We start from the raw sequence: 144,179 nt of genomic DNA on the forward strand, positions 1-144,179 counted from the left end.
TAATGATCTGAATATCTGTTTTTATTATCTCACCTGCAAGTACAATTTAGTTATTAAATGCACATGGATAGATTTAAAAAAGCCGCAAGAAAATGTTAGCCCCTTTTCAACAGGTTAACGGTGGTTGACATGCTGTAAGTTCCTACCGTCGGACACTACGATGAAATTTATGTAATATAATTCTCCCTTCTTACGTACACTTCCTGACACAAATGAAGGACCGAGAAGAGGAGGAGAAAACGAAATGGAACTTAAAGGGTTGACGTGGTAAGACATGTCACTTCACTGTTTACAAAATCGAATAAACCTTGCCGGCCGTGGTAGCCTAGCGGTTCTAGGCGCTACAGTCTGGAACCACACGCCCGCTACGATCGCTGGTTCGAATCCTGCCTCAGGCATGGATGTGTGTGTGATGTCCTTAGATTAGTTAGGTTTAAGTAGTTCTAAGTTCTAGGGGATTGATGACCTTAGAAGTTAAGTCCCATAGTGCTCAGAGCCATTTAAACCATTTTTGGAATAAAACTGACAGATATCTTCACAGCATAAAGTTTTGTTTACTTTTGACACAGCAACTTTTTATTACACAATCAAGACTGGTTTATCCCACACTGGCCATCGTCAGATGCTATGGGCAACACTGGAAAAATGTGCGTCCATGAGTAGCTTGACGACGAATGAATATAAAGGGTGACAATTATTGAACTATATAAAATAAAATCGTCGTAAATTCTGAACAGTTTTCGTTGGGATGTTCAAACTGCACAGTTGGCTGCGGAGCTTGATGGACATTAATATGCGCTGTATGCGTTTAGAGACGGTGGCCGCTTTCATTTGGATGGCTTCGTCAATGAGTAAAACTGGCCCATTTGGGGGACTGAGAATCCGCATTTCGCGATGGAGAAGTCTCTTTACCCCCTATGCAATGGTATGCAATGTACAGCCGCGGAATAGTAGCTGCAATATTCCTTGATGGCACATAGGCTACCGAAGGCTACGTGAGCGTTCTGGAAGATGATTTCAGCCCCATTATCCAAAGTGATCCTGATTTCAACAAGACGTGGTTCATGCAAGATGGAGCTCGACACCACCGAGGCAGGAGAGTGATGTCCTGGAAGAGCACTCAGGGGACCGCAGTCTGACTCTGGGGTACCCAGGGGCCACTGCCATAGGCCTCGATTGGCCGCCATTTTCTCCGGATCGGAACACAAGCGACTCCTTTTTGTGGGGCTATGTTAAAGACAAGGTGTACAGTAATAACCCCAAAACCACTTCTGAGCTGGAAACAGCCATTCAGGAGGTTATCGGCAGCATCGATGTTCCGACGGTTCAGTCTGTCATGGAGAATTACGCTATTCGTCTGCGCAATGATGGCAGAACATGGTATAATCTAAATCCAAATACCTGTAGTGACATTTACATGTTGAATAAAGTGTGTGTGTACGATGTGAACTAATTTACGTATTTTTATCATATAGTTCAATAATTGTCACCGTGTATACTAACTAAATGCCGCCCATAGAATCTAAAGAGTATGACTGTGTACCGCAACCAGTTATGACTGTGCCATAAAAAGTGCCTGTATCAAAAATAAACAACGCTTGATGGTAATTCAGTTGCAACGAGATAGTTTACCAGAAATGTCCAGCAACATATTCAGTTTCACGTAACGTCATTACACCCACCCTCAACCTAATTATCTGGAATCAGAGAAATTATTTCAATATTAAATCAGAAGTGCTTGTCAGCTTTCGTAATAGCGCTAGACAGATTTGCATGTTAGTGGAAATAAGTGTGTTGGAGGCACACTAGCCGACAGAAATGTCGAGCTTGAGCCATGGAACATCCTGCTGTGACCTTCTGAGAAGGCCAGTGACAGGAAGCGGTTATTGACACAGCCGGGCTCCACGCTCCCCTGGGACACCCCAGAGTGCCACCGTGCAGATAAGTTCAAATGGTTCAAATGGCTCTGAGCACTATGGGACTCAACTGCTGTGGTCATTAGTCTCCTAGAACTTAGAACTACTTAAACCTAACTAACCTAAGGACATCACACACATCCATGCCCGAGGCAGGATTGGAACCTGCGACCGAAGCAGTCGCACGGTTCCGGACTGCGCGCCTAGAACCGCGAGAACACCGCGGCCGGCTGTGCAGATAAGTAACAGTTATGGTGTCCTGCAGCGACTGCCAGTGCAGATGTTTGCCATGTGGAGTGAGAGAGAATTTTTGGCGAGGGACACTGTTGTTTAACAAACATAGGTAACCAACTTTTTGGACAGATGCTGGACATCGGTATCTTGCAAGAGAAACGGAACCACATGCTCGTACTCTGATACCCATAGCATGCCCCCGAACGTGTAGCTCTTCCCAAAACATTGTCTATAGACGTAAAAACACCCAACATCGATTTACTAACCTGTTTCCAGAGAGCACAACAGCGTCGAAGCGGAGCTGTCTCATTGGGTGTGGAGAAAGAGATATGAATGACATTTTTCAGAGGAGAAATGTAGCACGGAGATCATCGAAACACAGCCCAGAGGAGACGTGAAGACCCTATCGGAAGATTCAGCGTCCAGCCAGTCAGATTAAGCGTACACTGGAAAACACAGCAAAGCGAAGTTTCCTTGTCGGATACAGTAACGCGGAAATCACTTCATCATGTAATTTTATCTCATCATTTCATCTCATAGCTTCATCTCGTAACTTCAACTGTATAGCTTCAACTGCAAATGCACCATCTTCGTCAGCTTCAGCCAATAGCTTACCTGATGCGTTTCGGGCACTTCCAAAATATTCAGGCCATCTGACACTCCGTCACAGGTGACGGCCGCTGACACCACCACTGATTGACTTCGTAGAATTTCAATCACTCACGGCTACATTATCGTGAGACCAAGCCACTTCCGCAAGAGGCACAGGGGATTTCCAATCAATTTATAATTAAGATGCAAAAGGCATTCAGTAACTGTATTCTATATTAGCCACAATCGCTCAGTCGCTATGTACTTACGTGATTATTCTGATTTTCCCTCCCTCCCCCCCCCCCCCCCCCCCCAACCCTCATGTATGGCGTTGACACAGGTTTTCATTTAACCCTTAACCGGAATCCTGGGTCATTTTGGACCCACCGACTACAATAAAACCGTCTAACAATGGAAACGCGCGGAGTTTCAGTTTCGCGCACCAGAGTAATCTCAGTACATTGAGAGGTACACCACGGACTGGGAGGTCGCTATTGAGAAGGGAGGTAGGTGCCATCCCCGGGTCCAATTTTACCCGCGATTCATGATACGGGATTTTTTTAGTCAATGTGCACTTACTTACTTTGTGGTGTTTCAGGCACTTTATTGTCACAATGCAGCGGGTCTCACTGAAAAAAAATCTGTGAACAATTATTAGACGAAAATTATTCAGACACAGAATCTTTAAGTGATTTTCAACCTTGTGATGAAGAGAACATAAGTGACAATGACATAAGTGATTATGAAAATACACAACAAGAAATTTCTTCTGATTCAAGTAATTCATTGTCTGCTGATTCAGTAGAGAGAGATAGCCAGCTGTCAAGTAGTGCTTATTTTCGAGGTAAAAATCGATTCAAGTGGTCTTCCCATCCACCAGCTAGGTCCAGAGTCATTAGTCACAACATCGTCACTCACCTGCCTGGTCTCATTGGCACAGCTCGTGAAAAACGTAACATGTCACCAACTGAATCATGGTAGTTTGCTGATATCAGACGAAATGATCGCACATATTTGCACTCTCACTAATCAGATAATAACAGAATATTCAGAAAAGTATAAAAGTAATGCTACTTACACTAACCATGTGAGTATTACGGAAATGAAACCATTCTTAGGGTTGTTGCTATTATCAGGTGAACTCAAATCTCGCCATGAAGATACAGAAGGCTTATGGGCAACTGATGGAACGGGCCGAGACATACCCAGAATAACGATGTTAGTAAAACGACTTGTGTTCCTGTTATCTGCTTTGAGATTTGGTTATGTGAATTGTAGGGAAGAAAGAGGAACTAATGATCATGCTGCTCTCATCTCAGAAATATTTGAAAATTTCGTTAAGAACTGTCAAAAAACTATAGATGCTCCGAATATTTGACAGTTGATGAAATGCTTAGCGCTTTTAGAGGGAAATGCTTTTTTTTCAGGGTTTATATGCCTGATAAATATGGCATCAGGATTATGTGCCATTGCAACGCTAAAACACACTATCTATACAATGCTTTTATCTATACGGGCAAAGCAGTCACTAATAAAACAAGCCAACTTTCAGTTCCGACACAGAATGTACTGAAGCTTGCAGAACCTTTATTTGCAACAAACATAAATATAACTGCCGATAACTGGTTCTCTACTGTGGAGCTGGTTGACAAACTGATTGAAAATGGTTAGACTTACGAAAGGAAAATACCACCAGATTTTTAGCCAATAAAAAAAGGGGTAGTAGAATCTTCGGAATTTCATCTACATTTATATCATACTCCGCAAGCCACCTAATAGTGTATGGTGGAGAGTACTTTCGGTACCTCTATCTGACCCTTTCAACCCTGTTCCACCCGCGTATAGTGCGTGAGAACAATGATTGTCCGTAAGCCTCTGTATTTACTATAGTTTCTCGTATTTTCTCCTCGTGGTCAATACGCGAGATGTGTGTGGGGGGGAAAATAATATGTTGTCTGACTACTCCTGAAAAGTGCTGTCCCGAAATTTCAATAGTAAATTTCTCTGTGATGCAAAAAGTCTCTCTTGTAACGCTCTCTCCTCAGTTAAACAATCCCATGACGAAACGCGCCGCTCTTCGTTGGATCTTCTCTATCTCCCCTCTCAGTCCTAAATGATAGGGATCCCGGATAGATGAAAATTACTCAAGAGGAGGAGGAGATTAGTGTTTAACGTCCCGTCGACAACGAGGTCATTAGAGACGGAGCACATGCTCGGATTAGGGAAGGATGGGGAAGGAAATCGGCCGTGCCCTTTCAAAGGAACCATCCCGGCATTTGCCTGAAGTGATCTAGGGAAACCACGGAAAACCTAAATCAGGATGGCCGGACGCGGGATTGAGCCGTCGTCCTCCCGAATGCGAGTCCAGTGTGCTAACCACTGCGCCACCTCGCTCGGTAATTACTCAAGAATCGGGCGAACATTCGCCTTATAAGTCACTTCTTTCGTGGATGAGCTACATTTCCTTAAGATTCTTCGGATGAATATGAGTCTTGTGTCTGCTTTTCCCACTGTCTGTTGGTTTCGTGAAAGATAAAACAATGGCATCTTATGTCCCAGAATCGAAGCGTAGTGGTAATCTCATCAATGCACCGTGACAGTTCAGTCAATGAGAACAGTGTAAAACGTGAGATAAATGAATTTTGCAACAGAAAAAAAGATGGTGTTGATACATTACATCATAAATGCTCTAATTATTCAGTCTCTAGAAGAACTCAGATGGCCATGTGTAATTTTTGTCAGCAGTTTTGAATGTTGCGAGTGAAAATAGATTCGTATTATGGGAGGCATCAAATGGTGGAAAACGTATGAAACGTAATCATTACATAAAAGAAATTTGACTAAATTTGATAAGGCCATTTATCACAGAGAGCAAGATGGAGTGTTCTTGATTTTCAGTAGATTTGAAGAGTAGGATAGCTAATTTTCTAGCGGCAGCTGATGAACCACAAAATGACCTACGACTAGAAAATTCACCTTGCAATCCAAATGACTCATGAAAAAGAGAAAGGTGTTATTTATGTGATCCTAAAACTGACAGCAAAGAATCACAAAAATGCGACAGATGTTTTAAATTTATCTGTAAACGACTTGCAGAAAAAAGGGTTGCGTACCAAAACCCATTCTTAGTTCAGGTACTGTTACAGATAACATTTTGACACTTACATGTTTCGTTTTTATTATTTTTGTTTCTGATTGATGGCATAAAAAGTCTCTATTTATTTTAAGGCGAAGTTACGAGAAACTCCATAATATGTCGAGGTTTTTTAATTTAAGTCTTTCTTGTAATCATGTAACCTTCCAAAGTAAGGTACTAAAAATTCTTGTAAAATGTGGGACATAGGACTTAAAGTTAAAAAATAACACAATCTAAAATTTTGGCTTAATAAAAGTTGAATTGTATTTGAAATAAAAGTTATTTTAATACAATCATGACACTGTTACATATGAATTATATTTTATGGCTGTCATGTTGAATTTCTATTCAAGGGTCCATTTGGACCCGTAATTTCAGTTATATTGGTCAAAATATCGGTTCCGTTTAAGGATTAAATATTCATTAAAAGTTGCCATGTAATGCCTGTTGGCCAACAGGCAGTACATGCATTGATCAAAAATGATAGTGTATTGAGAATGGTTAGTTTCTAGCTGAAATCTAGATCTGACAATAAAATTTAAAAACGACGACCGACAGCTGAAAGCTATTATTTAAAAGTCAATATAACAGTCGCTGAGTGTAACAGCCTTCTGAATGGAAGGTAACATAATGTCTTATTAGTAATCCGCCCGGTCTGGATGCTTGCACTTACTTGGCTGGGAAGTGTATCACAAGACCGTCGTATCCACTCGTGAGGCAAACTCATCATCACGCAGATAGTTCATAGATGCATGGAGAACGATGTCCTGTTGGAAAATGGCACCGCGATACTGTCGCATGAGAGGTAACACAACAGGAAGCAGGATGCTAGTGACGTACACAAGTGACGTCAGAGTTTCCTCCGCCATTACCAGTTTGCGGAGTTAACAGCAGCTTATGCGTGGAACGATAACTGCCTAATCGAGTCACGGCTTGTCTCAAATCAATGATGCGCAGAGACAGAGAATGTTGCAGTCCTTTCCAGACAGCAGGCACGGATGTAAAGGGGTTATGATTCGCTTCGGACACAGTATGGCGACCATGCGATGTATAGTTTTAACAAAGCCCTCTTGGCATTTCCCATAAGTGGTTCAAATGGCTCTAAGCACTATGGGACTGATCTGATGTCATCAGTCCCCTAGACTTAGAACTACTTGCACCTAACTAACCTGAGGACATCACACACATTCACACCCGAGGCAGGATTCGAACCTGCGACCGTAGGAGCAGCGCGGTTCCTCACTGAAGTGCCTAGAACCGCTCGGCCACAGCGGCCGGCTGGCATTTACATTTATATTAGATAGTAACATATTTGTCTTTTTAAGGAAAACTTTTCTACAATTGTAAGTCTCGGTTTAGTATATTTTCCTATTTCTGTCATCAGAAATTGTGCTACCCAATATCAAAACTCATCCCCTACTTTTACTATCTCATTTCTAAAGCAAATTCAACAATACACTATTACACATTTTTTACTTCTGTCGACGATTATCTCACAAACTGTTTTCAGAACACTATCCATTCTTTTAAACTGTATTACATATTCTATGCCATCGCTAAGAGAATTACGAAATAAATGTAAAAATAGTTTCCACATTTCTCTCGTACATATTCAATAAAATGGGGGACAGGCTACGACCTTGTGTCCCTCTCTTTTCTGTTACTGCTGTCCCTTCAGTTGTACATTTACATCTACGCAGATACCCCGGAAGCCACTCTACGGTGTGTGGTGGAGGGTACCCTGTACCACTACTAACCATTATCTTACCTCATCCAGTCGCAAACAGAGAGAGGGCAAAACGCCTTACCTTGATCAGTAATTTCAATGTATGTTGGCCGCAGTAAACCGATCGGCAGTCAGCTTCAATGCTGGAGTTCTGTGTTACCTCAGTAGAGTTTCTCGAATACAAAGTCGCCTTCCCTCCAACGATTCCCATTTGAGATGCCAGAGCATCTCCGTAACATTTGCGTGTTATTAGAACCTGCCGGTAACAAATCTAGCAGCCCGCCTCTATGTTTCTCTTTAGTCCCATCTAATAAAGGATCCAAATAACTGGAGCAGTTCTGAAGAATAGATCACACCAGTGTTCTATATTCGGTCTCCTTTATAGGAGAACCACTCATTCCTAAAATTCTTCCAATAAACCGAAGTCGAACATTCTCACACGCTCGTTTCATTTCATATCGGTTTGCAACGTTATGCCTAGGTATTTAAATGATTTGACTATGTCAAGAAGAACAGTAGTGCCGGCCGCGATGGTCTCGCTGTTCTAGGCGCGCAGTCCGGAACCGTGCGACTGCTACGGTCGCAGGTTCGAATCCTGCCTCGGGCATGGATGTGTGTGATGTCCTTAGGTTAGTTAGGTTTAAGTAGTTCTAAGTTCTAAGGGGACTGATGACCACAGCAGTTGAGTCCCATAGTGCTCAGAGCCATTTGAACCAAGAACAGTAGTAAAACTGTATCCGAACGTTACAGGTTTGTTCTTCCCATTCATCCGCATTAACTTAGATTTTTTCACGTTTAGAGCTAGCAGCCATTCATCACACCAACTACAAATTTTGTTTAAATGTTCTTGTATCTTCTGCAGTCACTGAACTTCGACACCTTAGAGTACCCTGCAGCACCAACAACCACCTCAGATTGCTCATTATCATTTATCTATACACGCTTCCCAGGAGCTCTCCTGACACTTTTGTCTCCAATGAACACCCGCCGTGGAGGACACTATACTGCGTCTATTGCTTACGAAGTCTTCGAGCCACTCAAATTTCTGTGAACTTAAATCATATTCCAGTAGCTTTGTTAACCGTGTCAAACGCCTTCCAAAAATCTAGAATATGGCACCCTCCTGTCGCCCTTCATCCATAGTTCGCAACATGGCATGCGGGTAAAGGACAAGCTGAGTTTCACAGGAGCAATGCTTTCAAAAAGCATGCTGATTCGTGAACATAAGCTTCTCAGTCTGAAGAAAATTTGTTATATTCATACCGAGAATATCTTCAAGGATTCGGCAACAAACCGAAGTTTGAAAATCCTTATATACTGGAGTCACCCGGGCTTTTTTCCAGCCGTTTGGGACTTTGTGCTGTGTGAGAGAGATTCACAATACATGCAACCTAGGTAAAGAGCAAATGCCGTGGAGACTCTTTCTTAAACCTTATTGGAATTCCATTCGGACCTGGTGATTTATTTGCTTTCAAATCTTATAGTTGTTTCTCCAAGCCAGGGATGCTTATTACTATGTCGTCCATACTGGTTCAAATGGCTAAAATGGCTCTGAGCACTATGGGACTTAACATCTGAGGTCATCAGTCCCCTAGAACTTAGATCTACTTAAACCTAACTAACCTAAGGACATCACACACATCCAAGCCCGAGGCAGGATTCGAACCTGCGACCGTAGCGGTCGAGAGGTTACAGATTGAAGCGCCTAGAACCGCTCGGCCACTCCGGCCTATTCGTCCATACTGGAGCCTGTCCGATGGTCACATGGCGGTATGTTTGTACGATTCTCCTGTGTAAACGATTTCTAGAACGTCACATTTAAAACTTCGGCTTTCGTTTTGTTATCTTCAACTGCCACACCAAACTGGACAACAAGGGACAGAATGGAACCCTTATACATGCTTAGCGATTTTATATAGGACCAGAATTTCCTCGGGGTCTATGCCAGGTCTTTGGCTAAGGTGTGAAGGTGGTAATTGTTGTATCTGATAGATCTTTTTAGAGGCACAGCTCTCTGGTAACCTCCGATTGTCATCATTTGTGCGTTCTCTTCTGAACAGAGTGCAACAGCCTCTACGTCCTCAGCATTATCGGAAATTTCGTTATGAAACCATTGAGGTTGTTGATGGTGCTGCGGGGTACTCTAAAGTGTCAAAGTTGAGTGACTGCAGAAGATACAAGAACATTTAAACAAAATTTGTAGTTGCTGTGATGAATGGCTGCTTGCTCTAAACGTGAAAAAAATCTAAGTTAATGCGGATGAGTGGGAAGAATAAACCTTTAACGTTCGGATACATTCGCTGTCCACTTTTAATTTGCATCGTTGATCCTCATTGCTGCAGCTTGATTCCTATGCATGTTCTAGATAATGTATTGCTCCCTGTATTATACCCCTGTAGACCTCAGGATTTCAGAACGCGTGTGCTAGTAAACGTTGTAAATAGTGCGTATAGATGTGAAGGGTGTTTAGATCTTTCAAGAGTCATCTTTACTTGTAACTGTTGCCAGTTAAAGTAAATTACCACAGTAGGTTTGAACCGTAAATTGTTACTGAACCAAGTAAACTGTAGATTTGCTAGTGAATCAACAAAACCGATGACTCAGCATTCACTTGGCTGTTCCAATTTGTGGTTTGACTTGCGCTGGCGTGCAGTCCAGAGTTTCGCCTATATACCGTGGCGGCGGTTGCAGCTGATGCCAAAGTACACACGGGAGCTCTTACATTACTTCATAAAGTGTAAGGTGACAATTATTGTAAAAAAAAATCTAGTGCACACATACACAATAGAAGTGAAACATGAAACGCAAGGAAATGTCAGATGTGATGTCAAGCAGTCATATGAAAAATTAAGTGGGTAGTTTATCCTGAGAACAATAGCCTTAATCATAACGCTTGAGCGCAATTTTTTTCTGTGAACCTTTCACCAGTGACGATACTAGTTGCGGACAACAGTGTCAGGCATCCAGGAGTATTTTTATTTTGCCATGGATGGATATTTACAAATAATTGTTTGCACTGGAGGCCAAATACTGAAATATGTAACGTAGGATGCAATGGGTATCAGGCATAGAGGAATTTTTAACTCAGCGTTCATGAAACATACCACACCATCACAGCAGTCGAATAGATATTTGCTAACAGACCACTGCAGTGTCTATTTGCGAATTCCCGTCTACATTAAAATGTATAAAGCTGATTTGCTGCTGCATGAACGCCATCGCATATGAAAGGAATGTAGTAGTTCGACAGCCCCGTAACCACGTTTGCGTCATTACGCAACGAAATCTTATAATTAAATACAAATTTTTAATTTTTAAATTCCAATACACATAATAGACCATCGAGGAATGCAGAAGCGCTTTCCAATAAAGGCTGCAAATTCCGTTCCAACACTCCACGTGAAGTTATCAAAGCCAGACGATAATTTCTCCGCAAGTATGAATCATACGATAATGTATGACACTTGATTCACAGTGACCTCCAAATTCATGTCGGATTTGTTACCGTCCAAACGTTGTTGCTCCTTTTTGTTTATTTAAAGCAGTTTTTGGAGTAACACCTTTTTCCTCATGGTGTTGCTGGCAACAGTCCATTATTCTGTTACAAATTTCTACTGACAATGTTAGCTTCTTCACTTTCATCATGGAGGTCCAACTGATCACTGCGACTTTGGCGGGTTCATACAGATCTCCTTTCAGAACACAATTAAATATCACATTAAATTACTTATTAGTCCTAAAGACTGTTTTTAACTCATTATTTCAGTGTTTTACTTGCTTTTTACTTATGTTGTACCCATTTAATTAAAAGTTGTATTTCTTTCATGTGCGAAATTTTTCTTCTTTTTCTATGTCAGTTAGCATCACTCAGTCTCAAATAGCAGTCAAACTCCGTAAAAATGTACACTGAGTCCTAATTTAACGGCTTATTCGTTACTGCTCCTGCTTTTAAGTGCTTCATGTCGCTCATAACGCAATGGTGGCTGTAGTAGAATAATCTCCAAATTATGACGACTGGCGTTATGTTGAAGCTTTAATTCGAAGCGCAAATCAGTGCTGGGTCGACTGACCGGTCGTATGTGTGGGCTGGAAAGTTACAGACCTCCGCCACACACCGTCAGGTGGCTTGCGGAGTACGGATGTAGATGTAGATGTAGACTGCAATTCTTATAATAATGTGTTTCCAACCAGCCAATCAAGCTTGGTTTTAATTTACCTCACCTACGAGATTCCGGGGTAATAAAGCGATACAGTGCGTTACTTTATATATTTGATCATTGCTCAAGTCACTGAAAGATTACGTTCGTATTTGAAGTTATGTATCCGATAGACCATCAGGATTTTAGGAAAAAGAGTTTATGACTTAATCAAGATTTTAAAGTTTAAATCTATACCAATAGTTCACTGTATATGTGTTTTAGCACACCTCCCTAAGAACGTAATCTATCAACACCTTGTTTTTACTGTACTTCGTTGAAATCATTCAGACATCCACACGCAGCTCATCAAGTACATTTTATTCCTAAGATACTTACCCGTGTTGAGGATGGCTTAAGCGTCGAATTAATTCTCTGCTTCAACCAAAGTGTCAAAAGTTTCCTTGCCAGGTCTCTGAATATTTGTGTGATCCAGAATTGAATTTTCCATAACTGGATTTGATAGTTGACAAGAGAAGAAAAGGCATTGGGTCTCTAATTTCAACACAGAAATGTACTGAGGTCATAGTCCCACTTTTCTCAGCGAATTTAGGCAGTTATACACCAAAAATACGATGCGTCAAAATAACTAATTCAAATGGTTCTAAGCATTATGAGACTTAACATCTGAGGCCATCAGTCCCCTAGACTTATAACTAAGTAAACCTAACTAACCTAAGGACATCACACACATCCATGACCGAGGCAGGATTAGGACCTGCGACCGTAGCAGCCGCGTGGTTCCGGACTGAAGAGCCTAGAACCGCTCGGTCACAGCGGACGGCTCAAAATAACATATTCATGTATTTATCTAAGCTACAAAAATAAGTTGGACACAAAAATAAGTTGGTCATTAATTTGTAGGAGATTATTTGATATACTGAAAACTGGTTACCAATGTCTGTAGCGCTGAATAAAACATTTGAGGGTAATGACACAAGTGGAAACCCAATTGGTACATAAGGAACCGTAAAGAACCTAAACTCTCGTTTATTCTCTGTCCAAGAGAAAGAAAGTCTGATGCCGTATCATTACGTTCTGGCTTCTTGGAAGTACTTCAGTCCAAGTGCCGGCCACTGTGCCCGAGCGGTTCAATGCGCTTCAGTCCGGAACCGCGCTACTGCTACGGTCGCAGGTTCGAATCCTGCCTCGGCCATGGATGTGTGTGATGTCCTTAGGTTAGTTAGGTTTAAGTAGTTCTATATCTAGGGGACTGATGACTTCCGATGTTAAGTCCCATAGTGCTCAGAGCCATTTGAACCATTTCTTTCAGTCCAAGTTTACTTAGTACTTATGATGGTTATGAGGTGACGGTACGGAACCGCACCGACAACTTCCTGGTAGCAGTAACGTGTGATACTCGCTCATTGTCTTTCCTTGAAAGACACAGTCACCTGTCGTTACACTGGTGCATAAAAGGCCACCGTTACACCTGGTAACCTCTTAGACCCGCTAGCTAGGTAACAGCTTTAGTTGCTTCAGGAGCGTTAACGGCAGCGGAGGTGCAAAAGGCTGCAATGCCGCTCTCTCTGTAGCTCTAAGATTGCACACAGTGTGTGCCCCTCTCTCTCACTCCCTACCTCTCTCTCTCTCTCTCTCTCTCTCTCTCTCTCTCTCTCTCTCTCTCTGGCTGCACTCTTCATGAAAAGCTTGAGATTGAGAACCGTCTGGTCTCTTCCACGACTGCAGTCCGTGGAATTAGCAGAAAAACAACAGGTGGCTCCACGCTAGTAGTATCAAATATCGCGTTTTCAAATAACATTGATCAGTATAACGCGCTTAAAAGGCTACGTAATAAATGAAAATTATATGATATTAATATTACCTTAAAGCAAACAGTGAAACACTATCTTCTTATACATAAAACATGACACACAGTCAACAGGCATTCAGAAAATATCGTTCTTATGCAACGCATCTACAAGGGCAAATCAATTACTATGCGCATAGTAGTTATATAATTGCATTATAATCAAATAGGAACATGATTTTTCGACACAGTCTCCTTGCGTTTCAACGCACTTGATCCATCGTTGTACCAGCTTCCTGATGCTCTCATAAAAGAAGGTTCTCGGTTGAGCTACGAGCCAGGAATGCACGGCTTCTTTCACTTCTTCGTTCGAGGCAAATCTACAACCCCTTAGAGCCTGTTTAAGTGGACGAAACAGGTGATAGTCAGACGGGGCAAGAACGGGACTATATGCAGGCTTATCCAGTACTTCAAATTTGAGTTTCTGGAGCGTGTCGGCAGTGTGGGCAGCAGTATGTGGACGGCCATTGTCGTGCAACAACACAACACCTTTTCACAGCAATCCTCGGCGTTTGCTTCGAATTGCAGGCTTTAGCCTGGCAGTAAGCATCTCACTGTAACGTACACTGTTTGTTGTCTTGCCCCTTTCCCCACAATGTTCCAGTACTGGACCTTGTCCGTCCTAAAAAAAACCGTAAGCATCAGTTTTCATGCGGCGGTTGGGTCTTGCACATTTTCTTGCGCGGCGAATTTGGAAGTTTCCTTTCCATACTCTGCCATTTACTTTCCAGCTCGTAATGATGGATCCACGTTCCGTCACCAGTAATGATCCTGTCTAAGAAGTTGTATCTTTGGTTACCATAGCCATCCAAATGGCTTTTTCAGATGTCCAAGCGCGTTTGTTTGTGCAACTATGTGAGATGTTTTGGAACCCATCTTGCACAAACTCCATGAAACCCAAGTCAGTTGTGAATGATCGATAGGCAGACCTGTGATTGATTTGCATCCGATGTGCCACTTCGTCAATAGTTAATCGTCTGCTAAGAGAATCATTTCACGTGAACGCTCAATGGTTTCTTCACTTGTACGACCATTTCGGAATTTTTCAATCCATTCGTAGACACTCCGTTGTGGCAAAACACTGTTCCCGTACTGTACCGAAATTCTTAGATGAATTTCAACCCCTAATACGCCTTCCAACCACAAAATACGGATCACCAAATGTTGCTCTTATTTGGTGCAAATAGACAGCGGAGCACCCATGATTATACAGCACGGCAGCAATAACGAAACTAACCTGACAGCTTGAGAATTGCAAAGCTGTAAAAACAAATAAACAAAACATGCGTAATCAACGTAAAGCACAGCACTACAAAAATATAACTAAATTGCGGACAATAATTGACTTACCCTCGTAGCTCTTTATTCCCGTGAATAAATGAGTGCTGTTGACAGGGTATCACAAATTGATTCCATATTTCTCGCTCGTTTTCCACAAAGCTTTTGATATTGTTCCTCACAAGTGGCTTTCAGTCAACTTGTGTGCCTTTGGACTTTAGAGTACTGTCTCAGTTGCGCGACTGGACTCGCGATTTCGTTGCAGGAAGGCCACTGTTCGTTGCAGCCGATGGGAAGTCATTGAACAAAACAATAGTCATATGTGGTGTTCCACAAGGAAGTGTTATAAGCCCTCTGTTGTTCCTGATATACTCCCTTAGCTATAAAAGTTCCACGACAGGTTTTCTTAAAAACAGGAAATTGCATTTACTGAATAATGAACCTAACTCCTATTGACGTAGTTCCCTTGGCTATATAGACACAGTTTTCAACGTTTCTGGAGATCTCGGAAACAAGCAGGGAAATTTTCCACTGCGATGTCTGTAATCTCATTTGTCACGGGCCGTTGGATGTCTGCAGAATCCTTATGAAGCTTTCCTTTAAGTCTCATTTTCACTCGCAGAAACAAGAAAAATTGCAAGGAGAGTGGTCGGGTGAATATGGTGGCGGCAACATAAAGCAGTATGGGGTCCTGCATTGTCGTACAGTAAGAACCCAAACAGTGTGTTGCTCAGCACAGCCATGCCACCTAGAGAGTTTGCACGGAAACACGGCCATGGTCATTTCAAAAATGCACATACCATGTAACATAAACACAACATTTGTTCCTTTTTGGTATTGCAAACTCACAAATAAATATACCTGTCCTGGAACTTTTCTGAGAAAGGGAGTTCTTCTTTGCTACTGCCTTCGTCTCCCATCGTGCGCAGGGTCGGCAGGGTTAAGTACAGGTTTGACATGGTTAATTTTAAGGGGTGGCCGGGTGCCCTTCGTGCCACCACCCGATACCCCCCCCCCCTCCCCCTAGGATGGTATTTGTGTACTCCAGCTGTCTGTGTCTAGTGTAAATCATGAAAGAGTGCGAATGTGTTGCAACTGAGGCGGGATGTGGAGACCAGCCCTGTATTCACTTAGTGGGATGTGGAAAACCGCCTAAAAACCACATCCAGGCTGGCCATCACACAGGCCCTCGTCGTTAATCGACTGGGCGGATTCGATCCTGGGCTGGTGCGTCTACATGACTCCAGGAAGCAGCGCTTTAGTGCTCTTGACTAACCTGTCGGGTTTTTCTGACAAATGGAGTATTGATATTATTTAGGAGACAATCTGAGCAGCTTTCTTAGACTGTTTTCAGATGATGCTGTCATTCTCCGTCTAGTCAAACCAAGAGAAGATTAAAACGAATTGAAAATTTATTTAGACATGTTACTGTGGTGTGAAAAGTGACAGTTGACACTATAATGAAAAGTTTGAGGTCTTCCACATTTATAAAAGGAATTTGTTCAATTCAGGTTACATAGGAAATCACACAAATTAAATTTGTCAATTCAACTACATATCTACGAATAACAAAAAAAATGGCTCTGAGCACTATGTGACTTAACTTCTGAGGTCATCAGTCCCCTAGAACTTAGAACTACTTAAACCTAACTAACCTAAGGACAACTCACATATCCATGCCGAAGGCAGGATTCGAAACTGCGACCGTAGCGGTCGCGCGGCTCCAGGCTGTAGCGCCTAGAACCGCTCGCCCACTCAGGCCGGCTAGGAATAACAGTTACGAACAACTTACATTGGAGCGATTACGTAGATAATGTTGTGAAGAAGGTGATATCTCTTACCTAGGCTTGGAATAGATTAAGGGAGGACACGGAAGGTAGACCCACACATTTATCATCTGTTATTTCGTGTAAGATACTTTATTACTTACTGGCAATTTTAACATTACAGTTTACAAAATTATTAAACTTCACTTCAGCAATTACACCGCTAAAAAGAGCACTTGAAAAACGGAAACACACAGTTTCAAAAAAAAAAAAAACTGTCACATCAACTGAGTGTGGCTGCAAGCAGGTGCAACAAACAATCTTATAAGTTAGATGAATTACAGTGACAGCTGTTATAAACTGTTCATCATAAGAATAAACCGGATGTAAACATTGCACTGTGTATTCTTCCGCGTTTACCGGAACGTCATTGGATTCCCGTTTCACGTGAGACTGCAGCCAAGCTGCCTCGAGTACTGTCAAGTACGATAATAAGGGTACGTTTCGTGCTGTGCGTTACGCGCGTATCGGTCAGCTGGTACACCTAGCCTGCAGTGGTGTGGCCACACGTAAAAAGAGAAGAGCAGAGGAGCGATACAGCACGTAATGCCATTTGCTTTTTAATCAGAATGAAATAATACAATACAGATCTCCCACAATACGCTCCTTGGACGACTAGACGAAAACTGCAAGAACTTATCGTTTTAGCTAACGTACTAATTGTAATTGAAAACAAGAATGATGAAAATTCCTGACTTAACCATAGGGTAATTTTTCTGCATAAGCTGTGTGTAACGTAAGAGAGTATTGAAGGATTTCATCGTATAGTTAAATATTGAAGCCCCTGAAGGTATTACAGTTAGTCGTCTGGTAATCTCTTAGCTCCATGCTTATCCGAATCCGAGAAATACATTTCAGTTCTGGAAGTGTCACCTACTACGTTGATAACGAACTTATCAACAACAGAATCCACGAAGCCAACAAGGCGCAGCATTTTCTCTTCTTCTTTTATGACGTTCCGTTCTATATCCCGCCAGCGTTCGGCAGTGACGTGTGAAAAAGCTGCGTACTTTAGTTCCAGTACGTCTGGCAGCTTAACAATGTTGTTACTTCTCGGGCTAAATACCGCAGCTTGGCTCCAGATCAGTTCTGTTGTGTTCATATTGTAAGGGTACAGTAGCAAATGGAAAAGTGCAGAATTTGTGTGATGTGCTCGATGCTGTGAAAATGATCGTTTTCATGTATCCGTGATACTTATCTACCTCTGTGGTATAAAACGATGGACATAGTCCACATAAAGAGAATTTGGTTTTTCATTTTTGCCTCAAAAATTACATTGCTCTATTTTCTTAATTTAAACAACTTTTATGAACAGTCTTTCATACAACATCGATGATTAATAATTTGTATTTGAAATGGAAACAGGAATTTACGCGTCCAATATGTAATTAAAAACAAGAACACGTGCATTATTCATAAAAAAATGGTGAAGAGTTTTATAATTACAAGAGGTAGGTATTTCAAATTGAACGATAAAAAACAAAGGCCACTAGAGAGCTGTGAACCAATGCAATGCCCAAACAACCGCATTTGGTTCACATTCCATAAAGCTACCGCCTGCACTATACGTTCAGTAGGGGCTTGTGTATCAACTACGGTATATACACCGCTGGGAAAACTTCAAAGGCGATTATCTCCGTAAATTTATGAAAAACTTTAAGAACATCCTATTTCTAGGAACTTTCTAACCATATTCCACGCGCGTGATTCTTTACGGAACAGAAAGCAGCCTCAGCCATTTTCATACTGCGCATTAACAGCACGACAATCAGAGCACAACACTGCAGAGGCTGTGACAGTACACGATCTTTGAAATAGAAACTGCGTACCTAAAGTGTGATTAAGAAAAATGTTGGTGGCTGTTGTTGTTGTGGTCTTCAGACTTGAGACTGGTTTGATGCAGCTCTCCATGCTATTCTATCCTGTGCAAGCTTCTTCATCTCCCAGTACCTACAGCAACCTACACCCTTCTGAATCCCCTTAGTGTACTCATCTCTTGGTCTCCATCTACGATTTTTCCCCTCCACGCTGCCCTCCAGTACTAAATTGGTTCGAATCCTGTCTCGGGCATGGATGTGTGTGATGTCGTTAGGTTAGTTAGGTTGAAGTAGTTCTAAGTTCTGGGGGACTGATGACCATAGATGTTAAGTCCCATAGTGCTCAGAGCCATTTGAATCATGTTTGAACTAAATTGATAATACCTTTATGCCTCAGAACATGTTCTACCAACCGATCCCTTCTTCTAGTTAAGTTGTGCCACAAACTCCTCTTCTCTCCAATTCTACTCAATACATGCTCATTAGTTATGTGATCTACCCATCTAATCTTCAGCATTGTTCTGTAGCAGCACGTTTCGAAAGCTTCTATTCTCTACTTGTCCAAACTATTTATCGTCCATGTTTCACTCCCATACATGGCCACACTCCGTACAAATACTTTCAGAAACGACTTCCTGGCACTTAAATCTATACTCGATGTTAACAAATTTCTTTTCTTCAGAAACGATTCCCTTGCCATTACCAGCCTACATTTTATATCCTCTGTACTTCGACCATTGTCAGTTATTTTGCTCCCCAAATAGCAAAACTCCTTTACTACTTTGTGTCTCATTTCCTAATGTAATTCCCGTAGAATCACCCGATTTAATTCGACTACATTCTATTATCCGCGTTTTGCTTTTGTTGATGTGGATCTTATATCCCCCTTTCATGTTTGTATATCTTAAAAGTATTATTTAACGTAAATCAGTAATAACATATCTAATACATAAGTAGGACCTACTTCCAATAGCCAACAACACCAGTGTACATGTGCTACGGCTTCTGACCCATCATCGCGCTTATGTTTGTTTACACCAGGTTTATTCTTATGATGAACGGATCATAAATGTACTAACAAATTTCAAGCCTACCTGACCACTTCACAGTTGAACAACATTCATCCAAATCCCGGGTTGCTGACAAGACACGCTGTTGGGAGGCCGCCTGGCAATGCATAACCCTTAATAAAAATCCCTAAACAATAAACTACACTGTCCCTTTAACAGACCAACTAGAAATTTATAAAAATTTAAACATAAATGGCCAAACGTATGTTGCAATGAAACATTAGTGACAAGGCTTAATAAATAAGCAATTGCTCAAATTTGAGCTGAAGTGCATGAAGTTGAAATGTACTTGAACTTATTACGGACAAGCAACAAGCAACGGACGCTCAGAAGTATAAATAAAGGTGCGAAACTTCAAGAACAGTTACATAGGTGTAACGAGGAAAAATCTCAGGCTTTCCAACAAGCCTTAAGCTCCTGAGCGCTTTAAATTCGAGAAACAGATCTAGCTACTGGTCTCCTCACGAACGGCGATCTCCGCCTTGGCACTCATGAAAGAATCGGCCTTACTTGAGCGGCTCGTAGGGGCGGCTGACTGCAGACCAAACCAGACGTTGTGCGACGACCGGCGTGCCGCCGAGCCAGTAAACAAGAACGCCTCTGCTCTGGGCCCCCGAAACAGGAATGCACCGTTTGCCGCTAAAGCAGCGCTGCCAACACACATCAAAAGCGAACAGTAACATGCGCAAATTAAGCTTCACACAAGAATGGCATGAGAGTAAAAATGAAATACGTACGGCAAACGGATACCAATAGGTTACATTTAACACCCCTTAAAGCTACTACACTACTGGCCATTAAAATCTCTACACCAAGAAGAAATGCAGATGATAAACGGGTATTCATTGGACAACTATATTATACTATAACTAACGTGTGATTACATTTTCACGCAATTTGGATGGATAGATCCTGAGAAATCAGTACCCAGAACAACTACCTCTAGCCATAATAACCGCCTTGATACGCCTGTGCATTGAGCCAAACAGAGCTTGGATGGCGTGTACAGGTACAGCTGCCCATGCAGCATCAACAGGACTCCACAGTTCATCAAGAGTAGTTACTGGCGTATTGTGACGAGCCAGTAGCTCGACCACCATTGACCAGACGTTTCCAATTGGTGAGAGATCGGGAGAATGAGCTGGCCAGGGCATCAGTCGAACACTTTCTGTATCCAGAAAGGTCCGTACAGGCCTGCAACATGCGGTCGTGCATTATCCTGCTGAAATGTTGGGTTACGCAGGAATCGAATGAAGGGTAGAGCCACGGGTCGTAACACATCTGAAATGTAACGTCCACTGTTCAAAGTGCCGTCAATGCTAACAAGAGTGACCGAGACGCGTAACCAATGGCACCCCATACTATCACGCCGGGTGATATGCCAGTATGTCGATGATGAATGCACGCTTCCAATGTGCGTTCACCGCGATGTCGCCAAACACGGATGAGACCATCACGATGCTGTAAACAGAACCTTGATTCATCGGAAAATGTTTTGCCATTCGTGGACCCAGGTTCGTCGTTGGGTACACCACCGCAGGCGCTCCTGTCTGTGATGCAGCGTCAAGACTAACCGCAGCCACGGTCTCCGAGCTGATAGGCCATGCTGCTGCAAACGTCGTCGAACTGTTCGTGCAGATGGTTGTTGTCTTGCGAACGTCCCCATCTGCTGACTCAGGGATCGAGACGTGGCAGCACGATCTGTTACAGCCATGGGGATAAGATGCCTGTCATCTCGACTGCTAGTGATACGAGACCGTTGGGATCCAGCACGGCGTTCCATATTACCCTCCTGAACCCACCGATTCCATATTCTACTAACAGTCATTGGATCTCGATCAACGCGAGCATCAATGTCGCGATGCGATAAACCGCAATCGCGATAGGCTACAATCCGACCTTTATCAAAGTCGTAAACGTGGTGGTATGATTTTCTGCTCCTTACAGGAGGCATCCCAACAACGTTTCACCAGTCAACGCTGGTCAACTGCTATTTGTGTATGAGTAATCGATTCGAAACTTTCCTCATGTCACCAGGTTGTAAGTGTCGCCACCGGCGCCAACCTTGTGTGAATGCTCTGAAAAGCTAATCATTGGCATATAACCGCATCTTCTTCCTGTCGGTTAAATTTCGCGTCTGTAGCACGTCATCTTCGTGGTGTAGCAATTTTAATGGACAGTAGTGTAACTTTCCTTGTAACTACAAATATTCAGTCCCAATCATGTCAGCACCAGCTGATTCAGTAACAGAAACATACGCATGTATCACCTTGCCTCCCATACAGATGAGCCACAAATTATTCCCTTCACGAAACCTATCACAGGGAATACTCTTGTACGAAATGTGGCCCAGAACTCAAACTGGGCTTAGTAACATTGACTGGTGGTCACGCGATTAAACACGGTAGGTGCGTTAATATAACAGGCCTTACAATAACAGTCCGTCAAAATAAGAAAACATCACTTAACTCCACTTAGGTGAGAAGGAGCCGTGACTTACAGGATTCCAGCCAGGGCGTTATTCCCGTCCACACAGACGACCTTCGATATGGGGTATACCTTAAGTTTGCAGAATAGGCCGGGAACTTTCCGACCAGGCTGCATGTGACGTCCGTCTCTTTTCGCACCGCCCGTCGCTAGCGAGCCGGCAAATCTTGCCCCCCCCCCCCCCCCCCCCCCACCCCGGATTTAACCTTACGCCGTTCCTCGACACCTGCGCCGGACAGCCAGAGTCCCCCAAAAACCAAAATTTGCCAGCCATGCGGCCCCCAGCCAACGCCTCCACAGGCCCCGCCAAAGCAACAACACACACCTCGAGTAATGACCTTACCAGCTAAAGGCGCCAGTGGAAAGACATACCGCCAACATCAGAGCCGTCACGGCTCAGAAGGCATACCGAAGACTGAGTTTTATCGCAGAACAGTTAGAAAATGCAACAGATCCACTAAAGGTAGAGCATACACTACGCTTGTCCATCCTCTGCTAGAGCACAGCTGTGCGGTATGTGGCGGTGGACATCAAAAAAGTTTACAGAAAAGCTGCTCGATTTGTACTGTCGCGAAATTGGGGAGAAATAGCAACTTGCGGTGGTTATCATTGAAGCAGAGGCGTTTATCAATGTGGTGAGGCCTGTCTACAAAATTTTAATCTCCACCTTTCTACTAAGACTGCAAAAACATTTTGTTCACCTCAACCTACATGGGGAGAAACGGTTCACTAATGAAGCACAAGAAATCAGAGCCCGCTCTGTGTTTGCTTTTGACACGCGCTGTTCAGAAGTGCAAGAGTGGAATACTAGAGAAATAGTAGCAAATTTGTTTGTTGAACCTTCTGTCGCGCACTTAAGCATGTATGTTCGTATGTTTGCTCCGTGCCAGCCGGAGTGGCCGAGAGGTTCTAGGCGCTACAGTCTGGAGCAGTGCGACCGCTACGGTCGCAGGTTCGGATACTACCTCGGGCATGGATGTGTGTGATGTCCTTAGGTTACTTAGGTTTAAGTACTTTTAAGTTCTAGGGTACTGATGACCTCAGAAGTTACTTCCCATAGTGCTAAGAGCCGTTTGAACCATTTTGTTTGTTCCGTTGCTTCTTGGTACTATAATTTCATAATGATAAATTAAAAACATTAGTCCCCCTGTGGGTTCGGGGGTAAGAATAGGCCCACGGTATTCCTGCCTGTCGTAAGAGGCGACTAAAAGGAGTTTTGGCCTTGTGAGATGGTCCCCTAACGGGTTTGACCTCCATCCTTCTAAATTTTCCGAAGAGCGAGCCGATTGGGGAAGGGCGCCTTACAAGGAGCGATGTGTCCATCATGCATTACCATCTCTAGCCAGGTTTGTCGTCATAGCTTAGCAGTCCCGCTCACCTACCATCTCTTGGGCGTGGATTTGTTCTTGGGTGCAGTTTATTGCAGTCTGCTAAGCTGTGTCGCTTTATGCGCCAGTGACGATATTGGACTACATCACCTGAAATCCAGCACGGTAGCCAGTCCGTTGTGGTGGGGCCGCCATGTACACTGTTGGTTGTAGCCCCCTGACTACACAGGGATCGCTCTGCTGATGCCAGCGCCGTTAACTCCCCACGTATGCCAAGGAGTAGATGCCTATCTCCTTGGGGCATTGGGACTCCCGGCAATGGCCATCCTGCCAGGTGGTCGTTGCTGAGGCTGGGTGGCGCCCGTGGGGAGGGCCCTTGGTCGGAGTAGGTGGCATCAGGGCGGATGACCCGCAATGAAGCGTGGTACATCATCTCTTGCTGGCAGCCAGCCGCCAGCAGTCTCTAAGCGTTCCAGGGCTCTATACAACGCAACTACATATGACCCCAAATCGTTCCCCTCCCTGGCTACACCATGGGAGGAACGAAAGACTAAGGATGCCAGCGAACCATACTCGCCCCCCTACCTGGTGTGTACGAGAGCTGATGGTGAATCCTTTACATCCATGAAGCCTCAGTTCTTCGTCGAGCACTTAGAGGACAAGTTCGGGGAGGTGGAGGGCTTGTCCAAAATGCGCTCGGGCTCGGTTTTGATCAAATCGGCGTCCTCCGCCCAGTCCCGCCGGTTACTCGATTGTAACAAGCTGGGGGATGTTCCGGTTACAATCACGCCCCATAAGAGTCTTAATATGGTCCAGGGCATAATATTCCATCGGGACCTTCTATTGCAGTCCGATGTCGAGCTTCGCGCCAATTTAGAGCGGCGAGGTGTTCACTTCGTCCGGCGCGTACATCGTGGTCCAAGGGATAAGCAGGTTGCCACCGGTGCCTTCATCTTGGCCTTCGAGGGTGATACTTTACCTGAGAAGGTCAAGGTGATGGTCTATCGTTGTGACGTCAAGCCATATATCCCTCCCCCGATGCGGTGCTGGAAGTTCGGGCATATGTCTTCCCGCTGTACTTCCAGCCTCACATGTCGAGATTGTGGACGCCCATCACATCCCAATACTCCATGTGCTCCGCCTCCCATCTGTGTAAACTGCAGAGAGCACCACTCGCCTTGCTCGCCGGACTGCAGGATCTTCCAGAAAGAGCGCGAAATCATGGAGTATAAGACCCTGGACCGCCTGACATACACTGAGGCTAGGCAGAAGTTCGAACGCCTCCATCCTGTTCGAATGACTGCCTCTTACGCCGCGGCTACTACTATTATGGCCCCATTAGCTCTCCCTCAGACTGCCACCTCTCAGAGCCGGAATGCTACACCTGCCCCCTTGATGGTGGGGGGCACTTCACTCCCTGCTGCTCCTGCACTACCTGCCTCAGGAGCGGCAACCCCCCAACCATCGGGGACATCAGTCCCCACTTCTAAGCTGGGGAAGCCTCAAACTTCCCCGGCTCGAATAGCACGGAAAGGGTCCCTTGGGTCCCTTCCTTCCCAGGTTTCCGCCTCTGTGAAGGGTGACGTCAGCCAATGGAAGAAAAGCAGACCAGCGGCTGGTCGCAGGGCTTCCCGCTCCTCCTCCGTCCCGGAGACTGACTCGCTGGAGCCCTCCCAGCCAATGAAACCCAAGGACCAGAGAGACAAGACGAAGAAGAAGATCTCTAGGGCCAAGGAACACGCGGTGGCATCCACCCCACTGCTCCCTACAGGCCCTGCGTCCGAGGATAAGGTGGAGATCCGGGCGTCCGCTGAGGACCTGGATCTCGCCGGACCCTCGGACACCATGGAAGCAGATTGTAGTGGTCCTCCATCGTTGGCAGCAGGTGACCCAGTGGCGTGATCTGCCTCCTCAGTCCCTTCACACTTTTTTCGGACGTGGACAAAGCGATAGTCCAGTGGAACTGCAGCGCTTTTTTCTACCACCTTGCTGAGCTTCGCCAACTCATCAGCAGTCACCCTTTCCTCTGCATTGCTCTCCAGGAAACTTGGTTTCCGGCAATGCGGACCCCTGCCCTACGTGGGTATCAGGGTTATTACAAGAACCGGGCAGCTTATGAGAGGGTATCTGGTGGAGTCTGCGTCTACATCCTTAACTCTGTCTACAGCGAATGTGTACCTCTTCACACACCTTTAGAGGCTGTCGCTGTAAGGATGTGGACGCTTCAGCCTATTACTGTCTGCAGTTTGTATCTTCCGCCAGATGGTGATGTCTCGCGTCATGTGTTGGCTGCATTGATAGCACAACTGCCTCCTCCTTTTGTGTTACTGGGCGACTTTAACGCCCATAACCCCCTGTGGGGTAGCGCCGCGATTACTGGCCGGGGTAGAGATGTCGAGACTCTTCTCTCGCAGCTTGACCTCTGCCTCTTAAACACGGGAGAGCCGACACATTTCAGCGTAGTCCATGGCACATTTTCGGCCATCGACCTTTCTATCTGCAGCCCCGGACTTTCACCATCCATCCATCCACTGGAGTGTCCATGACGACTTATGTGGTAGTGACCATTTCCCCATCTTTCTGTCACTACCACAGCGTCACTCTTCTGAACGCCGCTCCAGATGGGCTCTGAATAAGGCTGATTGGGGCTTGTTCTCGCCACTATCGCACCTCCTTCCCATGACACCATTGATGCGGTGGTTCAGTCGGTCACCACCGGCATCGTTTCTGCGGCGGCATCTGCGATTCCCTATTCATCCGGGTCCCCTCGGCGGAGGACTGTGCCTTGGTGGGCGCCCGTGATCGCAGAGGCGATTAGAGATCGCCGGCGGCCTCTTCAACGCCATAAGCGGCACCCGTCCTTGGAGAACCTCATCGTTTTTAAACAGCTCCGTGCCCGTGCCCGACGCCTTATTCGCCAACGGAAGCAGGAGTGCTGGGAACGGTATGTTTCCACCATTGGCGTCCGTACCTCTGCATCGCAGGTTTGGGCTAAGATTAGGCGACTCCATGGCTATCGGCCACCTGTCTCTGTCCCTGGGCTTTCGCTGAATGGAGTGATGTGTCCTGACTCCGACACGATTGCGGACCGGTTAGCAGCGCATTTTGCTCAGTGTTCCGCATCTACGAATTACCCACTGGCCTTCCGCTCCCGGAAAGAGCGGTTGGAAAGTTGGAGGCTTTCCTTTCACACGCGCCACGCGGAGTCGTACAATGCTCCTTTCAGCGACTGGGAATTCCAGAGTGCACTATCTGCTTGCCCTGATACGGCTCCTGGGCCAGACCGCATCCACAGCCAGATGCTGAAACACCTCTCTGTGAATTGCCAGCGACGCCTCCTAGATGTTTTCAACCGCATCTGGGTTGAGGGTGTGTTCTCGTCTCAATGGCGAGAAAGCATCGTCCTCCCCGTGTTGAAACCTGGCAAGAACCCGCTGGAGGTGGACAGCTACTGCCCCATAAGCCTCACCAACGTTCTTTGCAAGTTGCTCGAATGTATGGTGAGCCGGAGGTTGAGTTGGCTCCTCGAGTCTCGAGGCCTTCTGGCTCCGTCTCAGGGTGGGTTCCGTAAAGACCGCTCTGCAGTCGATAATCTGGTCTCCCTTGAGTCTGCCGTCCGTACAGCCTTTGCACGCCGCCAACATCTGGTTGCCGTCTTCTTCGACATGCGGAAGGCGTACGATACAACTTGGCGATATCACATCCTGGCCACACTTCATGGGTGGGGTCTTAAGGGCCCATTCCCGATTTTTATTCAGAATTTTCTGTCGTATCTTTCCTTCCGCGTGCAAGTTGCTGCGTCCCATAGTTCCTCCCGGGTCCAGGAGAACGGGGTCCCACAGGGGTCTGTCCTCAGTGTCTCCCTGTTTTTAATTGCGATCAATGGTCTCGCTGAGGCGGTGGGATCGTCCGTCGCAGCTTCATTGTATGCAGACGTCTTCTGCCTCTACTACAGCTCCGCTGGCATTGCAGTTGCTGAGCGCCAGCTGCAGGGCGCTATCCGCAAGGCGCAATCGTGGGCTGAAGCGCACGGCTTCCAGTTTTCGGCCGCTAAGACCTGCGTTGTGCATTTCTGCCGGCGTCGCACGTTCACCCTGAGCCACGCCTTTACCTTGACGGTGAACCTCTTGCTGTGGTAGAGACGCATCGGTTCTTGGGACTGGTATTTGATGCCCGGTTGACTTGGGTGCCTCATATTAGGCAGCTTAAACAAACATGCTGGCGGCATTTAAACGCTCTCCGCTGCCTTAGCCACACCGGATGGGGTGCCGATCGGTCCACCCTTCTCCGGCTGTATCAAGCGCTGATCCAGTCCCGCCTTGATTATGGGTGTGTGGCTTATGGTTCGGCATCGCCATCAGCATTGCAATTGCTGGATCCCATCCATCACTGCGGGATCCGACTCGCCACAGGAGCATTTCGGACAAGCCCTGTTGACAGCTTACTTGTGGAGGCTGGTGTTCCTCCATTGCGGATCCGGCGCGACCGACTTCTGGCCGCTTATGCTGCCCACGTTTGTAGCTTGCCAGGGCATCCCAACTACCGTCTCCTGTTCCCGCACTCGATCGTCCATCTTCCAGACAGGCGGCCCCGGTCAGGGTGTACGATCGCGGTTCGCATCCGGGCTCTACTGTGTGGGATTGAGTTTTTTCCTCTCCCGCCTGTTTTCCGGGCCAATCTCCGTCTGCCCCCTTGGTGTGTGCGCCGACCATGCATTCGGCTGGATTTGGCACAGGGTCCGAAAGACTCGGTCCCTCCTCCGGCCCTCCGCCGCCGCTTTGTTTCTCTCCTTGCCGAGTTTCCCGGATCTGCCGTGGCCTATACCGACGGTTCGATGGTCTCTGGTCGCACTGGTTACGCTCTTACTCTAGAGGATCATTGTGAGCAACGGTCGCTGGCACCCGGCAACAGTGTATACACTGTCGAGTTGGTTGCCATCTATCGCGCCCTAGAGTATATCCGCTCCCGCTCAGGTGAGTTCTTTGTCATCTGTAGTGACTCCCTGAGTGGTTTACGAGCTCTTGACCAGTGCTTTCCTCGTTCCCGTCTGGTGATGGCCATCCACGAATCGTTCCATGCTCTTGCCCGTCGCGGCCGCTCCGTGGTCTTTGTTTGGACCCCAGGTCATGTCGGCATCCCGGGCAATGAGCGGGTTGACACGCTGGCTAAACAGTCAGTGAGTTCACCGGCTCTGGAACTCGGCCTTATGGAGTGTGATCTCCTGTCGCTTTTGCGCCAGAAAGTGCTTGGTGCCTGGGGTGACGAGTGGCGCACCCTGCCCACGCCCAACAAACTTCGGGCGGTGAAGGAGACGACCGGTGTGTGGCGCTCCTCCATGCGGGCCTCTCGGAAGGACTCTGTCGTCCTCTGCCGGCTGCGCGTTGGCCACACGTGGCTGACGCACGGCCATTTGTTGCGCCGGGAGGACCCACCGCTATGTCGCTGCGGGGCAGCTCTGACGGTGGTCCACATTTTGGTGGACTGCCCGCTTTTAACAGGACTCAGGCAGACGTTTGCGCTGCCTGATACCCTCCCTGCCCTTTTATGTGATGACGTTGCTATGGCGGACCTCGTGTTGAGTTTTATTCGGTCAGGGGGTTTTTATCGTATGATTTGAGTGTTTGTCCTTTAATTTCCTGTATTGACTTGGGCCTTTGGCCTGTGGTTTTAAACTGTGGGTTTTAATGTCATTTGGTGGTTGGCTTTTCCTTATTTTCATGGTCGGCCAACCACCTTCACACTCGGTGTGATTTTAGTTCCGTTTGTCTGGTCTTTGTCTGTCTTTCTTGTATTGTGTCGTCCCTTGTCTCAGTTCTCCGTTTTTAACGACTGACAGTTTTTATTTCGTGTGGTTTTATCGTGGAACAAGGGACCGATGACCTTAGCAGTTTGGTCCCTTCAAATCCCACACCCAACCAACCAACCTAAAAACATTAGTTTGATAATGTTCGAGAGTATTTATTAATCTGGCTCACAGTCCATTTTTAACACTAAATGACCAAACACAGCGATCTCCCTTCTTCTAAACTATTCTTAAGCTTCAAATGTGTTCAGTTCTTCCCACATTGTCTTTTCCATACTGTTTGTGCATTTTTCCTGTATTTATTGATTTTATTGTGACATTATGCACTGTATATACTCTGTTCTTATGCTACTCACACATCTCACTCCATATTTTCTACCGAGTACGTTGTGCTTTTCATTCTTCAGTTAATTCTTTCTCTCTTTAGTGGATGACAGGAATGTCATAGCCGATCAGTACCACTGATACCTTTCACTCTGAAAATGAAACCCATTTGTGAACCTTTCTAAAACTATAAATCACAACTGTTAAATCCCCCCCCCCCCCCCCGCCCACGCGCACACACACACACACACACACACATACTGACTGTTGGTGAGCGATAAAAGGTGAATTAACTCACACAGCATGGTATTACACTTACGATGCATTTATAAAATATTGCTGCGGCATACATCACGTATGTAATACTATGGTATCCTGGTCTACTTTTAGTTAATTGGACAACAGATAGAAATTCATTACATACCACACCTGTTTGTTGTAATAGGGTATACAAAAGGTAATAGAAACGAATCGCACGTCATCACAGTGTGCAAAAGGTATTTTCAGAGGATTACCTATCCTCATGAGGAACATTTGAATTGTGCATGCCTTATACGACGGTACGTAACACAAACGTGTGACGGACGATGGATTGCTCTTGAAGAGCTCGTTCGTCTGATCTTAGTGTCTTAGATATATGCAGATAGACATTTCGAGGCATTGTTGTATTTCACACTCATCGACAATGTACACTCATTACAGGAGCCGGTGTCCCATATGTTGGGGTAACGTGGTACACATGAACTGTATGACAGCTGATGCGTTGCTTGAACGTTGTAATGACCATCAGCTGCCACACTGTTGACAAATAGCACGTTACAGCCAAATCTATATGATGAGTTCTGTTACGGAATGATGTATATTCTGTTTGTGTCAGTAGGTAAGTTGTAACGGCGTAACTCCTTTGTTTTGTGATCATCGCTTACTTACAATGGTACGAACGATGGAACGATGCCCTTGATTATGTCATGTATGCATGTTGTCATTTTAAGAAAGCCTTTAAAGATGTTTGAAGCTACAGTATATGATCAAAAGCATCCGGACACCTGACTGAACTGACTTACAAGATTTCGTGGCACCCTCCATCGGTAACCAGGAATTCAGTATGATGCTGGCCCACTCTCAACCGTGATGACAGCTTCCTCTCGCAGGTATACGTTCAATCAGGTGCTGGAAGGTTTCTTGGGGAATGATAGACCATTCTTCAAGGAGCGCTGCACTGAGGAGATTTATCGATGTCGGTCTGCGAGGCCTCGCACGAAATCGGCGTTCCAAAACATCCCAAAGGTGTTCTATAGGGTTCAGGTGCATAGTGAACAGGTGCTTGATCGTGTTGATAGATGCAATCGCCATCGAATTGCTCTTAAACACTGGGAAGATAAAAGATAATTAAAACACCTATAGACCAGTGCTGTGATAGTGCCACTCAAAACAGTAAGGAGTGCAAGCCCCCCTCTCCCCCCCCCCCCCCCCTGTCCACCCTTGGAAAACACGATCACACCACAACACCGCCACCTCCGAATTTTACTGTTGCCACTATACACGCTGTCAGATGACGTTCATAGGGCATTCGTCATACCCACACCCTGCCATCGGATCGCCACATTGTGTACCGCGATTCGGCACTCCAGACTACGTTTTGCCACTGTTCAATCGTCCAATGTTTTCGCTCCTTACACCAAGCGAGGGGTCGTTTGGCGTTTATCAGAGTGATGTGTGGCATATGAGAAGCCGCCCGACAATGAAATCTAAGTTTTCTCACCTCGTGCCTAACTGTCATAGTACCTGCAGTGGATCCTGATGCACTTTGGAATTCCTGTGTGATGGTGTGGACAGATGACAGCCTATAACGCATTACGACCGTCTTCAACTGTTGGCGGTTTCAGTCAACAGACGAGGACGGTCTATACGCTTTTGTACTGTACGCATCACGCTTCACTATTATATCGGAAAAAGTGGACTTAGGGATGTTAAGGAGTGTACAAACCTCGCGTGCAGACGTTGACACAAGTGACTTCCAATCACTTGACCGCGTTCGAAATCCGTGAGTTCCGCGGAGCGCCCCATTCTACAACACTCTCACGATGTCTGATCTCGCAGATTGACATCGATAAATCTCCTCAGTGCAGCACTCGGTTAAGAATGGTCTGCCATTCCGCAAGAAACATTCCAGCGCATGATTGAACGTATGCCTGCTAGAGTGGAAGCTGTCATCAAGGCTAAGGGTGGGCCAACACCATACTAAATTCCAGCATTGCCGATGGAGGGCGCCACAAAACTTGTAAGTCACTGAGTCACATATTGTATCTTCATACATCTTTAAAGTCATTCTTAAAATGTCATTATCGATAACGATGATAATAAAAACAAAGGCGTTATGCCGTTACAGCTTAGCTACTGACACAGTATTTACGTAATTCAGTAACAGAGGTCATCATATACATGTGCTGCAACGTGCTATTTGTGAACAGTGTGGCAGCTGATGGTCATTACAACGTTCAAGCAACGCATCAGCTTTCATACGGTTCACGTGTACCACGTTATCCCAACATATGGAACACCGGCTCCTGTAATGAGTGCACATGGTCTGCCATTCCCCAAGAATGAAATGTCGCTGATGTGGAGTTGGGTGAATATGGCGGCGGCAACAGATAAAGCAGCAGGTAGTGTTGTAGGTGGCAGCACAATGCACCTAATATGGAGAACGTGTGTTTTTTTGGAGTGACCGGATACTTTTGATTACGTAGTGAATGATGGTACCAACAGAAATCAAGCATGTTTTATTATTTGAATATAACTAGACGAAACTAGTAATCGTTTCAAATAAAGTAGATTTAATGTGCGTTTTTGACTTCATGACATTACAGTTCCTAACATAAATAAAAAAATTACATCAGATCGCCTATCTCCTTGCTGGCAATGTCAACAAAGATGGCCTAGGGACGTGTTGGAACTGGTCGAGAAAGTCACAGGTTCCTGCTAAGTTCACAGCACGCCACTTCGAATCATCGTCTCTGCTGGCAGTACAGAAGGGAGCTATGAGGTTTTTTCACCATTGCGTCTACAGCAGTTCACCTGCTTCGCTTCCACTAGCGTATTATAACGCTACACATACGCGACCGCAGCTATGCATCGGGCGTAGAGCAGGTAGCATTGTGACCACGGCTTGACTGTTGAGGACGCTGCCTGCAGAATGCGGAGAGACGACCGTTGCCAGCGACATGGCACGGTGCGGCGCTGTGCAGCTCCGTCTTTAAGAGCAATTTATCCGCGAGATAAGGCCTCCGCCGTAATGACCCCCGCCCCCTCTCCCTGCCCCCACCATCCACTCCCAGCCCTGGGCCACGCCACGCCTACTCCCATGCCGCCGGCGCTGCATCGGCTCGCTGGAAACTAATTTCGCGACGGGCTGCAGGCGGCGGGAAGGCAAATGTCAAGCGGAAACTTGCAGGCGAGGGCGGAGCTCAGTCTTTGCGCACGTTTTTATAAACTTCCTCTATTATGACGAGAGTGGCATTCCAGGCATGTTCCCTGCTAAATAACACCTGTACTGAAATACAGGGGCGGCTTTATATTTCGGGTCTGACGGTGAATCACAGAGAGGACTTTCAAAGCTTGTATCATATTTTATAAAGTACGACAATACAGTCAGGATGCCACTGTGGCTACTACGAGGGGTGAATGAGGAGTAATGCCTCCACCTCCGTTAATTGGGTTTGTTTACACTACTGGCCATTAAAACTGCTACACCACGAAGATGAATTGCCCCAGAAGCGGAAGTTAACCGACAGGAAGAAGGTCCTATCATATTGAAATGATCAGCTTTTCAGAGCATACACAAGGTTGGCGCCGGTGGTGACCCCTACAACGTGCTGACAGGAGGATAGTTTCCTACCGCTTTCTCATACACAAACAGCAGTTGGGTGGCGTTGCCTGGTCAAACGTTGTTGTGATGCCTCGTGTAAGGATAAATGAGTACCATTCACGTTTCCGACTTTGATAAAGGTATGATTGTAGCATATCGCGATTGCGGTTTATCGTATCGCGACACTGCTGCTCGCGTTGGTCGGGAATCGATGACTGTTGGCAGTATATGGAATCGGTGGGTTCAGGAGGCTAATACGGAACGCTGTGTTGGATCCTAACGGCCTCGTATCACTAGCAGTCGAGATGACAGGCATTTTATTCGCATAGCTGTAACAGATCGTGCAATCACGTCTCGATCCATGAGTCCACAGATGGGGACGTTTGCTAGACAACAACCATCTGCACGAACAGCAGCATGGGCTATCAGCTCGGAGTCCGTGGCTGCGCTTACCCTTGACGCTGCTTCACAGACAGGAGCGCCTGTAATGGTGTACTCAACGATGAACCTGGGTGCACGAATGGCAAAACGTCATCTTTTAGGATGAATCCAGGTTCTATTTACAGCATCATGATGGTCGCGCTGGCCGCGGTGGTCTCGAAGTTCTAGGCGCGCAGTCCGGAACCGTGCGACTGCTACGGTCGCAGGTTCGAATCCTGCCTCGGGCGTGGATGTGTGTGATGTCCTTAGGTTAGTTAGGTTTAACTAGTTCTAAGTTCTAAGGGGACTGATGACCACAGCAGTTGAGTCCCATAGTGCTCAGAGCCATTTGAACCATTTGAACCATGATGGTCGCATGCGTGTATGGTGACATCGCGGTGAACGGAAAATGGAAGCGTGTATTCGTCATCGCCATACTGGCGTATCACCCAGCGTAATGGTATGGGGTGCCATTGGTTACAGGTCTCGGTCACTTCTTGTTCGCATTGACGGCACTTTGAACAGTGGACGTTACATTTCAGATGTGTTACGACCCGTGGCTCTACCCTTCATTCGATCACTGCCAAACCCTACATTTCAGCATGATAATGGACGACCGCATGTTGCGGACCTTTCTGGATACAGAAAGTGATCGACTGCTGCCCTGGCCAGCACATTCTCCAGATCTCTCACCAATTGAAAACGTCTGGTCAATGGTAGCCGAGCAACTGCTGTGTCACAATACGCCAGTCATTACTCTTGATGAACTGTGGTATTCTGTTGAAGCTGCATGGGCAGCTGTACCTGTACACACTATCCAAGCTCTGTTTGACTCAATGTCAAGATGTATCAATGCCGTTATTACGGCGAGAGGTAGTTGTCCTGGGTACTGATTTCTCAGGATCTATGCACCGAAATTGCGTTAAAATGTAATCACATGTCAGTTCTAGAATAATATATTTGTCCAATGAATACCCGTTTATCATCTGCATTTCGTTTTGGTGTAGCAAGTTTAATGGCCAGTAGTGTAAATCAAACGCAGAAATAATCGTTAGATTGCTATCTTTAAGAATTTCTAGCATTTTGCAGTACCGTCAGCAACTGTTATATTTTGCGGAATCAGCCTCAGTTGCACAATTTTTCTGGTCTTTTTCAGGTTTCGGCTAAATTAATATAGCCTTCTTCAGAAGCATAAAATTACTATAACATGTCAGAGTAAGGCACAGTCAACATTAAAAGTGAAAGTAGTTTTATTCGACATTGTACCACGGTACTATAGGTTTCTTAATGTTGACTGTGCCTTACTCTCTGCATTTTATAGTAATTTTATGCTTCTGAAGAAGGCTAGATTAATTTCGCCGAAACCTGGTGAAGACCAGAAAATTTGTGCAACTGAGCCTGATTCATCAAAATATTAATGTGATCTTTAATGACCAATATTCACATTTCCACATAATCTCCAGCCAATTAAATGCATTTCTGCCTACGATGAACAAGTTTTCTGAAGCCGCCACGGAAGTAGTCGACACACTGTTTCCGCAACCACAGTCTCACAGTTCTCTCAACGTCTTCATCAGAAGCATCATGATGTCCCAGCAGATCGTCTTTCATTATCGGGAACAGATGGTGATAAATCTGGATTGTATGGAGGATTCCTTACGGTGCTGAGATTCAGTCTCTGAAGTTCTGCTGTGGTGGCATTCTCATGATGCAGGAAAACAACTCCCTTTTCCTTTCGGACTCCTGTTAGCCGTCGTTTTAGAGTTCACTGCGTTATAATGTAATGCTCTGAATTTGTTGTAGTTCCACGATCAATGAAATCAACATGGATAACACCATGTGCCGTGATTTTTCCATCTGAGCGCTGCGCGTTGAATTTCTTTTTCTTGGGTGAGTGTTTGTGTCGATAGTCCATAGACTGACGTTTCATCTGCGGATCGTAATGGTGTACCCACGTTTCGTCTCCTGTCACAAATGAATGGAGAAAGGCGTAACCTTCACTCACGTAAAGGACCTAAGGCAAATTTCAAGTCTGTGCGCTTTCATTTCAGGAGTCAACATCCGGGGTGCCCATCGTGTACAAATCTTCAGATAGACAAGCAAAGCAATAAAGTGAACCACACATTCTTGTGAAATGTGATACGACGATCGTCCTGAATCAGTCTGTTAGCATTTCGCTTGTGAAATTCGGTACTTGCTGTCGCAAGACGTCCAACGCTTTGTTTGTCACGTAGGTCACATGCTCCCGCCTCAACATCTTTAAACTTACTCGTTCAACGACGCACAGTACTCACATCAACAGAATCACCATAAACTGCTTTCATTCTCTGCTGGATCTCCTTTGGGGTGACCCTTCTGCCGTCAAGAATTCAATGACTGCACGGTCCTTAAATTGCGTTGACCGAGCGTCTGCTCAGGGTTCCATACTTAACACTGTAACAACACAACCGTTGAGTGCTAAGGCCTCCTGCCAACTGGAGCTGTATAGAAAAGGCTACGGAACAAGCCAGTACCTGCCGCATATAGAAGGTTGTTCAAAATTAGGTGGACATCAGAATCGACTAGGAGGGTAATAGGTGGAAAATATTAAGAAGAAAGTGTTGATGTGGAGTGACTGGGCATGTGTCAAGACAGTGGTCGGCCAACTGCGGCTCGCAAACAACTCTTCAGACCCTTGACTGTAGTTCTTCCACAAAATACCATATGCGGGCGCGCTCTGATCATCGCCAGTTTAATGAATTTTTAGTTGAAGTGGAGAGTGAATATGCAGATCTTCTGGTGCATAGCAAGATAAGTTGGTTAACATGAAACATTTTACTTCCTTATGAACAAAAACCAAAGCATTTTTGCTTGTGATTGATGTTCACTATCTAGAACCACGGAACGATCTGTGGATCCAAAAGTTTTATTCGTGGTAGACATTCAGTCTTACAAAAGTAATCTTAGTCGTAAACTAAAAGAGAAATAAAACACAGTTTTTTATGCTATAGGAAGCTATTTCATTTGAAAACAAATTATCTGCTTTTGCTTTGCTTTGCTTTTGTTCACTTTCCAGATCCGTGCAAAAATCGCCAAGAAAATAATTCTGATACTTAAATTTCCTTTTCGAAAACAATATTTATATACACAGGTTTCAGTAGTTCACAAAAAAGAACCTCTTAATGTTACTGTAAGAGATACAGAAATACTGGAGAAAAGCAGATGTGAACTTACATCACAGCACTAGTGGTTTGCTTTGAAAGATCTAGGAAAGAAATGTATATTTATTTTTAACACCTGGGGTAGTATCCCTGACCACTTTTAATCTGAAAAACCATAACGTTTCCCATTTTCCTTATTCAGGTCTATATATTCAAACGAAAAATCTTTTTCAAGTATGAACCTTATTGAGAGTAAATTGTCGTCTCATTGATGAGTACCTGGAATAGTGCCTAAAATTGACAACAACCTACAAACTTGACTTACCCGTACTTTCCAAGAAGATGCCAGGTCATTGTTCATATTAACGTTTTGTCAGTCATTATCGTGATTTAGTTTCTTATTTCTTAAGATTTGATTTTATGAATAAAGAATATCGTTATTGAAACATATCATGTCACGTTTAATTCAATATAGCTATAATTTAACCAAGACCTAAATTTTTAAGCAAGATTTACTAAATTAATTTTAGGGAGGGTTTTGGGGTGAATGAAGATGTGGTGTAGAGGACTGAAAAGATATGTTGGCGTATGGAGGGAATGACAGAATGGAGACAGGTGAAACAAGTATACAAGATGAGTGCAGGAGGGTTTCCCAGAAAGTAGTTCTTCGCATTTTTTTTCCTTGCCGAAAACAATGCTACAAATGTTAAACGGTACTTATTTATTATTTGAAGTCTCCTGAGTGAGAGCGCCAAGTTTCCGTCAGTTCCGACGGATATCGTAGTTGTATGACAGTTTCAAAATGGCGTTCGTAGGTGATGTACGTCACACGCGAAGCGTTGTCATTGAATTTCTCACTGCAGAGAAAGAAACTGTGGGGAATATTCACAAACGTTCGTAAAAAGTCTATGGAGCATCTGCAGGCGACAGAACTACATTTTGTCGCTGGGTGCGGAGGGTGAGACCATCAGAAGGCGGTTCGGCGGAGCTCCACGACTTGCAGCGTACGGGGAGACCATCAACGGCTGTAACACCTGACATGTTGGAGCGAGCTGATGTCATTCGCGAGGACACACGCATTACGAGTTGGCAGTTGGAACTGCATCTGTCAATAAGCAAATGAAGTGTGGATGCAATTATCCGCACTCTTAGATATTAAAAAGTGTGTGCAAGATGGATCCTGCGGTGTCTAATGGTGGATTACAAATCTCACAGAAAATAATATTTGTCTTAATTTTTTGAACATTTTGAAGCTGAGTGGGAGGCCTTCTTGTCCCGGATTGTGACAGGAGATGAAACCTGTGTTCACCATTTTGAGCCCGAAACAAACGACAGTCAATGGAATGGCGCTATTCCCACTCCCCGCAGAAGAAAAACCTCAATGTAACTGCTGCCACCTGTAAGGTCGTGATCACCGTGTTCCGGGACTGTGTAGAAGTGATTCTCATTGATGTGATGTCAAGAGGCGGAACCATTAATTAAGAAGCATATGTCAACACGTTAACAATACTTAAGACGCGGTTCCAGCGACTTCAGCGTCACAGCAGCTCGATAACGCTCGGCCCCATACAAGTCTGAGGACTGCTGAACACATCACAAGACAGCGTTTGACAGTGTTACACCGTGAGCTAGCCCCTCTGATTTCCACTTGTTTGGGCCATTCATGGAAGACATTCTGAGGACGATGAGGAGGTGATTCACACAGTATAGCATTGGCTCCTCCACAACGATTGGCACCGACAGGGCACACACGCCACTTTTTCGCTCTGGAGGAAGTCCTAGGACAGGATAGAGATTAATGGAAAAATACGGTTTGTATATAAAACACTATTCTTTTGTGTGTGTAATTCTCATTATGTTCAATAAAGGAATGTTGAAGAAAAAATGCGCTGCATTACTTTCTGGGCAACCCTCTTAGATGGGTGAATTGGAATGGATCGACCCCAGTGAGGCAGAGGCCAGCTTAGCTGTACCCTAACAACAGTGTACCTAGTTACACTCCTGGAAATGGAAAAAAGAACACATTGACACCGGTGTGTCAGACGCACCATACTTGCTCCGGACACTGCGAGAGGGCTGTACAAGCAATGATCACACGCACGGCACAGCGGACACACCAGGAACCGCGGTGTTGGCCGTCGAATGGCGCTAGCTGCGCAGCATTTGTGCACCGCCGCCGTCAGTGTCAGCCAGTTTGCCGTGGCATACGGAGCTCCATCGCAGTCTTTAACACTGGTAGCATGCCGCGACATGAACCGTATGTGCAGTTGACGGACTTTGAGTGAGAGCGTATAGTAGGCATGCGGGAGGCCGGGTGGACGTACCGCCGAATTGCTCAACACGTGGGGCGTGAGGTCTCCACAGTACATCGATGTTGTCGCCAGTGGTCGGCGGAAGGTGCACGTGCCCGTCGACCTGGGACCGGACCGCAGCGACGCACGGATGCACGCCAAGACCGTAGGATCCTACGCAGTGCCATAGGGGACCGCACCGCCACTTCCCAGCAAATTAGGGACACTGTTGCTCCTGGGGTATCGACGAGGACCATTCGCAACCGTCTCCATGAAGCTGGGCTACGGTCCCGCACACCGTTAGGCCGTCTTCCGCTCACGCCCCAACATCGTGCAGCCCGTCTCCAGTGGTGTCGCGACAGGCGTGAATGGAGGGACGAATGGAGACGTGTCGTCTTCAGCGATGAGAGTCGCTTCTGCCTTGGTGCCAATGATGGTCGTATGCGTGCTAGGCGCCGTGCAGGCGCCACAATCAGGACTGCGTACGACCGAGGCACACAGGGCCAACACCCGGCATCATGGTGTGGGGAGCGATCTCCTACACTGGCCGTACACCTCTGGTGATCGTCGAGGGGACACTGAGTAGTGCACGGTACATCCAAACCGTCATCGAACCCATCGTTCTACCATTCCTAGACCGGCAAGGGAACTTGCTGTTCCAACAGGACAATGCACGTCCGCATGTATCCCGTGCCACCCAACGTGCTCTAGAAGGTGTAAGTCAACTACCCTGGCCTGCAAGATCTCCGGATCTGTCCCCCATTGAGCATGTTTGGGACTGGATAAAGCGTCGTCTCACGCGGTCTGCACGTCCAGCACGAACGCTGGTCCAACTGAGGCGCCAGGTGGAAATGGCATGGCAAGCCGTTCCACAGGACTACATCCAGCATCTCTACGATCGTCTCCATGGGAGAATAGCAGCCTGCATTGCTGCGAAAGGTGTATATACACTGTACTAGTGCCGACATTGTGCATGCTGTGTTGCCTGTGTCTATGTGCCTGCGGTTCTGTCAGTGTGATCATGTGATGTATCTGACCCCAGGAATGTGTCAATAAAGTTTCCCCTTCCTGGGACAATGAATTCACGGTGTTCTTATTTCAATTTCCAGGAGTGTATATAGCCATGCTGTGGCTCGCGTTGGTCGTGTTTGTAGGTTTCAGTCCTCTGTTGGAGGCCAGACTGTATCGTTTAGTTGACATGGTTATGGTTGTCTGTCTTCTTCTCGTGTTGACTGGCGCCACTTGGTTTCGCTAGCGTTGCCTGTCCGCTAGTGGCAGCAGCGGTGGTTATCGATATGTAGTAACTGTGGCCCTATCTTTGGGGCGACGTCGTGGCTCTTCTGGGTCGAGTAAATGGGGAGTTGGGTTGTGGACTCCGGAGGAGCCAGGTCTGCACGGTGCGAGAACACCCGATGATCGCTGGCAGCGCACTTGGACGGCCGGATCGAAGGCCTGTGGTCATAACGGTGCACGACCTCGTCGTAAACCAGATCCTGCAAGTTGAGTGCATTTGGATTCAAGTAGAGAATCCTCTATCACTGTGAGATTCTCCAGTGACTTGGGTTCGTTTCGCTAATGATGCCACAAAGCTAAAAGTCTTTTCAAGTACTTGGATGAGAGTAGCTGAAAGTGTTGCCCTGGTCAGAGAATAGCCATAATATGAACCCAACTGAAGATTTATGGAATACTGTGAAACAAAGGATAGGGAAATTTTCAAAACCACCAAACAAGGTCTCAATGGAAAAACTAGAGGAAATCTGGTACCATTACAATGATATCAAAATTTCATGTGAAAAGTTAATAAAAACTACGCCAAACAGGATAATAATGCTGATTAAGAACAAAGGCACATATACAAAGTATTGAATGTACAAATGTAATCTGTATGTGGGTGTAAATACGTAATAAATGTGAAGTTTAGGAAAAAATGTCTTTAGTCTAATAATTTGAACACGTCTGTACATCGTCACTATTGAGATCTGTGAACAGGCGCGCACTGTGACTCACGCCCAGAGCAGGTGGTGTCAGATGGCTCGAGTGTATGTATTTTCTATGCTGCTTGATAGAGGTCACTTCCTGACGTATACTGTTGGAGCTGCAGTCAGAATGCTATGAACTTTATTTCCTATTTTGATTGATTAATTTTCTAGTTGTTTATTAATTACTCCAATAATTTTGTTTCGTTCTGAGAGTGAAAGAAGGTGTGACTGTGAAATATTGTTTTATGTAAATTTTTTATACTGTATATTGAAATAAGAGGAGTGTTCGAGAATGGTGTGTGTGTTAGTCACTCATCTTTGGGAATTTATTATAAACTGTTTCATCAGTTTATGGTACTGGGGAAATTAAATTATAATTTCGGAAAAATAGTTCTGTTAGAAGGGAATTAATTTCTCATTTGTAGTTTTTCAAAATTTATATATGGTAATTTACTGTTCTGATTCAGTAACGAATTTTGATTGGTTCTGTATATGCACAGGACTGAGTGGGCTTGGTGCTGCTTTCAAATTGGCTGTGATGTTTCTCCCTCAATCATAAATTACCATAGTCATGCGTATTTTGGTAAGTAGAACCTTTTTTGTGTAGAGGATATAGTGGCATCATGGCTTGAATCTCACAGTGACCGAATGTACTGATATGTGCTCCATTGAAAATTATTAATATTGTGATATTTCGGTACCAAAATGTTTGAGAAGTGAAATAAAGTGTGGAAGGGAGTTCGATTTAAGGCACAGCGTGAATTTCAGAACTTTTTTGACATTTAAATACAGAAATACAATGCGGCATGTTCCGTACTTGTACATTTTGTTCCATGAGACTGATGTTAGCAACATTTGATAGAGCGTGTGCAGTCCAGAGTAAGGCTTGGTATGAATGGTGTATGTAAGCTTGTTATAACTGAGTGAAATATTAGGCACACAAATACTATTTCCTTCCACTGCCAGAACAATTTTAGAGCGACCTGAGATTACGGTGTGTCACCTTTGACTATAACACCACGTTTGTACTCACTTAAATCTTGACAAAATGCCATTATAGCAGCACTAACCAATCTAACAGCTGCGCGAGACGCTGAGAGATTGCAGGGCACTCTCACTTCGTAGGGAATACGAACTACTGCGATTTGACTTCATAGATTGTGATGAAATGCTGGGCAGCAGTTTATGGTCTCATTTGCATGCTCTAGGGAAAGAAATACAGTAAGCTTTACCTGTGTTCATAGGAACAGGGTGCCGACTTAAACTACTGCAGTAAAAGCATGCGTTGGTGGGCCGACAAAGCGCGTTTTTTCTGGGGAACGATGAGGAGACATTTCCAGATGGCAGCGCCGCAGTCGCATTGTGCAGAAACACTTTACGCTTGGTGCCGGACAGAGGGCAGACTTCCAGGTATACGGCCTAGCGCCAAAAAGTTGCCGACAGCGCATTGTAGGCTTTGCTAGCGAGCAAGCCGCCAAAAGAAATGTAAACGTTCTGCAAATGTCAGTGGGACAGGGAAACTGGCATCTAGACGTCCAGACCCTGTTTTAAAACATGTTTTTGTCAATGTACGAAGCTGTTTGTGTGTTTATGGCCATTCTTTGTAAACTTTGAAATGGACGCAAAAGAGGAGATAACAAGCTGTTTATGGAGGGCTGTGCTTCCACCCTGAACTGTGTTAGCAAAAGACATGGCAAGCGAAAGAGGCCGTGAAGCTGAATTTTTTTTTCCATTTTCGGCCAATTAACTTTAAAGTCTCTGATTGGTCAAATCGGTTTGCAGTGCAAAGATCATTCTCTGAACTGAGAATGCCGGGCTCGAGATTGTGATTGGCTTGTGCGAAGTGGGAGAAGTCAAGAAAGAGAAATGTGCTTTTGGAACTAAGCTGAGCAGGAAACGGGGACAAAGGAAGAAAGTGCACTCTTGTACAAGTCAATTATATTGGTGCCTCGCTAGTAAAGAAGTGCAGGTCTCTACGTAAATGGTGAGACTTGTGTCCTTTCCTAGTGTGCGACGTAGAGCCAGTACCAGTCACCTTCTGAACCATCAGAGGTACTGTTAATGTCATCATGGTCACAACGACTGACTATTGCATGTACTTATTTGTCTCGAGCGGGCGGTCTAAAACATTTGACGTATTGCGACATGCACAGTTGTGGCACAGAGTCAAATTGGTTCAAATGCCTCTGAGCACTATGGGACTTAACATCTATGGTCATCAGTCCCCTAGAACTTAGAACTACTTAAACCTAACTAACCTAAGGACATCACACAACACCCAGCCATCACGAGGCAGAGAAAATCCCTGACCCGCCGGGAATCGAACCTGGGAACCCGGGCGTGGGAAGCGAGAACGCTACCGCACGACCACGAGATGCGGGCAGAGTCAAATTGGCTTGGCATACCAGCAAACGGGTCCACTTGCACACTGGAATCCATCGGAGTTTCAGATAGGGAAGTACCTGCATTCTGAATTAACCGAACGCGAGACCTAGTACTTGCATTTTTCGCCAACGCTGCCGTCGTCCGTGACTTCAGTCGCCGAAAGCATAGTGGTGTGCTGCCTTGACCAGCAGGACGGTAAGGTATTCGCTGCTGCGACGTAGGACCTTAATATATACTTCTCTGCACCCTGTTCTTTCGAACCATATTTTTCCTTTTTTTTGTATGGTAGAATATAGATGCTTGGTGGTGGCGTAGTTTGATGCCATAACCTGGATTCACGTGTATGAAATGAGATAGAGCGAATAGTGTACTGGTTAGTGTCGTGTATCTATCCCCAGCAGATCACTTTGTCCACCAGAGATCCCATTTTAGTAAGGCTTTTATTAAATAAATATTTTTGTATGATGTTTCTTTAATAATTTTGTTGTCATGTTATGCTTAAGATCAATAAACCGATTGTGAATTAGACTAAAACTTCTCCCTGAGTTCTGATTAACAGTTCCTTCGCATTTTGTCTCGATCTGAAACACAAGGAGTAGCTTTTTCATTTGGTGTCCGCTGTGTGAATCTTTTACTTCATTAACAATAATCCTCTTTCAACCCTTGTTGAGTTATATGGCGCTGCCGACCGCATCGCCGTATTGTGCCAGTTTACATGTCTGTGTACTTGAATATGCATGTCTACAGCAGTTTCTTTGGCGGTTAAGCGTAATACGGACTTGACCTCTGGACAGGACGAGCGCTGACTTGCAATCGGAAAAGGAATCGGGGAGTTTCGTGTTGTCAGCAGAGGAGCAGTAACAGCAAATGTCTCGGTGCCCAAGAGGCGCAATGGTGATGTGACTGTGTACCGGAAACGCTGATGAACAACCACAGCCTCGAGCTTTACGGAGGGTGTGCTGTAAATCACCATGGTTTTCAAAGAAAGCTCCACTCACCTGATGGTGAATTTCTTTTTACAAACGTACCTCTGTTTGAAGATATTGGCATTTTTGGGATGCCTTGCAACGTGCTGTTGAGAAGAGATCTCCACCCTCTCGTACTCTTACGGATTTATGGACAGCCCAGCAGGATTCATCGTCTCAGCTCCCTCCAGAATTATTTTAGACACTAGCCCAGTCCATACCACTTCGTGTTGCGGCACTTCTGAGTGCTCGCGGAGCCATACGCAGTATTAGGAATGTGTACCAGTTTCTTTGGCTCTTCAGTGTACATAGGGATCTGCACATTGTGTTCATCAGATAGTGTAAGAGAGTTCCTCACCGTGTAATAACGCCAAGATAAACAAATTAAGTGACAAAATTGATTTGGAGAAGGAAATTTACACTTTGTACTTGCAATGCAATCGCGTAATAGTAAATCAGTGTGTAGGTCGAAATTACGAGAACCACTGTCTAGGTGATTAATTGGTTATGCTGTAGAATTGTCCGTAGTGCAATTTTGTAGTAACCAGTCTGTCAGTTTTATTCTTAGCTATTAGTGAGAGCACTGTACCGTTTCTGACCCACAGTTAATAGCAGTACACTTGTCAGAATTAAACGTGTATTGTCTTACTTAAAGTTCAGAGTGAGAGGAGAGCTCACTGCTTCGTTCAATTATGTGTACTGTGTAGAAATGCGATTCGCGCTGCTCGAATTGTAGAAAATACTGCGTATTGAGCCGTCAGGCTGAGTTTGGCGCGGTGGGAAAGAGAAACTGTGAGCCACTGGACGTGTGTTGAAAGCGGGTCTTTCTCTGCTCGCGTGCTGGGGTTCTGCAGCTTTCTCTGACAAATGAGACAAGTACATGCGAACGGCAAAGAAATCTGTTGGGTACAAAGGGCTTCCGATTTTATAATTAAAGCAAGGGAAAAGGTAGCCACTGATTATCTGGGTCCGATTTTACTTTTTTAAGCAGGTAGAATAAGCCTACTTCGTTGGCATAGGATTTTTCTGTTGCACATAGTGTATTGAGCGGACAGGGAGTCTGAATGTAGGCAGAAAAAATAGCTGATTTGTTGGACTCAAGTAATGTTCGTGTCTCGCGAGTGCTTGTAGTGTTCCCTTATTTGGGTCCCGACATATGTATAGTCCATCAATATTAAAGTACCCGTTGCGATTTTGTTATTATTAATTAGAATTTGGTAACTGTTATATTGATTCCTATCTCCTCGCAGATTTGCTGGTGCGTATTTGGCACGCAAAACTTACCAGACGCTCCAGCAAAAATAGGATTATCGTTTTAGAAACAGAAGCTTTGCAGTCATATGGGTAAGTTAAAATTATTTTAAAGAGTCATTCGTCATTTAGGCAGAAGACGCTGTCTTGTCAGACCGGTTGAGTCGATCGGAACCATCCTGTCCTAGATGGAGTCAGTCTGAAGACTGGTTTGATACTGCTCTCCACGCTACTTTAGCCCCTTATTCTCTCCATAACTACTGGAACTTACATACATTTGAACTTTTTTATTATGTTCATTCCTTGATCTAACTCTATAATATTTACCTCCTCCATACTTCCTTCCAGTACTAAACTGATGGTTCTTTGATATCTCTGGACGTGTCCTCTCAACCGATCCGTTCTTTTAGTCAAGTTATGCCACAAATTTCTTTTATCTCCATTTCTAGTTCAGTACCGCCTAATGAGTTACGCAATCTACCCATCTAAAGTTCAACATTTTTCTGTAGCAGCACATTTGAAAAGCTGCTATTCTGCTTATCATTCACGTTTCACTGCCGTCCAAGGTTACACTTTAGGCAAATAACTTCAGAAAAGACCTGATAACATTTAAATCGATGTTCACAAGGTTCTCTTCTTCAGCAATGCTTGTTTTCCCATTCCCAGTGTACATTTGATATCCTCTGTGCTTCGGACATCATCAGCTATTTTACTGCCCAAATAGCAAATCTTATGTACTACTTTTAGTACTTCATTTTGTAATCTAATTCTCTTAGCATCGCCTGATTTCTTTCGGCTACAGTTCATTACATTTGTTTTCTTTTTCACATTTTCATTTTATAATCTCCTTTCAAGAAACTGTCCATTCTGTTCAACTGCTCTTCCAAATCTTTTGATTTCAGTATTACAATTTCATTGGCAGACCTCAAAGTTTTTTTTTCTCCCTGAACTTTGACTCCTTCCGAATTTTTTTCCATGGCTTCTTTAGATCTACTCATTGTGCAGATTGAATAATACCCGGAATAGGTTATAATCCTGTCTCACTCCCTTCTCAACCACTGGTCCCCTTACACGCCCTTCGTCTCTTATAAATGCAGTCTGGTACAATTTGTATAGAACATTTCCGTAATTCTATTTCAGCCCTGCTATTTTCAGATTTTGAAAGAGCATTTCGAGTAACATTGTCAAAAGCTTTCTTTAACTCTAAAAATATTTCAAACGTGGGTTTGGCATCCTATAATCTAAGGTACGTCTTAGGGTCAATTTTGTCTCGTATGCTCCTAAATTTTTTCCAATCATCTGTAAATACTTCGAGCAGGTATTTTGCCACCACTGCTCATTAAATTGGTAGTTTGGTAAAATTGGAAATTTGGAAATTTATGGTAAGTTCCCAGAGGAACATGCTGCTGAGGTCATCGGTCACTAGGCCTACAGGCTACTTAATCTAATTTAAACTAACTTACACTAAGGACAACACACACACACACACACACACACACACACACACACACACACACACACACACACACACACCACACATACGCGAGGGAGGACTCGAATCTCCGACGGGGCAGCCGCGAGAAATGTGGCAAGGTGCCCTAGACCACGCAGCTACTCTCGCGGCGATAGTTTGGGATTTTTTACATCTGTCATCCCCTGCTTTCTTCGGAATTCGGATTGTTGCATTTCTCCGAGGGTATTTCGCATATCAGGAACAAGTTAGATTACAGAGCAAAGAGAAAGGTGTTGCACTTGGCGATCGGTATGTGATACCTGACTACAAGATAAAAGTATATCTAGTCCTACAAAAGTATGCAGCAAATCCTAGTCCAGTAGGTGTAGTAGAAATGCGATTTTTTTTAAGAAAAGCGTAACTGTGACAACACAGCAACTGCATGCAGCGTGGCCAAGAAGAGGTAGCGTGAACTTTGCTTTGTGCCCGAGCTGTCCCATTAACTTAATGAGACGAGGCAATGCTATATGCAGACACACCGATGCTCGAGTCGCATTCGCACCAACATATTTTTTTTTCAGTCGCAGCATCAAACTATATCCAATTCACACCAGTATCTTGTGTATTTCTTTCTGCTACTGTTACCTTTATTTAAACTATTTGCGCATGACTCTAACATGTTCTTGTTCCTTCTCTATTCATTTCATAGACTACATAAATCAGATAATGTGGGTCATTCACTGTTACGGAATTTTATCGTTCTTTTCTTGCAACGGAGTACCGCAGGATACGAGGGGCCCTCTGCCGGTCACGTTCCTCCAACCACTTCCCGCCTGTGCGGAATTCTAGAGTTAGCGCTAACAGAGGGCGCTGATTATGTGCAGCACTTTGTTCTCTTTCATTTGTGGCTCCCTTAGCGATTTGTTTTATGGTTGTTTAATATTACCCAATGCACTATCAACGGTGTTTAATATTTATGTCATTATCTAGAATATTGGCACTAGAGCACATGTCAACCACTGTTTCTTAACTATTCATATTTCTATCTTACTTTTGGCTTGTTCTTTTTACTGCTTTTTTTATTGTTGTAATGCCTTTTCTACGTTATAAGCTTATTGCAAACTTCAACTATTGTATCCCCCTTTATTTTCGCTGTTTCCATTAATTATTGAAAACTAGTGTATGTCGACATTAGCGACATCTGGTGAACTTACAACACATACATCTTGTGGCTACTGTACTGCAGGTTGTTTTGAACAGTAGTATTACTGATAACATGAGTCGTGCATGTGATGTTATTTATATGTATTTGACGATGCTGGTGCTGATTGCACATTTAACATTTGACGATGCCACTGTGGCTGCAGTACATTAGGACTTTGTTTTTATGAAAGAGGTATGCCCCTTCATATTTAAAGAGCACAAATGTTAATTTTGTCAGTACTACTTTTCATTATGGTCTATGTGTTGTTCTAAGCTGTAGACAGTTTGCGAGTGAATTTAAGTTTTTCCCATTTTTGCTGCAGATTTGATGATGGTCATTAAAGACCGAAACCGGTAATCTGTTAACAAGAAGTTTGTGACCACAGACGTAAATTAAAGAAAACTTATATAAGACATAAAATGAACTTCTTACAGACGTAAACGACCATTTGGTTTCTCCCACGACACAAGTAAAGCCAAACAGAAAATAACGGTAGATACAGTAACATCGCCTGTAGCCAATGAGGCACAAACATGGCAGCAGGTAGGCTACAATAGACTTCGCATTGTGTTACGCACAGTAGTTCAATTCTGTACATATGACGTCCAAGCTTATCTTCACAGATCCGGTATGCAAACGCTTAGCCACGTTCACTTTACAACAGATGTTCAAAGCGATCAGCTTGTATTTACTTCGCCACTCGCAGGATCGTATTTTGCTGGATCCTGCGCAACACACCTGCACCCACCAATGCCGAGGCGGCATGCACACTAGGTATTAGGTCGTTTACATTCATGAATGTTAAAGTGTCCCACAGGTAAATATCCAGTGGATTAAGGTCCACGGTACATTGAGGCCAGAACATTGGACCTCCACGATTCATTCATTTCCCTGGAAACGCATCATTTAATTAGTTACAAACATTCATTACAATGTGTGTCGATACACCACCATGCTCACACCATTGCTGTGGCGAATACAAGTGTGACTTTTTCAACGAGTCAGGCAAAGTATTGGAAAGAAACGTACGATATAATGGCTCATTCAACTTGTCCAGCAGTAAGTAAAGGCCCGAAACACCCTCACGATTCCAACCGAAAGGATTATGTATTCGTCGAATATGGTCTTCAGGCCGCTGATGTTGAGTTAACGTGTAGTGGTATAGATGTTCTTCATCGTGCGACACTTCAACGACCAGTGTTTGAGATACCCTGAAATGCCTTGGCGAGGTGATCGGTTTCAAGAATCGCGTCCTATGTTTGTGGAGTACGTGTAGTTCTTGGACGACCTATGTCCATTACTCGTGGATGAAGATTACCTTTTTTCCGAAGGCATTGCTCCTCTCAATGAATAACATTCGTATAGGGATGGTGTTTTTGAGAATACCATGCAGTATACGCATCAGAAGCAGCAGCAGCAGCGGCTTGCTTACTGGATGCATACATCACATTAGGCATACAGACGTATTCATTGTTTTTTTATTCCATCGGTAAGCTGCCTTAAATGTACTTGACAGGACCAGTTCGGGTTGTGAACTGTTCGGTTTGTAGACACATAGATGCAGTTTAAGTGGGTCACACTCTCATATGTCAGGCTACTATTATGTGACAAAACGATGTCCTGCTTCTAAACAACGAGCACTAGGGAACGGACTTCTAAAAACTAAAAACTAACCAGACGAGTATTCGAACCATACGTCCATAGTGGATGAGGTTTAATATTCCAGAAGCCTACTCAGTGAGCTACGACGGCTGGTACCATAATGTGGGTTGACACACGTTCTGATGTGCTGCACAATATGACGATGTTGATGGTTCCTCGATTTCATATATGTGTTTTCAAAATGCACCCAATCTGATTTCGCCAGATAAACATTTGTCTTGACGCTGGATGAGCAATCGCATGCCAGCATCCAAGCTGTGACGTTTTTCCTTCACACTGTATACCAAACAAATAACTGAGGACGTTGGATAATAGTGCTACTCTGGGATGAGGAGATTGGCTCAGGAGTAAGTAAAGTCTTTCTTCTAAAGTTACAAAACAATATTCGTGAGGTAGGACTGATCCTCTAAGTCTACCAATAACTAAATCAGAGATTCTTCCAAATAAAAAAACTGTCTGTAGTAACCATACAACTTCACCAAACCAAGCCCGTACGTCTCGTGAAGAGCGGCGCGGAGTCCACGTTGCCGTCACCTGAGTCCGAGGACGAGTAGAGGCGCCGCGAGGATGGCTCCGGTACGCTGGCGGCGGTGGACGATGATACCAGTGGTCTCGCTCGGCGTGAACTGCCTCCCCGGGCTCCTGCGGCAGCCTAAATACTGCTTGGCGCATGGATAAGGCTGGCTCTATTTGCAGTCACGTGTCGAGCAGAAGGGAAGAGGCCCGCGGCTGTAGCCACTTCTTGCGGCGCCGTGGACGCCTCCTGGTGGTCTCTGGGAAGCGTTTGTGTTTCCGCGACGACCGGCCAGGCTGACCCCTACTTGGTCCGGGGCCCGCTGTATCGGTCTGCTTCGCGGGAAGCGGGAGTTGCAGGCGCTTATTCTGGACACAGTAGAGGTAATTGAGGACGTTGGATGTTAGTACTGCTGTTGGATGCGGAGATTGGCTCAAGAGTGGAATTCATAACCACATCAAAGAGAAAAATGAAGGAAAAAGTTGATCGCACAGCGCATTACCTTTACACCCACACGTTGCTCATACTTACGAACCTTACCTCCATTTTCTTGGTTGCTCCCATACGAACGTTAATGAAGATGTCTTGATAAGCATCGGACCATGAGTCACGTAACGGCTGCCATGCCGGGCTGCAGAGCAACTTCAAAAGAACGCATCCTCGGTAACTTCTCAGAGCGCGGTGTAAACACGCTGGCCGCCGGGCCAGTGGCGAGTGTTAATTTCCGGCGCGGCCGCATGGCGCGCTGGCGGCAGCGTCACACGCAGCTGTCACGGGCGTTCGCGCAGGTACCGGCCCGCCCATCTGCCTAATAAGGTCGCCGGCTGTACTGCGACGCACCGCCTGCGGCAGCGCCGCGCGCAACAATGAAGATAAAATGCGGCGCGCCCAGCTGCTGCGACCGCAGACACTGATATGCAAAACAGCGCGCCAGCCAGTTGTAAATATTTATCTTTACGGTCTGTCCGAGAATTAAACGCAGGCGCCTCAGCTATTTTCCGAGCCGTTGTCCGTTACTTTCCAGCGGTTTGTATGCAGGGGCCACGGGAGGCCAGTGGAACGCACGTGACATCTGTATTTCTGCAGCGTTAACGGTGCGAGATTGTTGAATGGTGCCGTGTCGCCAGTACTTGATAGGGTAGGCAGGCGGAATCATATGGAGCGGAACCTGTTCCCATAAACCACGCGGCGTCGCTGAATTACGTCCACCGCGTCGACCTGTGATTTCATTCACATTATCCGCCTCTCCCGTTGTTCCAATATCGGTAGGAAGCGCTAGGTCGATATCTCGTCAATCACTTCTCGTTATATGCATCGTCGTCCTTCGCTTTATGGCAGCCTAACAGCAGAGTGCATGCCCATTACAATACGGGAATTGGGTTTCGCAAAACACAAAGTCTTTTTACTGCCCAAACATGTTTCGGAACATTGGTGCCATCATCAGTTGGCCACATGCGATTGGCTTCGTAGCGTGTTGTTGTTGTGATCTTCAGTCAGAATACTGGTTTGATGCAACTCTCCACGCTACTCTATCCTGTCCAAGCCTCTTCATCTCTGAACAACTACTGAAACCTATATGCTTCGGGATCTGCCTACTGAATTCATCTCTTCGTCTCTCTCTACGACTTTTACCTCCCACACTTACCTCTAGTACTAAATTGGTGATCAATGACGTCTCAGAAAGTGCTCAACCTAGGATGAAACCTCAATAATATATGACTCACCACCAATCATGCATTCTGTGTAAAACGAGGCATAATTCGAGAATGGACAGAGATATGCCCAAATGGAAGAAGTCATTGTATATTTCGTGTAATTCTCAGTATGCCCGATACGTCAGATGATAACCTTTCTATTTAATGACTTCCAAAGTGTCCCCCACGATGGTAAGAAAAAGCCTCTTTCTCTCCCAACTCGTACTACAGCAGGGTAAATTTCTGTTCATCCACTTAGTTTTGTGTTAGAACGGTCATTCCACTCTAATTAACCATCCCATACTTCTTGCCCTCAGTGTTCAAATTGTTCAAATGCCTCTGAACACTATAGGACGTAACAGCGGAGGTCATCAGTCCCCTAGAACTTTAGAACTACTTGAACCTAACTAACCTAAGGACATCACACACATCCATGCCAGAGGCAGGATTCGAACCTGCGACAGTAGCGGTCGCGCGGTTCCAGACTGAAGCGCCTAGAACCGCACGGCCGCTCCGGCCGGCGCACTAAGTGTTGTTGTTGTCTACAGTTTTGATGCTGCCTTCCATGTTAGTCCATTCTCTACAGGGCTCTTTATATTTGCATAACTACTGCAAGCTGCATCGATCTGAAACTTTATTTCGGACTGAAAGTCCCGATAGAGGTAGGCAACCATTAAGACAAATACGATAAAAATTCTAAAAATGCTTGTTGATTATTGAAAACTGAAGGCGGGAGGAGATATAAGATTAAGTTTGGAGCTTGCAATAAGTTTAGCATCAGACAGACTGGGAGTGTGTTCCGAATGCGATATAGGGAACACGGTTATTCTAGCTGTGGTAGCGCTCTAGGAGCATATTTACTTCAGTGCAATCATCAGCTTCGTGACACTGAAAACAATTTGCAGTTTCTTCATTATGAGAATGAAGGTGTTTCAGAAGACCTAGAAATTTTCGTACACAGACGGCGCTTCCATGATTGAGTACTTAATGAGCAGATCAGTGGAACAAGAGGTTGTGTTTTTCTTATATTTGATAATTTCCTCAATTGCCATTTGAAATAAAAATTGTGCACTCTTTGCGTCAACCGTTTACAACACCAAACGTTCGGCGACATTTGCCGCAATTTTGAGTTTCTGTTAATATGCTGTAATTGTCACTTGTGTAATATTTGCTGTCATATCTTACATGAAATTTTGTCCTTGAGCTTTACTTTTTTCATTGTTAGTAATCTGGATATACAACTTGTATTAAATTCCCTTATGATACAGGCAGCCTGCCACATGGCGTTATCCTAGCCTGAAATGCCTTCTATCGGCCACGGTACACGTTAAGCGCTTTTCTGGCTCTGGTACATTTAGTTTTTGTCTGTGCGAGTGAAAGTTATTGCACCTGGTACATCACACGCATTGTACGTTTGTGAATATTGTAATTGTGTGTGTTTGCATTTGTATCGTGGGAAGAGTTTGTAATTGCAAATTCTAGTTACTGACATGTCACCAGACAGTGGGCTGGGCTCAAAACATGTTGAGAATGTGGAAATAAAAAACGTCTGGAAAACCAACTGCGAGATTTCTTCATCAATCAACAAGCATTTTCATGGTCATTTTTATTACGATTCCATTTGAATCGTTTACTGCATTCGTCCCTCGGTCTCTGTCTACAGTGTTTACCTCCCACACAACCTTTCATTACCAAAACGACGGTTCCTTGATGCCTCAGAATGTTTCCCATAAACCACCATCTTTTAGTCAAGTTGTGGTACAGATTTCCTTTTTTCCAAAATACGATTCCGTACCTTCTAATTAGCTACACAATCTACCCGTCTAATCTTTAGCATTCTTCTGCAGCAAGACGTTTCAAAAGATTCGGTACTCAAACTGTCTGAACTGTTTATCATCCACGTTTCACTTCTGTACAATGCTACACTCCACACAAATAGGTTCAGAAAAGAATTACTACAGTCTGGAACCGCGCGACCGCTATGGTCGCAGGTTCGAACCCTGCCTCGGGCATGGATGTGTGTGATGTCCTTAGGTTAGTTAGGTTTAAGTAGTTCTAAGTTCTAGGGGACTTATGACCTCAGAAGTTAAGTCCCATAGTGCTCAGAGCCATTTGAAAAGAATTACTAATACTTAAACTTATTGTAGATCACGAATTCGTATTTTACAGAAATGTTTTTCTTGCTGTACCCAGTCTGCATCTTATATCCTCTATATTTCTGCCAGCATCGTTTTGTTACCCAAACAGTAAAATTCGTCTACTACTTTTAGCAACTCATTTCCTAATCTCACATTCTCAGCACTGCGTGATTTAATTCGACTACAAAAAAATGGTTCAAATGGCTCTGACCACTATGGGACTTAACATCTATGGTTGTCAGTCCCCTAGAACTTATAACTACTTAAACCTAACTAACCTAAGGATATCACACAACACCCAGTCATCACGAGGCAGAGAAAATCGCTGACCCCGCCGGGAATCGAACCCGGGAACCCGAGCGCAGGAAGCGAGAACGCTACCGCACGACCACGAGCTGCGGACAATTGGACTACAGTTCAATACACTTGTTTTACTTTCGTTGATGTTCATCCTAAAAGACATATTTCCAAGATATTATCATTCCGTTTAGTAGGTCTTTTAAGTCCATTGCAGTCTACAACAAAATTACAGCGTCATCAGCGAAACTTTTTATTTCTTCTTCCTGAATTGTACTTGCATTCACAAATTTCTCATTGGTTTTGTTCTCAGCTCGCTCTTGGTTTGATGCGACCCGCCACGAATTCCTCTCCTGGGACAACCAGTTCAACACAGAGAAGCAACTGCAACTTATGTCCTCAATTATTTCCTGAATGTACCCCATTCTCAGATTTGCTGTACCGTTTATAATATCTACAGCTACCTCTAGTACGATGCAAGTTATTCCCTGTTGTCTTAACAGATGTCATGGCATTCTATCCCTTCTCCTTGTCAGTGTTTTCCAATCATTCCTGCATTATATGTTAAAAAACATAAAATGAAATACTTGAAAATGGCATAGAAGGCCGAAACCCACACACATTGAGAGTCCCATAAAAATTTAATCATGTTTACAGACAATTCATGCATTCGGGGAATCGAGAATCTCAACGATTTTGCTTGTTATAGACATTGACAGGCAAGATATCGATCTCAGGGCCTCCATAATTTTCGATAACGTTTTAGTTTCAAATTTTGGAATTGGGATAGCAAATGACAAAAGATTTTTTTTGTTTGATACAATTAAAGATTAACAGCTTCATGAATTTTTTTCCTTTACTTGTGAGAAAGTTGGCTTCTAGACAAGTTTTATGATTCTAGGTAAAGTACCGTGTAGGTTTCAATGAGTGAGTTTGTGAGTATCAAAATATGTGACATAAATGGCCGTATCTCCTGAGTGTACTGACTTAGAAGCTTAAGATTTTTACATCACCAAGATTCATAGACCTCAGTAGGTGACATAAATTTCCTGAGAAAAAGGGTATTCAGTTGTCGGACAGACGGGCAACAGTCTGATAATATGAGGTTTTCCGCTTTTACCGATTGAGGTAAGGAACCATAAAACTGACTTTTTTGCCTCTGTACAATGTGTCAATATACTGTAAAAATATCAAAGGTATGGAAAATGTATTGGGTATTTAGAAAAAGCATTGTGTACTTCCTTTGGAGCTCCTCCTCGTATGTTAAAGTTTACTGTGTGTCGAGAAGCATTTCCTGTAGTATGCACAACACGGTTGTGGAGATGAAGCAGCGATTAGTATGATTAATCAATTATTCTAAACCAGTCTTAATAGCGTTTTTTATTATTATACCGCCAGCCGGTTTCAACCCGACGTAGGGGTCATCTTCTGGGCGTTTACACTAGGAAATTATAGAATGGATGGAGAGCCATGACATAACGCTACCCCGTCAACGGACGCCGTGGCCAGGGCAAAGACAACACCATAAGAACACACCAGCTGCTACCATGACGACGGCGCCTCGCTACACAGACCAGAGGGCGCCTGATATTCGCTTTATAATCCATGGCAACGACGTCCTCACTACAAACAGTAGAGACCTTTGTAGCCCTTCCGTATCAGCCGTTTTAGTAAATTGTTTTCTACGTAAATGTACGAATAGATATAATACAAGGCGACAGCAGTTTTTGTGTGTCACAACTTGTTTTAATTCATACTTGGTACATAATGTAATATACTTTTACGAATTTTTCGAGTTGACTACGGAATATTTGTTATTATTTTATAATTAACCCAATAATTGTAACTCTTTTTAAATGGAGTTGTTCCGTTTGCTGTTATTTACTGTCACTTAAATTTATGTTAAACCAAGGCGACTAGTAATTACATGTAATAAACTGTATTAAATGCCGTTGATCACCGATGGGGGTGTTGTTTTCTGTTCAAGTGATCTCAGCACGCTATTTAAGCCCATACGAAGGGTTAGTCTCGCATAATGTCCTGCTGTTGTGTAGATAGGAGTGACACCACCAGCAGTCGACCAATGGGTAACATATTTTAAATTTACGTAATTTTAGCTGTTGTATAATGGAGTTTTTCTGGCGGATATCTATAATTTCACAGTGTAAACGCCCAAAGATGACCCCTACGTCGGGCTGAAACCGGTTGGCGGTATTATAATAATAATAAATACGTTTAAGACTGTGATTACGTAGGCTTTCCCGGCGTAATAAGTCTTGAAAGTCTTTTCGGGTTTGCTGCCGGATCCTAAAGTCAACTTGACTCGATATTTCGGCGATCCAACTGTTCTCTATCTTCAGGAAATGCTGCTTCTGCTGATGAGTCCCGCTGAGAACTGACGCCAGGTTGCAAATCGACGTCCTATATAGGCCACCGTTCAGTACATGGCGCATGCGCAGCCCATCACGATTTCTGCCTTCCAAAACAGGGAGGTGGCGCCGCCCTTAGTGAAACACTGCTGGCAACATTACGCAATCAAGGCCGCACCGAAGAACGTTCAGTTTTGATGCGAGATAACACAGGATTCCAAGTTTTGCTTAGAGGAAACCCATTGTCTTTGTTGATTAAATTATCAGCCAACCTAATTTCAATCGCCTCTTTATAGACACTGTTCCAAAAACCAGAAATGTTGGCAACCACAACAGTTTCCTCAAATTTCATTTTGTGTCCCTCATTTAGGCAGTGTTCTGCTACCGCCGATTTTACCTCCACGTATTTTTTATTTAACGGTAACATTTTTGAACAGAATGACCGAGTGGCTATGGGTAGTCCTTTGTCACCCATAGTCGCCAATTTATTTATGGAGGACTTCGAGGACATAGCACTGAGGACTTCAGCTTTGCAACCGACGTATTTCCCACGCAGACAGCTTAACCCAAGAACTTGAGCATTTGATGACTGTTTTTAAGGAAAATGGATACACCGAGAAACAGATTCGTCGGGCTATGGAGTTTGGACCATCTCCGGAGGTGAACGAAGAGGAACATAGATCTGTGGCCTTTCTTCCTTATGGTGGAGGCTTATCGTTTAAGATTGGACGAATTTTAAGGAATTTTAACATAAAGGGTGTGTTCCGTCCACCTTCTAAGATTATGGCTCTGCTTGGCTCTGTGAAGGATGATTTGGGACTTAGGAAACCCGGCGTGTACAAAATCCCGTGTCAATGTGGGAAAGTTTACGTTGGCCGTTATATTCGTACAGTGCATGACAGGTGTGTGGAACATCGCTGTCACACGAGGCTACAACAGCCGGAAAAATCGGCGTTAGCTGAACACTGCCCAAATGAGGGACACAAAATGAAATTTGAGGAAACTGTTGTGGTTGCCAACATTTCCGGTTTTTGGAACAGTGTTTGTAAAGAGGCGATTAAAATTAGGTTGGCTGATAATTTAATGAACAGAGACAATGGGTTTCCTCAATGTAAAACTTGGAATCCTGTATTATCTCGCAACAAAACTGAACGTTCTTCGGTGCGGCCTTAATTGCGATATATCGTTGCCAGCAGTGTTTCACTAAGGGCGGCGCCACCTCCCTGTTTTGGAAGGCAGAAATCGTGATGGGCTGCGCATGCCTATATAGGACGACGATTTGCAACCTGGTGTTCTCAGTGGGACTCATCAGCAGAAGTAGCATTTCCTGAAGATGGCGAACAGTTGGATCGCCGAAATATCGAGTCAAGTTGATTTTAGGATCCGGCAGCAAACCCGAAGAGACTTTCACGATTAAGACTGTTTTTGAATAATTGAGTTCCTGTATATATTTACGGAAACCTGAAAATTTTAATCAGGTAAGAAGGTGTTCATCTGGATTCGTCACTAAACTGAAACGGAGAATTCATTAGAGAGACGGAACATGTAGGGGGGGTGCCGGTACTTGTGCGCCGCCGCTTCTACAAGAGCGGAATCTGCACGATGAAAACTGGGAGTGGAGTTGGGGCCCGCTGCCTTTTGCTGGCTACCTGGAGAAGGGCTCTCCAGGTACCTGGAACGTGGCAAGTGGGGGCCCAGCCGCCAGTAGCTGTTGGCTGCATATTCGGGGCGCCCCTTCTCGGCAGGAGGGTCTCTACAGGGCAAGGGTGACGGTTCCCCAATGGACGGCGTCTCTCCACTGTAGCCCGGGACGCTGGCCTAGGGAGCCGAAGGAAATGTGCAGAGATGAAAGTAGACATTTAAGAGCGGTTTCTGCGGGGCTCCCTAACGCAACACACTTGCGTGGTCGAACGGGAAATCACATGTTTGTGCTTCACCTACATTTTACCTGTGCTGTAGCATAATCCTCGTCCGCTGTTCGCGTCGTTCTACAGTCATGTCACGAATACCGAAATCCCCTCCCAAGTCTGCAGCGGTAGATGGTGTGTTATGCGGATACTATCCTTACGTGCGTGCAGGTGTTTTTCAGCATATTGTCTTGGGCACAATGCATAACACTGGATGACCTAAAACGGAAGTCTAAGTGCCTACAACGGTCAACGGACCATCTCGTCCCAGTTACAGATGGCCAGTAATACACTTGCACTTCTGTTCAAATGGTTCAAATGGCTCTGAGCACTATGGAACTGCTGAGGTCATCAGTCCCCTCGAACTTCGAACTACTTAAACCTAACACACACATCCGTGCCCGAGGCAGGATTCGAACCTGCGACCGTAGAGGTCGCGCGGTTCCAGACTGTAGCGCCTAGAACCGCTCGGCCAACTCCGTCCGGCAGAAACGGAACAGAAAATGTCATAAAAGTCTATATAGCAGTTCTATGCAGCTCCCCTCCGAAAGGTAGCGAAAATTGTATTTTTTTACGTAACAGCGTGATTGTCTTTGACATAGAACTATAATGTTTGTATAATTTCTCATAGCACATAGCTGAAATTTTATGGTTTATAATCTGTGACATTATGTAATTGAAACAGTAAGCTTTAAAATTACGGAGACAATTTGGAAAATAAGAGATCGGTCGCGAAGCTTTGCACAGATATGTGTCTAGCACGCCCGTAGATAGCGTTACATCGCTGTTCTCGGTTCTGCACGCACAGTGAGAGAGCAAAAATGCACAAAAAATTGTGTGTCAAACCAAGTTTGGATGCACGGTGACAGATTTAGCCGGATTTCATGCAGCTCCTCCTACGGACGTTATCAGGCAGTTTCTTTTTCTTCACAATTCTTTGTCGCACACTGCACGGGCAATGAGCACACTACTGTTGTTTTCGATGGGAAGTGTCTGAATAATAATCATTCAGTCCGGACCTGTCTCCCTCTGCTTTTCATGTATACTCAGACGAACTGCTAGCTATGAAGAAGACATTTTGACACATGCGACGACCTGCAGTCCATCGTAGAAAATTGTCGGAAAGCACAGAGGCTACCTTCTATGTTCAGGGTATTGAGAAGTTGGTACAACGCTACGACAAAAGTAGGACCGATGACTGTGTGTAGAAGTAGCTGGGAGGGATAGGTAACAGCTGAAAATAAGAGTTTTGATTTTCCATTTCGCGACCGGTTGTATTTCACTTTCCGAATAACCCTCGAACAATAAAGAAACCTATCTTGTATTAATAACGCCATAAGCTTCCTGTCGTTTCTAAATTACTGCATCCAGCACACCTCTTTCCCTACAAAAGTATTACAGAGATGGGTGGCACCGCATGCTGAACAGATTTTCCTCACATAAAATGTGAGACGTTATTTTTAGAGTAACTAAATCGACAGATGTAAAAGTAGTTACAATCCATCGTCATGAAACAGTTTCGGAAAACTCAATTCAGTATTACGCTATAGATTAGATAGCCCGATTAATGTGTGTTGCTTGACTTTCGGATATACACACAGAAGAACCAAAAAAACTGCTACTCCGGCCGGAGAGGCCGAGCGGTGCTAGGCGCCACAGTCTGGAACCGCGTGACCGCTACGGTTGTAGGTTCGAATCCTGCCTCGGGCATGGATCCTTATGTTAGTTAGGTTTAAGTAGTTTTAAGTGAAACGTCCCCTTAGAACAACTATACATGACTGGTTTTTTTTTTTTTTTTTTTTAATTTTTTAATTTTTTTTTTTTTTTAGCGCATCGCAATCTGACTTTCAGTAATCCCCACAAGAGAATGGCCCTGACTAAATTAACCTATACGTTTCACAAATCACTTACCTCACCAAAAATCTTCGTTACTCAAACTACTGCAATAAAGCGAGCGCCACTATTGCCAGCTAAATAAAACATTGAAACTACAGAAGGCACTAACTACTCAGAGGCACAGTTAGTAAAGGAAAGATTTTGATAGAGAACAAACAATGTATTTACCTCAATAGTGTTCAAAAGTCATAATGTATATAGCAGTTCATGACATCCAGTTTTACAAATTTCAAAACTCCATCTCTCTCCCCACATCTACCATCGCTGGCGGCTCACCTCCAACTGCGCAACGCTACGCGCTGTTAACAGCCAAATGCCCAACACTATAATGGCAGACAACAATGAAAACTAGCCACAGACTGCACACAGCACAGCCAGTGATTTTCATACGGAGCGCTGCGTGGCGTTACAAATATAAACACCTAAACAGCCTCCTTACATAAGTTCTAGGGGATAAATGACCTCAGAAGTTAAGTGCCATAGTGCTCAGAGCCATTTGAACCATTTTTGAAACTGCTACATCTGAGTAATATCGTTTAGGGTCCCCCCGAGCACGCAGAAGAGCCTCAACAAGACGTGACATGGACTCGGCTAATGTCCGAAATAGTGCTGGGGCCAACTGATTCCATGAATCCTCAAGGACCGTCCATAAATTCGTAAGTGTACGAGATCTCTTCTGAAGAGCACGCTTAAGGGCATCCCAGATTTACTCAATAATTTTCGTGTCTGGAGAGTCTGGTGGCCAGGTGGAATTTCCCAGGTCCGCCGGACGATGGACATAAATGGATGCAGGTGATCAGACAGGATGCTTACGTACGTGTCACATATCAGAGTCGTATCTAGACGTGTCAGGGATCTATCCCATATCACTCCAACTGCAAACGCCCCATACCGTTACAGTGCCTCCACCAGCTTGAGCAGTCCCCTGCTGATATGCAGTATCCGTGGATTCATGAGGTTGTCTCCATACACGTACACGCCCTCCGCTCCAATCTGAAACGTGACTCGTCCGACCAGGCAACTTGTTTCCAGTCATCAACAGTCCAATGTCAGGGCGAGGCGTAAAGCTTTGTGACGTGCAATCATCAAGGGTACACGAGTGGGCCTTCGGCAACGAAAGCCCATATCGATGACGTTTCGTTGAATGATTCACACGCTGACACTTCTTGATGGCCCAGCAATGAAATCTGAGCAATCTGCCAGGGTTGCACTTCTACTGCGTTGAACGATTCTCTCCAGTCGTCGTTGGTCCCGTTCTTGCAGGATCTTTTCCCGGCCATGTTTACCGTATACTTGGTATTCAAGGTACACACGTGAAATGTTCTTCTGCCTATTTACATATCTCTGTATTTGAATACGCATGCCTATACTAGTTTCTTTGGCCCTTCAGTGTACTTACATACTGTCGTTTAGTGACTGGATTTGGGTTTCCTAGAAATTTAATTCTCTCCTTTACCAAGTAGGACAATATGTGACACTGAAGTCAGCTGCAGCTCGAAACCACACTGTCGCCATTTTCTGGCAGTCAGCTCCTCAGCGGGTCCACGTTTGCTTGGACGTCTTTGCTTCTACTACCACGTACTTCCATACGTGTCAGTTCTTGCTACTTATTATGACACACCCGTGTGTCGCCCCTCTCAGGAGGAGAGGAGCAGATTAGTCTTTAACGTTCGGTCGATAACGAGGTCATTAGAGACGGAGCACAAGTTTGGATTATGGAAGGATGGGGAAGGAAATCGGCCGTGCCCTTTCAAAGGAACCATCCCGGCATTTGCCTGAAGCGATTTAGGGAGACCACGGAAAACCTAAATCAGGATGGCCAAAGATGGGATTGAACCGTCGTCCTCCCGAATGCGAGTTCAGTGTGCTAACCGCTGTGCCACATCGGTAGGTCGTCCTTCCGATCCTAGCGCTCTAAGCCGCCGCTTGTATTTGGCCTTAAGCTGGTCCTGGTCTCTGGAGAATCAAAGTGTGGCAAACAGTTCCATCTTTGACATATTAACATCCTTGCTGTCAAGATTGCTTCTCTTAGAGACCTTAGTGAGATGCGTTTCTCGACTGTGCTGAGAATACAGAGCGTTTATTTTTTTTAATTTCCTCCACAGCGGCCTAAAGCCGCGCGTTTTTTGTTCCAAGTTGACACATTCTGTATTCCTTCTCGAAATCACGTTGTCAGTGCCTCACGGAGCTGTGAGGAGCATAGCTATCGATATCTTCCCCGCTTGATGGCACAAAGTGTGAGCAAAAGCTTCGGCTTTTACAGGCAGAATTGGTGTGACATCGTATACTTTTCATGCGTGGCTGTATAATTCTGTGCGACAGTTGTGTAGCGCTGGCATTCACGAGGAATCACTCCAAGGGAACATTCCTAAGTGTCAATAAACAATCTTGATGAAGCTTAGTGTGTGTATACAGGGGGAAAAATAGTGCAGTGATTAATGGTTCTTTTGCCGGCCGCGGTGGCCGAGCGGTTCTAGGGGCGTTAACCCAAAATCGCGTGACTGCTACGGTCACAGGTTCTAATCCTGCCTCGGGCATGGATGTGTGTGATGTCCTTAGGCTAGTTAGGTTTCAGTAGTTCTAAGTTATAGGGGACTGATGACCTCAGATGTTAAGTCCCATAGTGATCAGAGCCATTTGAACCATTTGATTATTGTCTTTGTTTGTGTTCAAAGTCACTTTTAAGTGTTAAAAGACACACCGAAAAGTGATTTGGCATTTTAGGTTTTTAGGGAGTATATTAGAAATAGTATATATAAAAATGTTATCACGTATAAGTTGATATATAATTAATATTCTTGAAAACTGTTTGATCAACTTTTGTAATAATTCGATATTTTGCAAACACCTCACCACCATTAACAATTTTCAATAACTGAAACCTCTCTTCAACCATTAATTTAAGAAGCTTTCAAGCCACATACATCTCTGGTAATAAAGACTGTTTCTGAAATACCGTTTTTGTTAAATAAGCTGTATACAATGTGCTGTCGTAATATTTTTACTATACCTAATTAAATTTCTAAACTTTCATTAGTATTCCACCTATTTATTCTACTTTTATTTTTGTTGTGTTTTAAATTATTACTTTACGTTTTACATTCATGGTGTTTAGTTTTTTATCTTACCATTTCACATACCTGTATTTTGTTAATTGAAAATAATAAGTAGCTTATTACTATGATATGAAATAATTACAACAACGATAGTCTGTGAGGAAATGCTGAAGACAACATTGTTTTTACATCATGCACATGAAATAAGCGAAATTTCGAGACGTAAAAATCACGACCGTGAAGACAATATAAAACGAACTTCGGTAGGATGTGTCACTGTCACATGTAGCTTTCTAAATATCCTGATATGTGTCAGACATATTTCAGTACCTTCCTACGCTTTGCCGAAGAGAACTGATTATCATATTTATTATATTGATCGTCAGTTGGATATTGGCATTACAACCATTCAACAGAACTAGAACTGAAAATATTCTTACAAAGTTCTTCCAACATCGAAAGCTGTATCCGACCCACAGTTGTACCAGAGTCGCCGAACTCTTTGGTATCACCAGACGAGCACGTTACTTGTATTCACATAGGACGCTCTAAATGGTTCTTTGACACTGACCACGGCAAGAATCTAACAATAGTACAGATACTTCTTCCCCACTGGGAAAGAAAACATCTTCCAAATATTTTTTGACCTGGTAAGACGTTTGTTTACCAGATTTCGATAGTGTCACAAGGACATTTGGAGCTTCATAACGAGACTCTCTTTTTCTCGGTCCAAATTCACCATTAATTTCTTTTAAAACTATGAAAATGTAGGTGGTCAATGTGAAGAAAGAAAAACGTTTTGAGCGTCGTATCCACTGACAATAAATACCTGTGATGTCAAAGGACTCGACGGTACAGGTACGGCAGGGAACATATACGTAAAAACTGTGTGAGATAGTTTGCAGATATAGTTCTGCTAATTGATTACGATGGCAATCTCCACATGAGAAACAATAAAATCAAGCTGCAGTCACTCGTCATAACCAATTACCTTCGCCAAGGCTTACCAACGTACTGAAATATGCCAGACGCGATATTTTAGAGCATCACCCGCCACATTTCAAATCCTACTGAATTTAGTTTTATAGCCACTTCTTCAAAAAATGGTTCAAATGGCTCTGAGCACTATGGGACTTAACATCTTAGGTCATCAGTCTCCTAGAACTTAGAACTACTTAAACCTAACTAACCTAAGGACATCACACACATCCATGCCGGAGGCAGGATTCGAACCTGCGACCGCAGCGTTCGCGCGGCTCCAGACTGTAGCGCCTAGAACCGCTCGGCCACTCCGGCGGCTTCACTTCTTCGTCGTCCATATTGCGTGAAGAAATTAGGTTCATTTTATGCTCATGATGCAAAAACGTTATGTTTTAAGCATTTGCTTACAATTTATCACTGTTGTAATTATTTCCAAACATAGCAGTGAGTACATACTACACTCCTGGAAATGGAAAAAAGAACACATTGACACAGGTGTGTCAGACCCACCATACTTGCTCCGGACACTGCGAGAGGGCTGTACAAGCAATGATCACACGCACGGCACAGCGGACACACCAGGAACCGCGGTGTTGGCCGTCGAATGGCGCTAGCTGCGCAGCATTTGTGCACTGCCGCCGTCAGTGTTAGCCAGTTTGCCGTGGCATACGGAGCTCCAACGCAGTCTTTAACACTGGTAGCATGCCGCGACAGCGTGGACGTGAACCGTATGGGCAGTTGACGGACTTCGAGCGAGGGCGTATAGTGGGCATGCGGGAGGCCGGGTGGAGGTACCGCCGAATTGCTCAACACGTGGGGGCGTGAGGTCTCCACAGTGCATCGATGTTGTCGCCAGTGGTCGGCGGAAAGTGCACGTGCCCGTCGACCTGGGACTGGACCGCAGCGACGCACGGATGCACGCCAAGAGCGTAGGATCCTACGCAGTGCCGTAGGGGACCGCACCGCCACTTCCCAGCAAATTAGGGACACTGTTGCTCCTGGGGTATCGGCGAGGACCATTCGCAACCGTCTCCATGAAGCTGGGCTACGGTCCCGCACATCGTTAGGCCGTCTTCCGCTCACGGCCCAACATCGTGCAGCCCGCCTCCAGTGGTGTCGCGACAGGCGTGAATGGAGGGACGAATGGAGACGTGTCGTCTTCAGCGATGAGAGTCGCTTCTGCCTTGGTGCCAATGATGGTCGTTTGCGTGTTTGGCACCGTGCAGGTGAGCGCCACAATCAGGACTGCATACAACCGAGGCACACAGGGCCAACACCCGGCATGATGGTGTGGGGAGCGATCTCCTACACTGGCCGTACACCTCTGGTGATCGTCGAGGGGACACTGAATAGTGCACGGTACATCCAAAACGTCATCGAACCCATCGTTCTACCATTCCTAGACCGGCAAGGGAATGTGTCAATAAAGTTTCCCCTTCCTGGGACAATGAATTCACGGTGTTCTTATTTCAATTTCCAGGAGTGTATTTTCAACTAACAAAATACACGTACGTGAAACAGTAAACAAAAGAACAAAAAATACATGAATTTAAGAAGTGAAACAACAATTTTAAACGGGGAGAGGGAGAGGGGGCGAGAGAAGCTGTACGAGTTGTGCCACCCCAAACTGGTATCTATTTCTTACAGCTTTCAAATTTGAATTTCATCGTACGCCGCACCGTGTTTTGCTTTCGGCGGGGGTGCACGGACGATGCTCATGAATATTCTGCACGACAGCCGGCTAGTCGATAGCGCTACAAAAGCCGCATGGCCCCTACTTGATGCAATATTCAGTGATGAAACGGAGAAATGTTACAGGTAACTCCGGCGCGAATATCGTGTTCGTGTAACTGGCGATATCGCTCTACGGGACCTAAATCGGTCTGGGCGGTGAAGCTTTCTGCAGGTATAGCTTTGAATACTAATGCCAATGAAATTGCCGCGGGTCTCTGGTAATGATCGACTGACAACGTCACAGAATGCGACTTACGCCGACACTCCATGTGCATTCTATCGCATCGAAGACAGCCATCAGAACCGGGCAGTAAAAAAATCGTCCCTTTTGATAGTGAATGGAAGCTTCACATCGTGAAACTTCATCACTACAGACCGTGATTTACTGCAAATGGCGTTTAAAGAGACACATTGTCCACGAAACGTCACCAATATACAATTTACTTCAGGTAGAAAGGAAAAGTGACTAAGGCCGTCCATTCCTGTATCGCACACGTAGGTAGAAACAGAGGCATTAACTTCACAATACAGAACAATGAATTATTTACTAGTTGTGGTACTCACCAACGAGAATAAAATCCTAGTGCTGACTTTGACCTGAATTATATACTGGTCCAAATATCTTACGAAATAAGCATCAAACGAAAAAAAATACAAAGAAGGAAACTCGTCTAGCTTGAAGGGGAAACCAGATGGCTCTATCGTTGGCCCGCTAGATGGCACTTCCATAGGTCAAACGGATATCAACTGTGTTTTTTAAAGTAGACACCCCCATTTTTTTTACATATTCGAGTAGTACGTAAAGAAATATGAATGTTTCAGTTGGACCACTATTTTCACTTTCTGATAGATGGCGCTGTAATAGTCACAAATGTATAAGTACGTGGTATCACGTAACATTCCGCCAGTGTTGACAGTATTTGCTTCGTGATACATTACCCGTGTTAAAATAGACCGTTTACCAATTGCATAAAAGGTCGATATCGTGTTGATGTATGGCTATTGTGATCAAAATGCCCAACGGGCGTGTGCTATGTATGCTGCTCGGTATCCTGGACGTCATCCAAGTGTCCGGACCGTTCGCCGGATAGTTACGTTATTTAAGGGAACAGGAAGTTTCCAGCCACATTTGAAACGTCAACCACGACCTGGAACAAATGATGATGACCAAGTAGGTGATCTAGCTGCTGTCGCGGTTAATCCGCACATCAGTAGAAAACAAACTGCGCGAGAATCGGGAATCTCAAAAACGTCGGTGTTGAGAAAGCTACATCAACATCGATTGCACACGTGCTATATTTCTATGCCCCAGGAATTGCATGGCGACGACTTTGAACGTCGTGTACAGTCCTGCCACAGGGCACAAGAGAAATTACGGGACGATGCCAGATCTTTTGCACACGTTCGATTTAGCGACGAAGCGTCATTCACCAACAGCTGTAACGTAAACCGGCATAATATGCACTGTTCGGCAACGGAACATTCACGATGGCTGGTTTCCTCCTTCAAGCCAGGCAAGTTTCGTTCTTTGTAGTTTTCTCGTTTCATGCTTATTTCGTGAGATATTTGGCCGGGTCACGATCGATTGACCACCCTATATACATGGTGTTACAAAAAGGTACGGCCAAACTTTCAGGAAACATTCCTTACACACAAATAAAGAAAATATGTTATGTGGACATGTGTCCGGAAACGCTTAATTTCCATGTTAGAGCTCATTCTTCCACCTACGCTCAATGAAGCACGTTATCATGATTTCATATGGGATACTCTACCTGTGCTGCTAGAACATGTGCCTCTACAAGTACGACACAACATGTGGTTCTTGCGCGATGGAGCTCCTGCACATTTCAGTCGAAGTGTTCGTACGCTTCTCAACAACAGATTTGGTAACCGATGGATTGGTAGAGGCGGACCAATTCCATGGCCTCCACGCACTCCTGACCTCAAACCTCATGACTTTCATTTATGGGGGCATTTGAAAGCTCTTGTCTACACAACCCTGGTACCAAATGTAGAGACTCTTCGTGCTCGTATTGTGGACGGCTGTTATACATTACGCCATTCTCTAGGGCTGCGTCAGCGCATCAGGGATTCCTTGCGACGGAGGGTGGATGCATGTATCATCGCTAACAGAGGACATTTTGAACATTTCCTGTAACAAAGTGTTTGAAGTCACGCTGGTACGTTCCGTTGCTGTGTATTTGCATTCCATGATTAATGTGATTTGAAAAGAAGTAATAAAAGAGCTCTAACATGGAAAGTAAGCGTTTCCGGATACAAGTTCACATAGCATATTTTCTTTCCTTGTGTGTGAGCAATGTTTCGTGAAAGTTTGGCCGTCCCTTTTTGTACCACCCTGTATAAAAAGCCGAAAAAAAAAATAAAAACCTCGAAAGACTACTTCGGTCTTCATTTGATGACAGCATATGCCGCCTGGGGTACAGGAGACTCAGTGATAATACACTCCTGGAAATGGAAAAAAGAACACATTGACACCGGTGTGTCAGACCCACCATACTTGCTCCGGACACTGCGAGAGGGCTGTACAAGCAATGATCACACGCACGGCACAGCGGACACACCAGGAACCGCGGTGTTGGCCGTCGAATGGCGCTAGCTGCGCAGCATTTGTGCACCGCCGCCGTCAGTGTCAGCCAGTTTACCGTGGCATACGGCACCATCGCAGTCTTTAACACTGGTAGCATGCCGCGACAGCGTGGACGTGAACCGTATGTGCAGTTGACGGACTTTGAGCGAGGGCGTATAGTGGGCATGCGGGAGGCCGGGTGGACGTACCGCCGAATTGCTCAACACGTGGGGCGTGAGGTCTCCACAGTACATCGATGTTGTCGCCAGTGGTCGGCGGAAGGTGCACGTGCCCGTCGACCTGGGACCGGACCGCAGCGACGCACGGAAGCACGCTAAGACCGTAGGATCCTACGTAGTGCCTTAGGGGACCGCACCGCCACTTCCCAGCAAATTAGGGACACTATTGCTCCTGGGGTATCCGCGAGGACCATTCGCAACCGTCTTCATGAAGCTGGGCTACGGTCCCGCACACCGTTAGGCCGTCTTCCGCTCATGCCCCAACATCGTGCAGCCCGCCTCCAGTGGTGTCGCGACAGGCGTGAATGGAGGGACGAATGGAGATGTGTCGTCTTCAGCGATGAGAGTCGCTTCTGCCTTGGTGCCAATGAAGGTCGTTTGCGTGTTTGGCGCCGTGCAGGTGAGCGCCACAATTAGGACTGCATACAACCGAGGCACACAGGGCCAACACCCGGCATCATGGTGTGGGGAGCGATCTCCTACACTGGCCGTACACCTCTGGTGATCGTCGAGGGGACACTGAATAGTGCACGGTACGTCCAAACAGTCATCGAACCCATCGTTCTACCATTCCTAGACCGGCAAGGGAACTTGCTGTTCCAACAGGACAATGCACGTCCGAATGTATCCCGTGCCACACAACGTGCTCTACAAGGTGTAAGTCAACTACCCTAACCAGCAAGATCTCCGGATCTGTCCTCCATTGAGCATGTTTGGGACTGGATGAAGCGTCGTCTCACGCGGTCTGCACGTCCAGCACGAACGCTGGTCCAGCTGAGGCGCCAGGTGGAAATTGCATGGCAAGCCGTTCCATAGGACTACATCCAGCATCTCTACGATCGTCTCCATGGGAGAATAGCAGCCTGCATTGCTGCGAAAGGTTGATATACACTGTACTAGTGCCGACATTGTGCATGCTCTGTTGCCTGTGTCTATGTGCCTGTGGTTCTGTCAGTGAGATCATGTGATGTATCTGACCCCGGGAATGAGTCAATAAAGTTTCCCCTTCCTGGGACAATGAATTCACGGTGTTCTTATTTTAATTACCAGGAGTGTAGTTTCAACAGATGTCATAGTGGCATAGCTACGTGCTTGCCATCTGTGTCCATCCTTTAATAGGGAATGCTCACAGCCAGAAGCGTCAATATGGTACATTCGTGCATTCTTGCTGCGTACAGCCAACTGAGCAAGTTTGAAAGAGGTCAAACTGTAGCCTTCTGAGTGGTGGGTTGCTCCTTCCAGAGAATTACCACCAAGTTGGACGTGCTGCGTCAGTTGAAGAACAATGTTGGTATTAGTCGTCACGTGAACAGTGTCACATCCATAGAGGAGGCTTTCGACATTTACACAGCGCTGACGCCTTCAGGGATCGTGGTGTTGTAAGGGCAGCAGTGGCAGACTGTACAGCAACCACAGCACAGATAAGAGGGTTGTAAGCCGACACGTGTCAACACGAACTGTTGCGAACCGGTTATTAGCAGTGGGACTGCCAGCATGCACACCTCCAGCCTGCCTTCCATTCAAGCCACAGCCTCGATGTACACTGCTCGGCTAACGCGGTCAGAGGAAAACCCGGAAGATGGAATGATGTGCCGTGGTCTTCAGTGATGAAAGCAGATCCTACCAGCACGCAAGCGATGGTCGTTTGTATGTGCGACGTACACCTGGGAAGTGGTGCCTCGTAGAGTGAATCCGCCTAAGATACACTAACCCCAACCCATGACTTAGCAGTGCGATAAGCTACAGCTCTCGTTCACCTTTGCTGTTTCTGGAGGGGATGCTAACCATCATTCAGTATGCGCAGAATGTTTACAGACGTGTTCTTTCGCCCCTATTGCAACAGAAACGTGGTGTGTTGCTCCAACAGGATAATGCTTTCCCGCACACTGGCAGTGAAACTCAACTCGTTCTGCAAGACGTGCAACGCCTTCCCTAGTCAGCACGATCTCCAGACAGCACGGTCTCCAATCCAGCACATTTGGGATATGGTTGGACGAGTAGTGACGGCATTCTCCATTTGTACGATCGACTGGATACCTGTCAGAGCCTGCACCACGTATTAAAATGGGTATTTCAGGATGGATCGATACCTGGTACCTCAGAATCACTTCTACTATTTATCTGTAAATGCAATCATTTCATGCCCTGTTGCGACAATAAATCTTTAGTGAACAGGAACTCTCCAAAAGGGAGACAAACTTCGTTCCACCAGTGTATGTTTCACTATTGAGATATTTTACCTTGTATCGGATTAAGTTTGTTATTACGAAGTGGTATGAAAAACAACTACACAACTATTATCTTGAATAAACATGACGAATACATCGAACAAGTCCCAAAACACCTATGAGGATCTATCCAAAAGGAATGCACAACATTCTTTCAACTTTGTCCACACATTTGTTGTTATTATTATTATCGTATGCATCAATTACAGTAATACACATATAGCAAAACAAATAAAAATATAAAAAAATGAACATGTGAAATTATCGTATATACAGTGCACAAGTTTTAAAACGGCTCAGACTATACTCGATCCAGCGGATTGCCTCGTGGGATGCTCGATGGAGCTTCTCAATGCTACCAGGGAAGCGTCTGATTGGACATTCATACACAGTGTGGCGCATTGTTTGGGTGTCACCACAGTCACACACACTATCACTTGTGCATGTTGTATTTGCACCTACCAGCTTCAGTCCGAGAACTGTTTAACTGCACCAACACCTCCCTTTGTTGGTGGAAGCCTGCAACTGGAACTGTTGGATTGTCTACAAGTTCGTGGTCTCGGGTTCTTGTAGCTTCGGTCGCAGGTTCGAATCCTGCCTCGGGCATGGATGTGTGTGATGTCCTTAGGTTAGTTAGGTTTAAGTAGTTCTAAGTTGTAGGGGACTGATTACCTCAGCTGTTAAGTCCCATATTCGCTCAGTGCCATTTGAACCATCTTGTAATTTGCCACTCATGTTTCCACTCTGCGTCCTGGTCGAATCCTGTGGATAGCATGTGGACTTACATTTCATATGCTAGTCTTTTAGACCTGAGGCGTTTCCTGGGCAGTAATAGCAAATCGTCATGAAGAGGGATCGAGTTGTTTTCAGAAACTTGCAGACAGAGGTTGTTAAGAGCAGCCTTTCGTCGCAGGTCTGGTGGACAGATGTCTGAAAGCACTGGTAGCCAGCAGGTAGGTGTAGACCGGACTGCACCACCAATTACTCTCATAACTGAGTTCAGTTGGACGTCTACTTTCACTACGTGGGCGCTTCGGAGCCAAACTGGTGCACAGTATTGTGCTGCAGCGTATACCAGTGCAAGGGATGCTCCTCGGAGGACTTATTTGGTTGCTCCCCATGTACTGCCGGCCAGCTTTCTCACAAGGTTCACTCGTGTTTGTATCTTGAAAGTTGTTTTTTGTATGTTAATGTTCTGTCCAGAGTGACTCCCAGGTATTTTGGGCTTTCGTTGTATCTGACTGTGCCAAGAGGGCCGAACTGGGGACTGATCTTTGCTGATGAAAGGCGATAAGAGACGTGGAACAGGCTTACCTCGGTATTTGAAACATGTTTCAAAATACTTATGAAGTTTAGTAAGGCTGTTCGTTAGGTGTTCTTCACATTCAGTAAGGTCTTCACTCTGATATGAAATTGCCATGTCATCAGCATATTGAAATTTTCGACAGGTCAAATTTGGCAGGTCAGCTGTGTAGGGGTTGAATAAAAAATGGTTCAAATGGCTCTAAGCACTATGAGACTTAACATCTGAGGTCATCAGTTCCCTAGACTTAGAACTACTTAAACCTAATTAACCTAAGGACATCACACACATCGATGCCCGAGCAAGGTTTCGAACCTGCGAGCGTAGCGGTCGCGTGGTTCCAGACTGTAGCGCCTAGAACGGCTCGGCCACTCTGGCCGGCGGTTGAGTAATACTGGAGCAAGAACAGAGCACTAAGGTAATCCGTCATTGAGTACATGCCATCTGCTTTTCGCTTCTCCTTGATGTACTTCAAACCGCCTATTGCTTAACATGTTGCTTAAGAGAGCAATCCTTTGCAAAACTCTAGGCAACCTCATACGTAACACGTGAAGCAATATTTGTTGTTCGCTGAGGTCATAGAAACATTTGTCCCTCTCGTACTAAAATTTAAATCGCTGTTGTAGCACTCCATCAAGATGGCTGCTGCACCTGGCGTTGTCTGAGGTACCGAGCTGTTGTGGAAGTCCTGTGTTGTGAGAAACATTCGCAGGAGAAGGTGTATGCGGACGACGCTGTTGGTCGCAGTACAGCAGATTATGTGGTGAAAGTGTGCACCCAAATATTGCTGACCTAGACAGAGACCGAGTACTGAAGATTTCTGACACTGTGCAGCGTACAGACGATCTGATTTTGGCTGACAATCTCGTAACAGTAAACGAATTGTCAATCCGAGTAGGGGTAGGAGAAGCGATAGTGTGCAGGATTTTGAGGCAGTTGAAGCTGAAAAAGATTTGCATCCAGTGGTTTCCCAGAATGTTGACGGATGCCAACAAGAAAACACGGAAGTACTCGTACTTACTTAAGAGAATCTCGACAGGACTTGATAACTGGTTGAAATGGTTCTGAGCACTATGGGACTTAACTACTGAGGTCATCAGTCCCCTAGAACTTAGAACTACTTAAACCTAAATAACCTAAGGACATCGCGCACATCCATGCCCGAGGAAGGATTCGAACCAGCGACTGTAGCGGTCGCGTGGTTCCAGACTGTAGCGCCTAGAACCTCTCAGCCACCCCGGCCGGCGATACTTGGTTGCACCTCTTTGAACTGACGACTAAAAAGCAATCAATGGAATGGCATAACGCTAAAAGGCCACTTTATACTTTAGAAAAAAATTTTTTTTTTTCTTTGATTCAGAAAGACTACGGTTTATATTAAACTACATGCTCGAACGTGCCACGTTCGGCAGAAATACGCTGTTTCTCTGCTCTTGCATCACAACTCCTGGCCACATGTCACTGAGAAAGCCGCCAATGAGGTCCCAAAGCGTCGATGGACAACAAGAAAGACCTACTCTGCAGCCGGGTTCCTGCAGTTTATGGTTACCACGTCTTCGGTAAATTGAAGGAATCCATTCGCAGAAGGTGATCTGAAGGCGGTGACTGCCTTGTAACTGCTACAAACCAGTGGATCAAACATGTTGGTCCTGGCCTCTTCCATGCTTTAGTTCCACGGAGGGGTAAGCCAATTTAAAGAGACGGAGATTATGTGTAAAACCGACATTATTTCTCTCACTAATGCATCAACATACTGGATAATTCCAACGGTCTAGAAAATGAATTCAATATTCGTAAAAGCATAGAGTATTTTAAATGATAATTAAATCGACAACACCCTAGCTGCAAACAGACGTTGATATACATCATTGGGGACATGTTAAAAATGTGTGCCCCGGGACTCGAACCTAGGATTTCCTGCTTACATGGTAGACGCTCTAGCCATCTGAGCCACCGAGGTCACAGAGGATAGTGCGCCTGCAGGGACTCATCCCCGTAGGGTCCACATTGCCGACATGTCCACACTACTACATTCGCAGTGCGCCTAATAGATGTTTGCCCATCACACTCATTACTCGTGGCAGATTAATCTACCAAGTCCCGCACTAGCTCGGGAATAGCGTGTGCGTTCGCACAGGAAGGTCAATGGCCCGTGTAGCCAAATTTAACTATATGTAAAGGTAGTACCTGTTTCCGAAAGACCAGAATGTGGGTCTCACGGGGAGAATGCAAGGGATAAGTCCCTGCAGGCGCACTATCCTCAGTGCCCTCGGAGGCTCAGATGGACAGAGCGTCTGCCATGTAAGCAAGAAATCCCGGGTTCCAGTCCTCATCGGGGCACACATATTCAACATGTCCCCAATGATGTACACTCCTGGAAATGGAAAAAAGAACACATTGACACCGGTGTGTCAGACCCACCATACATTCTCCGGACACTGCGAGAGGGCTGTACAAGCAATGATCACACGCACGGCACAGCGGACACACCAGGAACCGCGGTGTTGGCCGTCGAATGGCGCTAGCTGCGCAGCATTTGTGCACCGCCGCCATCAGTGTCAGCCAGTTTGCCGTGGCATATGGAGCTACATCGCAGTCTTTAACACTGGTAGCATGCCGCGACAGCTTGGACGTGAACCGTATGTGCAGTTGACGGACTTTGAGCGAGGGCGTATAGTGGGCATGCGGGAGGCCGGGTGGACGTACCGCCGAATTGCTCAACACGTGGGGCGTGAGGTCTCCACAGTACATCGATGTTGTCGCCAGTGGTCGGCGGAAGGTGCACGTGCCCGTCGACCTGGGACCGGACGGCAGCGACGCCCGGATGCACGCCAAGACCGTAGGATCCTACGCAGTGCCGTAGAGGACCGCACCGCCACTTCCCAGCAAATTAGGGACACTGTTGCTCCTGGGGTATCGGCGAGGACCATTCGCAACCGTCTCCATGAAGCTGGGCTACGGTCCCGCACACCGTTAGGCCCTCTTCCGCTCAACATCGTGCAGCCCGCCTCCAGTGGTGTCGCGACAGGCGTGAATGGAATGACGAATGGAGACGTGTCCTCTTCAGCGATGAGAGTCGCTTCTGCCTTGGTGCCAATGATGGTCGTATGCATGTTTGGCGCCGTGCAGGTGAGCGCCACAATCAGGACTGCATACGACCGAGGCACACAGGGCCAACACCCGGCATCATGGTGTGGGGAGCGATCTCCTACACTGGCCGTACACCTCTGGTGATCGTCGAGGGGACACTGAATAGTGCACGGTACATCCAAACCGTCATCGAACCCATCGTTCTACCTTTCCTAGACCGGCAAGGGAACTTGCTGTTCCAACAGGACAATGCACGTCCGCATGTATCCCGTTCCACCCAAAGTGCTCTAGAAGGTGTAAGTCAACTACCCTGGCCAGCAAGATCTCCGGATCTGTCCCCCATTGAGCATGTTTGGGACTGGATGAAGCGTCGTCTCACGCGGTCTGCACGTCCAGCACGAACGCTGGTCCAACTGAGGCGCCAGGTGGAAATGGCATGACAAGCCGTTCCACAGGACTACATCCAGCATCTCTACGATCGTCTCCATGGGAGAATAGCAGCCTGCATTGCTGCGAAAGGTGGATATACACTGTACTAGTGCCGACATTGTGCATGCTCTGTTGCCTGTGTCTATGTGCCTGTGGTTCTGTCAGTGTGATCATGTGATGTATCTGACCCCAGGAATGTGTCAATAAAGTTTCCCCTTCCTGGGACAATGAATTCACGGTGTTGTTATTTCAATTTCCAGGAGTATATATCAATGCCTGTTTGCAGCTAGGGTGTCGATTTAATTATCATTTCATTCTAGAGAAGCTGCACCGTCATCAATGGTATCTGTTCGTTCGGTAACAGATACTACCTTCATATTGTGTATTTCCTTTGGAGTGACCCTCGGTGGTGCACGTTACATCTACATCTATATCCATATTCCGCAAGCCACCTGACGGTGTGTGGCGGACGGTACCCTGAGTAATTCTATCGGTTCTCCCCTCTATTCCAGTCTCGTATTGCTCGTGGAAAGAAGAATTGTCGGTATGCTTCTGTTTATGCTCTAATCTCTCTGATTTTATCCTCATGGTCTCTTAGCGAGATATACGTAGGAGGGAGTAATATAGTGCTTGACTCATCGGTGAAGGTATGTTCTCGAAACTTTAACAAAAGCCCGTACCGCGGTACTGAGTGTCTCTCCTGCAGAGTCTTCCACTGGTGTTTATCTATCATCTCCGTAACGCTTTCGCCATTACTAAATGATCCTGTAACGGAGCGCGCTGCTCTCCGTTGGATCTTCTCTATCTCTTCTATCAACCCTATCTGGTACGGATTCCACACTGCTGAGTAGTATTCGAGCAGTGGGCGAACAAGCGTACTGTAACCTACTTCGTTTTCGGATTGCATTTCCTTAGGATTCTTCCAGTGAATCTCAGTCTGGCATCTGCTTTACCGACGATCAACTTTATATGATCATTCCCTTTTAGAACACTCCTAATGCGTACTCCCAGATAATTTATGGAATTAACTGCTTCCAGTTACTGACCTGCTATTTTGTAGCTAAATGATAAGGGATCTATCTTTCTATGTATTCGCAGCACATTACACTTGTCTACAATGAGATTCAATTGCCATTCCCTGCACCATGCGTCAATTCGCTGCAGATCCTCCTGTATTTCAGTACAATTTTCCATTGTTACAACCTCTCGATACACCACAGCATCATCCGCAAAAAGCCTCAATGAACTACAGATGTCATCCACTAGGTCATTTATGTATATTGTGAATAGCAACGGTCCTATGACACTCCCCTGCGGCACACCTGAAATCACTCTCCATTGAGAATGACATGCTGTGTTCCGTTATCTAGGAACTTCTCAATCCAATCACACAACTGGTCTGATAGTCCATATGCTCTTACTTTGTTCATTAAACGACTGTGGGGAACTGTAGCGAACGCCTTGTGGAAGTCAAGAAACACGGCATCTACCTGTGAACCCGTGCCTATGGCCCTCTGAGTCTCGTGGACGAATAGCGCGAGCTGGGTTTCACACGACCGTCTTTTTCGAAACCCATGCTGATTCCTACAGAGTAGATTTCTAGTCTCCAGAAAAGTCATTATACTCGAACATAATACGTGTTCCAAAATTCTACAACTAATACCTGCAAACTGGAGGAGAAGCACAGGGCAAAGTAAGTGTGCAGTCAACGTTAATGCTAATGACGTTGGCTGTATAAAATATGTATAGACGGAGAGATCGTTACTAGGTAAGTGGAAATGGGAAGCTGCATAAGGTTAATCAGAAGCGGGTAATCATACCCAAAAGAATGGTGGATGGTTTACGTACTGCATTAAATTGTTACGTACAGTTGAGATGTCGTAAAACTGATATTATCTACATCTGCATAGAAGCCACCGTATTGCAAATGACAGTAGGTACCTTGTATTACTGTCAGTCATTCTCTTTCGTGTAACTTCCGCGAATGAAGTAAGCAAAAACGACTATTTGTCTGTCTCCGTATGAGCTCTAATTTCTCTTACGCCTTCGCTGTCTTTACGCAAGATGTAGGGGGACGGGGGCAATATAATCTCTCGGAAGTCTGTCGCAAGTCGTGGTTATCAATAGTTTTTCACGAACAGAACATCTTCCACCTGAGTTCACTGAACATTTCCGTAATACTCGTGAACTGATTAAAGCTACCTGTAACAAATCCAGCAACACGCATCTGAACTGGTCCAACGTCATCTTTTAATCTCATTTGGTACTGGTCCGTAACAACTGAGCAGAACTCAAGGAAAAGATCCACAAGGGCTCTGTTGGCAGTCTCTTTTATAAATCTACACTCTCCTACAATTCTCCAACTAAACCAGTTACTTTTCTTGCAACCGGCCTTACGCATTCGTTCCACTTGCGGCGTGACGCCTACGCATTTAATTGACATGACTGTGCCAGGCGGCACGCCATTAACACTGTATTTAAACATTAGAATTTTTTTCGTGCTCACCCGAGTTAACTTACAATTTCCAGCACTGAGAGCAAGCTGCCGTTTATCACACCAAGTCATCCATTATTCTCGTACAGTCACTGAAAGACGACATTTTCCGTACGCTATAGTTCCACAAACAAACAGTAATCACTGTTAACCCTAACCATCAGATCGCTATGTATATAAAAAGCTGGAGCGGTCCTATCGCCCTTTACGGGCACTCCTGATGATATCCTTGTCTCTGATGAACGAAGTACTGTATTCTATTACTTAAAATCTTGGAGCCATTCACGTATCTGAGAATCTATTCCGTATGCTCGGACGTTTTGTTAATAATCTGCTGTGGACACTGTGTAAAATGCTTTCCAGCAATACTATCATTACGAAAAAAAATTACACTGTATTTCTTTCAGGACGTAAGTAAGTAAATAAATAAATAAATAAATAAATAAAGTAAACATAGTTTTCCTTTGTTTCAGGTCGCCTGCAGTGGAATATCACCACCACAGCAACTTCTCCAGGTGAGAATTTCATAAATGATCTAAGAGTCAAAATGACGAAAGTGTACCATGATTCCTGCTTCACACAGGTGTTCTGAAAATAAACATACTAAGCTCTACGAGTCTGCTTCAGGTTCCTGACTATCTTCTCGTAATGACGAGAATCGTGATATTAAACCTTAATAGTACGAGACAGTAGAGACCTCCGTGCTCTCGAAGATGTGATTACTACTATCTCGTCAACAGTTCCTTGTCGTATGGAACAGGAATTTAACTAGTGACAGCAATCGCCCTACTTGGTGAAGCTGAACAGAATTACTTTTGTCTAAACGCTTGGAAGCATAGATGATTATCCAACTGTATTAGCTGAACATTGTATCTAACGTAGATTGTACAGACATACGACTGCCTCCTTTTCGGTTTTATGTATGATTGATGTCTCATAACTCTACGAAGTATAGGAGCCTTCTCCTACGGCCGCGTTACGTACGAGCTTTCATCCCATCTGTCAAGTGCTGATAATGTCTGTGACAAAGGATGACACGAGCAATAGAAGCTCATGTCACTTTCATTCTTTTAAATGATGTTGACGACCGCTGTGTATTCGGTCCCTGTTAGCAGTTGAAAATGACCTAATTTCGAAATCGCTAGAGTAGATATTATAAAATATAGCACCGTTGAAGGGGAAAACGAAGTCACCTAAGAAATGCATTTGTTTACATTTAATAGGTATAAAGTTTGAGTTTGAAAGTTGGTACAATAATCATGCCACATAGTAAACTGTCGCATGCTGTGAGTTATGCGTATTCTATCTTAGAACAATAAAAAATTACTTTCTTAAGTTAATTGTGTTACAAAATTACCAAGTGGTTCTCTTACGGAACACATTCCTATCATGCTATCCGTACGAAATGTAAGAGGCACGTTGTAGTGTGTGATCATTTTACACTTCAAAACATGATGCTGGAGTAATATAGAATCTATGGCTTGTGTCTCCAAGGATTTAGAACGGATTCGTTTTATTGATTAACTGGAGAATACTAGACTACTGTTCTGGAAAACCATATAATCCATTTTTATACTGCGCTGTATCTACCAAAAAAGAAAAAAAAAGGTGCAATAGGGTTGGAAAGCTAAGGCCTGTGTAGTAGTAATTATTGATAAACCTTCAATATTGACCTTATATAAACATGAATGACTCCCACCAACTCAAACATTCAAATAAATATATGGCAGGAAATCGTATTGCATCCAATAATTTGGGCATGGTAGTTGTAGATGGCGATTTTGCAAACCTAGAATTGACGACTTGAACAGGTGAAGAGTGTAATTACTCAAATTAGTTTCGAGATATTTAAGTTTAAGCTGGTTCCTTTAAAAGAAAAATAGTTGTTTGTTGCATTACGCTTCACTACACTCCAAAAGTCAGTTGTTTTTATGTTGATATTATGGATCGGTTTTAGTTATCTTTGAGTGGCTACTTTACTCTATACTCAGAATATTTTCCTAAATACTGACTTTATTGTCTTAATTCAAAAGAAATAACCTCATTTTACAAGCGAAAATCTGTGTCCAGGCGTGCATTACTGCACATTCAGCTTCCTTAAATACTCTCGTAAACCACGCATGTTCATTTCCTCTTATAAATTAAAGGAGGGCTTCAGCGTATTTTACATTCCATTGCTAAAAGCGTACGTAAGGAGCTGGAATCTTAAAGCGTAGTGGTTGCAGACTTGGCATCTTTCAGCAACTCAAATTCATCATAGAAATGGGCTGTAAACCTGAGAACCTGATTCAGTTACATCTGTAAAATTACAATAGTATGACACACTTTGGACTGACATCTCCAGTAATTTAGCTTTCGGCGTCACATAACAGTCACTTCTGATACCCTCGGTTCCACAAATTTTTTCTTCGCTTTGAAATGCCCATGAGAAACGAGACAAAGTTTCATATATACGCGGCAGATCTCCTCTGCTGACGATGCAACAAAAATATGTTAGATCAAATTCTGGAGCACTTACACAAACTCTCCAATATCGGTCAACAACCACGCCTGAGAGGAAATGAAAGTGCTTATCTCAACAGCTTAATGTATTAGCGACATTCTTAGATCAGAACAGCACATGTATCAGTGGTACAGCGGTACCGTCCTTCCGATTCATGTTATTGGTGCCAGCGAAAGCGTTGATGCAGTTTACCGAATAACTAGCTCTTTTCCGTTGTTCCATACATGACGTCAATTGCACTGGATGGAAGCATTCAATAGAAAAACCATTGGTCTATTTCCGAAAGTGCTCTGATGTTAAATAGGGCTATTTCGAAAATTAAATTCACTTCAGCCGTCAGACTTACTGATCTACTGTCAGCCGGAGATCAATTCACTTTACACCAGGATACAGCGTGGGTCCAGATTTGACTAAAGAACGATTTAATTATATACATTTGTCTTTGCGTAATGCGATAAGCGGTTCTCTTACGCAATAATTTTATGGTGGAAAGATTCAGTGTTACACAAGAGTTTTACATTAAGGTTTATGAGCTGAATAACATACATTTCGCAGCAATTTGTGTAGCATACACAAATCTCCCGGTCTCGTGAGAGCGAAGTTAGCGATAAGTAGGAGGAGGTGGGTCCGACGGCTTTATGGTTGCCTTGCATGCTCGCTTCGTGCGGCAGAACCCAGCACTGAATAAATGCCGAGCAATTACATAATTATTGCGCTCCTATCGGGACTGCTCACACAGTGTTTGCTGTGCAGAAAGCCGAGCTTTTAGTTTACGAAGCACGCCAGCTGACCACAGTCGCACTTAATGTTGTACCTCAGCAGTTAAGACCTTGACCGCAAGGTCATTCATGTATCTTGGATTGTTTGACATAAACGTGAACTGCGCAAGTACCGGGTGATCAAAAAGTCAGCATAAATTTGAAACTTAATAAACCATGGAATAATGTAGATAAAGAGGTAAAAATTGACACACATGCTTGGAATGACATGGGGTTTTACGAGAACCAGGCACTCCACCCCACATTGCTAGGCATGTAACATCTCTTGCGCGCGTCGTTTGGTGATGATCGTGTGCTCAGCCGCCACTTTCATCATGCTTGGCCTCCCAGGTCCCCAGACCTCAGTCCATACGATTATTGGCTTTGGGGTTACCTGAAGTCGCAAGTGTATCGTGATCGACCGACTTCTCTAGGGATGCTGAAAGACAACACCCGACGCCAATGTCTAACCATAACTCCGGACAAGCTTTACAGTGCTGTTCACAACATTATTCCTCGACTACAGCTATCAATGAGGAATGATGGTGGACATATTCAGCATTTTCTGTACAGAACATCATCTTTGCTTTGTCTTACTTTGTTATGCTAATTTTGCCATTCTGACCAGATGAAGCGCCATCTGTCGGACATTTTTTGAACTTTTGTACTTTTTTGGTTCTAATAAAACCCCATGTCATTCCAAGCATGTGTGTCAGTTTGTACCTCTCTATTTACATTATTCAGATTTCAAATTTATACTCACTTTTTGATCACCCGGTAAATCTTCAAGAGAAATTTGTTTTTATTTTCGCTCGTGCAAAGAAATTACACACTGAAGTAGCGGGCGAGGGTCCAACGAAGATACGAAGGCTCAGCGAAGCTAGTGAATAATTCCGTATCACGGTTTCTCATTCAGGAAATGTGTCAGTCTGCTGGACACAAATAAAATCTACTGTGCCCAACAGTCAAGAGAATGGTAGGTCTTCCTTGCTGAGGATTTCAATGATTTTTAATTGGTGATTAAAAAAGTAACATTCCTCAAGACTTTCAAGAGAATGTTTATATGTCCATGGCACCACAAACTAACTTTATTCTGGTCTGTAGCAAGTTGTGGAACGCCGCAGTTTCAAAAATATTATTTTCGTCTAATCACTGTAATCTGACATACATACATAGGCTTTCGCATCCGGTGTCTTCTGGGTGTTGTACCGCGTAATTCGGTAAAATACTTCAATTATAGAATGTAGATATCTATTATTCTCTGAAATGATAATAGTGCACGTGCATTGCTACACTATGATAGAAAGAACGCAAACATTTATAGACCAAAAAACTTAATTTAGTTCTAAACATTCACGCAACCCTTGCCAGCCGTTTGGTCCAACGTCGTTCTGTATTTTCCACTGACAAATTTTCACGTTTTTAATTAATGCAGATCTCTTGCGACCAGGAATTTGGAAGTCAGGAGCTAAATAAGGAGATTAATGTGGATGCGGAACCAATTACAATCTCAGTTCATACACTTTTGGCACCTAGTCTCTTGGTTAGTGAAAGGGTTCATTTTAATTTTGTAAGAGACGTTCAATAAGTAATGCAGCACATTATTTTCCTCGGCCACATTCGGTTGAAAAAATATGAAACACGTTGTGTGACATGGTGGAATACTCCCGCTTCAGCCCCTACAGCAGCGGTTCCCAACAAAATTTTCTCGAGGACCCCCTCATCGAGCATGATTAGTACCTTGTCATATCACAGAATTAAGTACCTAAAAAGCCAAATTAAGAGTCTTTTGTTACGTTTTCTGTTTTTGGTACTTAGAAAAAAAATTGACTTATTCATTATTAAAAAAATATTAAGCTTAAAACTTTTTCAATTTAGCCATCATTAATATTGTTAAATTTTTGATTATTGTTCAAAATCTTCAAATCTGGGTGTTTAGTATAATAAACTCCGTAAAAAAATAAAAATTGAGTATGAACTGAAAATGACAGGAAAAAATTAAAACTGAATTTATTGGTCTTTCAAGTGTACTACATTTGAGATTGCACTGAGTAGACATGTGTGAAAAATAAGAAAACACTTATTTCATACAAGGTATTATTTATTTGAAAAAATACAGTTACAACAGAGTACTCCATCAGTATACAGGTAGTTTTAATTTTCATTTCTTAATGAGATGAGTGCAGTCTGACAATTGAGTCCATTATTTCTGAAATATTAGGTTCCAAACTTGAAACTTTCATTCTGAAATCCGACCACATGTCGAGCCGATTACTATACTTGTTTTTCAAGAAACACATGGAAGAAAATGCTTGCTTACACCGATATGTGGTTGCGGATCCCTCTGGCATAGGTCGTGGAGCCCTGGGGTTCCGCGGACCACCTGTTGGGAACCATTGCCCTACAGTTTTATGACGTTTCGACAGGTGGCGGCGAGAGCTGTCATTAAGTTTCTTTTAGCATAAAACTAGAACATCGCAGATATCCGTAGGTGCTTGCAAAACTTCAGAGGAGACCTGGCAATAAACAAAAGCAGGGTGATACGTTGGGCGAGGCGTCTGTCATCGACGCAACAAGGCCGCGCAAACCTGTCCAATCTTCCGCGTGTCAGCTAGCCGCAAACACTCTCAAGGGGTTTGAAGAAGCTACCACAATGTGCTCGTCTCCTCAAAAATGCAAAGTAGCGTCTCCTTCTCAGTGACTAAGTAAGGCCTCACAGAAGCCTGCACACCTCAGAGGGGCTGGCCTTCGCACTTTCCGACTTCACAGGAAGTAATACATGTATAATGGGGAGGTTATTGATGCAGCAAAATGTGGTCTCCGATGCCGGCTAGTCGATTAGTAGAATAGTACCATGTGGGCATACATTCCCTCCCAGTACAGTTGTCTAAGGGCGTCACAAAATCATAGATAAAGTAAAAAGACAAACACAAACGGTAATAATGAGCAATGAGCATGTTCAGATGGAGATCCTACATTACGAGCCTTTATTGATGCAATTCTCATGACCCTTGTCGCAACAAGTATTTGTTTCCAGACAGGTTTACAGGATTTATTTTTCTAATCTTCAGTAATACTGAATCGTTTTAAAATGTAGGACACTTCCTAAAATACATGCCGCACTTTCATTCTCTTCAACCGCTATAAGCCCCACCCTAATTTGACGTTCAGGTAGTTACTACTCGCATTTGTGATAGATGAGCTGTTTATCATTAATTTCTTTACCCTTTATTCAAACTCCACACTTGGTGAGTTATACACGCTTCTGACAGTGCTCCCTCTTTGGTTTTAATAGGAACTTTAGTTTTCATTCCTTTAGTATACACGGAATGGCAAAATGAATGACAATTTGGGAAGCGCTCGTGCATCCTCGACGCTACACATGGACTACACGCCGCTTCCAGAAGTCGTGAGAAGCAAAACGTAGGCACACACGCCATTTTCGTACCCCGCTAATGAGATTGCTTTTTACCATAGCCTTTTCCGGTGCTTTTCAGTTTTTGCAGCTTAGAATTCGTAATTCCGCGCTAGCCTTTCCGTCCAGGACACCATGGTAAAAAACGAGAGAAGAGAGAGAAAATGAAAAAGAGGACGGGGAGCAGCTTAACGAGGGATATGGATGGGGCCTAAGAGTACAGATTCTCTAATTCTGTTTGCTCTAAAACATGAAAGCCTAACGAAGCTTTAGTGTACACACAGCTGCAACGCGAGCCGTCCTCATTAACGCACCGTAATCGCCTATTTGTAGTATAACTTGATTTAAAAAAAAGAGACAGAAAGACAATGGATGGAGGTTTCTGAATCATCTAGGCAACTATTTCAAAACACCACAATTTTTCATTTTGACTGGGCTCTCCCATAAATGTCTACGAATGTCTGTTCAAATGGGTATTCAGAACAGTGGGCGTTGACTAGTCTCATCGACATTTTTTAAGACACTTACGCCACTGCTAAACAGTTCACCAGAATAACTGGTCATTCACTGTTCAAATATTCTCTTCTACGCACGTGTTTTGGTCACAACCCATCCTCAGAAAAGTACAAAGAAAAATTTTCATACGAAGTATGTAGTCGCATGTGGCAGCCATCGGCATCGCTTGAGTACTGATACTGACGCCTGATACATTTGACTCCACACATTGTATGAGGATTTTCTTTTTAATGTTCTGATGAGCTGTGCCCGAAATGCGACAGTAGAGAAGAATTTTTGAACAGTAAGTGACCAGTCATTCTAGCGCCCTTTAAAGATGTGGCGTAAATCTGTTCAATTTTACGTCATGGTAACTGAGCATCTGCAAGACGTTATGTCGCAACTTAAGTCACTGTATACTATTTGTTTAGTAAATCGCGGCCACGCTTTGCTGTATGTCATTCTGGTGGAATTGAAAAAGAAAGAAAAGAGAAAGCACACAACAGAGAAATCACACGTTTCTAATACGTATGTCCTAACTCCCTTCTCCGTTCTGCTTCCGTCGATCTTTTCCTGCGCGCAGTCCGGAACCGTGCGATTGCTACGGTCGCAGGTTCGAATCCTGCCTCGGGCATGGATGTGTCTGATGTCCTTAGGTTAGTTAGGCTTAAGTAGTTCTAAGTTCTAGGGGACTAATGAGCACAGCAGTTGAGTCCCATAGTGCTCAGAGCCATTTGAACCATTTTTGATCTTTTCCTCCCCTCTCTTTGTCCATCTCCTGCTCCTTCCCCCATCTCTATCCGCCATCTCCTCTTCCCTTTCTCTGTCCACCCACCTCTCTCCTCTCTCTCCATCTCATTCTACACCCCCTCTCTGCATGTCTTTCCGCCCATCAGCAGCTGTCCCCCTTTCTGTGGCTGTCTTCTCCTCCCTCTTCTCTCTCCATGTCCTTCTGCATTCTCTTTCTGTCCATTTACTTCCGCTTTCATTATCCATTTCGTGCCACCCTTCTGTCCATCTCACCTACCCCTCCCCTCTCTGTCTGATCTTGAGCTTCGTTTAGTGCGAAACTTCCTGGGAGATAAAAACTGTATGCCGGAATGAGACTCGAACTCGGGACCTTTTCCTTTCGCGGGCAAGTGCTCTACCAACTGAGCTACCCAAGCACGATTCACGCCCTATGCTCACAGCTCTGATTCCGCCAGTACCTCGTCTTCTACCTTCCAAACTTCACAGAAGCTCTCTTTATTGTTATTGCATATTCAAATTCTATAGCAGTAGTGTAATCATAAGGTACAAATACAATTTTCCTGTTTGCAACATACAGGGTGAGTCACTAACTGTTGACACCTAGAATAACTCCGGAACTATGATAGTAGCTGAAAAGTTTGTGGGACAAATGACGCATAGACCAACAAGGGCCATAATATTACGATGGTTTTTTGTTGCTAGGTAGGTTTGCGTCAGAGATACGAAGACCAAGTTTGTTTTATTAAATGGGATGCTATAGTTTGGTACTTATTTTCTGTTTGCGGCTATCCAGACGAATCCAATGATGTGTAACAGTAAGGTATTTGAAGGTCAGCTAAGGCCAAAAGGTGGCATGAACGTTCATTTACAGAAGTTGTTCGAAACGATGACCATTGGTATCAGTGCAGTGCTGCAATCTTTCATGGATTGAGTGGTATTTCTTATCACTTGGTCACTTATCGAAGCATATTCCTTTACAATTCTCTCTCGTATATCGTACAAATAGTAAATATTCACCGAATACTTCGTATCCATCTAACGTGCGAATGAAATGTAAACACCAATCGACGGTTTCGCAATAGGAATGGTAAGACTGGTATCGTCGAATCAAACGAATGTGAATGATGCATTCCTTCGAAGAACAAGTCGATATACATCTCATTTACGGTGAATGCCAACGAAATTCAGTGAGAGCTAGAGACTTACACGCAGAAAGATATCCCCAGCGTACTCATCCTACACGTCGTACATTTAAATACGTGTATGGTAAATTGAGAACAACTGGATGTTTAACGCATCGGAAACATGTCCGAAAAAGGAAAGTTGCTAACGAGGAAACGGAAATTGGTACTCTAGCCACTGTGGTTTGAGATCCTTTTGTTAGTTCGCATCAAATCGCAAGGGAATCTGGCACGAGCCAGAGTAGTATTGTTCACGTTGTGCATCGCCATAAATATCATCCTTATCATATTAGTCTCTACCAAGAATTAACTGGTACGGATGGTATGCGTCTCAGTGAATTCTGCCAATGGGCTCAACTTCAGACTCAGACGGATGAGACATTTATTAATTTGATTTTATTTACTGACGAGGCTACATTCACGAACCACGGAAATGTAAATTTGCATAACATGCATTATTGGGCAATTAAAATCCATGCTGGCTTCTGCAAGTTGCACACCAAAAACCGTGCCCGGTGAATCTGTGGTATTGGATTCTGAAGGACAGAATTATAGGCCACTATTTCATCGAAGGAAATCTTGTGGTAGGATGTACGCCACATTCCAGGAAGAAACATTAGGTCTGTTATTGGAAGAAATACCTTTAGGAACAAGGTAAAGAATGTGGTATCAACACGAAGGGTGTCCCGCACATACTTTCTGATGGCTAGAAATGAGCTGCAGAGACAATTCGCAGATCGTTGGACTGGACACGAAGATATGTCGTGGCCGCTCGTTCGCCAGACTTCTCTGCATTTTTTTCTTGTGGGGATCCGTAATAGACATTATTTACAAAGACGTTCCAACTACACCTGAAGATTTGCGAGAGAGAACTGTCAGAACATGTGCTTCGATAAATGTCAACGTCATAAGGAATACGACTCAATCCATGATATGAAGTTTGCAGCACTGCATTGATACCAATGGTCATTACTTCGAACACATTCTGTAAATGTACGTTCGTGCCACCTTTTTGACCTTCGCTGACCTTCAAATACCTTACTGTTACCCGTCATTGAATTCGTCTCGATAGCCGCTATCAGAAAATAAATACCAAACTATAGCATCCCATACAAAAAAAAAAGTTGACCTTCATATCTCTGACGCGAGCCCACCTAGCAACAAAAACCCTGCCGGCCAGTGTGGCCGAACGGTTCTAGGCGCTTCAGTCTGAAACCGAGCGACCGCTACGGTCGCAGGTTCGAATCCTGCTTCGGGCATGGATGTGTGTGATGTCCTTAGGTTTGTTATGTTTAAGTAGTTCTAAGTTCTAGGGGACTGATGACCTCAGCTGTTACGTCCCATAGGGCTCAGAGCAATTTGAACCATTTTTTGAACAAATACGAACGTAATATTATGACCCGCGTTTTCCCATGCAACATTAATTCCAGAAACAACTGTAGAATCTCGAGGATGGCTGCGTGCATGTCCCTCGCAATACATGACCAAAAGTTTTGATGAGGCAGAGAACGTGTTGGCCAAAGTATGACAGACAGCTCGGTCGAAATGTAGTATTGCGATATCTTGTTGGAAAATGTCACGGAGATCTAGACGATAGGGCACAATCCCTGGCCTTCTAGTTCTCTTCATCCTCTTCCATTTGTATAGGTGCGCAGGAATAATGCGTTGATTAAATGTCAGTTCTGACCCGAGTTGAGAATGAAGAAATTACACTCTGTAACTGATTCGTTAGCATCTTCTGTTCAATACGTCACGAAAATGAGTTTTTAGATTGGCAAAAATGGGTCTAATAGTGGAACAAACAGGGTCCATGTACGCTGAAGTTAAGTGATTTATTATTTTGTACACGCAGGCTACAAGCTGTTTCGAGTATGTTACCGGTCCACACAAGTAACTTTCTGCTACAGTTCTTGACACAAGAGTTCTAAGAGTGACCAAAAGCCCCCAAAACAATTTAATATACGTCAGAAGACTAAATACTTTGTCTCAAACTCAAATCTGCTCTCAAGGAGAAGCACTTTTAAGGATGTTGTATTAATTCATCTGAATGTAGCGGTGATTCTAAACGCAATTCAAGTTGATGTTTTTGCCAAAGTGTTCCTCTAACTACAGATACACTGACGGGAAAAAATCAGAACACCAAAAAATAATTAATGCAGCGCAGTGACATTTTGGGAGTATGTTTGTCTAGGTAACATATGAAGGGCTTATTTCTATAGAGGTACAAGCCCATTAGCTCCACTTTTCTGTCTATAATGCTTCTAAAATTAATGAGCCAAACAAACAGAAAAAAGGTTCATCTCTAGCAAGAAGCCATATGCTTCAATATTTCTGGTATTTCAAGTGCAGATTTTTCAGCGCTCAATTAACTTTAGGACTCTGTATCTCAATATGGACAAAAATGGACTTGTACCACTATTGAAATCAGCTCTTCATGTTTAAGTGATTAATACTGTAAGATCTCAGGTTAATATAAGCCCGAAATAAGCCACTGGAAATCTCAAATGATGGTCTGTTAATAACTGACCGCGCGAATGTTGAATTGAAGTACGCAAACGTGCATGCATTATGTCAGTTTGCTAGATGAAGTTGTGCCTGTTGTATGGTTAATACTCTTTATGGATGACACTAGAATTGTTGTCCGATGATGTCTCATATGTTCTCGACTGCAGACAGATCTGGTGATCGAGCAGGTGAAGGCAACACTTCGACCCTCTGTAGAGCAAGTAGAGTTACAACAGCGGTAGGTGGGCGAGCATTATCGTACTGGAAAACACGCTCTGGAATACTATTCACGAATGACAGCACTATAGGTCGAATCAGCAGACAGTATAATTTTGCTGTCTGTATCACCGAATTCAAAATTCGTCTTATACGTATGGCGATTATTTGTTGGATACTGGTATAAGCGAAAATGTCTGTGCTTCAACCTTAAGTCGATTTTAGGATCTATTTCTATGACTTATCGCTTTTTCGCCAGTGATAAATTGTCAAAGTGAATGATGCTGTATTACAACGTGACTTGGAGACAGATGGTGCCTGTACAACTGGCTCCGCTAACGCATTTCAAAGGTCGAGGATAGGCGAGGATGTTCCACCTTCAACAGCACCATGACTAGTGAAGCACTGACGATTCCGATCGATCTTCCAGTTTGGGACAGCTTCACATCTTTACTCACTCAAAAGAAATAAGGGAAAAGTCAAAGACTCCAGCCCTAAAAATTTATATTGCGATATCTTTAACACAGTTCTTTACAACAGTAATGGTGACGTGTGGTGTAATGATTACTAAGACGTCCACAAAATTCTGGATGATTTAGTGACAAGTGATTTATTAGCTTTACCAGTATTAAAACAACACTTTAAAAAAATAAGTATTTTGGTCAGTGATGGATATGGCTTTCTGGTAACCAAATCAGTGAGAGCTAGACTTCATTGAATTTTGTTTAGGATCAGTGACAGGTATTTAGATGTTCATAAACTGAAATTTTTCCACAAAAGAAAATTGCTTCATTAATTGATCTCTGTAATATTTGAGCAACAACTTCCGAACATAAAAATATTTTCATAAGAGGCACAAAGAGACGGTACTTACCAGACCAGCGTAGATTGCAAGAACGTGTTTTAATGAAACGATGTTTCTCCAGCGGCTCTGGAACTTTGCAGGGCAGTAATCTGTCTGGATAGTTCAGCGACTGCTGCCAGAGCCTCGGAGCCAATTAATCCAGACTTTGCGCATCTCGGCAAGTTACAAGTAATCCTACTTATTATCAGAGAAAGGCAGACCAGCTGGAGTGAGATAAAAACACAAGAACGGGATTAGTTTAGCATAATCGGATTAACGTAAATATTTCAGTAAGAAGAATAACGCCGGGCATACCAGCGTTATCGCAGAGCAGGAAGACGACACACGATTACAAATTGAGAAAAACATGAAAATAACGTCACATTCTAATCTCGGGGACGTTGCAGTATTTACACATTTGTAACAGTGATTAGCCTGTTCATTTGAAAAAAATAACATTGGTGAACGATTCACTGTGTCCAGCAGTGGTCGTCACATATTTTTGCTCTAGAGACAATACGACATTCTGGAGAGGCACCTCGGGCTGTACATCAATTGCTAACCTACATAAATTTGTATGTTATAATTAAATTTTGATCAAGGAATTTGAGTCTCATCGTTATCTACGATAATGATGGAGGCTGAAGAAATGAATTAAAATTAGCGCCACAGCCAGGACGTAAACCCAGGCCTCCTTGCTTACTACGTAGGTATGCTAGGCCTTTACACCCTAACAGCGACGAGCCAGGTTAGGAAAAAATAAGCTCAAGATCTGAAATGAAGTTTGTGTGAGGGAGGGCATCCGACTTGGGTAGTCTGTGCAGCATTGATGCGTGTCGTGCTGCGGTGGTGTAGTGGCTATAGCTCCTGGCTAGTAAACAAGACGACCTGGGTTTAAGTCCCAACTGTAGAGCGAATTTTAATTCATTCCGCCAGCTTCCATCATGTAAATAAACTTGTATGTTATGAGCCTCCCACAGACTACACTACTGGCCATTAAAATTGCTACATCAAGAAGAAATGCAGATGATAAACGGGTACTCATTGGACAAATATATTATACTAGAACTGACATGTGATTATATTTTCACGCAAATTGGGTGCATAGATCCTGAGAAATCAGTACCCAGAACAACCACCTCTGGCCGTAATAATGGCCTTGATACGCCTGGGCATTGTCAGAGCTTAAATGGCGTGTACAGGTACAGCTGCCCATATAGCTTCAACACGATAACACACTTCATCAAGAGTACTGGCCAGGTGGGCTCCAGCTGTGTACTACCTACCCCAGAAAATTAATAGAGTGATTTTCAAGAAGAAAACATTGAGAATTAGTATTTGTATGCGGAGAAAGGTATTTTAGAAGCTTTGCCTAGCCTTTTTAAAGTGGAGAAGATGACTGGATTATAGGCAACACATGTAGCATAAGATTGCCGCGTAGTGCCTACGCCCTGCCCCCTCTCAGGCTCATAACAGATGAGAATACACAAACAAAAAAAAGTTTTGCATCACCTTGGTTCCGAGAGTTCCTCAACTTGTACGGAAAATTGGAATAGAGATCAACATAAACATCATTTCCGCCTTTCTCTTGCTTCTCAAAACCACACATTGCATGTGGTACCACCATGTAGCGAGACCTTCAGAGGTGATGGTCCAGATTGCTGCACACACTGGTACCTCTAATGCCCTCTTGCATTGATGTATGCCTGTAATTGTCGTGGCATATAATCCTCACGTTTATCAAGGATTGTTGGTCCAGACTGTCATCAACGCCTATTCAGCGTAGATCTCTCTGAGTGGTGGGTGGGTCACGTCGTCCATAAACAGCCCTTTTCAATATATCCCAGGCACGTTTGATAGGTTTCATGTCTGGAGGACATGCTGGACACTCTAGTCGAGCGATGTCGTTATCCTGAAGGATTTCATACACAAGATGTGCACGATGGGGGCGCGAATTGCCGTCCATGAAGATGAATGCCTCGCCAAAATGCTGCTGATATGATTGCACTATCGGTCGGAGGATAGCATTCACGTATCGTACAGCCGTTACGGCGCCTTCCATGACCATCAGTTGCGTACTTCCGCCCCACATAACGTCACCCCAGAACAGCAGGGAACTTCCACCTTGCTGCACTAGCTGGACAGTGTGTCTAAGGGTTTCAGCCTGATCGGATTGCCTCCAAACACTAGACGATTGTCTGGTTGAAGGCATTGCGACACTCATCGGTGAAGAGAACTTGATGCCAAAACTGAGCGGTCCATTATGCATGTTGTTGGGCCATCTGTACCACGCTGCATGGTGTCGTGGTTGTCAAGATGGACCTCGCTATGGGCGTCGGGAGTGAAGTCGCGCATCATGCAGCCTTTTGCGCACAGTTTGAGTCGTAACACGACGTCCTGTGGCTGCACGAAAAGCATTATTTAAAACGGTGACGTTGCTGTCAGGGTTCTTCCGAGCCATAATCCATAGTTAGCGGTCATCCACCGCAGTAGTAGCCCTACAGAGGCCTGAGCAGGGCATGTCAACATCAGTTCCTGTCTCTCTGTAACTCTTCCATGCGCGAATAACATCGCTTTGTAAATAGCCTTCACGGGTTTGCCGCTGGATCACGTTGTGCAAATTCCACAATATTTCCTCAGAGCACCTGTCCAACGTCTTCAGGTGGTTCAACCTTGCTGGTGGCTAGGCACGACTGACGGTATCCGCAAGTCTACCTATCGTTTCCAGAACACGCGCGCGAAGAATGCGCAGCCGCGGAAAAAGCGCGTGCGCAATGATTTGCCATATTCAAGCTCCCTCTGCCAACAGTGTGGCCAGATGTTACTCATCAACGGCCGTACTAGGCCAGTGTTATGACGGGCCTCCTATCGAAGAATCTTGATTTGCGCGTCGTGATTTAATAGCAGTCAATGCAGGATTCCAGGCTGTGCTCGGTTGAAATCCTAAATCCTTGTTGATGAGATTATCGGCTGTATGGATATGTACTGCTTCCTTAATCACGCAATCCCAGGAAGATGACGCCGGGGATAAAACTTCCGTCGTTTCATAAAGCATACGATGTCCTGTATTCAGACAACTTTTTCGGTCGACTATGACTATGCTACAGATAGTGAGCTCTGTTTCCATCTTGCAAGCAAGACTGGCAGCCTTTACACCTTATATTAGCCTCTCTAAACCAGAGAGAATCTCTTCTGATCCATAGTGACACCCATCATTGGTACCGACATGAGCAACCACCTGCAGTTGGCTGCACCCTGTGCTTTTCATGGCATCCGGGAGGACCCTTTGCACGTCTGGAGTGACTCCATCCGATATGCACACGGAGTGCACATTGGTTTCCTTACGCTTCTTGTCAGCCAAGTCCATAAGGGGCCCCACAACGCGCCTAATGTTGGAGCTCCCAACCACCAATAAGCCCACCCTGTGTGATTGCCCAGATCTTGCACGCTGAGTGGTTTCCTCTGAAACAGGACAGGTGACAGCATCTGGCTCAGCGCCAGTGTTAGCCACAGACAGCACCTGGAACCTGTATGTCAGACAAACCGAGGAGGGCTCGTGCGGCCGCCTGTGAAGTCTTTCCCCGCCTGCTTCGCCCCAGGGTGACGTCCCACTCGACATCAAATGAGGGGTCAACCTCAGTGCGAGCAGTAACTGGGCTGGCCACCAGTGAGGAACGAACGGAGGACTTGGACGTGCTACACTTCTGTTTGGTCCCTATGGTCGGCCCACAATAGAGGTGCCCATCCACTGCAGCCTCAATCTGCGTAACTGAGGCCGTCACAGCCTGGAGCTGATAGCGAAGTGTCACCAACTAGGCTCGCACTCCTCATCCATACTAAAGACCATGGAAAACGAAACTATACAGATAAAAGGACTGTCGACTCCTGCTGCACAACTGTACTGTAGATCATGCCAAGAAAGTAGGAACTGTGTGTAATAAATTAGATTAATACGCAGAGATTCAAAAACCTGACTACTGAAGCACTGAGGTGAAACAAAATAATTCCTTCCTGATTAGGAACTTAAAGTGACAAAATGGGTTTACTTTCCGACGCAAACGAAAACGTGACTATTAGATATTAAATTAACATGCAGAAACTCAAGAAACTAAACTATTAAAGCACATAGATGGTGTTGTAAAATTCACTCCTGTTTAGGAACTCGTAAAAGTCACAGAGTCGGTTACTTACCAGTTGCTGCTTCTGTCTTCTGCTACTTAAGCATTTTATAGTGTCACTCATGTCCTTGCCCTCCCCTTTTATTAACAGTAACATGGGATCTACATATCTCCAGGGAGGGTGTCAGGACAAGTATCATGGTATAGTTGATCCAGCAATGGAGAGAAGTATTCGGGTGGGGGGATGGAGGGGGAGGGAGGAGGTAGGAAGTGTGAGGCCATAACAAATTTTACGCAGCCGATGTTCACATTTTACTCATCAAGAATGTAGTTCCTGCGTTCGCAATTAAATTTTTGTAATGTGTGACAGCACCATATGTATTCTAATTATTACGATTTTACCCCTGACAGCCGGCAGCGGTGGCCTTGCGGTTCTAGGCGCTTCAGTCCGGAACCGCGTGACTGCTACGGTCGCAGGTTCGAATCCTGCCTCGGGCATGGACGTGTGTGATGCGCTTAGGTTAGTTAGGTTTAAGCAGTCCTAAGTTCTACGCGACTGATAACCTAAGATGTTAACTCCCATAGTGCTCATAGCCATTTGAATCACCCCTGACGCCATCGAAAACCTGTAAAAATTTTATTGTGATGTACCGCGGCCGAGACCGCCTATGCCCTTATACTCGTACAGGGTGGGGCAAATAAGTGGCCCGGACGAGTGTGTACGATTGGACGTGAATGCACGGATACAACCACACCCCGTGTCGCGGCACAACACAAGTAGGTCCGCCACGTGTTCCACACCAGTTCAGAGCGTAGTACGGGCTGTGTCACTGTGTCACCGTAAGTGGAGCAGTGTAAAGGGGACAATGGTACTCACAGTGAAGCAGCGGATGTTCGTCGTCGAAAATTACGTGACAACGAAGTCTTGGAAGCGTTGTGGTCACTTGTTTGCTGAGAAGTGTAACTTTGTCAAAGCCCCAGCAATGAGTGCCATGCAAGATTTTGTCCCCAAGTGGTATCAGAGAGGATTTGTTTTGAACAAGTCAAAAAACATTCCGAAACATGCCCGCACACCAGAAAAAGTGTCTGTAGTTCGCCAGGTTCCTTTCAAATGAACCCGACGCCTGTCGTATGAAGCCGGAATATCACATCGATCAAGCAGACGAATGTCCCACCTGGATGCATACATGCATTCCCACAGAGTGTTTATCGTTCATGGATTCAAACCAGCAGATGTTCCTCAACACCTCCAGTTTTGTGAGTGGCTGTTCACTGATTGTTTGATATGGATATGTTCTTTGAGTTGTAATGATGCCTGGTTTCACCTGAATGGTTATGTCCACTCCTAGAATCACTGGTTCTGGCAACGGAGAATCGGCATAACTTCCACTAAACAATATTGCATGATCAGAAGGTTGGGGTTTGTTGTGCAGTGCCTGCACGCCGCATTATTGGACCCACCTTATTTCATCAGACCCTGCTTCGGTGTGTGACGCTGCAAACATTTTGAAACCACTTGTAGCAGGATTAACGGAGGAGGAAAAGACTTACAGTTACTTCCGACAGGATGGAGAAACTGCCCATTCAGCCGGCCGAACCTTCGAGCATATTTTCACAACCTTAGCCTGACAGATTTTGTTTCCAGACGTCAGTCTGGTCAGGGCCCTGGGTGGTCACCCAGGTCACCTTATCTGTCACTGAGCGAATACTTTGTGTGGGGAGCCCCCTCGTCTAACGTATATCGCAACAACCCTCATAGTCTTCAAGAACCGCAGTACAACATTTTGGATGAGACTGCAGCAATTCCAGCAGTCCATCTTCGATCCACCTTCATAAACTTGCTGACCGAAACTGCCAACTGTCAACTTCAGCTATAGTCAGGTTAGTGCAGTGTTTCCTTTCCTCTGCTGTGTTTCTTTGTACCCTGTAACTCTGTTCTCCGGGCCACTTTTCTTTGCCCCATCCTGTACTGCTGTTGATACACTACTGGCCCTTAAAATTGCTACACCAAGAAGAAATGCAATGATAAACGGGTATTCATTGGACAGATATATTATACTAGATGTGATTGTATTTTCACGCAATTTCGGTGCATAGATCCTGAGGAATCAGTACCAAGAACAACCTCCGACGGCCGTAATAATGGCCTTGATACGCCTGGGTATTGAGTCAAACAGACCTTGGATAGCGGGTACAGGTACAGATGCCCATGCAGCTTCAACACGATACCACAGTTCATCAAGAGTAGTGACTGGCGTATTGTGACGAGCCAGTTACTCTGTCACCATTGAACAGACGTTCTCAATTGGTGAGAGATCTGGAGAATGTGCTGGCCAGGGCAGCAGTCGAACATTTTCTGTATCCAGAAAGGCCCGTACAGGACCTTCAACATGCGGTCTTGCATTATCCTGCTTAAATGTAAGGTTTTCGCAGGGATCGAATGAAGGGTAGAGCCACGGGTAGTAACACATCTGAAATATAACGTCCACGTCAATGCGAACAAGACGTGACCGAGACGTGTAACCAGTGGCACCCCATACCATCACACCCGGTGATACGTTAGTATGACGATGACGAATACAAGCTTCCAATGCACGTTCACCGCGATGTCGCCAAACACGGATGCGATCATCATGATGCTATAAACAGAACCTGCACGCATCCAAAAAAAATGACGTTTTGTCATTCATGCACCCAGTTTCGTCGTTCAGTACACTATCGCAGGCACTCCTGTCTGTGATGCAGCATCAAGGGAAACCGCAACCATGGTCTCCGAGCTGATAGTCCATGCTGCTGCAGACATCGTCGAACTGTTCGAGCATATGGTTGTTGTCTTGCAAACGTCCCCATCTGTTGACTCAAGGATCGAGGTGTTGCTACATGATCCGTTACAAATGGTTCAAATGTCTCTGAGCACTATGGGACTTAACATATGTAGTCATCAGTCCCCTAGATCTTAGAACTACTTAAACCTAACTAACCTGAGGACAGCACACAACACCCAGTGATCACGAGGCAGAGAAAATCCCTGACCCCGCCGGGAATCGAACCCGGGAACCCGGGCGCGGGAAGCGAGAACGCTACCGAACGACCACGAGCTGCGGACGATCCGTTACAGCCATGCGGATAAGATGCCTGTCATCTCGACTGCTAGTGATACGAGGCCGTTGGGATCCAGCATGGCGCTCCGTATTACTCTCCCTATAACCCACCGATTCCATATTATGCTAACAGTCATTGGATCTCGACCAACGCGAGCAGCAGTGTCGCGATACCGTAAACCGCAATCGCGATAGGCTACAATCCGACCTTTATGAAAGTCGGAAACTTGATAGTACGCATTTCTTCTCCTTACACGAGGCTTCACAAAAACGTTTCACCAGGCAACGCCGTTCAAGAGCTGTGAATGCTCTGAAAAGCTAATCATTTACATATCACAACATATCCCTGTCGCCGACTAGTGTGGCCGAGCGGTTCTAGGCGCTTCAGTCCGGAACCGCCCAACGGCTACGGTCGCAGGTTCGAATCCTGCCTCAGGCATGAATGTGTGTGACGTCCATACGTTAGTTAGGTTTAAGTAGTTCTAAGTTCTAGGGGACAGATGACCTCAGATGTTAAGTCCCATATTGCTCGGAGCCATTTTTCTTCCTGTCGGTTATGTTTGGTTTCTGTAGCACGTCATCTTCGAGGTGTAGCAATTTTAATGGCCAGTAGTGTAGTTCATAGCCACACTGGTGTCTTCTTCGAGTGCTCGTGAGGTAAGTTCTAGACAAGAGGCTGGTACCTCGCTGGTGCCGCAAGGTGGTGGGTTCCATTAATGGCCTGAGGCAAACAGTAGCGTTGAGGCCGGGCAGTGGACGGCGGCAATTAGCCGCCAAGAGTGGCCGCCTATCCGATCGGCCCGCTCTCCAGACCACCGCCGGCCAGCGCAGCGCAGCACTCGCCGCCGCTCCGGAGAGCCTGAAATATTCAGCGGACAAGCTGCCTCGTTTGCCGCTCGCTTTACGGCCGCCAAATACTCGCGCCGGCCGCTGCGGCTATCCGCCCGATGCCGGAACACGCGACTCACACAGCACGCGCCGCTACGCCACTAAACGACTGCACCGCAACGCGCAGCGCCGCTTTAAAATGGATTTCGCTTGTTCGCCAGGCTTTCCTCCATTCGCTCTCTCTTTTTTTTTCTGCGCCGGGCAGTTTCGACAAGTCTCTAGAGTGCACTTACCAGTCACTAGTCGTGTTACAGTAGTTGGTCTCCGATGCGACATTTACCTCTTCAACAGGCACACTGCAGCCTGCCTGCCAAAAGCGGATATAAAATGTTGAGAATAAACAGCAACAAATGAAAAATCTGTTGGTCATAAATTTGTAAAACATGTCATTAATAATCCATCACTAACCTATGTTCTAAACAGGCACAACATTCATGCCGTGTGCCTCAGTAAGGTCTTCCAGGGTGAACAACACTTTTACTTTCAGTACTTCATATACAGTAATTACTGAATTATTGCCGGAGCTTTATAAATTCTATGCTAATCGCTGCATTAAGAAGTGTAAGCTTACGTTACAGTTTAAACAAAGTAAGCCAAGTTTTAAAGTCAGAAGTTGTAATATACTAGGAAAAAAAACGCCCCATCCGAATGAGATGGAAACAGGCAGAAGTAACGTATATGTACAGACAAATAAATGAACACGAGTTCAGAAATATTTGATGATTTATTCAAGAGAAAGGGCTTCACAAATTGAGCAGTTCAGTAGCTTCGTGGTCCACTTGTGGCCCTTGCGCAAGCAGTTACTAGGGCTGTTATTGATTAATAGACTTGGATGTCATAGATAGGAGTGACTTTTTACTGAATGAAAATTTAAGTTCTGTTTTGAAGTTAAGGGAAAGTACTAGTTAATCTTTGACTTGGTGATATGACGCAAAAGTAAAAGGAATTAGTTTTCTTACTCAGGAGGGGACTAAAGTGGTCATGAAATACGCAACTAATAATGTCCGATAAGTGAGAATTTTAACATGACAGCCAGAGATATTTGCACTTTCTGATCTTGGCTGCTTTGACATTTTGGATCAAAATACAATGTCATGTGACTAGCTGCTTGTATATGCCTGACAAACAGCAGATGAAGAGCTGATTTGGAATACTATAATTGAGTGGAATATGATTTTATATTTGTAAGTATAAAATGTGCGTACTTTTCCTCACTTTGATCCCTGAGTTATCTGTATGCACTAAACAAATTACCGAGAATACTAAACAGGCCGAATGCTACTAAAGGAAGGAATATTGTGGTAATTACATATGAGTTATGCAGAAGAATTTTTGCCTGGATGGATGAAAGCATGTGATTGCTGTTTTTTGTAACACCTGTGATATATGACCACATTGTAGAAACAGTCTCAAGAATAAATATTAGTTGTAATTTACGTGATCAAGATAATTATCATTGTGCATTAAATACTGAAAAATGTATTGCAGTATATAAATTTTTCCTGCAAAATTGATACTATAAGAACATGCCAACACTACTAATGTATCAGAGATTAAATATATTAATACAGATATTTCAAGTATAGTTATTTCTCTATGCATATAAATTATTTGAATCAAACAATGGAAAATCCAGGATGGAATGTAACAATACGAGAGAAGGAAAGTTGCTACTCAGCATTAGGCGGAGATCCTGAGTCGTGATAGGCACAATAAAAAGGTTCACACAATCATAGCTTTCGGCCATTAAGGCCTATGTCAGCAGTAGACACACATACACACAGGCACACACACACTCACGCAAGCGCGATTTGTACACACGTCTGCAGTCTCAGAGAGCTGAAACTACACTCAGTAGTAGCGACTCAGCATTCCCGCTATATGGTGAGTAGCAACTTTCCTTCTCTCGTATTGTTAAATTACATTAATGTTGTATAATTGTTTTCTAAAAATTTTAAAATTAATAAATACTTTTCTGTTAGCACCTGGTGTGTGACACAAAACTGTCATTTTCCTAGGTGTCTGCGTCATTAGTAAATGTAATTTGAACGCTTTCATCCCAGAGAAGTTAAAACTATTAAGATTTAGGGCCCAAGATTCTCTCCAACTGCCACGTTAGAGCGTCAAAATCCCTATCTGTTTGGAATACCTCGCTCATGACTCCATCTGCAGAGAAAATCGGGCGACCTTTTCACCGAAGGCAAGCATGAAGCAAGCAGTAGAAACTCTCGCCATGTGCGATCATCATGATTAAGGCATTAAGAAACGCTTGCCCAGGTTGGGTTGCAATCGAAGCGCAACAAAACATGACGTAGCATATCATCGACGTACCGCTGTGATGTAATGATGCTGTGGGTGACAAACAAAGGCGTCCTAAAAAGAAATAGCACCTTTGGCCGTTACCCGTAGTTGTCGTTTGTAACGCCGCAAGCAAAAAAAAAAAAAAAAAAAAAAAAAAAAAAAAAAAAAAAAAAAAAAAAAAACCAACTTCGTGGAAACTTGAAGTAGAGTGACAACAACCATTAGTGATAAAAAAATTACACTGTTAATGTTTTGATTAACAACTATAACACTTAAATACTGAGAGTAACATACAAAAGAGGGGATTAAAGGAAAGCGATGCCATGCATTATCTTTTAAACATCTATAGAGTAAATTTACATTCATATGAACGAGGTTAAATCCAAGGAGGTAATTCGGTCAAAGATAATATTTACCATGGAAGAGAGTTGTATCCGCATCGGAAAGGAAATTCAATGCTCCTAACAATGCAACTCGGATATGGAAATGTTTAGTTATTTGCTCTTGCGCCACTCTAGAGAACTATCGCGATAGTCTTCTGGAAGAAAACGCTATTAGATTGTTTCAGTTGTGAAAGTTCGATAGTTCGTGAGGGATAGGCTAAAGCCACACTCAGTCATTCGACTGAATAAAGTAATCTTTACCGTTGTCAACGAGACGGTGATTTTAACTGAGTGATACTGATTTACTGGACTTAACCTCCGGACTGAAGAACAGTTGCGAAATTCATAGTAATGGATCAGTGGCACGAAAAACTATTCGTTGTCTTGAGTAGGACACAGTAATACAAAGTCATGAAGAAAAACCAATACGCCATTCAATCAAAAGTTGTTGTCAACGTCAAGATTACTGGACTGATTAGAAGTTAATCTTGAATGACATATCGGTGTGTGTGCGTGATAGGGACAAAAAATTAATTACAAAAAGGTTAATAAACTATTAGTGAAGAGATAAATCAGATGTGTCGCCAACACGATTCAAGGAATAATATTACGTATGTTCATGCTAATGATTGAGTCCTTTAAACATTTTAATTGACTGTGTGAAGACAGGAATAAGAGACAGTGAAAGGTAAATAATATAAAAATCAGCATTACGGCGTGTTACAAGGACGTTACTTCAACATAAGTGATCTCTGGAGTTACGTTGGACCGTTGTTAATAATTTGAAGTAGCAACGGCATAGCAACGGAATTACGAACAGCAATTATTAATCCTCGCTAAGGATGATGTGAACAACGACCGTGATGATAGGATTAAGAATCAAGATTTCACTACTCAACAAAACTAACCGGACATAAGATAAAAGATAAACAATTGCAGTTGATCAGTTAACAGAAACTGTTAAGACCGTTACGGAAGAACAATAGAATATTTCTCAACTACGGGAGGAGCTGTGTTTTACAAGAGTTGCAGGTGCTGTTCCACGTATTACTTACGGGTACGAACAACATTACGAGTCGCGTCTCCTCCCCACGAGTGCAGAAGGAGGGAAGGGACGTCACAGTGCTATATAGTGGGCGACAGATTGGTAAGCCACCGATGCCTGGGTCGCATCCGGACACGTATACGCTGATCATCGGGGATCAGTTAGTAGCAGGACTCTTCGCTGAAGACAGTTCTACTCCAGTCAATGAGATTGCAGGCCAGAGACGCCTTTGGACACTCTCCAACCCGACAACCAGGAGTGTTGGCCTGAGGTGTCATTCCTTTTCACAGCAGAACTAATTTGATTGTCGTCCGGGGCACCCTTATAGCACAGAGGTATGTCCACAATATTCTACGCGTCGTCTTGTTGCCCTCCATCGCAAGTGACCCTCGGCTTACTTTTCAGCAAGATAATGCCCGATCGTACAACGCGAGAGTTACCACTGCTTGTCTTTGTGGTTGCCAAACCCCATGCTGGCCAGCACAGTAGACAGTCCTCCACCCAGTTGAGAACGTTTGGAGCATTATCGGCAGGGTCCTCCAACCAACTCGGGATCTGACGATCTCTCGAGCAAATTGCACAGAATTTGGAACGACAACGCTCAGGAGGATGTCCAATAGCTCAGTCAATGCCGAACCGAGCGTTTCTTGCATGTGGACCAGAAGACTGACTCGATCAATTTGCGAAGCTGTTGCTCCTGAATAAATCATCCAGTTAGCATGAAATTGCAATCATTTGTGCGTCAATATACACTATGTGATCAAAAGAGTCCGGACACCTGGCTGCAACTTACAAGTTCGTGACGCCCTCCACCAGTAATGCTGGAATTCAATTGGCCCACCATTAGCCTTTTGACAGCACTCTCGCAGGCATATGCTGAATCAGATGCTGGAAGGTTTCTTGGGGAACGGTAGCCCATTCTATATCTCCCTCTACATACATACTCCGCAATCCATCATACGGTGCGTGGCGGAGGGTACCACAACTAGCATCTTCTGTCCCTGTTCCACTCCCAAACAGAACGAGGGAAAAATGACTGCCTATATGCCTCTGTTCGAGCCCTAATCTCTCTTATCGTACCTTTGTAGTTTTTCCGCGAAATGTAAGTTGACGGCAGTAAAATTGTATTGCAGACAGCCACAAATGCTGGTTCTCTAAATTTCCTCAGTAGCTATTCACGAAAAGAACGCCTCCTTTCCTCTAGAGACTCCCACCCGAGTTCCTGAAGCATTTCCGTAACACTCGCGGGATGATCAAACCTACCAGGAACAAATCTAGCAGCCCGCCTCTGAATTGCTACTATGTCCTCTCTCAATCCGACCTGATAAGGATACCAAACGCTCGAGCAGTACTCAAGAAGAGGTGGTATTAGTGTTTTATAAGCGGTCACCTTTACATATTACCATCTTCCCAAAATTCCACGAATGAACCGGAGACGACTACCCGCCTTTCCCACATCTGCCATTACATGCTTGTCCCTCTTCATATCGCTCTGCAATGTTACACCCAAATATATAATCGACGTGACTGTGTCAAGCGCTACACTACTAATAGAGTATTCAGACATTACAGGCTTCTTTTTCCTATTCATCTGCATTAATATACATTTATCTATATTTAGAATTAGCTGCCATTCTTTACACCAATCACAAATCCTGTGTAAGTCATCTTGTATCCCCCTACAGCCACTCAACGACGACACCTTCTCGTACAACAGCGGACCTACCACATTTCCCTGGGGCACTCCAGATGATACCCTCACGTCCAATGAACACTCACCATCGAGGCCAACGTACTGGGTTCTATTACTTAAGAAGTCTTTGAGCCACTCACATACTTGGGAACCAGTCCCAGATGCTCGTACCTTAGGAGTCTGCAGTGGGGCACCGAGTTAAACGCTTTCCGGAAGTCAAGGAATATGGCATCTGTTTGATACCCGTCATCCATGGTTCGCAAGATATCATGTGAAAAAAGGGTGAGTTGCGCTTCGCAGAAGCGATGCTTTCTAAAGCCGTGCTGATGCATGGACAGCAACTTCTCTGTCTCAAGGAAATTTATTATATTCGAACTGAGAATATGTTCGAGAATCCTGCAAGAAACCGATGTTAATGATATTGGTCTGTAATTTTGATGATCCGACCTTCTACCGTTCTTATATACAGGCGTCACCTGCGCTTTTTTCCAATCGCTCGGGACTTTACGTTGGGCAAGAGATTCGAGAGTGCTGCGCTGGGGAGAGGTATCGATGTCGGTTGGTGATGCCTGGCTCGAAGTCAGTGTTCCAAAACATCCCAAAGATGTTCTGTATATAGGTTTTAGGTTAGGACTCTCTTACGGCCAGCCAATTAAAAAGATGTTATTGTCGTGTAACCACTCCGCCAGGGCCGTGTATTATGAACAGGTGCTCGATCGTATTCAAAGATGCAGTCGCCACCCCCGAATTGCTCTTCAACCGTGGGAAGCAAGAAGTTTGCTTAAAACATCAATGTAGGCCTGCCTGTGCTGTAATGCTGCCACGCGAAACAACTGTCATAGTACTTACTGTGGGTCCTGATGCAGTTTGGAATTCCTGTGTGATTGTGTGGATAGATGTTTGCCTATTACACAGTACGGCCCTCTTCAGCTGTCACCGGTCTCTGTCAGTCAGCAGACGAGGTGGGCCTGTACGCTTTCGTGCTTTATGTGTCTCTTCACGTTTCCACTTCACTATCTCATCGCAAACAATGGACCTAGGGATGTTTAGGAGTGTGGAAATCTCGCGTACAGATGTATGGCACCAGTCACCCAATCACCACACCACGTTCGAAGTTCGTTAGTTCCGTAGAGCACTCCATTCTGCTCTCTCACGATGTCTAATGACGACTGAGGTCGCTGATATGGAGTACCTGGCGGTAGGTGGCAGCACAATGAACCAAATATGGAAAACGTATGTTATTGAGGGTGTCCGGATACTTTTGATCACATAATGTATGTACTTCACATCTACCAACTTACATTCAATCGCAAAATTCCTTCATGGTGCGTCGTTTTCTTTCTAGTCTTTGAATTTAAATATTCAGGTTAAGTTGTAGAAGAGAGTAGCTAATGAGGTTTATTATCAGTTTTGGTTCAAATGGCTCTGAGCACTATGGGGCTTAACATCTGAGGTCATCAGTCCCCTAGAACGTAGAACTACTTAAACCTAACTAACCTAAGGACATCACACACATCCATGCCCGAGTCAGGATTCGAACCTGCGTCCAGACTGTAGCGCCTAGAACCGCACGGCCACTCCGGCCGGCTATCAGTTTTGTTTCACTGGTTGAGATTTCCAATTTCTTGCTTCATGTTAGATGCACCAAATAACGTATCTCCACGCTAAGCTCTACTTAAGGAGTTAAGTCTATACGAAAAGTATTCCACTGTCATATGTAGCGATTACCTAGTTCATGATTAGGATGAAACTGCTTCTTATTGTCACTGAGAAGTAAATGAGTAGGAAAGAGGATGCTAGCATTACAAAAGTCTTATTAAGGGTTCTGTAAGATGAATGTTTGCTTTTGTCGCACATTTGTAGGGGATTAGAAAATAAGTAACGCATGAAATCAATAAAATTATTCGATACTGTTCAATCCATTTCCATATATGATGAGCACAGCTTGATTTCTAGAAGGATAAAGAAGGAAATGAAAATAAATTTCAGTCTAGCAGTGGACACAGTCACCTAGTCAAAAGGCATAGAAGACGTGTTGATTGAATTGCAATTAGCTTTAGGGCAGAATATGGTCAAGGATGGAGGCAATATGAAACTTGTCAATATGAAGAAAGCGCTTATTGACATACTAAATACGAAAATGTGGAACATTCAGTAGCAGAAGCGAATGGAGTACATTGTCCCGTATTCAATATTGGTTGATACCAGAAGCAGAGTGGAGCAGGGGTAACAAGTCGCTCTTCAACGAAAGCTTTCTGAATGACATCGAAAATTCGTACGGAATTGAGAATTAATTCCTTGGAAATAAGCAGAGGAGTATGTACTGTACTGAAGTTACACGTGCAAAAGTTGAAGGTTCAGTGAATGATGTGTCATATTTCGGCTTCGGCACAAGCAGAGACAGGCTGTCAGAAAGTCAACGAGTGATATATTAAATATTTTCCCGTTTTCTCCAGCACAATGATTTCATTAGCTTGTCGTTTACATAAACGACGAGTCCCGTTGCGGCTATGTGCCATTTTCAAGTCATTCTACAAGAAACAGTTTTATAAAATTGTAATAGACAAGTTTATGTGTCGCAATACAGTGTTTTAGAGTGTCTGCTGAGAGTGTGTCAGTTTCCGTGCTGTTGAGGCTTGTTATAACTTCATAAATCGTACGCACTTCTTTTTGCACTTACCTTAGTTTGACAACACCATCCACTCCACTGGCACATCTTTACACTTAATTTACATTTCATATTCATCGAATTCCACCGATGATAATTACATATAAAAATCGTATTATTTTTAGTTTTCATGCACTGTACGAAGATATGAATAGCCTTAGAGATCAACAGCTTTTTATTTATTTCGTGGCATCGTGAGGTGATGAAAATTATACTTTCTCTTTTAGAAAATCAATAAAGTGTTCTAAATATTGCTTGTGCTTTAGTTTATTTTGTACATTAAGAATTTTGTCTGGAGATGTGTCTGTGTGGATATAAATTTCGAGTTTTTCCAAAATATTCCTTATGTTACCTTTAGGTACACAGAGTACAATTTACATTGCATTTTCTATTTTTTCTGCTTATTGTATATAATCGCGTAAGCGTATGTAAATTAGGGATTCATTTGTTTCAAAATTTCGCGTGTTTTCTTTAAATGTAACTGACAAATTCCTACCCGTTTGTCCGACGTAAATCTGGTTGTAATCATTGAATCAGATTTTGTAAGTTCTTGGCTCCGAAAGATCTGGAATTTTTTATTTCCCGCTGGTATCTTTGTTTAAAAAGCGTTACTGGTTCAGCACGCCATTTTCGAATTCATTCATTTAAATATTTTATAGAGTTCTTCTGAAATTCGTCCAACGTACGATGCTGTTGCGTAAGTATTTTTTGGATTTTATTCTCTTATCAGTGTTATTTCTGTGTTTATGTTTTGTACTTCTAAGTGTATAGATTCAACAAACGGAAAGGATAATTCACAATGCCTCCCGATGCCACGTGGTAAATAAAAACATTAGTACCCTGGAACTAATTTATATCTTCGCAAAGCACATGAAAACATAGAACAATACAATTTTTGAATGCAATTATTTTCGCTGAAATTACGTGAAAGTGAAACTTAAATGCATTGTAAATATATAATCTTGCTGTTAGTCTAACATAAGTACAAATAAAAAAGTGCACACAATATATAAAGTTAGAAGATAGCAGCGCGTAGATTGGGACACAATCTCAATAGACATTCCGTACATAATGTATTGTCACACATAAAGTAGACGTAAGCAATGTAACTTCTGTAATTCTACCCGGAAAAAAACTGTTTTTCCTTTATTGCAGGATAACTTGAAAACGTTTGTGTAAATAACGAGCACACAATCGTTGTGCAACATAAAACGGAAAATATTTACTGTGTCATTTACGGACCTGATGATAGCTGCTGGTCAATCTGAAAAGAAGCTTTTAGAATAGAAAATCCGTAAAAGGACACCCTTTTCTTGACAGCGCATCATTTTAAATTGGAAGCAGTATAGTCAAGGTGCGGAAGGTAGTAGTCTTTCACTTCTTTGCCTCAAAGAGCTGCTTTCCACTCTACTTTTTTCTTTTTGTTGTAGCACTACGTCAGGCGCTGTGTTCCGATGCGATTTTGATCGCACTAAATTGTAAAAGCTGTCGCCGATACAGCGGATTTACCCGCCATTTGTGTGCAAATCAGATACGTTAAATTTACCAGGCTCTTAGATTATAAAAGTGGGACAAGGATTGCTAACGATCGTGTTAACCCAGACCTTACAGGAAAGTCGCTGCGCTGATCAGTTATTTCAAGTCACGAGACGCCATCTCGGGTAAAGAACTGTCTGATTATGCGGTTATGTTAACTTTATGTTCACATCATCCGTCTGACAAGCCTTTGGTGGTATCTACCTGTCGATTCTATAGGACACCTAAATTGCCCACCAATCTGTGTGGACCTATGCTTTTGTTTCAGTTATGGCGGAAAGCAAACAGTACGAAGTGGTAAGGTGGGATGAGAAATAGCATGAGGATCGCTAACACATTAAGATCCATGTGTATATTATAATGCTAGTGGCTCTGAGCTCAACCTGCATATTACCCTCATTTCCCACAGCTTCACATCAGTGTGCACGGAGTGCGATTAAAGTTTATCTTTTCTATATGACGGAAATGTTTTGAGGAGCATGAACAATTTTTATAATGTAAAATGTTCTGTAGTGTTTATAATAATTATTGTGATTCTAGGTATGAATCAAATAGTTATATATGTACCTGCTCATTGTACTAGAATGTAAGAAAATCATTTTACCATCCAAAATGTAAAAGCTGTTCTAAGAGCACGATTTGACAGTTGAATGCAAGTCAGAGTGTAACTCTGTTACATCGTACCTCATACTATTACAAATAACAGTTACCACTAGTTACTGAGCACTGATATAAATTACAACAGAATACCAATTCTGATTTTGATTCGTTCAGTTATAAGTAGGTCGGAATTTAGTAGAGATAAGAATGAGAGATCAACCTTAAGAGACGCTGGTAATTAATTTTCCCTACACAGTGGTCAGCAACCCATCCAATGTGTATATCGTGATACCCGGAATAAGAGTACCTGAGATTTAATGTGTTTTTCATACAAGAAAATAGCTTTCTAAACAACGCTTACACGCACAAAAGCAGCTATTTTTTTGCTTTAATCACCGGTTTGCCTTCGTCAGTAGATCGTTGCCTTACCACCTTTCTCATGCATACATACATGCATCTCCAAAGGAATTTCTGTAACAATGCAGGCACTGCAGTGTCGTATTTATCCGCCGACACTGTGGAAGCGACTTTGAATTCACATGTCTCCCCTGCACGGGAATATAAATAATAAGTTGCGTGTGGTGCTGAGTCGTGATCAGGTAGCCTAATGGTAAGACGACCGCTAGCGGTATGCGGAAAATCAGGCTTCGAGTCCCGGTCCGAAAATAATTTTCACTGTCGTCATTGCATTGTAAAGCTGATGGTTATTAACATTCGCAGCTCCGACTACATGTCATGTATTTCTCATGTATACTTGTGGTTGGTGGCAAATTTTGTTCCCAGTTCCATTTCAGTTGTTATAAGCTCGCTATTTGTTGCTCGTCCCTTCAGAATTTTGTTGTATTCGGGATCTACAATGTACGGTGGACATATAAGTGAATGAACGAAAATTTCGATGCACTACGACATCCAATGGAACCGAGCTGCTGTAGTATTTATCTTACATTTTCAAAACTTCGGTCTATGCTTGGTTCCTTACGGATATCGTGGTTGCTACTGTGTCGACGTTGCTCAATATCTTTTTAATTTCGTTTCCTTTTCCACTGCTTTGTTAGGAATACTAAGATGCATATTTAAATTCAAAAATTGCGGTCATAAAACGCTTTAATTAGCATTCTACCACATATATTGATACTGCAGCATGTTCGAAATAATCACAAGTCTTTTCTTTTTAAATGCAGTATCATTTATCCATTTTTCTATACAAATTTCAAAATGTCTCAATTTCCATGATTGTTTTTACTCAGACTCAAGACCACAACTTTTTCTTATTTACACTGTACCAGATACCAATAATATTTCCGAAATTATGTGACCACGAAGTCGTCAACTGAAGGTTACAAATTTTCTCTCCAGTCCTTTATTTTTAGTTCGGGTTCTCTGAAACTGCTATTATATGACTCGTAGATGTACATAAATGTTCTGTGTAATTCTAGGAACATACAGGGTGTTTCAAAAATGACCGGTATATTTGAAACGGCAATACAAACTAAACGAGCAGCGATATAAATACACCGTTTGTTGCAATATGATTGGGAGAACAGTGCAGTTTCAGGCAGACAAACTTTCGAAATTACAGTAGTTACAATTGTCAACAACAGATGGCGCTGCGGTCTGGGAAACTCTATAATACGATATTTTCCACATATCCACCATGCGTAGCAATAATATGGTGTAGTCTCTGAATGAAATTACCCGAAACCTTTGACAACGTGTCTGGCGGAATGGCTTCACATGCAGATGAGATGTACTGCTTCACCTGTTCAATTGTTTCTCGATTCTGGCGGTACACCTGGTCTTTCAAGTGTCCCCACAGAAAGAAGTCACAGGGGTTCATGTCTGGCGAATAGGAAGGCCAATCCACGCCGCTTCCTGTATGTTTCGGATAGCCCAAAGCAATCACACGATCATGGAAATATTCATTCAGGAAATTAAAGACGCCGGCCGTGCGATGTGGCCGGGCACCATCTTACATAAACCACGAGGTGTTCGCAGTGTCGTCTAAGGCAGTTTGTACCGCCACAAATTCACGAAGAATGTCCAGCTAGCGTGATGCAGTAATCGTTTCGGATCTGAAAAATGGGCCATTGATTCCTTTGGAAGAAATGGCGGCCCAGACCAGTACTTTTTGAGGATGCAGGGACGATGGGACTGCAACATGGGGCTTTTCGGTTCCCCATATGCGCCAGTTCTGTTTATTGACGAAGCCGTCCAGGTAAAAATAAGCTTCGTCAGTAAACCAAATGCTGCCCACATGCATATCGCCGTCATCAATCCTGTGCACTATATCGTTAGCGATTGTCTCTCGTGCAGCAAAGGTAGCGGCGTGGAGGGGTTGCCGCGTTTGAATTTTGTATGGATAGAGGTGTAAACTCTGGCGCATGAGACGATACGTGGACGTTGGCGTCATTTGGACCGCAGCTGCAGCATGGCGAACGGAAACCCGAGGTCGCTGTTGGATCACCTGCTGCACTAGCTGCGCGTTGCCCTCTGTGGTTGCCGTACGCGGTCGCCCTACCTTTCCAGCACGTTCATCCGTCACGTTCCCAGTCCGTTGAAATTTTTCAAACAGATCTTTTATTGTATCGCTTTTCGGTCCTTTGGTTACATTAAACCTCCGTTGAAAACTTCGTCTTGTTGCAACAACACTGTGTTCTAGGCGGTGGAATTCCAACACCAGAAAAATCCTCTGTTCTAAGGAATAAACCATGTTGTCCACAGCACACTTGCACGTTGTGAACAGCACACGCTTACAGCAGAAAGACGACGTACAGAATGGCGCACCCACAGACTGCGTTGTCTTCTATATCTTTCACATCACTTGCAGCGCCATCTGTTGTTGAAAATTGTAACTACTGTAATTTCGAAAGTTTGTCCACCTGAAAATGTACTGTTGCCCCAAGCATATTGCAACAAACGGTGTATTTCTATCGCTGCTCGTTTAGTTTTTATTTCCGTTTCAAATATGCATATACATATAAATATACATTTTTAAAACACCCTGTATGTTTACTAGTACTGTTTTTAATTTTATTCTTCTCCAATAACTTTGTAATTTAAAAACATTCAGTAGATTACTCACGTTAAATTTTAAGCAAATTTGTATCACTGCTACAAAAAAAGGAAGAAAAAGAAAAAACTGTATCTCGATTTTTGACTTACTCTTTGTTCAAGAACTTGGACTTTGTGCGGCTCAAAAGCCATCGAGATTTTGCCTCTGCGACTCGCGGGTACTGAAAACTTGCCAACCACTGCTCTAGATATCAGTCACGCTCACGTGTCCAGAAATGTGACACAAAAACGCTCCTGCGGCATGTGATAGGACGTGATCAGAATACTAAATCTACTCGCTACTATTTGCACTCTGTGGTACGTGTGTGAGCACTCGACCGCTGCTCTACGTATTGCTTTCCAATACCTTTGCTCCAGTCACGTCTGTATTGGTGGGTGGACAAATTTTCGCTACTGTGATTACGTGACAAAAATCTGTTACTTAGTGACAGTTGTTCGTTGGGCTGGTGGACCTGGATTTGGGGCAGGTGGTTCGGAGGGGAGTGGGGGAGGAGGTGGAGGGGGAGAACGTCTTTGGGTACCTGATGTCTGCAATGTAGCAGGTGTCGCTGGCCAACGGTTAAAGCAGAGTGGGACGCCAAGCGAGAAACCGTTCCAGTAAATCAGCGAGCGGGTACAAGTGGAAAAGGGAGTCTAATTAATCTTATGTAAAGAGGATTAGTTATGATAAACGAGACGTTAATTAAAGTGTCTGGTTACCAGTTTTATATGAGAAGCGAAAGTAGAACTACAGGATGTCCCTAAATTATTTATCCGATTTCACAAAAATGCGTTTTATATGTATGAAGATAGAAACTGGGGGTGAATTTTGACATTTTCCTGTTGGTCAGAGTACAATTGGTAAATCTGATGACCAGTTTCTGAATAAAATATGCTTCCTCTGGTAACATAAAAACAGTCCAGGATGTTTCCTAGAATGTAGTTCCCTTGACCAAGCTGTGCATCATACCTGTCTACTGACGAAAGGTTTCTGCGTATAAAACTTACACGAGGTGCTGAAAAGTAATGCCTCCGATGTTTTGTGTAAATCTTCTTAAAGCTTTTTAAATAAAACAAACGTTACAAACATTCTAAATCTTTATTCTTCGTGTCAAAATACTTATTTTTCGACATAGTCACCATGGCGAAGAAATACATTCCTCCCAACGAGAGACCACTTTATTGGTACAGCCACTGTAAGACGGAGCCACTACACCTCTGTTTGACCCGATTGATCACTGTCAAATTGAAGTCCTGGAAAGTGTTTAAGTTTTGGAAAGAGATGAAAGTCGAAATGGGATTAGTCGCGATCGTATGGAGACTGATAGGTGGCAGTGAAGCCAAGGCGTCGGATTGTTGAAGGCGTCGCAGTAATCGTGTGTGGTCTGGCACTGCCGTTCTGAAACAGAATATGCTCTATTCTTCCAGTTCTAAACTCGATCACGGCATGCTGTTTCTCAAGGACAGGCTTAGCCACGTCACACAACGCCGTGTTACACCCTGAAATTCAGAGTCCCCTAGTGTCAGAGTGCTGCAAATATGTAGAGATGAAGAATAAAGATGTAGAATATCAATAACGTTGGTTCTATTTTATTTAAAAAGCTTTAAGAATTTTTAAATAAAAAATTCGGAGAGATTACTTTTTAGCACATCCTCGTATACGATGGTTAGTGAGAAAGATTTTATAGTTACCTAATAAAAACCAAGCTGTGACTATAAAATTTGGTGCCAGTCTTTCTCTAAAATTTAATAATTCAACAAATTTTGTTCTGCATTGGAAGATTCCCGTAATTCTTGTTGGCAAAAGTCTGCATTTAGACTGTTCAGGAAATGTTGTACCTTTAAAATGACCTCGACCTCATTTCGAAAACGTCTAGTTCCTGTATCAGAAGAAAGAGTGAAAAGGTAATGGGTGGCACTGATGGTCAGTTTGATGGCCCAAAGGAGCAGCAGGTGTGACTGAGCTGTGCAGAGTGATCTGAGGCGTAATTGTGGGGTAGAAACACCGCTCTGGACAGCTTATCTCGGCACCTCGTCTTGACATCCTCTGGTAATCCCGTCAGCAATATTCGGTAGTTTGCTCCTGTGATGGTTTCTCCCTTCGGAAAACAATCTATTAGCACGACATAGTGGTATTAGCAAAAGACATTCAGCATCTCCTTGCCGACGACTCTGAAGTCGGGTATTCGCTTTTCTCGGCGGTGGTGCGTCTGCATGTTTCCCATGTTTTCTTTTTTTCTCTTTTGTCTTGGAGCCCTTCGTGGTGATTAAAGACCTGAAACGGCCACAACAATTACGCTGCCGTTTCCGTTCGTCAGATTTTTTGAACGAGTGTCTGTTGAGGAATGCATGCAAGATCTGACCCATGAGGGATTCTCACTTTTTCCGCTATCACCTCTCCTGTGTTTCCCCCGTCTTCTAGCACCAGACGCTCCACTTTCTCGAATCACGGTTCCTTGCGGGGAGGTAGTCTGCCACCTCGTAACTGACACTTGTTTGACCACACCGGAGGCGTCAACGCCACCTAAATACTGTGTCACATGCTGTCTGGCTACATTAATACGACCAGCTTTTGCTACGCGGACCATTCCGAAACATGCAGTCTGGGAGCCTCTGGAAGGTGCTGGCAGAGATGTGGAGCAATGCCAATTCAAGTAATGGCCACCTGCATTAAATGTCTCGGTTGAGGATCCATGGCGCGAAGTGATCGTACAGCTTCTCGGATGGGTTTAATTGGGGGGCGGGGGAATACAGTACACTCATCCTGGTGTTCTTCGAACCACGCACGTACACTGCTAGCTTGTGACACGTTGCGTTGACCTCTTGGTGGATGCCGTGGGGAGGAAAAAGGCACTGTATGTGGGACATGGTCACCAAGTATTCATGCATACTTTATGCCATCCAGAATGACGAGATCATTCAGGAAACGCCCAGAAAACATTCCCAAGACAATGACGCTCCCGCCTACGGCCTGAACCCGTCCGTCGATTGTTTCAAGGTTTTAGCGTTCAGTTCGCTGGAGCCTAAAACGGCATTCATCTGAGTAGGCCATCGGTCACCAGTCAGTGGAAGCCCATTAGCGGTATTAGCATGTAAACTCCATACAGCCTTTGTCGCCGGGTTCGTAGTGATCAGTCACGCTTTACTCTGTGGCATTCCTGGAGAACGTTGTCTGCAGTCATTTATAGTGCCCACAGGTACGGAGGAGATTGTGAGCCAGCATTAGATATTTTCTCGTGGTTATGGTGTGGCTCGCTTATTGCGCTTGATTAAACACTGTATGTGGCAGGGTACGAGCGCATTTTATAGCATCGGTCCCACACACTAGAAAACCTGAGGGTATTGTATTGTATGTTAACCGGGGATCTAGAAACGACGGAGACGCTCCGTCCCCGCCGCAGCCGCAGTGGTCCACAACCCCACGACGACTACCGCAGTCCACTTAACCCCTCCGCCGCTCCCCACCGAACCCAGGCGTATTGTGCGGTTCGGCCTCCGGTGGACCCCCAGCGTACGTCTCAAAGCAGACGAGTGTAACCCCTATGTTTGCGTGGTAGGGTAATGGTGGCGTACGCGTACGTGGAGAACTTGTCTGCGCAGCAATCGCCGGCATAGTGTAACTGAGGCGGAATAAGGGGAACCAGCCCGCATTCGCCGTGGCAGATGGAAAACCGCCTAAAAATCATCCACAGATTGGCCGGGGATCAGGCTCTCCTTCCCGCCCGGAAAGCCGTGCGTTAGACCGCACGGTCAACCGGGCGGGCAAACTTGAGGGTACTCACCTTGCTCAGAAGGAGCAGAACTTGAATCTACTTGAGGAGCTGGAAATTGTTAAACATTTCGGTGTTGAGAAAGACAGGTTGCTGAACGATCAACTGAACAGCACTAACCAAATGTATTATAATAAAATGTTTCCAGTAATCGGAATTGACCTCGCTCCAGGCGTGCTAACCAGCGTCCAAAATCACTACCTTGTCTGGTGTCGGATCCTGAAGAGAATGGGCTGCCATTTTTACACAGACATTCAGGTACCTCATTAAACTGTTCCCTGAATCGTTCAAGCTGTGGACACACCCCTTAATAATTTCGACTAACACATGGGCGGATACTGATGATCAGATACTGTACTCCAGACAGGCCAGAAACGGATTCAGACAAATAAAACATTAAAAATCAGAGAATGAATTGCAATGTTACGGCCAAAATCAGAAGCTACAAAAATGTCTTCTTGATTTTGTACCCAAAATATCACTAAAATATGTCTTAAGCGTTAGTTAAAGATTCAGCAGCGTACACACATCAGTATAACGATAGAGAACTTTGGTGTATCAGAGGAAATCTGTAAGTCACCTGCTTTTTCGTAGCTCGTCTCATCCTGTTTCTTCAGAAAGATTCATTTAGGGCTATGTAGAGGAATCAGCAAGACCAGACTAAATTATCTTTTCCTAACTCTGCAGTATGTGCAAGGTGGCGCTTATTATAAGTACCACTGCCGAAAGATAACAGTAACAAGTTGAACTAAGTTTAATACAGATATGAAAAAGTACATATCTTGATTATTACCGCAGCACGAAGACCTCATGAGATCTCCTTATGACTCCTGTTTGCCTGGATATCCTGAAGTCATCACGTGAAGCCTTCCCTAGCATGCCCTAAGGTATCCTGCAGAAGTGAACTTATTTCACGGGGAGTGGAAGGCTTAGTTTTCCTCTGTTCTCTGTAAACGACTGTCGGAAACCCTTTCTTCCACGCAACCTCGGCGGATGTAATTCGGAGCTGTTAAAACTGTGGGACATGATGTCCACGTCACATCACCAAAGTGGGATATCAGACGGTTTGGACATGTTTGTACAGCTGTATTTCAGCGTGGTGTATGAGGCGTCGCGCCATCCTGCTAAAACCGAAAGTTATTCAACAACCATCATTCCTGAAATTTCACAATGAGGAAATTCTGCAATATTTGGCAGTAATGGTTGGCATTAACTGTTGTTACACTTCCGGCCTCATACTCAAAAAAACATGGGTCGATAATCACATGCATGTCAACACCGCACCATATCACAGATTTTGGACTGGCCTGAAGCTTTTCGTATCATTCATTCTTGTGACACGAAGTTTCGGAGAAGAGCTTCTGTAAAGTGTGGAAGGTAGGAGACGAGGTACTGACAGAATTTAAGCTGTCAGGACGGGTCGTGAGTCGTGCTTGGGTAGTTCACTTGGTAGAGCACTTGCCCGCGAAATACAAAGATCCCGAGTTCGAGTCTCGGTCCGGCACACAGTTTTAATCTGCCAGGAAGTTTCATACCAATACAACAAGTTTAGCTTATTAATACATCTAGCCATGAAAAAAATTACTTCATTTGCATCTTCGTTAATGATTGCAAGAATGTCACTGCAGTGTCTCTGAACTCTTGAACCAGCTAGCGTTTATAAGGATCCAAAAGACATATGTAATGTTTAAACACGTCGCCGTACGGAATGTCTGGGACTGTGTTCGAGCGATGCCCGCAATAGTTTTGAGTATTCACATTTCGAACACTACTTCCCCAGTCTGGTGACCGCCGATTTGAAGTTATATCAGTGCCGCACCATTGTCACCTCCACCTGAGATTGCTCTGCCTTTCGCCAACAGGAAAATAGCGGCTTCTACTATTCGTCACAATTCCTGCTTATCCTCTGTAACATAACCAGTTCGGTTAAACGCCTCCATGACCGAATTTCACGGCCAGCAGATCACCGCTCCATGTCGTAGTAACAGCCTGATTGCGTCCTGTTCAAATAACTTACAGGTTTGCTGCTGGGTGACGTCGTCAACCACCGCAGATATTTCGACAGGAGCACACCCTGCCATTCTCAAGGCACAACTGCAAGGAGGAAGCAATGTCCAAGGGAATATAATACCTCGGTTCACAGAGGAGAAGCAAGGAAGATTCCACACACAGAACAAGTCACCGCAGAGTCAACACACAACCAAAGATAGCCAACATCACAAACGTCAATAGTGACTATTAATCAACAGGTGACGTAGCACTCTGTCCCTCTGTTTTTGGATGAGAGACAGAGCCGGATTCCAAGCAGCATTTAAGCAAAATCCACCCTCTCTGTTTATAAGATTGCTTGATAGTTTGATTTCAACAGCTTCCTTAATAACACTATCCCAATAGCTGGACGTCCTGTAAGCCAGAATCTCCGTGTTGTTGTATTCCATAGGATGACCGGAGTCAAGGCAATGTTCTGCAATAGCGGATTTGCTCGGCTGTTGTAAGCTTGTGTGGCGCTGATGTTCAACACACCGGTCTTCCACAATCCTGATTGTTTGACGAATACATGACATGCCACAACTGCAAGGAATACGATAGACACCAGCCTTACGCAAACCAAGATCACCTCTTACGGACTCCAACAGGGCCTTAATCTTAGAAGGTGGTCGAAAAACACATTTCACATTTCACATTTCCGCAAAATACGGCCAATCCTGTTGGAAATGCTTCCTGCGTAAGGCAAAAAGACCGTAGACTTAGGTGCCACTTCGTTGCTATCGCCACTCAACCGTTGCACAGAAGGTTGATAGCGCAACGCACGTTTGATCTGCCTCTCACTATAACCATTCTGACGAAAGGTGACTTCGAGACGTAATAGCTCTGCTGCCAAACTTTCAGGGTCTGAGATAACGTGGGCCCTGTGAACCAAGGTAGGAAGTACTCCTTCACGCTGAGCTGGATGGTGACAACTATCAGCTCGTGGGTGGGCTTCCTATAAACAGAATGTCCCAACGTACCATCAGACTTCCTTCTGACCAACACATCGAGGAAGGGAAAACATCCATTCTTTTCCACCTGCATAGTGAACTGAATATTCGGGTGGATTTAATTCAGGTGTTCCAAAAGCCAGTTTAAATTCTCATTACCATGAGGCCAAACAACAAAAGTATCGTCTACATATCGAAAAAAAACACGCAGGTTTCAAGGCCGCCGACACCAGTGCACGTTCCTCAGAGTCCTCCATAAACAAATTGGCCACAATAGGTGACAATGGGCTTCCCATTGAAACTCCATCAGTCTGTTCGTAGTACTGACCATCGAATAAAAAGTAATTGGAAGTCAGCACATGTCGAAACAAATTTTTGAACTCGACACCAAACTTAACCTCAATTGCTAATTGCTTCCTGTTCAGCGATGTACGCATGGGCAGCATCGAACAATTTGGTCGGGGTTGCCAACGGCAATTTTCAAATGCAGTGCACGCCGCCTTGTAGATGAGGGCATAAAACCACTGCCCTACATAAATATCTTATTCATTTGTAAGTATTGCAACAAATGTTTGGCTTGAGTTTACCCTCTAGGTCATTTCTCGAGAACAGTGCTTCCGGAATTGGACTGGAATGACTATCTCCGTCACGCACACATGCTTACTAAGCAAAACTGTAAAGAAACGTTTTCACCTATAGTCATGCTCCGAAATAAATTCATCTTTCCCTCCAGTGGAGTTCAGCAAGTGCAGTTATTATCTGCGTCTCGTTTCAGTGTTTACTCCTGATACTTTACTGAATAAACTGTGCTAAATTTATGGATTTTCATCTGTTTGGACGAGCGACTTCAGCTGATGATATATACGAGAAAAAGTGCCAGCATAGCTGTAGCTTGAGAACACGTTTATTTGCTTGACGCATTTACAGTGAGTTCCTTGTTAACTAGCACGCGCGAGCTAGCTTCCATCAGTTGGCGCCACTGCCAACCAGTCGTATGAAAGAATAAAGAAATTCTCTAGGTACAGCTGTGTTGGTATGTTTTCTCTTATGAACTGTGCTACTTCAGTCATTATGCATCGTCTGTATGTATGAAAATTACAGTTGACAAGGCAGCTGAATAACTGCGGCCAGATATACACCACTGCTTTTGAAACGTTACTGACTGTAAGCGGAGTGTGCATCAGCGGGTAGGGACACTGAACAGAAATTGCCAATGCAGTAGTAGCTTTTTACTAGAGTAGCATCTCAGCTCAATTCGAGTGTTAAGACTATACTCATTTGAAATGACGGAAAAATCGTTCCTTTCCCTGTACCTATTGTGTCTTTCAACAGTTCACTCTCTTAGCAGAGTTTCATGGTATGAAACTAAAACAGTCAATCAGCAGTGATTTCATTTGTGCTCGGTATGTTTCCACTCTTTACTGCAATACCGAAATACATAAACGTGCATTAAATTCTAATATTATTTGTTTACAAACCAAAAGAGAAATTAACAGGTAGGAAAAGTTACAACCATGGACGTTATCGGGATGTGAAATAAATATCTGTAAAACAAAACCAAGCACACCAATTTCTTCAGTTTTTTCGCGTATAAAGGTAGAATGCCAATCCAGTCCAGCAGTTAAATTAATCACACAGACCTTCCATCGTTCACCGAATTCTTAATAATGAATATAACACCGACATACAATGTTTTAAAAATTTAAGTTCTGAGATAATGAGTAAAACGATTAAACGTATTGTAAAATACGAGTACATTTGTCCGTGTGGTTGAAGTAGTTGGAGGTCCAGTTATGTGAAGAAATGCAGCGTGAGGTTAACAGATCCGTAAACTTAAAGTGTAAAATTAAACAGCGCTGCCGACACACCTGGAGCTTTTTGAAACAGGCGTGAACAGAGGTTCAACATCAGAGAGAGCGACAGAAAATACGCAGCTGTTAGCTTCGATATCGGCCCGTCTCTTACCATCCTTTCTGGTATCCATTTCTTTCTTCCTTTCTTATCCTTTTTTTTTTTGTTGGTAAAATTGACGTTGTCCCTTTAATGGCCCACCTCCCTTTCTCCGTTTCCTCCTTCATTTTGTTCATTCTCTTTTTTTCCCCTAATTTTCTGGTGTTTTTCTGGCGCAGCAGAAACAGCTAGTGGAGGAGAACTCTCTCTCCCTTTCGTTTAATCTCTCGCTTCCTCTTGTGTATAGCCCTCCTTATCTTTCACTCTTTGCGTGTGTGTGTGTGTGTGTGTGTGTGTGTGTGTGGTGGAAGGGGTGAGCTGTGCGGGAGTGTGGAGTGGGTGGCAGTGGGTTGGTTGGACAGAACAGCGCTCTCGTGGCCGCGCGGCCCTTCAGACCGGCACCAGTGACGTCATCGTTAAAGGGAAGCTGCGAGGCGGCGCTACGAGCCTGAAATGAAGCGACAACGGAGCTTGCCGTGGTTTTAGCGCCCTGGCGAACGTATCTTTCGCAGAATCGTTGTCTTCCATATTTATAGGAGCATACAAGGGGGCAAGGGCATAGCCACAAAACTATTAAACTAAAAGAACATTACATCTGTAACTGAGCGACCAAAATCCAATTCTATAACTTAACAAAAACGGAATAAAATTCACGATTTCTACAATTACTTTCAAAAGTGTAGAGGTAATGGATGAAATAGGTTATGTATTTAATTTAGCAAAAAATGTAGAGTGGAAGTCAGTAACTGGGTAAGTTCTAAAAGTACACTACTGGCCAGTAAAATTGATACACCACCATGATGATGTGCTACAGGCACGAAATTTAACCGTCAGGAAGAAGATGCTGTTATATGCAAAATATTAGCTTTTCGCAGCATTCACAGCAGGCTGGCGCCGGTAGCAACACCTACAACGTGCTGACATGAGGAAAGTTTCCAACCGATTTCTCATACACAAACAGCAGTTGACCGGCGTTGCCTGGTGAAACGTTGTTGTGATGCCTCGTGTAAGGCGAAGAAATGCGTACCACTGCGTTTCCGACTTTGATAAAGGTCTGATTGTTGCCTATCGCGATTGTGATTTATCGCATCGCGATATTGCTGCTCGCGTTGGTCGAGATCCAATGACTGTTAGCAGAGTATGGAATCATTAGGTTCAGGAGGATGATACGGAACGCCGTACTGGATCCCAACAGCCTCGTATCACTAGCAGTAGAGATGACAGGCATCTTATCCGCATGGCTGTAAGGGATCGTGCAGAGACGTATCGATCTTGAGTCAACAGAAGGAGACGTTTGCACGACAACAACCATCTGCACGAACAGTTCGACGACGTTGGCAGCAGCTCGTAGACCGTGGCTGCGGTTACCCTTAACGCTGCATCACAGACAGGAGCACCTCCGATGGTTTACTCAACGACGAACGTGGGTGCACGAATGGTAAAACGTCATTTTTTCGGATGCATTCAGGTTCGTTTTACAGCATCATGATGGTAGCATCCGTGTTTGGCGACATCGCGGTGAACTCACATTGGAAGCGTGTATTCGTCATCGCCATACTGGCGTATAGCCCGGCGTGATGGTATGGGATGCCATTGGGTACAAGTTTCGGTCACCTCTTGTTCGAACTGACGGCACTTTGAACAGTGGACGTTACATTTCAAATGTGTTACGACCCGTGGCTGTACCCTTTATTCGTTCCCGGGGAACCCCTACATTTCAGCAGGATAATGCACGACCGCATGTTGCACGTCCTGTACGGGCCTACAAATAGGCTGCCCGGTCCAGCACATTCTCCAGATCTCTCACCAATTGAAAACGTCTAGTCAATGGTAGCCGAGCAACTGGCTCGTAACAATACGCCAGTCACTACTTCTGATGAACTGCGGTATCGTGTTCAAGCTGAATGGGCAGCTGTACCTGTACACGCCATCCAACCTCTGTCTGACTCAATGCCCATGTGTATCAAGGCCGTTATTACGGCCAGAGGTGGTTTTTCTGTGTACTGATTTCTCACGATCTATGCATCCAAATTGGGTGAAAATGTAATCGCATGTCACTTTAGTATAATATATTTGTCCAATGGATACCAGTTTATCATCTGCATTTCTTATTGGTGTAGAATTTTAATGGCCAGTAGTGTAATGTTTTGAGTTAGACGTGATAAACCAAGCTAAGAGCCGTTCCCAGAAATCTGAAAGCCGGTTAAGCGCAACGATAATTTCTAGTAGTGCATATTAGACCCGGAAGATAGCATGAGCGGTGTATGCCTGCCCACTGGTGAGGCAAAAGCGGGCTAAGTGTCGCAGTGCTTTGCATTTGTTTCCACTGCACCAGACACTTGTTGTCTTATACAGGCGTTACCGGTTTCTTTTCGCTACAACAACAAAAATGGTTGAAATTGCTCTGAGCACTATGGGACTTCTGAGGTCATCAGTCCCCTAGAACTTAGACCTACTTAAACCTAACTAACCTAAGGACATCACACACATCAATGCCCGAGGCAGGATTCGAACCTGCGACCGTAGGGGTTGCGCGGTTCCAGACTGTAGCGCCTAGAACCGCTCGGCCACCACTGGCGGCGTATAACAACAAGAAGCAAAGAAAAAACTCTCATATATCGATCTATTCACGCAAAATTATCTTTGAAACATACATTCCAAAAATAAAGTACTAATAATTGGTTACCTTTTTAAGCAGTCCATAATATAATAATTGCATAAACTGTTTACATGTGTTGCAGTTTATACATTTTCGTATAGCTATATTGTAGTGGATTTCTGGGTTAGCGCTTTTGTAGTGGATTTCTGGGTTTTAAGTCATCACTTTAGTAATCGGACATTTCATATGATCCAAGATCGTAAGGTATATCTATCTCAGCGTACTCAGTTTTATTACAGGACATACCCTCATATTAGAGAGACCTTTGGAGAAAGGAGAACCACTTGTATGAACATCAAGAGCTCAGATGGAAACCCAGTTCTAAGCAAAGAAGGGAAAGAAGAAAGGTGGAATGAGTATATAAAGGATCTATACAAGGGTGATGTACTTGAGGGCAATATTATGGAAATGGAAGAGGATGTAGAAGAAGATGAAATGGAAGATATGATACTGCGTGAAGAGTTTGACACAGCCATGAAAGACCCGAGTCGAAACAAGGCCCCGGAAGTATACATCATTCCATTAGAAATACTGAGAGCCTTGGGAGAGGCAGGTCCCACAAAACTCTGCCATCTACTGAGCAATATGTACGAGACAGGCGAAATACCATCAGACGTAAAGAAGAATATAATAATTCCAATCCCAAGGAAAGCAGATGTTGACAGATGTGAAAATTATCGAACTATAAGTTTAATAACCCACGGCTGCAAAAGATTAACAAGAATTCCTTACAAACGAATGGAAAAACTGGTAGAAGCCAACCTCGGGGAAGATCAGTTTGGATTCCGAGGAAATATTGGAACACGTGAGGCAATACTGACCTTACGACTTATCTTAGAAGAAAGATTAAGGAAAGGCAAACCTACGATTCTAGCATTTGTAGACTTAGAGAAAGCTTTTGACAACGTTGACTGGAATACTCTGTTTCAAATTCTGAAGGTGGCCGGGGTAAAATACAGGAAGCGAATGGCTATTTACAACTTGTACAGAACCAGATGGCAGTTATTAGAGTCGAGGGACATGAAAGGGAAGCAGTGGTTGGGAAAGGAGTTAGACAGGGTTGTAGCCTGTCCCCGATGTTATTCAATCTGTAGATTGAGCAAGCAGTGAAGGAAACAAAAGAAAAATTCAGAGTAGGAATTAAAATCCATGGAAAAAAATAAAAACTTTGAGATTCGCCGATGACATTGTAGTTCTGCCAGAGACAGCAAATTACCTGGAACAGGAGCTGAACGGAATGGACAGTGTCTTGAAAGGAGGATATAAGAGGAACATCAACAAAAGCAAAACAAGGATAATGGAATGTACTCGAATTAAATCGGGTGATACTACGGGAATTACATTAGGAAATGAGACACTTAAAGTAGTAAAGGAGTTTTGCTATTTGGGGAGCAAAATAACAGATGGTGGTCGAAGTACAGATGATATAAAATGTAGACTGACAATGGCAAGGAAATCGTTTCTGAAGAAAAGAAATTTGTTAACATCGAGTATAGATTTAAGTGCCAGGAAGTCGTTTCTGAAAGTATTTGTATGGAGTGTAACCATGTATGGAAGTGAAACATGGATGATAAATAGTTTGGACAAGAAGAGAATAGAAGCTTTCGAAATGTGGTGCTGCAGAAGAATGCTGAAGATTAGATGGGTAGATCACGTAACTAATGAAGAAGTATTGAGGAGGAGTTTGTGGCACAACTTGACTAGAAGAAGGGAATGGTTGGTAGGACATGTTCTGAGGCATCGAGGGATCACCAATTGGGTATTGGAGGGCAGCGCGAAGGGTAAAAATCGTAGAGGGAGACCAAGAGATAAATACACTAAACAGATTCAGAAGGATGTATGTTGCAGTAGGTACTGGGAGATGAAGAAGCTTGCACAGGATAGAGTAGCATGGAGACCTGCATCAAACCAGTCTCTGGACTGAAGACCACAACAACAACCCTCATATGGCGAGAGTAGCAACACATAATCCACCAGGAAATATCGTCGAACATGATGGATGGTGGTGGACTGGCCTGCGCGTTCTCCGATTTAAGTTCCATGGAGCACGTGTGGAACGCGTTCGTGACACATGCTGTAGCGTGCACACATGCACGAGCGACCATCCAACAGTCGTCAACCGCTCTGGTGGAGGAATGGAACGCCCTACCACAAAAACTCCTCACCAACCGTGTGATCCGAATGGGAGAATGTCAGAGAGCATGCACACTGCCTTACATGGTGACAATACAAACCTATTAAGAACCACATGCCGCCTTAAAGACTGCGATGGAGCTCCGTATGCCACGGGAAACTGGCTGACACTGACGGCGGCGGTGCACAAATGCTGCGCAGCTAGCGCCATTCGACGGCCAACACCGCGGTTCCTGGTGTGTGCGCTGTGCCGTGCGTGTGATCATTGCTTGTACAGCCCTCTCGCAGTGTCCGGAGCAAGTATGGTGGGTCTGACACACCGGTGTCAATGTGTTCTTTTTTCCATTTCCAGGAGTGTACATTCTCAGAAATTTCTTCGTCAAATTCAGGCCTATGTTTGATACTAGTAGACTGCTCTCGACCAGGAATTCCCTGCTTGCCACTGCTAGTCTGTTTTTGACGTCCGCTTTGCTCCGTCCGTCATTGGTTATTTTGCTGGCTAGGTAGCAGATTCGTTAACTTCATCTACTTTGTGACCATCAATCCTGATGTTAAGTTTGTCGCTGTTCTCATTGCTGCTACTTCTCATTACTTTCGTCTTCCTTCGATTTAGTGTCAATCCGTATTCTGTACTTATTAGGTGCTTTTATTTCCATCATTGTACTGATAGAACAGTAGGAACGAAAGACTACATTCCTGTTTTATATCCTTTTTAATCCTAGCATTTCGTTCTTGGTAGACCACTCTTACTATTCCCTCTTGGTTCTTGTAAATATCGTGTATTACCCGTCTTTCCATATAACTTACCCCTATTTTTGTCAGAATTTCGAACACCTTGCACCATTTTACATGGTCGAACACTTTTTCTAGGTCGACAAATCCTATGAAATTGTTTTGATTTTTCTTTAGCCTTGCTTCCATTAACAGTTGCAACGTCAGAGTAGCCTCTCTGGGGCCTTTTTACCTTCCCTAAAGCTCAGTCCTTTATAATGCATAGAATGATTTGTATTTCAAGGACGATGTTCGAATCTCCTGACCATTTGAGGAATGTAAACGTGTAGGTAGCAACGTGATATCGAAACGTTTCAGTCCTTTTACGTGGAGCGAATAGCCTCAGATGGTCAACAATGAATATGACAAATTGTACAAAGTTGTAATAAACAAACCTTATGTAATGTACAGTTTTAATTATGGAATACTGCATACGTAGTTTCTTTTATGAAAATGTAATCGGGAAAAAAATTACAAGCGGAAACATGTGTAGGGGCTCAGGAGGTCACAATTTTATATTCGAGTGACAAGGCTCTAACTTTAGAAGGATCATTTGCTTGAAAAGAGAAGAGCTATGTGTTGAAGTAGCGGCTACGACCTTCCAAACGCTAGTGTTATGAGCTTTAGCGATACCAGAGGATATTTCGACATCGCAGTCAGGTTGGTTTTAAAGTATTGCTTGGAAGAGTACTGATTTGTGTTTTGCATTGTGGTGCTCCCCAAGCGACGGCGTTTCTGATTTTTACTCCCAACATGTATAAGATTAAAGATATGATTATGTCGGAGGTAAAAATGATCATTCATGTCACTTTTAATTAGGAATGGCGATCCAAGCACGAATTAAGATTAAATACAAGGGAAAGGGACAGAACCTGCACTATTATAGGAAAACTATGGATGAGTACTAAGGCAAGCCACTGATAACTACAATACGGTCCACAATTAACAGTCGAAATGTGGTACCCATGCAGACTTCCTGCGTACATTAATTTCATCTTAACGTTACACGTGATTGGTTCTTCATTACACATCATCATAATTTGACATAATTTTTATATGAAAGCTGTTTCTAGTAAAAAATCTGCGAGAGAGTCTTCACTCGTAGTTCACACATGGCAGTTACTAAGTGCAAGGCGGGTGTATCAATGACCTGGGTTGGAGCATGGAATATTTTTAACATTCTGGAAGACAAATAGTATTTTTAATATTTTGGAAGACTAATAGTGAGTTGAATGTAGCCATAAAAACGTTCCAGTTTGGATCTTGTTAAAGACATATTTGTTGCCGACTTTTTCTCGCCTCAATGTATGTATGTTTGTGGTGGTAGATACGTTAAAACATTTCCTACGGAACGGACATCACACTCTTATTGATTCAGTGGCCATAAATATCAAATTTCGAAGGAAAGGTAGACACCAACCACAATCGGTCTAATGCTGCATAAATTTTCAACTTTCACTATTGAATTATTTCGACGAGCGATTTCGGCTGACATCGGACTTTCCCCCGAAATTCCATCTGTCTTTAAAGTGGACATTTGTGTTAGTTTCCAGTAGGTCATATTTCTAAATGTATTGAATTTCTAAATTGTTTGTTATAATATTATTGCTTGATTTATGATTTCCCAATAAAAAAATATAAGATGCTGTTAAAAAAAAGACTGCTGTCCTTATCTTCTTAAAGAACGATGTTACAACAATAACAGTCATGCTGGTAAATTTCCCCATGGTAGTTAAACATGGAGAAGAAATAAAAACTTTGAGGTTCGCCGATGACATTGTAAGTCTGTCAGAGACAGCAAAGGAACTGGAAGAGCAGTTGAACGGAATGGACAGCGTCTTGAAAGAAGGATATAAAATGAACAGCAATGAAACCAAAACGAGTATAATGGAACGTAGTCGAATCAAGTCCGGTGATGCTGAGGTAATTAGATTAGGAAATGAAATGCTTAAAGTAGTAAAGGAGTTTTGCTATTTGGGAAGCAAAATAACTGATGATGGTCGAAGTAGAGAGGATATAAAATGTAGACTGGCAATGGCAAGGAAAGCGATTGTGAAGAAAAGAAATTTGTTAACATCGAGTATAGATTTAACTGTCATGAAGTCGTTTCTGAAAGTATTTGTATGGAGTGTAGCCATGTATGGAAGTGAAACGTGGACGATAAACAGTTTGGACAGGCAGAGAATATAAGCTTTCGAAATGTGGTGCTACAGAAGAATGCTCAAGATTGGATGGGTAGATCACATAACTAATGAGGAGGTATTGAATCGAAATGGGGAGAAGGGAAATTTGTGGCACAACTTGACAAGAAGAAGGGATCGGTTGGAAGGACACGTTCTGAGGCATCAAGGGATCACAGATTTCGCATTGGAGGGCAGCGTGGAGGGTAAAAATCGTAGAGGGAGACCAAGACATGAATACACTAAGCAGATTCAGAAGGATGTAGGTTGCAGTAAGTAGTGTGAGATGAGGAAGCCTACACAGGATGGAGTAGCATGGGGAGCTGCATCAAACCAGCCTCAGGACTGAAGCCTACAGCAACAACAACAACAGTTAAACAATATTCGCTTTGTAAATTTTTTATTTTGCTTCTGGATAAAAGACTATTTGTGGTGATCAGGATTAATGGTACACCCTGTGTGGTAAGATAGCTTCCGCTGGTCTTGAATGTACTGGTGAAGGTTCTTTCACTAAATAGTCGATCAGACGCTGTCCCAGGTATTTCTAAGCAAATGTCACAGCGTTAAGAGAACCTCTGAGAGGCCAAATAACCCTTACTGGACGACTAGACGTGCGGAAAGGTAGCCTGGACTGATGGGATGCTGTACACATGTAGCTACACACCGATGGTGAGACAGGTGACCGTCATTTAAAGGGGTGCGCCCCGTCTGTGAAAAGAGAAATGATCAATTAACAGCTGGGTGAGGTATTGTCTCAGTGAGTCTTATTTACGTGAGATGAAATGGCCCTGTTATGTATGGCGTCGTGTCTACCAGGCGAAGGTTGCGGGAAGCTACTGCCCGATTATTTGCACATGATTACCCATCTAGAGCACATCTTAGGCAACGTGTACTTTGAGCAAATTAAGACAGTATTTTACATCTCACGAACTGTGTATAAATGGTTCCAGCAAGACCACTCGTACTTGAGTGTCGCCAGTTTAATGACGGGAATAAACGTTTTCCAAGACGTCCGGTATGGCCGAGAGGTGTCAATGCACTTCATGCTAGAACCGCGCGACCGCTACGGTCGGAGGTTCGAATCCTGCCTCGGGCATGGATGTATGAGATGTTCTTAGGCTAGTTAGGTTTAAATAGTTCCTAAGTCTAGGGGACTGACGACATCAGATGTTGTCCCATAGTGCTCGGAGCCATTTGAACCATTTGAGAGGAGTGGCGAGGGTGAAGTAGCTATGAGAAAAAGAAAGGGTATAATGAAATGAAATGTCGTGTGACGAGGGCCTCCCGTCGGGTAGACCGTTCGCCTGGTGCAAGTCTTTCGATTTGACGCCACTTCGGCGACTTGCCGCGTCGATGGGGATGAAATGATGATGATTAGGACAACACAACACCCAGTACCTGAGTGGAGAAAACCTTCGGCTCAGCCGGGAATCGAACCCGGGCCCTTCGAATTGACAGTCTGTCGCGCTGACCACTCAGCTACCGGGGCGGACGACGAAAGGGTAACATTCTACGAGTCGGGGCGTGAAATGTCAAAAGTCTGCACACGGCTGGGAAGTTAGAGAATCTTAAAAGAGAAATGCAAAGGCTCAGTCTAGATACGAAGTGAAGTGAAATAAAATGAAGGACTTCTGGTCAGACGAATGTAGGGTAATATGAACATCAGCAGAAAATGGTGTGAGTGACAGTCCTTGTAAAGTTATGTTTTCGAGGTAGCAACGTCAGGAAGGGAAATTGTTTGCAGATTGCAAAAGCAAAAAGCTGATTATTTGGAGAAACAGTGAAGTAGTTGGTTCCAATTACTTCCACTATTCTCTTTTCTGCAATTCTAAGAAGAATAATTCTATAAAATTCCTGTCGGGGTGTAGTGCTGCATTACCCCACCACTATCACATAAACTTACCAAAGCCAAAACACTGGTTCAACATTTTTCACTAGGACGCGACCCACCACGCAGGAAAACTTTATGAAAACTGACTCCGGCCGCGTAAACCTACAAGCATACAATGTTGACTCCATCACTGTCGTCCATAACAGCACTGTCTTTCGTTCGTCGTATTAGGCAGCCGACCAGTATCGTTCACCTTACTTACTGGCGACGCTAATCTCCTCAGCCTATCCACCAACTCGTCAGCTTTGTGCTAGGCACTTTTATCCTCTTGTTTTATTTTTTTTAAAACATCCTCAGTCCACTGTTTTTAAGTTCTTTATGTACGTTGGTACATGTTTCACGGGGAAATATCGTCAGTTTCAGCTTTCCTGAGTCGCCTTCCGAATTTCTGCTGTAACTAGCGAGTGCAGAAACGACTCGCTTTTGAGAATTCAGAATATTGGCAGCATTCAATAGGAGCCCGGCAAAGCAGTTCCACCTTATTTCGCATTCACGTCTCAAAAGTCTTTGATGTCGTCTCCTTCTATAAGAAGATACTCACTGACATCCTTCAAAGGGCCGTTCATATTTCATGCCTGCTTTTACTTCCCTCTCGCCGTTTTCATTATTCTATACGTTCCCCTTCACGCAACTCCGCTTACGACTTACGTAAGTCATCAACTCATTATGTGTAAGAAAACGTATTACACCTAAATTTTCTCGCTGTTGAATTTGAGATACTTTTAACAAGTGTTATTGTCAAACCACAAAATATCTAAGATGGCCCTTTACACAGCGACTGTTTGTCTGTAAAGTAAAGGCAAAGGGAAGTGAGATACGTACTGAAGTCAAATGAAGAGTTAACGAAAGTAATTCGAAGTGTTTGCTTCTTGAGCATATATTTTACGTAGAAAATTATCACACAGTAAATAATTACTACTATCAAAAACAAAAGAAATAAAATGCCGGCCGTTGTGGCCGAGCGGTTCTAGGCGCTTCAGTCAGGATCCGCGCTGCTGCTACGGTCGCAGATTCGAATCCTGCCTCGGGCATGGATGTGTGTGATGTTCTTAGGTTAGTTAGGTTTAAGTAGTTCTAGGTTCTAGGGGACTGCTGACCTCAGATGTTAAGTCCCATAGTGCTTAGAGCCATTTGAACCAAAATACAATACTGAAGTAGATCATACTAGCGTCTTATTTCTTTCTGGGCGCTGCGTCTCTCGCTGTATAGGAATACTGAATCAGTTTTCCAGGCAGTCAAATATAATCACAAGCTGCGACATGGTCGCGAATAAAACAGTGACCCGAATATAGAATACGTTTCCTTTACTTTACGTCTATGTTCACAATTTTTTTGCCATCAGACTACCGATTTCAGTAGATTTGCAGCAAAATAGGGGAAAAAACAACTACACTAGCAGATTGTCTACAGCTTAATACAATAAAATAGACTATAATGGAAAGTGCTAATGACATACATGTGCATTTCTGCGCTTTAGTATGAAAAGGCACCCCTGTTGTATAAAAACATGTCCTAAGGTACTGGAGCCATAGTCGCATCATCCAATGTTAAACGCAAAATCATCACCAGCAGCGTCAAATATATAAAAATAACAGCATATGCAAGAGTCATCTTGTCAGCAGCACTACTGTTCAGAGCAAACAGCCGTACAGTAGGCACAAAATGGTTGTGTTGCAAGTTCATTAACTATATAATCTTACTCATGCACTGGTGCGGAGTTTTATCATTCTTTTCTTGCAATGGCGTGGCGCAGGGTACGAAGGACCCTCTGGTGGTCACGTTCCTCTAACGTATGCGACATTCTGGTGTTAGTGCAAACAGAGGGCGCAGATTATGTGCGACAGTCTATTTTCTTTCATTGTCTCTTAGTTATCTGTTTGTTTTATAGTTTTTATGTTATTCTGTGGACTCTGAAACCTGTTTATTATTTATGTCATTATCTACAATATTGCACTTCAGCGTATGTCAACTAATCTCTCTTAACTCTTCCGCTTTTTAACAATCACTGAAGAATATGTGTATGCCTACAGTAGCGACATGTGGGGAACTTGCAACACAAACAAAGTAAGCCGAAACTTATATATAACACGTTAATAACTTATTTGTAGCTGCGAGAGAATTTTCCACTTGAACAGTAACAACAACTCGCAGTTCACTGAAGTGGTGAGGGATCTATAGGTCACGCTTTGGTCTCTAGCAGAACAACTTTGCCTTAGGAGGGCATGGTTCGCTCGGATATTGGAGACGTGAAGGAAGTTATAGTGAGACTGGGAAGGTGAAACCGCTGGGGTTGAGGCGGCCGAGTAGGATCATGGCGGCGAGGGGAGTATTTTGCCGGATGTTGATGGCAGCTACAGATTTGGCAGGTAACAGCCATACTCTCCGAGCGTGGCAGCTATACCAGGAAGAGACACTCGGCGAGTTTCTGGATTGCGAACCATTGTTACCTCGGTTGCGGCCGGCAAGAAACCTTTGGACGTGTGGGGTGAGTACCAACGGAAGGAGCGCGTTGTGTCCTTCAGCGCCCGACCGGACCTGCAGGAGGGCGGTGGACTGCTACTGTGTTGAAGTTGTGTGTCGCCTCCACGCGATTCTTCCTGGATCGTTGTACGGATACGTCTGATGCGCTTCCGATTTGGTTTATAGGGTGCGAGTGAACCTAGAATCGTCAGTAACCATAGCTGTAATTGATATTTCCTGCCCCAATACTGTAACTGTTTAGTTCGGTAGTTTTCTGGTTATTTGTACCAGGTTCATGTCCGGTTCAGTTTCTAGAAAAAGTAGTTCTAAGGAGGTTAGTTCACAAATAAAGACGTTACAACTGTTTAAAAATAGGGCGTGACGTATCAGACACCCTGTAGTCCATTTAGGAAAAAAGTCAGAGTCGGAAGACCCGCAAGCAATAAACCTTAAAGCTTGCTTAGGTATCCAGCAGAATTCTTCACATTGTCTTCAACAGCTAAAAGACAACCTCTACTCATTATGGATATATTTCGGGTCTGGGTCATAACTGTCACACCCTGGATAGATCAGGCAGTGCAGAAGTGTAACCAGTACAACACAAAATACCTGCAAGTACAAATACGTGGATTTACAGCAATATATAGTGGTATAACTATTAAGAGCTTCCAGTCACGTCAAGTGGTTCAATCCCCATGCGTTTTGGCTATGCGCTTTCGGCCTCGGCCATTGTCAAGTGCTGACTAATATTTTGAAGTGCACCGAATCAGAGCTTACATACATTGTGATGACTGTACTACGCTAGAAATTTTGAAACGAACCTTTTGCAGCCAGCTAACATAAGCCACCTGACTGTGAAACGTGCTTCCGCTGTACAGTGTAGTGACAACATGGCAAAGTAGTATGCACATATACAGATGGCAGCTGTGTCACGTACAAGGGCATAAAAGGGCAGTACATTGGCGGAACTGTGATTTGTACTAAGGTGTTCGACGTGATTATGGTCGCATGACGGCAATCAACAGAATTTGAAGGTGGAACTGCGGTTGGAGATACACACATGGGACATTACATTTTAGAAATCGTTAGGGGAATTCAACCCACCACCCCTCTCCCCTCAACAAACCATGGACCTTGCAGGGGAGCCTTTCGTGCATCAGCGACACAGTTAGCCATACTGTAGATGCCACGACAACGGAGAAGTATCTGATGAGAGGCCAGACAAACGTGTGGTTCCTAAAGAGGGGCAGCAGCCCTTTCAGTAGTTGCAGGGGCAACAGTCTGGATGATTGACTTATCTGGCCTTATAACACTAATCAGAACGGCCTTGCTGTGCTGGTACTCCGAACGGCTGAAAGCAAGGGGAAACTACACCTGTAATTTTTTTCGAGTGTATGCAGCTTTACTGTATGGTTAAATGATGATGGCGTCCTTTTGGGTAAAATATTCCGGAGGTAAAATAGCCCACCATTCGGATCTCCGGGTGGGGACTACTCAGGAGAAAGAAAATTGGCATTCTACGGATCGGAGCGAGGGATGTCAGATCCTTTAATAGGGCGGGTAGATTAGAAAATTTAAAAGGGGAAATTTATAGGTTAGTCAGATAAAGTGGGAAATAGTGAAATTTGGTGGCAGGAGGAACAAGACTTCTGGTCGGGTGAATACAGGGTTATAAATACAAAATCAAATAGGGGTAATGCTGGAGTGGGTTTAATAATGAATAAAAAAATTGGAGTGCGGGTAAGATACAACAAGTAGCATAGTGAACGCATTATTATGGCCAAGATAGACACGAAACCCACGCCTACCACAGTAGTACTAATTTATATGCCAACTAACTCCGCAGATGACAAAGAGATTCATGAAATGTATGATGAGATAAAAGAATTTATTCAGATAGTGAAGGGAGACGAAAATGTTATAGCTATGGGTGACTGGAATTCGATAGTAGGAAAAGGAAGAGAAATTATTAGGTGAATATGGATTGGGGTAAAAAATGAAAGAGGAAGGATCCCGGTAGAATTTTGCACAGATCATAACTTAATCATAGCTAAAACTAGGTTCAAGTATCATGAAAGAAGGTTGTATACATGGAAGAGGCCTGGAGATACTGACAGGTTTCAGATAGATTATATAATGGTAATACAAAGATTTAGGAACCAGGTTTTAAATTGTAAGGCATTTCCAGGGCCAGATGGGGACTCTGACCACACTCTATTGGTTATGAACTGTAGGTTAAAACTGAAGAAACTGGCAAAAAGGTGGGAATTTAAGAAGATGAGACCTGGATAAACTGACTAAACCAGAGGTTGTACAGAGTTTCAGGGAAAGCATTAGGGAACGATTGAAAGGAATGGCGGAAGTAAATACAGCAGAAGAAGAATGGGTAGCTTTGAGGGATGAAACAGTAAAGGCAGCAGAGGATCAAGTACGCAAAAGGACAGCGGCTAGTAGACATCCTTCGATAACAGAAGATATATTCAATTTAATTGATGAAATGAGAAAATATAAAAGTGCAGTAAATGAAGAACGCAAAAAGTAATACAGACATCTCAAAAATGATATCGACAGGAAGTGCAAAATGGCTAAGTAGAGGACAAATGTAAGGATGTAGAGGCATATCTCACTAAGGGTAGGGTAGATACTGCCTGCAGGAAAATTAAAGAGACCTTTGGAGAAAAGAGTACCACTTGTATGAATATCAAGAGCTCAGATGGAAACCCAGTTCTAAACAAAGAAGGGAAAGCAGAAAGTTGGAAGGAGTATACAGTACTTGTGGACAACACTATGGAAATGGAAGAGGATGTAGATGAAGTTGAAATGGGAGATATGATACTGCCTGAAGAGTTTGACAGAGCACTGAAAGACCTGAGTCGAAACAAGGCCCCTGGAGTAAACAACATTCTATTAGAACTACTGACAGCCTTCGGAGAGCCAGCCCTGACAAAACTCTACCATCTGGTGAGCAATATGTATGAGACAGGAGAAATACCATCAGACATTAAAAAGAATATAATAATTCCAATCTCAAAGAAACCAGCTGTTGACAGATGTGAAAATTGCCGAACTATCAGATTAATCAGTCACGGCTGCGAAATACTGACACAAATTCTTTACAGACGAATGAAAAAACTGGTAGAAGCTGATTTCGGGGAAGATCATTTTGGATTCCGTAGAAATATTGGAACACGTGGGACAATGCTGACCCTACGACGTATCTTAGAAGATACATTAAGGAAAGGGAAACCTACGTTTCTAACATCTGTAGACTTAGAGAAAGCTTTTGACAATGTTGACTAGAATACGCTCTTTCACATTCTGAAGGTGGCAGTGGTGAAATACAGGAAGCGAAAGACTATTTACAATTTTTACAGCAAGCAGATGATAGTTATACGAGTCGAGGAGCATGAAAGGAAGTGAGACAGGGGTTGTAGCCTATCTCATATGTTATTCAATATGTACACTGAGAAAGCAGTAAAGGAAACGAACGAAAAATTCGGAGTAGGAAATAAAATCCATGGAGAAGAAATAAAAACTTTGAGGTTCACCAATGACATTGTAATTATATGAGAGACAGCAAAGGACTTGGAATAGCAGTTGAACGGAATGGACAGTGTCTTGAATGGAGGATATAAGATGAACATCAACAAAAGAAAAATGAGGATAATGGAATGTAGTCAAATTAAGTCGGGTGATGCTGATTGAATTAGATTAAGTAATGAGACACTTAAAGTAGTAAAGGGGTTTTGCTATTTCGGGATCGGATCAAAATAACTGATGAATCTAGAGAGGATATAAAATGTAGACTGGCAAAGGAAAGCGCTTCTGAAGAAGAGAAATATGTTAACATCGAGGATAGTTTTAAGTATCAGGAAGATTTTTCTGAAAGTATTTGTATGGAGTGTAGCCATGTATGGAAGTGAAACATGGACGATAAGTAGTTTGGATAAGAAGAGAACAGAAGCTTTGGAAATGTGGTGCTACAGAAGAATGCTGAAGATTAGAGAGGTAGATCACATATCTAATGAGGAGGTATTGAATAGAACTGGGGAGAAGAGAAATTTGTGACACAACTTGACTACAAGAAGGGATCGGTTGGTAGGACGTGTTCTGAGGTATCAATGGATTACCAATTTAGTATTGGAGGGAAGCGTGGAGGGTAAAAACCCTAGAGGAAGGCGAAGAGATGAATACACTTAGCAGATTCAGAAGGAAGTAGGTTGCAGTAGGTACTTCGAGATGAAGAACCTTGCACAGGATAGAGTAGCATGGAGAGCTGCATAAAACCAGTCTCTGGACTGAATACCACAACAATAACATAGGGAATTCAATATTCCGGAATCGTTAATTGTATGCCAAGAATACCAAATTTAGGCATTACCTCTCACCACAGACAATGCTGCGGCCGTCGGCCTTCACTTAGCGACCGAGGGCAGGGGCTTTTGCTCAGAGTTGTAAGTGCTAACAGACAAGCAACACTGCGTGAAATAACAGCGGGCATCAATGGGGGAAATACGATGAACGTTTCTGTTAAGACAGTACTGTAAAATTTGGTGGTAATGGGCTCCGGAAGCAGACGACCGATGCAAATGCCTTTGTTAACACAACTTCATCGCCAGCAACGCCTCTCGTGGTTTCGTGACCGCATCAATTGGACCCTAGACGATTGGAAAAGCGTGACATGGTCAGATGAGTCCTGATTTCAGTTGCCAAAAGCTGATGGCAGGGTTAGAGTGTGGCACAGACCCCACGAAGCCCCAGATGCAAGTCATCAACAAGGCACTGTGCAAGCTGATGGTGGTTCCATAATGGTGTGGACTTTGTTTGCACGGAATTGACGGGTCCTCTGGATGTTCGGCTACTTCGAGGCCATTTGTAGCCATTCATGGACTTCGTGTTCCCAGACAACAATGGGATTTTTATGAATAACAATGCCCCATGTCACCAGACCAAAATTGTTCGCTATCGGTTTGGACATTCTGGACACTTCGAGCGAATGATTTGGCCACCCAGATCACCCGACAAGAATTCCACGGAACATTTATGGGACATAATCGACAGGTCAGTTCGTGCCAACATCATGCACCGACAACCCCTTCATAATATGAACGGCTATAGGCAGGGTGGCTATGTATTTCCGCATAGGACTTCCAACGAATTACTGAGCCCGTTCAAGTCTAGTTGCTACACTACGTCTGGCAAAAGGAGATTCAACACGATATTCGGACGTACGCCATGACTTTTATCAGTGTATTTTTCAAGCACTTATCATACTCTGTTCTTTCGGAATCGTACTTAATGGTCAGCAGGTAAAAGCGGAATACCGTATTAGCATCCAGAAACACTGTAATATTGGATGGTGCTGTGGTGGTTTAGCATTACTGCAACAATAAACCCCGCCGTACTTTAAATATAATATTGTCTTGTAACTTGGTTACATCGGTGGATGAAATAGCATTAGAAAGTCAGAACCACCCCACTCATGAACTTGGCAGCGTTTTCTATCTTTTTGAACTTACAGAAGTACTTTCAGACAGGTATGTCGTGGAAAGCAGCGTGGGACACTTGAGTATTTCATACAGAATGTAAAATGTTTAAAGACCAGGGCTTGTACTTAGACAACCTGGAAAATCGCGTTTACTTCTCACCGAACTTCAGATAAGCGTTGCTGTCAGCCTGGAATACGTGTTTACTTCGTGCAGTACTTGAAATACACGTTACTGGTGTTTAACAAATCAATACTATATAGTTAATACCTACTTACCTGTGCGCGGGAGAGTGGGTTTTGAGTCTTAAAGAATATTTGTAGCTGCGAGAGTAATTGACGTCTAAACATAACTGAGATTATGAACTCTGAGTTTTGTTAGAAACGTAATACAGGGAAAAAATGATTCAAATGGCTCTGAGCACTATGGGACTCAACATCTTAGGTCATAAGTCCCGTAGAACTTAGAACTACTTAAACCTAACTAACCTAAGGACATCACACACACCCATGCCCGAGGCAGGATTCGAACCTGTAACTGTAGCAGCCCTGCGGTTCCGGAGTGCAGAGCCAGAACCGCACGGCCACCGCGGCCGGCAATAGAGGGAAATACGACATTCGTTCATTGTTCTCTGAAGAATGAAGGCTCGAAATACTTTCCAAGGTAACTCGATTACTCTCTTCAGTTACGTCAGAACATTTTTCAGAAAACTTTCAACTGGAAGACAGAGCTGATCTCATTGCGCAGTACCCCTCATCAATATTTTCATGTTGCTTTAACGTCGGCTGCATGTCAAACGTAAAAACTCATAAAGGTGGTACGTTTTAGATAGTACGTATTTACTGCAGTCTGTCAGACGTGCCTTTTAAATTTCCACGTCATACTACATTCGGAATTTATCTGTTGAAATTTATTATGTTGTGACAGATATCTCCAATACGTACATACACTTTTCTTAGCCGTTAATTATGTGATTACTTGGTAATAATTTGTAATTGATCCTATATTTTGCCATAACAGTATTCATAACAAACGTAAAAGTACAGTAAAATTGAAGAGTTATCGTACCTGAGTCAAGTGCAGATGGTACACTGCATCAACGCAACTCGTTGTCAACAGCCTTGTGGCATTAGGGAGACCCAGTTTTTGCGACACGTTCCAAGACTCTGATCGCGCGGATAGCTTAAGCTGACTTTAGATAAAGTTTCTACTGAAATATCCTGCACGACACAGGGAAAGTCTCAAGGTTTCTCCAGAAAATGTTATCGCCAGCATACAAGACTTTCGTCCAGGTGTGTCAACAGTCACTGAAAATGAGTCAGTGTAGGTGCTGGGTTAATTACTTAAGCTCTTTGTAAAGTTATGTCCCTACGGATGAATAAAAACATTGACAGAAATACCGTACAGTCAAACGATTAATTAACTCGTTTCACCAATCGAACATATTTTCGGTGGAACGCTATGCTCATTAACAGCGCAAACGTTCGCCAGTACAAGAAATCACTTTTACTATCTACAATAGTATTCATATGTTAATACTCTGCAGTTTGCTTTGAGCTTCGAACGCCTCGAAACCTGCATCTAGTCTCACATCTTTTACAGTATCGACGTTACGATACAGAGTAGTTAATATGTAGTCCGATTAAAATTACTTGATAATTGACATTTCACGCGCTGGACCTGGAAGAGAAGGAACCAATGTGAAAAGGGTACTTCCGCGTTCCAATTAATTCCACTTTCACTGTATTTGTATCGGTAGCAGATGAATCTGTAACTCCGAAACCAGTGTTTGTTTGCTTGCTGGTACTGCTTTTTGTTCATTAAATTAAATTTTCAGCTTCAACTCGTCTGCACAACACTCCTAATGATCACGTTTGCAAAAAAATAATTACTTTAGTGTTCTCAGTTACCCCATAAATGTGTACAGTGAGGAAAGAAACAAGGTATGCTATCTGAAGCGCCAAAGAAACTGATACAGGCAAGCATATTCAGATACAGAGATATGTAAACAGGCAGGATGCGGCGCTGCGATCGGCGACGCCTATATAAGACAAGTGTCTGACGCAGTTGTTACATCGGTTACTGCTGCTACAATGGAAGGTTATCAAGATCTACGTGAGATTGAACGTGGGTTATAGTCGGAGCACGAGTGGTAGGACACAACATCTCCGAAGTAGCGATGAAGTGGGGATGTTCCCGTACGAACATTTCACGAGAGTACTGTGACGATCAGGAATCCGGTAAAATATCAAATCTCCGACATCGCTCTTGCCAGAAAAAGATCCTGAAAGAACTGAACAAAAGGCGACTGAAAAGAATCGCTCAAGGTGATAGAACAGTAGCCCTTCCGCAAACTGTTGCAGATTTCTATGCTGCGCCATCAACAAGTGTGAGAGTGCGAACCATTCAACGAAACATCGTCGATATGTGCTTACGGAGCCGAATAACCACTCTTGATGACTGCACACTGCACGACACAAACCTTTACGCCAGCTGGTCCTGGCAGAGGTTCGACTCCTCCCTCGGGCATGGTGTGTATGTTTGTACTTAGGACAATTTAGGTTAAGTAGTGTGTAAGCTTAGGGACTGATGACCTTAGCAGTTAAGTCCAATCAGATTTCACGCACATTTGAACATTTTTGCTTTACGCCTCGCCTTCGCTCGTCGACACCGACATTGGACTGCTGATGACGGGAAATGCGTTGCCTGGGGCCAGACGAGTCTCGTTTCAAATTTTGTTGAGCGGGTGGGCAGGTACGGGTAAGGAGACAACCCCATGAATCCATGGAACCTGCATGTCAGTAGGGGACTGTTTAGACTGGTGGAGGGTCTGTAATTATGTGGGGCGTGTGAAGTGGGAGTGATATGGGACCTCTGATACATTTACATATGACTCTGACAGGTGACATGTACGTAAGCGTCCTCTCATATCACCTGCATCCATTTATGTTTATTGCGCATTCCAATGACTTCGGCAATACCAGCAGGACAATGCAATACCCCAGACGTCCAAAATCGATACAGAGTGGCCCAGGGACATTCTTCTGAGTTTCAACACTTCCGCTGGACACCAAACTCCCCTGACATGAACATTAATGAGTATATCTGGTATGACTTGCTACGTGCTGTTCAGAAAAGATCCCCACCTCCTCGAACTCTTACCGATTTATGGACAGCCCTGCAGGACTCACGGTGTCAATTCCCTTGAGCAGTACTTCAGACACTAGTTGAGTCCACGCCGCGTCGTGTTGAGGCACTTTTGCGTACTCTCGGGGGCTCTAAAAGATATTGGGGTAGGTGTATCAGTCTCTTTGGCTCTTCACTGTATATTGTGCATGTCAACAAAGTGAAAGATTATTGAAATGTCTATGAAACAGAACTACATAAGGTTGTACCTCCATGCAGCATATAATTCTTGTTTTATAAGACTGTCAGTGCATTAGTTTCACTGCTGTTTACACATCTTCTCAATCTTATCTATGATGCGTGAATCAGTGTGTGACGAATAACAGATATTTAAAGGGTGAAAAAGCTGTTGTAATTTTTAAAAAATATTCCTACATTGTACAATACTACAATTGTGATTAAGGGATTGGTTTAAAACGCCCAGATCCCGTAAAATGGATATTTTGCTTTAACGTGTATATAAGTCACTTCTTAGCAATCAGTGTAAATATAGGCCAACCTCTACAACAGTAGCCTATTTGATTTTTTGCAGAATATTTCTCGTCAGTAGTCCTGCTAAATTTTCAGGAATAGCCAAACTTCTCGATTGTAATGAACGGCTACTTTGACCCTCTGCTTCATTTTACTTTTGGATTTCATTTGGAGGTTTTCAAAGGATATAAGCCTATGACATGCCTTAGATAGTTTCACGTTCCATGCATCATATGCACGATAAATCGTAATGATGCGGAACGAGTCATTTTGTCTTAACAACCTTTTGAATGTAAAACACTAATTAAAATTGTGAACGGCCGGGCTAGTTGACCCCGCGTTCTTCTTCCCGTCAGCAGATGCCAGTCTGGGTTACCAGTTTGCTGCTCCCCTTCGTGTTCGCTACTGTGTGCTTTACGCTCGCTGGTGATACACGGCGTCCTGTACTGCTCCACCGCGGCTCTCGGGGTCACAGCACAAAGTGTAACGGTTCTGGTGTTCATTGCTTATTTATTTACCTAGGCAGTATTTCGTAGTATTGTCTGGTGTCACTTTGTCACTGAGTTAGGTTTTACTGCGCCTAGCCCGACCGCTGCTTTCTAAAATGTTATATGGAACTTATTTTCAGATTTTTTATGTGTACTATTATGTATAATAACTATTATTGGCTCCTGTCTCTTGTTTACTTTGAGTATATGCCTGACGATGAGCAAATAAGAGCCCGAAACTGGCCGTGTTTTAACTACTGGAAAATAAAGAACCTTATAACTTAAGCGATATTTTCAGCCACGTTGAAAATAATTATGACAGTCTAGATGGTACATTTATTCAGAGGTGACCCTTTTTGATCGTTATACACTCCTGGAAATGGAAAAAAGAACACATTGACACCGTTGTGTCAGACCCACCATACTTGCTCCGGACACTGCGAGAGGGCTGTACAAGCAATGATCACACGCACGGCATAGCGGACACACGAGGAACCGCGGTGTTGGCCGTCGAATGGCGCTAGCTGCGCAGCATTTGTGCACCGCCGCCGTCAGTGTCAGCCAGTTTGCCGTGGCATACGGAGCTCCA

The 144,179-nt window shown here is 44.0% G+C and overlaps 1 non-coding gene across 1 annotated transcript; it reads right to left on the minus strand.

Annotated features, from left to right (window-relative positions):
* Positions 1-65,240: 65,240 nt before the first annotated feature.
* On the minus strand, positions 65,241-65,324 carry Trnas-gga (transfer RNA serine (anticodon GGA)). The gene is given in 2 exon segments: positions 65,241-65,275; positions 65,285-65,324. It is a non-coding gene; the product is annotated as a tRNA-Ser (tRNA).
* Positions 65,325-144,179: the final 78,855 nt, after the last annotated feature.

The sequence above is a fragment of the Schistocerca gregaria genome, chromosome 3 (assembly GCF_023897955.1).
Source record: "Schistocerca gregaria isolate iqSchGreg1 chromosome 3, iqSchGreg1.2, whole genome shotgun sequence".
Taxonomy (NCBI): Eukaryota; Metazoa; Arthropoda; class Insecta; order Orthoptera; family Acrididae; genus Schistocerca; species Schistocerca gregaria.